General features: G+C 37.6%; 1 protein-coding gene across 1 annotated transcript; it reads left to right on the top strand.

Annotated features, from left to right (window-relative positions):
- The first annotated feature begins 38,280 nt into the window (after positions 1-38,280).
- On the top strand, positions 38,281-101,395 carry MAN1A1 (mannosidase alpha class 1A member 1). Its single transcript, XM_070932768.1, has 12 exons — positions 38,281-39,021; positions 60,478-60,574; positions 74,163-74,278; positions 81,540-81,620; positions 82,152-82,246; positions 85,614-85,737; positions 87,376-87,469; positions 89,636-89,751; positions 91,089-91,308; positions 93,558-93,730; positions 94,934-95,049; positions 96,421-101,395. Exons 1-12 carry the CDS (start codon positions 38,395-38,397, stop codon positions 96,539-96,541), a joined length of 1,980 nt encoding a protein of 659 aa, XP_070788869.1. The 5' UTR covers positions 38,281-38,394; the 3' UTR covers positions 96,542-101,395.
- The last annotated feature ends 39,133 nt before the right edge of the window (positions 101,396-140,528 follow it).

Genomic DNA, 140,528 nt, shown 5'->3' on the forward strand with positions numbered 1-140,528 from the left:
GGAAGTTACAGAACGGCATGGGGATGCTCGCAACGAGTCTGCGCGGTTCTCTGGCCAGTTCAAGTCTTTCGGGGCCGTCTACGTAGCTTTGCACATGCGCGTTGCTCATTTCTTCCTTGGCGTCGTCGTGGAAGGTTCTCTCCATTTCAGCTCTCTCGTTCCGCTCCTCTTCAGATGAGTCGGTCTCTGGTTCGGTTTTAGGGGTTCTGGTGGTGGCGACAGCTCTTCTCTTTCTTTCGTGTGCGTTGGCACTTGATCCGGTCTGCGGTGTAGGACGGAATCGGCATGGCTCTCTGGGCTCAGGTGTCGTCGCCTTCGAAGTCAGGATGGGAGCGTGCAGGTCTCGAGTTGTCGGTTTGATCTCTTGCTTCTTCGTTGGTGCCTTGGAAATTTTCAATCTTGGCCCAAAAGCAGCAAAAAGCGTTTTCATTGCTGACTTTACTTGAGACTTTGTTAAATCGTCTTCACTTTCTGATTCTGGTTCTTCTGAAGAGTTTGAGTCTTCTTTTTCACTTTCGTCGTCTGATAGCGTTTTTCGCGCCAGAAATTTTGAACTGAGCGTTTTGATTGGCTCTGCTTCACTCTCTTTTGAAGTTCGTTGAAACCAAGATGGCTGCCATTCAAAATTTCGCGCGGGATCACATCTTTTCTTTTTCACAACGACTTTCTCAGTATTCATTTCACTCACAGTTTTTTGATCTTTGGGTTTTTCTTTAACGACGTTTTTCTCTCTCGCTGCTCCGTTGTTCTTCAGCATTTCTTGGAGGTTCGCGATGAGGCTTTCATCGTTCTTCTGGCTTTTTAGTATCTTCAATATCTCTGACCTGAGTTCGTTATTTTCTATTTCGGTTTCTTCCTGGTCATTATTTTCATTTATCAGTTCTTCTTCTTCAGTGGTGTATTCTTCGGATTCTCTCGAAATCGCGTTAGTGGATTCGTTGATCATCTCTTGTTCAGTTTCTATTTCCTTGCTGTAGGCCCTGGTGTTGGGCCTATCTTTCTTAGACATTTTTAATTATTTATTGAGTCAATTAACCATCCTCTGCTACCAGCTTGTTGCAATATTTTCAGGATCAGACTCAATAAAGATAATAAGAATTAGAGATTTAAATATATTTCTCTTTAATAATAATAGGCATTCTATATTCGCTGAATATTCAAGATAGAAGCAAAGAAAATGGTGAGGGTGGCTCCTTATATATACAAGGGGTGGAGCCAGGAATGGGAGTGGTAAATTATGAATACATTAAAATCCAAAGAATAAGTTAACCCCTGATGTCCCATATATACATTATTTACACAATAGAGAATAAGGCATTTACATCTGACAGTCTTTTTTTCTAAACTGAACATATGTTCCTTCAACCTATCTTCATAATACATATCTTCAGTTTCTTGAATAATCTTTACCATTTGTCAACCTCTTCTGAACTTGTCAATGTCTTTGTGGAGCCCAAAACTATAGAGACCTCCAAATGGTTTTTCTACCAGTGAAGCGTAGAAGGAAATGAGGATTTCACATGTAATGCTTATTCTAATGCAGCCCAGAATGGTGTTAAACCTTGTATCAGCTAGGTTCAATAACCACGCATCCAGGTCCTTCTCCTATGTAGCCATAAAACCCAAACTTATATATATGAACTGCACTTTTCCTCCATATATGTAATGTCATTTTGAAGGATATCTCGTTCCCCTTAGACCAGTGATGGTAAACCTTTTTGCCGTCACGTGCCAAAAGTGGGGGGAGCATGGGAAGGTCGCATGTGTGCCCACACCCATAATTCAATGTGCCCCACCCTCCGCACATGCCTGCACGACTGCCCCCCCCCCATGCTCCGACCTGCGCTCCCCCCCCTACACTTTTGGCCCACGATGGCACAGTGGGCCTGATAGGCCCGTTTTCCATCCTCCTCAGGCTTCTAGAAAGGCTCTGGAGTCTGGAGAGAGTGAAAAATGGGCCTTCCCCACCCTCCCCCCTCCGGAGGCCCTCCAGAAACAGGAAATAGCCTGTTTCCCAACTTCTGGTGGGCCCAGAAGGCTCGAAAATATGTGCGCACCAGAGCTGAACTAGGGCAATACTCGTATGCCCACCGATATGGCTCCGTGTGCCACCTGTTCCATAGGTTCGCCATCATGGCCTTAGACAATCTTCCAACCCATTCAATTAGAATGCAATTTATTCTATCATTGTAGATGTTGGTTAGATCTCCAATTTTTGTATCATCTAAAATTCTGACAACTAACACTTGGCTGTTACTCCAATCCAATAAGAAAATATTGTACATCTGTTCTAGTTGTCTGAGCATGCTTAGCCAGCCAACTGTGGACCCATCTTACTGAAATGCCATGCAAGTCATCAAGAACCTCATCAAAAAAACTTGGCTTAAATTAAAATAGATAATATTCCCAGCATTTTCCTTACCCAATAAAGTAGATACCTTATCAAAAGAGATTTGTCTCACATGACTTGCTTTTGACATTGCTGACACTTAGGACTCTTAGCATTGCCTCTCAAGGTGCTCACAAATCACCTGTTTTATTACCTACTGTAACATCTTTCCAGATATTGACATTAAGTTTACTCATGGATACTTGCTGGATCTTCCTCTTTTTTAAAGAAGGTGGGGGACTGTATTTGCACTTCTCTTAGTCTTCTGGCACTTTTCCAGTTCTCTATGACCCATCAGAGATAATTGGCAGATAGACCTGATAGTTCTTCAGCCTGCTCTTTCAGTACTCCAGAGTGTATTTCATCAAGGACTGTGGACTTCAAGTCCACTTTAATATCTTCAATCAATTACTCCTATTAATAAGAACCAATAAATGCAGCAGAACCCTAATACTTATCTCAAACTTTTGAAAAAGAAAAGCCTGTCATAAACTTGTCAATTTATGTGACATCTTGCAATTGGAAGAGTTAGTTTTCCAAACATCTAAATAGCTGAAATATTTCATTCCAGCCACTTCATGAGATATTTTTGTTTTTGAAGCTTCAGTATCAGCTTTAATAATTTATATCTTCATTTATCTTTTCTAACTGATTTGGCAGTATGTAGTAGGCTCCAAGATATTATCCATTCTGTTAGTTTGCCTTTTATCTTAACTCGTTTCAAAATTTACAAATTTGTCCACCTTCTTGCAGATTTCAACACACAAATCCCTGTGCACACTTATTAAGTCTAATGTTCTATGAGTGGGAATTCCATATTAGAACATAGTTGCCTTTGTGCCTTATAATATTCATATTATCTTGCCATACTTCATACATTATAAATTATATGTGATAATGGGTTACATTTCCTCTGTTCACTCTTTTTCTTTATGCCGTTGGTTCCATTGTTTCTTTGTTAAATTTTTAGATTCCAAAACACTATTATACTGCTCTATTTAATTCATTAGATGCAAACTGATTCCTCACTAATAGGCTTATGTCTCCGACTTTCCTGCATTTCAGCCAAAAGCACTCCAAATCAAGTGAACTAGCTATTGTTCAAAGATGTACTTTACCCGTTGATGTGATGAATTCTATCTCTGCAAAGTACCCCTTCATCCCTGAAGTTTGCACCACTGTTAAAAAATCCAAATTCTTTCACTTAAACCAATCTTGTAATCTGATCTTTGAAAAAAAAATAGTTTCGTCTTGCAGGGCTTTTGCCTTCAACGTGAAGTCCTGATGAAAACATCATCTGGCTCTCAAAATCCTCTCCAAAGCCAAGAAATTGCTCTTGATATACAGAAGTCTTGTCTTGCAGTTATATTTGTGTCCTCATGGACAAGTTTGATTGAGTTTTGTCAGTCTTTCTGTCACATCTTAAATTTGCTTTCAAGGACACAACGTGCATGTCAAGATGAAAAATCCAGATGATAAATAGGTGATTCTCTGCCTCTTAAGAGGAGTCATCTACAGGCATTACTTGATGCCTTTTAGAGCTCACTCATGATTGTAGAATCCTGAGATATTAATGGTTGGAATCAGTTGCCATGGTCCAGGGCAATCATCATTCTTATCTTTTTATTAAACTTGTTTTCTTCAGGTAGTTCAGGTTTCATGAACTACTGCTTCCAGCAGCAACTGTTAGAAGTTGCTTCCAGCAGCAACTGTTAGAAATTACAACAGTCCTGAAAAAAAGTTTTGCAACCAAGGCACCATTTATGATTTTTGCAGCATTTCTCTGTAAGTGTAAGTCTGCTGAACCTGGTGGCTCAGCAGACTGATAGCATTGTGATTAACACCAGCTGTCTGCAATTACTGTAAGTTCGAATCTCACCAGGCTCAAGGTTGACTCAGCCTTCCATCCTTTCTAAGGTAGGTAAATTGAGGACCCAGTTTGTGGGGACACTAAGCTGACTTTGTATAAATATACAAAAGTATGAAGGCTATTGCTTAATGCATTGTAAGCCACCCTGAGTCTCCTGAGAAGGGCAGCATATAAATCAAATTAAAACAAAGTGCAATGATGAATGCACGTTCATCATTACACTTAGTACATTACCCTGTGTCTGATTCTTTTCCCCCTCCCCCACAGAGAGATTGTTTTAACAAGCTATCTCTTCCTGAGCTGCTTTTCTCTACAGTGCAGCTTTTCCCAAAAAGATGCTGACTGCAAGTTAACAAGCATCTTCTGTGAATCTAATTAGCTGGCTTGCAGCTGCTCCCTGTAACTGACAAGACTTTAATCACTTTCAAAACTTTTGCCTTCTAAGCAGCTGAGGATCAGAATCAGGAGCACACTAGGCCAGGGTTGTCAAACTCGTGGCCCATGGGCCGGATGCATCATGTGCTAGCCATGCCCACTCCCGGTTTAGCAAAAGGGGGGAAGTCCCAATACATCATGTGACGCTGCCATGATGATGAGAGTTTGACACCCCTGCACTAGGCAAATAATCAGGAGCATTTATTTCAATGTGTATCCACTACTATGTGCCTGCTTGCTCTCTTGCAATCCCTTTCTCTCCAATAAATATGAATACATATTTTAATTCTCTTTCTGCTAATTATCCCAGCACTAGGAGGAGCATTCCACAGTGTATGGAATGGGGAAAAAGAAAGCCGAAGTAAAATTGTAACCACAGTTGCAGTCACATGATTTTCCACTTAGAGGGTGCATCATTTAGCAGCTGTCCCAATTGTGATAACTAAACAAGGGCTGTAAATTCCTCCTTCAATCCACCCTATTATTCAAGATGTGTAGAGGAATATGGTAGTTACCTTGAAGGAGGAATTCAACAATGCTTATGGAAACATCAGCTTAACCTGGATAGATGGGGGGGTGAGGATTTTATGTAAGAGGGGTGAAAGAGAATTTATGTCAAACTTTCTAGATTTTATTATTATTCTCTGTGACAATAAAAGTACCAGTAGTTCTTGTGGTATCTGTTTCCTGATCTGGTCTATCTGAAAAGGCTGACAAGAAGAAGTTATTTTGACTAAAATAAACGTAGGAATGATGGGCTAGCCTCCAATTCATTGATCTTTGTCTTCCAAGTTTCCAACAGATGACATGTTATCAAAGTGAAGTCTGCTTTATCTTTGAAAAACAGATGAACATAGTCCATCTATTGCAGGTGAGTGCCAGGACCCTATCTCCCATATTTTGTATAGGGGGGAAAGCAGGTAAATTTGTTAAATTTCACATGCCATTACAGAAAAGTTTATTTGATCCAGGAGATGGGGGAAAACATGTTAAACAGACTCAAATTCCACCTTAATTATGCTAGGCATAAGTTGATCTGCAGAACTGTTTTGATGCAGATCAAAACAGTGCACTACCTCATTAACAATAAAGATCATTCTTAAAAAATCCAAGTAGCTCTTGTTCCTGTGGGTGCAAGTTTCAAATGACATAATGTCAGTCAGGCATGTGGGTTGCTGGCATGAAATGGTCAGAAGTCCAACTTTTCCAGCTCTTGCAGTAACGTCTATTCCTTTCCTCAAATATGCCAGAATGCCCTGTAAAATATACATCAGTTGGTTATCAGATCTTGATTTCTTTTTTTAAAAAAAAAATGAAAAGTCATGGCATACACACAAATGTTTTAGTGGGTATGTAGAAGATACTAGTGGACAACCATTTAGATATGAGCCAGCAGTGTACAGCAGCTGCCAAAAAAGCCAACACATAATGGGCTGCATAAACAGAGAGATAGAATCAAGATCACGTGAAGTGTTAATACCACTTTATAATGCCTTGGTAAGAGCACACTTGGAATATTGCATTCAGTTTTGATCGCCACGATGTATAAAAGATGTGGAGACTCTAGAAAGAGTGCAGAGAAGAGCAACTAAGATGATTAGGGGACTGGAGGCTAAAACATTTGAAGAACGGTTGCAGGAACTGGGTATGTCTAGTTTAATGAAGAAAAGGACTAGGGGAGACATGATAGCAGTCTTCCAGTATCTCAGGGGTTGCCACAAAGAAGTGGGAGTCAAACTATTCTTCAAAGCACCTGAGGGTAGAAGAAGAAGCAATGGGTGGAAACTAATCAAGGAGAGAAGCAATTTAGAACTAAGAAGAAATTTCCTGACAGTTAGAACAATTAATAAGTGGAACAACTTGCCTGCAGAAGTTGTGAATGCTCCAACACTGGAAATTGTTAAGAAGATGTTGGATAACCATTTGTCTGAAGTGGCGTAGGGTTTCCTGCCTGAGCAGGGGGTTGGACTAGAAGACTTCCTTGGTCCCTTCCAACTCTGTTATTCTATTTTGTTCTAAGAAAAGAATATTTGGCATCTGAGGAATGCAGTGTGATTACAACCTTTATCCGTAATATTCACTGGCTAATTTCATATCATAGCAAAGGCTATATGGTTTTCCAGTACACAATTTAATATGCGCCTTTGTAAAAACTCTTGAGATCAACAAATTACAGTTTACTATGCCTTGAAATTGCCAAGCATATCCCATATTCATATAACTGGACAAGAAAGCTTAACCTTGGAAAGGGATTAAGAGTAGTGAAGATCAGCAGGATGTACAGATTTCTAAGCTAGGTTTCCCTCAGCAATATTCAAAAAATTACTTAGTAAATAAGAAATGCCACAGATAAAGACATGAAAATGCCAAACCATCCAAACCAGTGAGGCTTATTGGGAGATTGGGGAGTTGATGTCTGAATGCTGAAGGAGGCAGACTGTCTAGTTATGTGAGCATAATTCATGATAGATGCTGAAACCAAAGTACTGAATAGTAATTAGCCTGCAAAATTAGTGATTATATTTATATCCTGTACTGTACTACAATATTTTAGGAGCACATATGAACTGGAGACCAGAACATACATACAGTATATTGGTTTTATTGGCAGTGCTAGAGATAAAAATAGGTCTAAAGAGGGGTGATGTAATAGTCTCTTTATAGACCTATACAAATTAGAATTTGCATGTGATTACACTGAGTAAGTAGGCATTTCATTGGCTATAATGCATCATGTATCTAGTAAAATCAATGAGGCCATTAGGATGTAACTACAGATAATCCTTGCTTAATGACAGTAATTGAGACTGGAATGTCTGTTGCTAACCAATAAAATCATAAATTGTGACATCACATCACCATATCACTTAAAGATGGCAATCCTGGTAGTCCCCGTTGCCCCTGTTAAACAAGGATTGGAGTTGTTAAGCAAAAACCTCATGTGGCCCTGATTTATGACTTCCCACCAGCAAAATCAATGGGGAAGCTGGAAGGAAGTTGCAAATCTCAGACAACTTGCAAGCAGGCTGGACAGTTGGTGAATATTAAGCAGTGAGCTGCTTGATACTATGGTAAGATTTGGGAGATTCCATTCTATCCCATATAATGAACGTACATGGATTTGTGGAGCTGAAGACGTAGAAGATCTAACTCATATATTATTTGATTGCTGTTTGTATAAGGGGGTGAGAGATAAGAACTTCAATCCACATATTAACCGTATGGCCCAGTGAGTGGGCCATATTAAAACAACATACCTCATGTGTGGCCAGTATTTGAAAATGACATTTAATACAGCACAATTTCTGACTAAAATGGTCTGACTGAGATCAGCATATGTGGGCATGATTGGGGTAGATTGCAAGGGTGATAAAGATAAAGGTAAAGGCTCCCCTACAAATGCGTGCTAGTTGTTTCCGGTTCTAGGGGGTGGTGCTCATCTCTGTTTCTAAGCCAAAGAGCCAGCACTGTCCAAAGACGTCTCCGTTGTCATGTGGCCGGCATGACTAAATGTCGAAGGTGCACAGAGCGCTGTCACGTTCCCACCAAAGTGGTCCTTATTTTTCTACTTGCTTTTTTTATGTGCTTTCGAACTGCTAGGTTGCCAGAAGCTGAGACAAGTAATGGGAGCTCACCCCATTACACAGCATTAGGAATTCGAACTGCTGAACTGCCAACCTTCTGATCGACAAACTCAGCATCTTAACCACCACATCCCCTGTATGTCATTTTATTCTATTTTACATATTTATGTATTAAATTAATCCTATAACTATTGTATTTTACCCTACTCTTATTTTAAACTGTTTGTATAGGATTTTATTGGTAATATGTGTATGAACCTTGTTATGTTGATATGGCCTATAGGCTAATCAATCAATCAATAATAATAAAGCAGTGAGGTGGGAGGGAAGATGCTGCAGCAACTGTCTGCAGAGAGGTTTTTGCACTGCAACATGAGAGTGCAGGTAGGCTGGAAAGGTAATGCTGTGAAGTTATAAGAGTGCATGTAGACTGGGGAAGGTGTGGTACAGAACCACAGGAATGCCTGCAGACTTAGGTATCCTCTGGAGCTGGCAGGAAGTTTGCACATCATCATCCATCATCTTGGATGATTTGCAAGTAGGCCAAGTTGGTAAATACTATGCAGTGGGAAGGGGGATATTGCAGCGAGTGCATGCAAGCTGGGGAAGGAGTTCTGCAGAGCCACACAACTGTGTGCAGGCTTGGGAGGGGGTACTGTGGAGCTGCATGAATGCGTGTCGGTTGAGAAAAGGATGATGGGGTGCATTTGCAGGCTACTGAGGATGAGATCTCTGAAATTCCTGGGATCACATACTCCTCAGCAGGATTCCTCGGAAGAACAAGCAGTGGGAGCAACTTGTAACCTTCCCTGCAGGTTTCTCTGCTGACATGGCTGGTGAGAAGCCACACAAAGGACGCAAGTGGTAATCAGGAGATTATGAGACACTGCCACCATCGTAAGGGTGAGCTAGTTGCCAAGCACCTAGGCTGTGATCCCATGGCCACAGCAGTCTGCCTGTATAAGGCAATGGGGCAATGCAGTGGCTGGTTGCTACCGGTTCACCCCAGGTCAGGTGAACCGGTAATGGTGGCGAGAGGCTCCGCCCACCCACCCAGATGTCTCTGCGCATGCGAGCAAATTGATAGTGGGCGAAATTGAAACCCACTACTGGGGCAATGTCTTCAAAGACAACAGGACATTGAAAGAACAAAGAGGCAGGATTTCATGAATATTGTGTCTGTCTAGGGGAAAATGTTCTTTTACTTTCCCAGAATCCTGCTTGCGTCCAGTATATCAGGGGTCCCCAACCCCCGAGCCATGGACTGGTACCAGGCTGCAGCCTATTTGGAACCAGGTTGCACAAGCAGAGGGTGAGCACTCTTGCATGCGTAGTTCCACTTGTGCAAATAGTGAGCATGTGCGTTTACGTGTGAAGCTTCATTTGTGCGAGCAGTGAGCATATGCACCTGCTATTTGCACAAATGGAGCTGCACAAGCAAGTACATGGGCCCACTGCTCATATAGAACCATCTCCTCTCTCCGCCCTACCGCCGATGCCTACGGGCCACAAAGCTAGAAAGGTTGGAGACCGTTGCAGTATATTTTACCAGCTTACAGTACAGGCAGTTCTCGACTTACAACAGTTCATTTAGTGACTGTTTGAAGTTACAACAGCACTGAAAAAAGTGACTTATGACCATTTTTCACACTTACGATCCTTGCAGCATCCCCGTGGTCACATGATCAAAATTCAGACACTTGGCAACTGAGTTACACTTACGATGTCTGCAGTGTTCCGGGGTCATGCGATCATCTCTTGCGACCGTCTGACCAGCAAAGTCAATGAGGAAGCCAGATTCACTTAACAACTGTGTGACGAATTTAACAACTGCAGTGATCCATTTAACAAATGTGACAAGAAAGGTGGTAAAATGGGACAAAAGATTCACTTAACAAATGTCTCACTTAGCAACAAAAATATGTTGCTCCATTGTGGTCGTAAGTCGAGGATGACCTGTATCAGCATTCCTTGGCCTTCGAAATGTTTTATGACTAAGCTAAAAGTATTAGCTTTCCTGAGAAGCTGTATATGGAGCTGTATATGGAGCTTTTAACTTGGCTTAACTTCTTATTTAGTTGTTTACACATTCCCTTTGAAGCAGATCAAATAATATATAAATGTTTTTGAAATAAGGTTTAAAGGAAAAACAATAATAAGATTGAGTATAGAAAAAGCCAAGGTGTTTTTCAACATCGACTACATTACAAATATCTTAGTCTATTAAAAAAAAAAACCTGACAACCGTAACATAATTACATCCCTAAAGCAGAGTGATAGAAACAAATATCCTTTCTGAGCTCTTCAGAACTCAATATAGACTATCAGTTTTGTTCTCAAAGTGCCAGGCAACCGATCACACAGCAGGAAATGTATTATTTTATTTTGTGATAATGAGCATACTTTCATTAATTGTTCAGCTGAAATTGTCTATTAAGATCCTTTCCATGTTTATTTAAAAAAGAACAAAACATTGCTTGTGAATAGATGGAAGTTCTTTATGTGATTGGCTGGTCTGTATAGAATTAAGATGAACATCAGTTGATATTCAGCAGTCTTGAACCTCACATAAGGGGTAATTATGTAAGTAAATGTCATGCAGCTCTGTCCAAAGCAAAATACTACAGGTACTATCGAAAAGGGATCAGTCTGTCTTAATATTTCTTCAACATTTCCTCTGAATTTGATCTGATTTCAACCCATCAAAACAACAAAAGCATTGACTTCCTTTATGAGTTTTCCATGCTAATCAAAAACAGGCACAAATTAGACAACTTTTAATTTGATCATCCCAAAGGTGTTTTTTCAAGAGGCAACTGGACTTTCTGTTTCTTGTTTGAAGACGTTTTGCTTCTCATCCAAGAAGCTTCTTCAGCTCTCAGAGACTTTTTATTTGATCCTAATAATTTTTTTCCTACATGCCAAAGAAGGCCAAAACTTGTGGGAGATGTACAAACCTACTCCCTTTATTTTATTGGGAGGGGGGAGGAATAAAGCTGAAACCTGAAAACCCATTTTTTCTTCATAGAAATTCACCTCTGACATGAAGAAATCAGCTCTGAAAGTAAGATTTATCTTCCAGCTTTTGCACATTTCTATGCAAACCTTCCAAAAAGGGAAGTTGCATAATGATCAATGAAGTGAGTGTAAGGTAAGGCCACCCAATAATTACTCTGGCATAGATTCAATGTTCACTGTACCACACAACCTGCAATACTTAAAAAAAGGTCATAAATCAGATCAAATATTTTTTTTCCTTGGGACAGTTCAATCATCAAGATAAACTGTAAACTCATGTTATGTTCTCTCCTCCTCCAATGCAATGGGGAAAAAAAGCAGAAATTTCCATTTAAAAAAAAAACCAACAGCACATTTTAGTTTTAAGTGCAAACATTAAATGCTGGAAAATTATAGTTAAAATAACTATTGCTTAATGCACTGTAAGCCGCCCTGAGTCTCCGGAGAAGGGCGGCATATAAATCAAATTAAAAAAAAAAAATAACAGAGTTGGAAAGGACCTTGGAGCTCTTCTAGTCCAACCCCCTGCTCAAACCGGAGACTCTATACTATTGCAGACAAATGGCTGTCCAATCTCTTCTTAAAAATTTCCCCACTGTTGGAGCATTCACAACTTCTGAAAGCAAGTCATTCCACTGGTTAATTGTTCTGTCAGGAAATTTCTTCTTAGTCCTAGGTTGCTTTTCTCCTTGATTGGTTTCCATCCGTTGCTTCTTGTCCTGCTTTCAGGTACTTTGGAGAATAGAACACAATGAATGAGATGGAAGGGACCTTGGAGGTCTTCTAGTCCAGCCCCCTGCTCAAGCAGGAGAACCTATACCATTTCAGATAGGTGACTGTCCAGACTCATTTTAAAAACATTCAGTGATGGAGTGCCCACGATTTCTGGAGACAAACTGTTCCACTGGTTAATTGTCCTCAGTGTTAGGAAGTTACTCCTTAATTCCAGGTTGATTCTCTCTTTGATTAATTTCTAACCATTGTTTCTTGTCCTGCCCTCCAGTGCTTTGGAGAATAATTTGACACCCTCTTCTTTGTGGCAGCCCCTCAAATTTTTCAGTTTTCATTTTATAGTTTTTCAAATATACTTCACTATTATAGAGAAAGTGCTGATGATAAGTTGCATGGTCATGTTAAATAGCTAAAATTAAACACCTCATACAAACACAAATCTTTGATAGCTTCAGACAAGCCAATTTTAGATTTTTTTTCAAATTAAAAAAAGTACATGTTATGTTTGATTATAGTTTGCCTTCAGGCAAAATGATAAGCTATTATTTATTTATTTTAAAAAGGAGTGAAACGTTTCCCTCTACTCCTTGTTGCCAAGAGTTCTGATATGTAGAGCAGAGGTGGGTTTCAGCAGGTTCTGACCAGTTCTGGAGAACTGGTAGCAGAAATTTTGAGTAGTTCGGAGAACCGGTAGTAAAAATTCTGACTGGCCCCGCCCCCATCTATTCTCTGCCTCCAAAGTCCCAGATGATCAGAAGGAAATGAGGATTTTGCAGTAACCTTCCCCTGGAGTGGGGTAGGAATGAACATTTTACAGTATCCTTCCCCTGCCACACCCACAAGCCATGCCCACCAAGCCATGCCCACAGAACCGGTAGTAAAAAAATTTAAAACCCACCACTGATGTAGAGATAATCTCAACTTATAATCGGTCACTTAATGACCATTTAAAGTTCAAATAGAGCTACCTGGGAGGTAGTTACAACCTGTATTCAAAGTTACAACAGTCACTCTCATAGTCACATGACCACACTTCATACGCTTGGCAACCGGGCCACATTTACAGCCATTTGAAGTGTCCCACAATTAACTTTATAACAGTTTTCCTGAAAATTGTCTTACTCCCAGTTTTTGGTAAAACCACATCCACAGCAAACCATTGGCTCACTTAACAACTGCAGATTTGTTTAACAAACACTGTAAGAAAGATCATCAAACTGACAGGGAATTGATGCCATAAGTTACGACCATGATGGGCAGACTCCACTACAGTCATAACTCAGGGACTATCTGTATTCTTTAATATATACATATAGCAAATTTCATCAAATAAGAAGGGTTTGCCCATAGTGGATTTCTAGTATAAGACACTAGAAATCAGCTTTGAATTGGCCTCAACGACCCTCTAAAAGAATGCAAATGGCCAGCTGTTTGCAAGGAATATAAATCCTTCCATTCCCCACCATGGAGTCAGAGCTAAGGTTCTTGGATGAGAAGCAAAACATCTTCCAAGATAAACAAGAAAGTTTGATTGCCTCTTGAAAAAGCACCTTTGGGATAACCGTGACTGAGAATCTCCATAGACATTCAGTCTTAAATTTGTTGAAAACTAAGCTAGACACAGCATTTTTCTTTTCCTCTCCCCTTTCTCCCTTATTTGTGTGTGTGTGTGTGTGTGTGTGTGTGTGTGTGTGTGTGGAAGGGTACTTAACAAGATGCTATTTCTGTGTAACTAATGCAAGCTGCAATACAATACTAGGAGATAGCAGATACTGCTGAATAGATTGTTTTGCTTGCATCCCATATTTATGTATATGCTATTAAAATTCTCATCATGACCTTTAACTGGGCAAAATGTTGCATAATAGGGCAACAATTTTTGAATGAACCAACTCAAATGGGCTAACTTACAGGATACAGGACCCATGACTTCCAAGGGAAAATCTGGAACCCATAAGTTCCAAGGGAATGTAATTTGACAAAACCAGGTCTTGAGGGCCTTTCTAAAGAGTGTCAAGGTGGGAGCCAATCATTTTTCTGAAGAGATTATTTTCCACAAGGAGGCAATCACCACGGAAAAGGCCCTTCTTGGTTCCACTAGATGGATCTTCTTAAGAGAAGAAACCCAGCAAATCAGCAGAGGTGGGATTCAGCCTGTTCTGTCCAGTTCAGCCGAACCGGTAGTGGCGATTGCGGTAGGGTCCGCCCACCCGCCCGGACATAATGTGTGAGCAAAGAGCATGCACGGAAGGCCGTGCACATGCGCAGAGGAGCATACATGTGCTCACATTTGCGAACCGGTAGGGAAGGTAAGTGAATCCTACCTCTGCGAATCAGGTAGATGTAACGGGAGAATTTACTGCAGCTTCCCCACTGAAGGCTGAAGGCTTACCACAAGCAAAGCAAATGCGGATGCTGAGAAGAATTCCAGGCAGGCAGGCAGGAATTTTAATTGATTGCCAGGCTATTCCCTATTGTACTACATTCACTTTTGGGCTAGCATGGTAAATGATTCCACTCTATATAATAGCAGGATATGCAAATAAGATGTGTGAGCAAAGAGCATGCACGGAAGGATTTCTTGAATCCCCTAGAAATTAAATGTTCTCTGAAACATTATTTTTTAACAGACATGTCTAGGGTTAAATATTGTATTTGCTAGTCCTACTAACTAATCAGAGCTCATGATTAAAGATGGAGAGAAAGCAGATGAAAATCAACTGATAGAAATTTGGAAGGATTTCCACACTAGCGATTTATAATGTCATCCAAGCATCTCCATGATAACAAATCACTAATGCAGACAGGCTTTATATCACCATAGCGATGGAGAGGTGACGCTATAAATCACAAGTCAGGAAACAGTCTTAGTAATTTGAAGCAGATCAACAAGGATGTCTCACTCCCAATTGTTTAACATTAGGAAAGGCAAAATTAATACTTTCTAAATATATGCACTGAAGAAAGCTTGTAGCAATTAAAATTTCTGTAGAACTGAATTTGTGCATTTTTTTCCTGTGAGTTCTCATTCATTGTAATGAATAAATACGGTATTCTATAGAAATTAATTCAAAAAAGAAGATAATTTTGGAGAAATATTTATATATGGAGTTCCTGTAGGTTTATAGCTTTTAGCTAGTCAATCAGTATATAGGAATGTTTTCTAAATCAAATAATTTTCTACTAAACTGCACCCTCCCTGTCTTGCAATACTTTAAGCATACCAAAATAAAAAATGTAAAATGATACCATGTTCACTGTGTTTTCACCCCCCACCCCCAGTAATGATACTGTTTTCTAAGCTGTCCTGGAAAAGTTGCTGAAGTTCTCTTTCCCTTGGAAAAAAAAGATAATTCTTTGATTTAATTTTTCTGACCATGAATTTGGTAGAGAATGTTTAATAAAAAAACAAGTCACTGGGCTCAGATTATATTAATTCTAATTCAATTGCATCTAACTTTAACAATTAATTGGTTATACAATCTAAAGTTTGTTTGGGCACAGACCTAATTTTAAAATGGGATTGAAATAATTTGATTTCTCTAACTATGAGATGAATTTGAAAACAATGTATTCTTTACTCTTTTTTTTTTCTTTATTTTGGTTTTTGTGCCTCCAAATGCTGACTCTTGGCAACTGCCTGGACAAGTCCCTACAGTTTTCTTGGCCAGATTTTGGAAGTGGTTTATCCTTGCCTGGTTCCCAAGACAGAGAAAGAGTGACTTGCTCAAGGTCATCCAAATGCCTAAGGTGAGACTAGAATTCATAGTCTCCCATTTTCTTCTAGCCAGATGCCTTCATCACTACACCACACCAGCTCTCACTGCATGTTAGAAAGTTTAACACCCCAGAGTAAACTATTAATAATAATAAAATAAAAGTTATCAGTGGTTATACCTAGCCAACTTTGACTGCTCCTGAACTGAAAACTTAATCAGGTTTTGCCCTGTTTAGTACTTGAATGGGGGAACCACTTAGGAATTCCAGAGTGTAGACTATATTATAAAGTAAGAAAAAAATCTTAGCAGAAAACAATAGCCTAACACTGATAATATACATAAATGCAGTCCACAGTACTCAAGCTTGATTTGAGGATATCTGTACTTTAAAATGATTTTTAAAACTGGTAATCTATGTTTTTAAAAATACTGATTACACTAAATAGATTCTACTATTGTCATATCATTTATTTGCTTGAAATACTTTTATATTTTTTTCAAAATATATTTTTGCTGTGTTGATAAAAATGATGCATCATGGTCTATCATATAAGGTAATATTTTCTTCTCTATTTATAAGAACACAAATTCCAAAGGTAGCGAAGGAAACACAAAATTAAAGATTTGAAGTTTATATCACATATTGCTGAATTGCCATTACTGTACCCTTATATAATATCTTTTTGAATTTATGCTACCTTGCTTTTTTGTATAATCATTCCTGAAAGCTACATGGACCAGTAGATCATATTATTAAGTCAACTGCATGGCAAAAGAAAAATACCACACATGATCAAAGAGCTAACTCCTACAATCATTTTCACAACAATAAATGACAAGAATGCTAATGCTACATCTACCAAAAATAAATGATTTCTGTTTCAGTTTACTATTTTTAATAACTTGTGTATGCCAATGTCTGGGTGTATAATAATTGTATTTCCATTCTTACATTCTGGGTTTTTTTGTGGGGGGGGGGGGGATTTTTTAGCTTGAAAAAAGAAACCCAATGCTATGCTCTTAAGCCTTAAGGCTAAAATCACTTATACCATACTGTCATCCACTGTGCAGCTCAAACTCATGCTTTGTAAGTAATGCTGTAAAATGCTTCTTGTTATTGCTCATTGGTTTAACACTGAGGAGACAAGTGTTTAAAATATATGAAAATGGCTGGAAAAATGCCACCAGAAAAGTAGTATTGTCATGTTGGTCTTGATAAATGTATTTGTTTAGTTTGTATATCTGGTTTAATCCACATTCAGGATTATTATATACTGGACTTGTCTGGATGTAATATTATATAATGTTTTATTGAATAATCCAAGATACGTTTTTCAAATACTAGGCTCTCATATGTGAAATAATTTGTTTCATAACAGGCTGATGTAACCTTCACTCTCTCTCATGGCCTTCTCTGTCAGTACAAACCTTTGGCAATAGCCAGAGATTGTCACATTACCTATTGTCTGGCCAGTCATCAGCTACAAAAATGAAAGATGAATGTTTTGTTCCTCAGACTACCTTGGCTAGTCTTGGCACTCTTAAGCAATTGGAAAAAAAAGGAGCAGTTTGAGAAAATGTTGCATTTCAAATACTGAAGAAATTATTGCCTTTTGGGTCAGAAAGTACCAGTACCAATACAGTACTTGTGTCGATACAAAGCAAAATAACCTAACATGTAACCTTTCAAATGTTACTTATTCAAGTGTTATTTATAAATGCTGGCTCTGTGGAAGCTGAATTAGTTAGGGGCCACAAAATATGTAATTGGGATGGTCCATGCATCTTGATGCTAGTTGATTATTATTAATTATATGTGCATTCTATAGAAGGAGACAAAGGAATGGAGGTGTAAACTAATTTTTCTTCCTTCCATAGAGGCAAGCATCTTATCTCTCCTGCATCTAGAGATTAAAATAAGTGAATGTTTGTGAACGACAGCAGAGAAAAGTATTTTTGCATGTCGTTCTTCAGAAAAAAAATATTTAAGAACATTCATTTTATGGAACAGATTACCTTTATTTTTTTCAAGGTCGGTATCTACATGCGCTATCTGCCAAGTAATTGTCAGTCATTTATGTTGAAAAGGACAAGGGTCATTTTAATGAACAATAGAGAACACAGACATTTTGTGTTTTCTTCTTTTTGTCTCGTGTTATTATAAAATTGCTATTGTGACAAAACACATCAGGAAAATGTACTATGCTGTCATTTTAACCACTAAAGGAACTTACTAGATAGCAAAAATTTTGTGGTTAGTGCTAGATTTCTGCCACTGGGGGGGAAAGGTTGAATTGTTCTCCCATAAAAATAAGTCTGGGCTCTCAATTTTAAATAGTTTAAGACAAAAAAGTGTTGTCAGGTGGGGTTAAGTGAGAAATCTGCAGAGGATGTCAGCTTGAGTGACTTATTAAGGACAACTAAATCATAGGCAACTTACTTAGAATTAGTTGTAATCACTTGTGATATAGATTATATTTCTGACTGAGCCCTTCACACATCCTAACTTTGCCTATTTTAGTTTCCTCTGTTGTTCTTGTTAGAACAAACTCCAGGAGAAGGTTAGAAAAGGAACCATTCTAGAAAAGGTGCCAATGTAATTTACAAACATGACAGATATCAGGAGTAGTCTGCTAGCACCTTTTCAGACTAACAAATGTCATTTTAAGACATAGCTTTTGTAAGCTACAGCTCATTTCATCCAATGCACTCTTATCAAATAATGAATCTGTACCATTTGATAACATTTGGTAGTCTGAAAAGCTGAGGCAAGACTTCTTGTTCTTGTTCTTTTTTTTTTTTTTTTTTTTGGACCAAAGGAATTGTTTAAGATGTATAAAGGTTCTTCTAATTACTGTTAGAAATATGAAAAACATGAAAGGACATTTGCCATACATGGTGGACTTGTGAAAAACCGGGGGGGGGGGGTTAATACTGGATACAAATACGGTATATAAAGTAAGATGATTTTTTAAAAAAATTTGATTTATATGCCGCCCTTCTCCGGAGACTCAGGGCGGCTTACAATGTGCTAAGCAATGAAGATGATGAAGAGATTCTTAAAATATTCAGTTGAAACCAGACTACTTTTTTATTACTATGTACAGTCTATATGACTATGATTTGTAGATTGGTTTTATATATATAAACTGCAACAAGGCTACTACAGTATATGCACAAAGAAGGGAATTTACTGATGGAGGAGTGGATTGTAAAGTCAGTAGAACTTGCTTAAAAGACTAAAATGATTTGTCTGATTAGGGAAGGAGCAGCGTTTACTTTTATAAAAGGCTGAAAAATATTTATGGAGTTTTTGTCGTAAATGAGTTGGTGATCCAGGATTTACTGATTCAAAACAGTTTGGAAAGATTGTTATAGGAAGATAAGGTTGAAACTAAACCCTGGCAAGATCTAGTGGCCCTGGGTTTGGGGTTTGTTGGCTTAGGGAGAATTGCCACCTTTGGTCTTGGATGGGGTGGCACTACCCCAAACAGACCCTGTGTGTAATCTGGGGGTTCTCCTGGACTAATGACTCCTGCTCAAAGAGCAGGTGCAATCGTGGCTAGGAGGGTCTTTGCGCATCTAGGGGTTTTGCACCAGTTACACCCTTTCCTGGACCAACAATCCCTACTCACAGTCACTCATGCCCTAGTCACTTCCCGTCTTGACTATTGCAACACGCTCTACATGGAGCTGCCCTTGAAGAGCATCCAGAAGCTCCAGTTGCTGCAAAATGCAGAGGCCCGCATGGTTTTGTGCAGACCCCGGTCTGCACATGTATCATCTCTCTTGCGGGAGCTGCATTGGCTGTCGATTTGCTTCCGGATGTAATTCAGGGTGCTGGTTGTCATCTTTAAAGCCCTTCATGGCTTGGACCATGTTATCTGAGGGACCGTCTTTTGCCGGTCACATCTACCCAACCCATCAGAGTGGGGAGGCAGCAGGGGTGAAATGCTCCCAGTTCAGACAGGATCACCTGATCCGGTAGCAATGGAGGCGGGTGGTTCGGAGAACCGGTAGCAAAAATCCCTGCCCTCCCCCTTTCCCAGCTGAGCCGTGCAATCATCAGAGGCTTTTTTTTAATTATTTTTAAAAACATTTTTTCTACAACCTCTTTGGCCGGAAAAATGCTTTTAAAAGTAAAAAAAAAAAGCCTCTGATGATCACATGGCTCAGCTGGGATCATCAGAGGCTTTTAAAAGCATTTTTTCTACAACCTCTTCAGCTGAAGAGGTTATAGAAAAAATGTTTTTAAAAGGAAAAAAAGCCTCTGCCGATCAGGCAAGTCAGCTGGGATCGTCAGAGGCTTTAAAAAAAAAAGCTTCTGCCGATTAGGCAAGTCAGCTGGGATCATCAGAGGCTTTTTTTAAAAAAAGAAAGCCATCAGAGGCTTTAATAAAAAAAAAAAGAAAGCCTCTGCCGATCAAGCAAGTCAGCTGGGATCGTCAGAGACTTTTGAAAGCATTTTTTTACAACCTCTTCACCCAAGAGGTTGTAGAAAAAATAGTTTTAAAAGTAAAAAAAAAAATGTTGGCCACGCCCACTCAGTCATATTACCCCCCACCACTAAGCCACGCCCACAGATCCGATAGTAACAAATTTTACATTTCACCACTGGGAGGCAGGGAATGTTGCAGGTCCCATCCCACAGGGAGATACCCTGGTGGAACCCAGAAGAAGGGCCTTCTCCGTGGTGGCTCCCTCTCTCTGTAACATCATTCCTCCAGAGATTAGAACAGCCCCCATTCTAATACTCTTCTGGAAGGTGCTGAAGACCTGGTTCTGCCAGCGGGCCTGGGGAACCCAGAGCAGAATGGAGCCCACTAAATGGCTGGTGTGATCTGCTGTTGCCGGGGCCGGGGATGGGGGTGGTTTTATTATACTATATTAATTTATTTGATTCTTTTTATTAATTTTATTGTTTTAAATATAGTTTTATATTCTGTAAGCTGCCTTGAGTCGCCATGTGCGAATAGGCGGCAATATAAATTCAATAAATAAATAAATAAGATGGAACCAAGATATGGAACTAGGGAGATAATAATAATTATTATTATGAATGTAAATCCTCCAGAGATCAGTAACTAACTGCTTCTTCAGTTATCCAGGGTGTGTGTGTTTGTCTTTCAACTGTTTTTTAATTTAAAAAATGTTTTATATCTTTCTTTTCTCTACTTCTTTCTTTACATTTCTGTAGTCTTTTAATCCCATGTAAAAAAAATTCAATAAAGATGATATGTTATAAAAGACTTCTGTTTTTTGGCCACCAAAGACTAGAGTGGCTTTCCACCCATAATGCAAATATGATAAATCTGATAAATTCCAACAGTGTCAGGTTAATCAATATATATTCAGGAAAAGCATGGTAGATAAACACATTATTCAATAAGTTTATAATTTCTTCTTTATGGGAAATAGCTAGCAGATCTCATTGTTTCAGGCTGTGCAGGCATTACACCAAACAGAGCTGGACTTACTGGGCAGCTTCCATGTGAAGATATCATTCTTGCAATTAATGTGTAATTTTACAGTAATCTTCATACAGAAGAAATAACAGTATGTTTCAAAACAGTCATAAGCCTTTAAGTGATGTGCGCAAGTTTATGCAGCCTTTTCATTCCCATGTTGAAGAAATGTCTCAAATTCCCTATTGTCTTTTTTTAAGATTCTATACACTATATACTAGTCCCAACCAAATATATATTGCTGAATTCTAAATATCTTTCTCCTAGAAAAAAGATTAAATGGCATAGGAGTATATTTGCCAATGGTTTCCATCCATTTCAATAGAAATTATCTAGAGTTTCTTCTGCAGAAAATGTAGTTGAATGAATATAGGAATGAATATAGAATACGTAACATTAATATTCCCTCTGAGGTATTAAAACATATAGCCTCTCAATTTCCACTCATCAACACATATCTATAGCTGACATATATTAAATAAGATACTGGAATAACCAGTGTTTTCTGTCATGTCTTGTAATAATGCATTTTGTTTGTTGGCTTTCTGGTCAATTTCATTTCATTCTCATTTTCCCAAAAATAAAACTGAAGTAAACAGTCTCTGGTTAATATCAGTCCATAGATTGAAAATATCCCTGGTTTGCATGTTAATTTTGATCTGATGCAGTACTACTGTGAAAGGAAAAAAAGTTCTTCCACATTATAAACATTATTCTGACAGTTATTTCACTCACTCTTTCTTTTTTCGGATCCCTGGTAGGCAACCCTCCAAACCATTGTGTTCATATTGATTTGTTTTGTTTTTCTATTTATCATGTCCAGCTTGTTAAAATCAGAGAGTAATGCACTATGAAATCAATGGATCTGGCTGCATTTGTTCATGTCCTGGTAACATCTAAACTATACTTCTGCAATTGCACTCCATGTAAAAGCTGTCTTTTAAAGACATCTCAGAAGTTTCCATCAGCATAAAACACATCAGTCTGGATGCTTCTTAGGGATCCATTCTGAATAAATCACATGTTATTTTCAGTAGAAAGAATTTGAAAGCATCAAGGACTGAGTTCAGATATTATCAAAAAGATTATGTATGGCCGTAAGAACCTACTCAGGTATTAAATTCAGCTAAAGTGACCCTGGGCAGTCAGTTCAGTGTAGTGGTTAAGACATCAAACTAAAGATCAGAAGCCCTCAGAAACCAGAAGTCCTGCTTTAGACTCAAAGCCAGCTGGGTGACCTTGGACCAGTTATGGTTTCTCAACCCTGGGAAGTCAACACTGACTTGAAGGAGAATACACACACACACAAAGTGAATCTACACACGAACTTTCTATTATGATAAATTATACTACTAGTCAAGAAAAAACCTCGTGGTCCATTATTATTATTATTATTATTATTATTATTATTATTATTATTATTATTATTATTATTATTATTGTATTTATTTCAATGCCTTTTTGTACTGAAATAATGAGCTTGATTTTCTATTATTTCTGGCTGGCTTTCATGGTAATATAATTTTCATTATCTGTATGATATGATAGGATTCTACTTCAAATATGTTTTATAATATTGGACCTGGATGGGAGTAGTGTAATTTTCTTTGTCCTTTTAGACCTCTCAGTAGCTTTTGATACTATCGATCATGTACACTCAATGTATCCTATGGACTCACCTGTAGAGATTGAGGATAAGGGAAACTATTTTACAATGATGTCATTCATTGTAAGGGTCGGTCCTTTCGCCCCTTCTGTTCAACATTTATGTGAAGCCGCTGGGCGAGATCATCCGTGGCTTTGAGGTGAAGTTCCATCAGTATGCTGATGATACGCAGCTGTACATCTCCACCCCAGGCCATCCCAACGATGCCCTTGAAGTGATGTCCCAGTGCCTGGAGGCCGTGCGGATCTGGATGGGGAATAACAGGCTCCGACTCAACCCTTCCAAGACCGAGTAGCTGTGGCTTCCAGAGTCCCGATATAGCCAGCTGGTGCCAATGCTGGCTACTGGGGGCAAATCATTGGCCTTCACGGAGAGGGCTCGCAACTTGGGCATCCTCCTGGATACACGGCAGTCTTTGGAAGAGCATATGACGGCCGTGGCCAGGGGGGCTTTTCATCAGGTCCGCCTGATTCGCCATTTGCATCCCTTTCTGAATCGGGACTCCTTACGCACAGTCACTCAGGCGCTCGTCACTTCCCGCCTGAACTACTGCAATGCTCTCTACATGGGGCTCCCCATGAGGAGCACCCGGAGGCTCCAACTGGTGCAGAATGTGGCCGTGCGGGGGATTATGGGAGCAAGAGGGCGCTCCCATGTGATGCCTCTCCTACGCGAGCTGCATTGGCTTCCAGTGGTCTTCCGGATGCACTTCAAGGTGTTGGTCACCACCTTTAAAGCGCTCCATGGCATCGGACCTCGGTATTTGTGAGACCACCTTCTGCCACCGATAGCCTCCCACTGACCAGTACACTCCCACAGAGAGGGACTCCTCAGGGTGCCGTCAGCCAGGCAATGTCGGCTGGCGACCCCCAGGGGGAGGGCCTTCTCTGTGGCAGCACCTGCCCTCTGGAATGATTTGCCCCCGGAGATACGAAGGATACCAGATCTCCGGGCCTTTCGCTGTGCCCTAAAAACTTTTCATCAAGCGGGGCTGGCGTGAACCCCCCCCCCTTTTTAGCTCTTTTTAGCTTTTTAAGTGTAAATTGGGTTTTAATTGGATTGTTTTAAATTGTGGGCCAAAGCTGTATAATTCTTTTAATTGATTTTAAATTTTGTATTGGTATGTTTTTTATCCTTGGCTGTGCACCGCCCTGAGTCCAATAGGAGAAGGGTGGTATATAAATCGAATAAATAATAATAATGATTCTTTTCTCCATAGACAATTTTGGTCTGTTATAGTGGGAGGAGTTAAGCCAGATACCATCACCTATGGGCTATTACAGGGGTCATTCCGCAACCCTATGCTTTTTAATGTTTATATGAAACTACTCAGGGACGTACAATTATTTTATGCTGATAATACCTAACTATTCATCGGTACCCCTTACTAGTGGAAAAAAGCTGTTACAGTATATAGCATGTCAATGCTGGAGGCTGAGAGTTTTCTGTCTAGGCACTACTGACTGCCAGCCAACAAGAGGGTAAATTGGATGCTTGCCACAGTCCAGTCATATGCAAACTCTGAAGGAACGTTCAGAAGGAAAGAGTCCTGTTTGCCTATGTCTTAAGAACAGCAACTGTAAACATAATCAAAGGCTTGGCCAATACAAAGATCAGGAATCCAATAAAACAAGTGACAAATCCAAGGAAAACACAAGAATCACAGTGGGATGGAATCCAAATTTCAAAGTGTATATAAGATAACCGGTAAAAAATAAACATAATTTGAATACATGAAAAAAGTAAGTAAGGAATATTAGGACAGAGATGGTACGCACGCTGGTGCACTTATGCACACCCCTTACAGACCTCTTAGGAATGGGGTGAAGTCAACAGTATACAGTTTAAGGTTAAAGTTTTAGGGGTTTGGGGAAGAAACTACAGTGTCAGGTAGTGCATTCCAGACATTTGACCACTCTATTACTGAAGTCATATTTTCTGCAATCGGGTTTGGAACAGTTTACCTTGAGTTTGTATCTATTATTTGCTCATGTATTGTTGTGGTTGAAGCTGAAGTAGTCATTGACAGGAAGGACATTGTGGCAGATAATTTTATGTATTATGCTTAGGTCAGATTGAAGTTGGCGTAGTTCTAAATTGTCTAAGCCCAAAATTTTGAGTCTGGTGGCATAAGGTATTTTATTGCGGTTAGAGGAATGGAGGACTCTTCTCATAAAATATCTTTGGAATCTCTCAATTGTATTTATGTCCAATATGTGTGCGGGTTCAAGACAGATGAGCTGTATTCAAGAATTGGTCTAGCAAATGTTTTGTATGCTCTAGTTAGTAGTACAACATTACCAGAGAAGAAGCTCAGCATTTTCTTTCAGCCTAATAAGCCACTACTGTAGTGTTGTCCTGCTTTTTGGTTGGTCTATCTGACCTGCAGAAGTCAGCCTCTGCTGTTAGATTTTTAAAGAATGTCTCTGTTTGGGATTGAACGGATTGCTTGGGGGAGGGGGTTTGATGCAGGTAAGGAGTCCTGGAGTCTTGCTGGATCTGCCTCAGCCAGAGTGAAGTCATTGGATTAAACACTACTGGAATCAACCCCCAGGACTATTATTCCTAAATGCAGTTGGCTCTATTCCCTCCTCCTTTTCCTCACAGAAAACAAGTCCAGTAGGGTCAATGGAGATTCTCAGTCATACAGCTCATTGTTGTCCCAAAGGTGCCACTTCCAAAAAACACCATTTTGAAAAAAACAGCTTTGGAGCAATTACAGTGAAGGTCTATAGGGGAAGAGAACAGGCTCAAATTAAAACCAAGCAAGATGGAACTGCTGTTAATACATTTTATTCTGTTGGGGTTTTATATTGGCTATTTTTAGGATTTCTTATTGTTATATGTTTTTATTCTGTGTGCCGCCCCGAGTCCTACGGGAGAAGGGCGGCATATAAATTTAATATAATAATACTAATAATACTAATACTACTACTACTACTACTACTAATAATAATAATAATAATAATAATAATAATAATAATAATAATAAAAAAATCACAAAGTACCGAGATTTGCAAATTGAAGTTGAGCGACTGTGGAAAAAGAAATCGTGTGTTGTCCCGATTGTAATTGGAGCCTTTGGAGCAATACCCAAAGGGCTACCCCGCTATTTAGAAATTCTAAATTTGCCAGACTTGAACATTTTGACTCTACAAAAAACCACCTTACTCGGAACAGCTTATATCCTCCGACGATACCTTAACAGTTCCTAGGTCCTTGCTTAGGACTCGAGCTGCTGAGCTATTAACCAGCCTCAAAGGCTGTGAATCTCACTAAAGATTAAATAATAATAATAATAATAATAATAATAATAATAATAATAATAATAATAATAATAATAATAATAATAATAATACATTGGGCTCCTCCTTTAGTCAGTATTATCCTTAGACAGACAAGGACTACCACAGCAGGAGAAGGTTCATTATTTCAGGATTCTTCTGGACCAATGGCTCCTGCTTGGACCATTGGTGGGGGGAGGCCAGCTTCAGCAGTTGCACCTTTTGCATCCTTATCTGATGCAGGAAGACCTAGTGATTGTAATGCCCTCATCATCGCCCAGATAGATTTCTGCATGTTTTCTATAGGGCTGCCTTTAAATCCTTATCTGATGCAGGAAGACCTAGTGATTGTAATGCCCTCATCATCGCCCAGATAGATTTCTGCATGTTTTCTATAGGGCTGCCTTTAAATTACCCAGAAAGTACAATTAATCCAGAATGTGGTGGATCATATGTTAATTAGATCAGGCAGCTGAAGTTGCAAGCATATTACATCTGTATACAGAATACAAAATAACAGAGTTGGAAGGGACCTTGGAGGTCTTCTAGTCCAACTCCCTTTACAGGCAGGAAGCGCTATACCATGTCAGACAAATAGTTGTCTGATCTCTTCTTAAAAACTTCCAATGTTGGAGTAGTCAGTTCTGGAGGAGATTTATCCACTGATTAATCATTCTTACTGTCAGGAAATTCTCCTTGGTTCTAGGTTGTTTCTCTCCTTAATTAGTTTCCAATTATAGGCCCTGCCCTGGTTTCTAGTTCAGCTCTAAGAACAATTTAAAATGTTGGTAATAAGCTATAAAGCTCTTGATAGCATTTCAGTATGCCAAGAACTGCCTCATCTAACTGGATTCAACCTAGCCTATTGTCATCATGTAGGAAGGGACTCCTTGTTGTCTCACATTTCTGGGATGTCAGCAGAATCACCATCTAGATGGCACTGCTTCTGTGCAGCAGTGCCAACACTATGGAATGGCTCCTCGGTGAGATCAGACTGCTTTCCTCTTTAATAATTAACTATGGCTAATAATTAGGGAAGTATTAAAATGGAGATATTTCAAAGAACCTTTCACCTGCAACTATTGTTATTACTTTGCTCTCTATTTTCTATTGGTTCTACTGTCACCATCCAGATTGTACCCTGTTCCAATTCTATTGTTGTTTTGATTAATATATAATGGCAACAGGATAAAAATCAAATCAATCAATCAATCAATAAATGGAAAGCATTCTTAAAGTGAGTAAAGGCGGAGTAAACAACCAGTAATAATTTAAGTGTTTAACTTGGTGTGCTTTCCTACAGAATTCAGATCTAAGTGCCTCCTTCAAGATGACCACTAGTCATCTTAAGAAAACTTGTTTTGAAAGGTGGCAAAGAAAGTCTCAAGTAAAACTTCTATTCTGTCTGAGTATCTATCGGTTCCAAAGTGCAGCTCATTTTTTTCCCAGTCATTTGATGGATTTAAATGTGTCTGATGGCAACAGATTGATAAGGTGCCGGTGTTCTTTTCCTGAAGTGGAAATATAAAGAAAAAGAAAATGTAAAAACAGAATATTTGAAGATGGAATAGAAAATATTTAGGACAAAATATGAAGACTGCATCCCATTCTCTTGTGAGAGCTAAAAATAAGCATTTTCATAAAACCTTTATCTTTATAAACTCTTCCAAACACAGTATCCAGCCTTCAGCCAAATGATAAGACAGGAAAATCTGACAGATTCCTATTCATATGCACCATAAAAATGGATGTATTATTCCAGTCAGAGAGCAAGAAAGATAATAAATACCATATGGCCACTCACTAATAAAGAGACTGCAAAAGAGAAACTTCACAAAAGTACAAAGTATGCAGGTTCCTTTTATACTCATGGGATACTTCCGCCACAAAGAAACTGAACCCATGTAACACAAATGACAGGGAGATTTAGGATTTAATGAGTACCTTCATTCAAAACATTCCAACAGCAGGGTATTTTAACACAAATGATTACTGCTCCCATCCTGTCACTACCAAGTGCTAATGGTGCTTTATATTAAAATAGCTAAGCACCTAACATATCTATGATTCAAATAATTCTCATATGTGGTTTTAAAGGCAGGACTTGAGATCTACTGCCCTTGTGTGGTTGGACTACAATTCTAGTCTCATGGCTAGTTCTAAGTTACCAATTGGCAGCAAGTTTTCCAGCCACTTTTTAATGCCTCCCGTCCACTTCAAAAACAAAAACAGACATAGCTTTTATACAATATTCAGATTTTTAAAATTTCACAGAGCAAACATAATTCAATATTCTGCAAAGTACTATATTCAATAACAACTTGTATATTTATTATTATTATTATTATTATTATTATTATTATTATTATTATTATTATTATTATTATTATCTTATTTAGAAAATGTATAAGTCAGTGTCAACTCTTAGTGACACAAAGTAGGTTTTCTCCAGGAGGCTCTGCCATCAACCTTTTCCTTCAGGGCTTACAATGGAGCACCTATCACCACTAGAATTGAGCCCATCTACTTTAATACTAAACATTCTCTTTTTCTCTTTCCTTTTGCCTTTCACAGCATTAGAGACTTCTCCAGACTTCTCCTACACAATTTTGATCATTGTATGTATAATTATGTCATGGCATCCAAATATTCCAAAATATTTTATCACTGACCTACCAAGCTCTAATATGTGACACATGTATTTGACTGCTGGTTCTTTTACTGCCAATAGTCGATCATAAAAGGCATAAAGCTATCCACCACTTCAATATCTTCATTGTTTTCAAAGATGGTTCTTGTACTCATTGTCATTAATTTGGTGTTTTTATAGCTAGCTTTAGTGTCATTTTTTTCATTATTCACCTTATTTTTAATTTCTACAGTTTGCAGGTCACTTGCATTTTCAACTATCAGAGTGGTGTTATCAACATTACATAAATTATTATTTTTTCCTCCAATTTTAAAACTATGCCCATCTTCAAAACCCTCAATATATATTCAGCATATAGGATTAATAAATAAGGAGAAAGTATACAGCATCTTTACCTTATTCCTTTGTTCACCTGGGACCAATCTGTTTTGCTATGTTCTGTCCTTACTGTGGCTTCCTTATCCCTATATAGATTTTGTATAAGAACAATTAGTTGTTCTGGAATTCTCATTTTTCTAAACATATTTCACAATTTGAAATAGTAAGCACAATCAAAGACTTTTCTATATTCCATTAAGTACTGTATTTTTCAGAGTATAAGATGCACTTTTTTCCCTCCTAAAAGAGGCTGAAAATTTGGGTGCGTCTTATACTCCAAATGTAATTTTTTCAAAGCTTTTTTTCAGCTCTAATGAGGCGCTAGTGAGTGAAGCGACCTCCATTTCCCTGCTTTGCCTGCTCCCTCCGACTCTCAGCTGTGAAGCTTTTTTTCAGCCCTAACTAGGCGCTAGCGGAGTGATCTCCATCATTTGCCTGCTTTTCTCATTGCTTCTCTCTCCAAAGATCAGTTGTGCTTTAGAAGCTGTTTTTTATCCCCAAACAGGGGATAAAAACCAGCAAACTAATGTGCTGAAGCTGACCAGACTAAGGACGCTAGCCAGATGAATACCTGATAGGCAGATTTTTTTTTCCTATTTTCCTCCACAAAAACTAAGCTGCGTCTTATACACCAGTGTGTCTTATACTCCTAAAAATACGGTACATATTGACTTTTCTTGTTATTCTTTGGTTTTCTCAATTACTGCATCCAGTGTGCATCAGTATTAACATTTTTTTTTCTAAAACCAGCTTGAACATCTGGCGTCTCCCTTTCCATTAAGGGCTTTAATCTGCATTAGATGATCTTAAGCATTATTGTGATAGCACATGAAATTAAGGATATTGTATATAGTTTGCACTTGTAATCTGTTAAGTACCTTTGGTACTGGTGTATCGGTTGACCTCTTCCAACCTATTGGTCACTGTGCCATTCTCCAGACTTTCTGGCATAGTTTGGTTAGAACATTTACAGATTCTTCTTCTGATGCATGCCACGCTTCTATGGATACTCCAACTCCTCTAGTTCTCTGACTCGCAAATAGCTTCATCTTCTTCTATTAGAGATTCTTATAGATAGGGAATATTTTCAAAGGTATTGTCGATATAAATTTCACTGTACAGAATTTCAGTATATTCCTTCCATCTTTGTTTGATCTTTTTTGAACCCATTACCTTCTCTTTATTAGTATTCTTTAGCCTGCCAAGGCTGGGAATTCCTTCTGAATTTGATCATCTTTTGGAAAAAAAATTCATATATTTCTGTTCCTATTTACATCTTTAATGTGTTTAAGATGTCCTGAGTAGTAAACAGTATGATCTTCTGACTGCTGAGAGTATATGCAGATAGTCCTTGACTTACAACAGTTTGTTTAGTAACCATTCGAAGTTACAATGGCACTGAAAAAAGTGATTTATGATCATTTTTCATACTTACCACTATTGCTGCATCACCGTGGTCATATGATGAAAATTTGGACACTTGACAACTAGCATGTATTTATGCAGTATCCCAGGGTTTTTGTGTCATACCTCTGTCGGAGTCTGAATCTGCGGGGGAAGATGAGCTGGAACAAAAGCTGAGAGATCGAGAGGGCGGCTCCGTTGGCCTTGGAGGAAACTGGAGGAGGTTAATCAACCAGTGGCAGTTTTACCCCCTGAGAACTACCATTTCATGAGTGATTGCACTACCTAAAACTTTTTAGGGCTACTAGACTGAAAATGGCAGTACCAAATTGAGCATCAGAAGTCACTAGATCACTGTTCAAAATTACCAAAATTATTTTTCGGAGTATAAGATGCACCTTTTTCCCCCAAAAAAGAGAGTGAAAATCTGGGTGCGTCTTACACTCCGAATGTAGTCCTGCCCAGCCTCTCAAACGGAGATTTCAGAGGCTGAAAAAAGCCTCCAAACAGAGCTTCGGAAAAAAAGCCTCTGAAAGAAGCTTCGGAAAAAAAAGCCTCCAAACAGAGCTTCAGAAAAAACTTTATTTCAGAGGCTTTTTTTCTGAAGCTCTGTTTCAGAGGCTTTCAAAGGCACAAAAATAAGTTTTTTTTGAAATGGAGTTTCAGAAGTTTCAGAGGCAGAAAAAAAAGCAAGGCACAGAGCTCACAATCAAGGAACCTGTTGCTAAAATTCACCTCTGGGAACAGCTGATTGGGGGTATTCCACCCCCAATCAGCTTTTTTCTTATTTTTCTCCCCAAAAACTAAGGTGCGTCTTATACTCCGGTGCGTCTTATACTCCGAAAAATATGGTACTTTCAAAATAATGTTCTTACTTTCCAAAAGAAAATGTTAAACGCATACAAATTATCACCTTGGCAGTAATATTAGGCATACAGTATAAATCCTTCAAAAATACATGGATCTTTTCTCTATTATTGTTCTTGTTGTCTGTGAGTAAGGTACATGAAATAAAAGTGGGAAAAAAAGATACTGATTAGATAGAGGTGTTTCTTCCTCCACAAAAAAATACTTAAGGAAGCTTAACTCAGTTTAATTTAAAGTTAATTTATTCTTGAGTATTGTTTGATTCATGTACATACTTGCATGAATCACTTACACTTCCCTAACTTGGAGAATACAATATACTAGCCTGTTATTTAAAAAAAGAGTTAATCATACTTCATTATAGAGATAGGTTAGGTAGCTTTCATTTTCATACAGCTAAGAAAATAAGGCTCGGTCTGACATTGTGCTAGAGAATAGTTAACTAAACTAAATTGATCTACAAAGCACGGAGGGGAAAAAACCCCCCACAATAAATAGGGTTAAAAAACAGGTTGAGCCAAACTAAATAAACCATATTATGACTCAGTGCATAATGCAAAATGAGACAGTGAGTTATGATATGCTCAACACTAATCTGATGAAAGCTTAAATTCAATAAAAAAAATTACTCCCAAGTATGCAGTTACAGCCTGTCTGAGATAGAAACTGCAGGGGTGTTAAGACATATGGGACAGCTTTGGTTGAAAACTGTCTTTCAGGCATACTGGTGCCAAATCATGAAAACATCAAAAGCATTTCAAATTTGGCTCAAATACAGAATGGAAACCAGCAGTTTGGATTTTCATATTATGTTAAGTCACAATGGGGTTTGTTTTAATTTTATTAATATATTATATGAAATTGCCCATTACATTTTAATCAACAATCATGGTTAAACAATAGTTTAAATACCTAGGCCAGGTATTTAAATAAAGGATTTACATGCTTTCAGAAACAGCCTTGTTAGGAAGTTGCAGCACTATTAAGATAAAGCAGTAGGACTGGAATTCATTTTCTCATACCTATTCCACTAACTATATATCATATTTATTTCAATATATATATATATATATTTCAATGCCCAGGGTTTTATAGCATTTAGACACAAAATAACAATATATAATAAAAACAAAAGGAAAAAAGCTTTCCTCCCATTCCAAATAAGGATAATTTCCAAACTTAAAAAATCAACTAAAATGATGCTTGAATAATAATTTTTAAGCATTAATACATGGCAGAAGAGAAGCAAAGAAAGAGTATACTGAATTCCTTTTAGAAGAGTTTTGTAGTTTATATGTATCCACTGGAAAAGATCTCTTAAGTATACTGACTAACTACATAGACAGGAAGAAAAGAATCTCTCACTGATCAAGCAATATTTATTTATATACTTACTCAAGTTGCTATTTTAAACCACAATCAAGAAAAAAGGCAAGGAAAAAAATGAAATAAAAATATACAATAAAAATATACAATATACAGTATAAGATTGAATAAAAGTTTTAAAGTGATATTAATTTAATGATGTATGTTAAAGTATCTGGTATCAAATTAAGATTTTAGAACTATTATTAACATCAATACTTAGTAATTGATTAAAGTTGTCAGCATAATATGAATGATTAGGAATAAAGTAGAAAAGTTTATATCTTAATCTAAAAATTCTACCCTGGTTTAATAAATTAAATTTAATCTAATATATTAAAACCCTGTGTTGGGAGAAATATAACAACAGAATTTAATTAAGAAGACATTCTGGAAACTATCTGGAAAGAATAATAGCTGAGAATTATATGTTCAAGGAATTTTTTAGCTAAATGAAAGAGAAATGGACCATAACAATTAAATGAAAAAACTGAAAAATTTGGAAGACATGGATATAAAATTATGTAAATACAATTTTTCACAAGGCATGAAGTAACATGAAGAGATTTAGAATTCTTAAGACTATGGTGTAGTGTAGTTTTAAATTGTTCTGATGATTACTTACAATTACCAGAATGCTTATAGAAAACTCCAAATAAATAATACCAGAAAAAGCTAAACACTTACCAAAACAAAACACAAGTATGAATATTGAATTAAAATAAATTGTAATTAGAATATACTTTTTTTTTCTTTCTGGATTAGGACTTTGTGTAAACCCAGCCACTGTGGGTTTTAATACTAGTGTGCTGTACAAATTCAGCTGTTGTAGTTTTTTCAATAAACAATTATTAAACAATGAAACAAACCTGGGCTTTGTATGAACTTTTAAGTGCTTAACCAAAAACAGTAACTCGGAGAGGACAGCTGTGCGTATCAAAACACCAGAAACTGAACTCAACATAGAAAAGATTGTTCCTTTTTAACTTTAACATAAGGAAGCTGGTGCTTAAAAAAACAAACAAAAAAAACACGTAGTGATCTACAATACAAAAAATCATTTTCAAAGGGAATATGGTCATTGAAAAGTTATGTTAAGAGTGCTTTTTTTTGTCTCTTAATAAAATTCTACCTACAAAGTAATACCTCAGAAATCTTGATCTTCTTTTAAAATGGGAGAAAAGGTAGGGTTATTATTGAGTTGTGCTTTGCTTTGCCTTTCTCTTCACATACTATTTTAATCATGTGAAGGAAGCAGCAGGAAGTTGCACATGTTCTGAAGGTACTGTACCATCGATGTGGTTTAGTGTCAAAGACTTCACAGGTTACAAATTGTTGGGTAAACAGTTCAGTAGCAAAACAAAAGAACACAAAGAAATGCTCATTAAAAGGATGAATTAGAAATAAAATCCACCAAATTAAAAAGTTCACAATTTAAAAGTCTGGAGAAAAAGTCCCACTCACTAGTAATCACTTGTTACATCAGTTGCCAACTAAGTAGGATAAAGTGGAACGGGAGTTTGCTAGAAAATAAAGAGAAAAATTGACGCCCCTGAACATTTTAATTCCTTATAATACAACAGTATACAATGCACCTATTTCTTGATTCACAAAACTCAAAAACTAGTAAGATTTCTAATTTCAAAAATCAGCATTTTTTTCTCTCTGCTTACCAAATGTTCCTCCCATCATCGCCTTTAGGCCAGGAAAAATGCCTGACCACGGAACACTTTAAAGAGCATTTGCTCTGAACATCTGTAGATTTGTTCATACAGATGTACTCTATAGCACTGCCTCATTTCTATTCCACTATTTCTGGAAAAGCAAATTTAGTAATACATAGATCAGAGCCCAAGCAACAAAAATACTCGTGCACAGAAAGAAAATGTTTAGTCTGGTTACAATTTACGTTTTAACTGCAAATCTATATAGCTATTTCTATATTGCATCACAAGCATTTAAAACTCTTGAAAAATTCACCAAATCAGAAGTGTTTTGAGTAGCTACCTAACAACTTCGGAAATCTTTCTCTGAAGAATCACTTTTTGAGTTTCTGAGAAATGGAGTAAATGAAAATTATTTATGGTGCAGAGGAGGATAATGAAGAATTAGCATATTTTACCTGCCCCAAATTTTTGAAATAGATCAGGTTGAAAATAAAGAGAGATTTAAATTCTGCTATATTAATGAAAATATTTTTAGGCAATCCAAATTGTCAGTGATGTAGTACAAATAGGAAAAACTATTTGCGTGCATCCTGTCTATTGCTAGTATGTAATGATGCCTCAGCTATCTTGGGGAATTCTTGGAGTTGAAGTCTACACATCTAAAAAGTTGCTAAGGGCTGGAAACACTGGTATATAGAGTCCACCTTCCTTTAAGCTTCAAGACAAGTATTATATTATTATACCCCCCCACATACAAGGTTTTACATAATTTCCATCATTATCACCATGTAAAATAGAGAAGTCCCCCTTTCTAAACCATCTAAAGTATGAAAGTCTCTGAGTTAAATTTCTGGTAGAGGGTTTGAACCTTCCAGAATAACACTTGGTTACCCATGTCTGAAGAGCTTCTATAAAAAACAAAAATTGATCACAAAGTACTTCCTGGTAGTCAATGTAATTGAAATAAACTTATATGAGTCTCACCCTTATCTTCCAGACTTTCTTTTACCCCATCTATAAATGAACACTTATACATAACATCCTGACTGACTGCTGTTCCCAGTGCATTGTAAACTCATTCTACCTTTGCTGTGTTGATACTGACAGATCACAAATACTTCCAGAACCTCATTATGTGCAAAGGTAAACAGGGAGCATAATGAGCAGTCTGTCTTTGCAATGAAAAAAGAAAGCACCAAGGTGTATATCTGCAAATGTATTTTCCACCAATGCAAGAGCATAGAAGGAAGAAAAAAAAGCAGGGTTTCCCAAAACTATAGAATAGTTGGTGGTTTTGAATTTTTGTTGCTTTCAAAGTACCATAGCAGCATCCATCTAATGATGCATGATTGATAGGAGCATGTTCTTAAGCAGACATGAGTCTAATTCTTCTGTGATAGACCTCAATGACTGGCAATGAAAGTTAGTAGAAGGCTGCATATCAGATGCAGAATAAAAATATAATTTACAGATCTGGATAAGACTGAAAGCTTGCACAGTACAATGCTTATTCCATGTAAGTAAGATGAACTACAGTACAGGTACTTCTCAACTTACAACCGTTCATTTAGTGACCGTTCAAAGTTACAATGACACTGAAAAAAATGACTAACCATTTTTTAGTTACGCCTGTTGCAGCATCCCAAAGATGAGATCAAAATTCAAATGCTTGGCAATTGGTTCTATTTATGATAGTTACAGAGTCTCAGAGTCATGTGATCCGCTTTTGCGACCTTCTAACAAGCAAAGTCAATGGGGTAGCCAGAGTCACTTAGCAACTGTGTGAACAACTTAACAACTGCAATGATTCCCTTAAAACTGTAGCAAGGAAATGGGGCAAAACTCACTTAACAATGTCTCACTTAGCTACATAAATTTTGGGCTCAATTGTGGTCATAAATTGAGGACTACCAGTATAAGAAAAAGGAGAACTCTCTGAGATTTCCTAAATTTATATTTTGCCTTTCAAGAAATCAAGGCACAATGTAGGAATCTCCATTTTATCCTATCAATTTGGTGGGATAAATTGGATTGAAAACGAGTGATTGTCTAAAGTCACCAGTGAATTTCCATAACTGACCTTGTGGCAGGATTTTTCATTCCTAATCGAGTCCTTTTACCGTTATTCCTTACAGCAAGGTTCCCCAAAGTGGTCAATATAGGACACGGAGACACACACATACACACAAAGATTGATGGGACTATAGAGCGGTGGTGGTGTAGTGGTTATATTGCAGTACTGTAGGTTTATTCGGCCAACTGCTAGGAGTTCGATCTTGATCAGCTCAAGGTTGAGTCAGCCTTCCATCCTTCTATGGTTGGTAAAATGAGGAACCAGATTATTGCGGGCCATATGTTGACTCTACAAACCCGCTTAGACAGGGCTCTAAAACACTGTGAAGTGGTATATAAATCTAAGTACTATTGCTAGCCACGGAGTTGACATTATTTGGTTAGTTAAGTAGCACTAATGATATTATTTCCGTATAATAAATGTTTGGGAGTCAATCAACTGAAGACTGAGGAATCTTGCCTTACAGCAAGATAAAAAACAAAACAAAACCCAGTTTTATAAAGCAGCTCTAACGTGCTTCATTGATAATTCATCCCATTCAGTACAAGGAGATGCAGATTCTACGCATATTTACACAGAAGCAAAAGAAATAACTCAGTATTTCACTCCTTGGCACACCACCTCCGTAATAACAACTCGTTCAGCGTTAGTAGCCCTTTTTATTACGTGTCACCGCGTTGCAAAATTAAAGCGATAAACTCCGTGACCCTCCCAACCCCGTGCATGAGACAGATACGGAAAAAAAGCCTAAAAAAAAAAAAAACCTCGAGGTTTCCCCCCCCTCCCCCCCGAGTTTTGCGCGGTTAAACAAACGGGCATTTGCCATTTAATGTCCTTCCATGCAGCACCGACAAGACAGAGTTGGGGGAAACCTAACGAATCTGGAGCTATCGGGGACTGCCTCTGTCGTGACGGGCGCCCTCATCGACGGGGAAACACGAGGACTGTAGCGGCACCCTCAGTTCGCACGTTCGGATCCGGGGGAAAGCGGCCCGGAGCCTCCTCCGTTATTTCTAACGGAACGTCTTCCACGCCCACGTCAACCGCCTCGCCTCGCCTTCTAAGCCCCGCCCCCTTTTTTTCTCCCCCGTAACGTTTCCCTGCTCCGCCTACTCTGTGATTGGCCCGGCTCGCTCCTTCCCCGCCAAAGGGGGCCTCCCCTTCTTTTCCTCTTTAGCTCTCTTGGCTCGGCGAGCCTCTCTCAGTTCCGCACTCCGTGACGGGGCAAAGCGATTGTTCTGCTTAGCGCTCGGGGTCAGGCGGCGCCTCAGCGGGGAGCAAAGGTTGTCCCTTCCTACGGACGAGCCGGGGAGCCTCTAGGGGACCGCAGACGCTCCGAGACCCGCCTGCCCCTCCGCTCGTCTGTTACCTGAAAGGCAGCGTTGGAGGCGCCGGCATGGCCAGTTCTAGAGAGCGCAGCGGCGGCAGCCGCCCCAGGAGCTGACAAGAGCCTGCCCTCCATCCCTCGTTCGCCGTCGGCCGCTTAACCACGGGTCGCCACCGCCTGCCTGCATTCAGCCCAGGGCTCCAACCGAGCGGGAGTCGTGTTTTTGGCGAAGAAGAGGCGGCGGCCGTGGCGGCGGCAGAGACTCGAGAAAACTTCCTATCGCTGGGGAGGACGGCGAAGTTGCCCCCGGCAGCGGCGGCCCGAAACGACGGGCGCGGGCTAGTCCCGCTGCTCTCCCGCTCTGAGTGGGGCTGGGGAGGCGGCGGCAGCGGCAGCGGCGGCTGCCGCAGGGGAGCCTTGCAAACGGGCCGCCCCCGCGGTTGTCCCGCGCGGCCGTCGTCGTCCTCCTCTAGCAGCCGGACCTTATCAGTGGGGCTGTCATGCCAGCCGTCAGTTTGCTGCCGCTTTTCGGCAGCCCCGCGAACCCAAGCGCTTTGGGGGGCTCCTTAGCCGGAGGGCCCTTAGGGGGCCCCGGGAGCCGAAAAGGGCCCGCTCCCAGCGGTGCCTTCCGACTGACGGAAAAGTTCGTGCTGTTGCTGGTCTTCAGCGCTTTCATCACGCTTTGCTTCGGGGCCATCTTCTTCTTGCCGGACTCCCCCAAATTGCTCAGCGGCGTCTTCTTCCACTCGACCACCCTCCAACAGCCGCCGCCGCCGCCGCCCGCCCATGGCGATCCGCACGTCCCGCCACCGGCGGGTGTGGGGAGTAGCAGCAGTTTCGGGGCCGGCTCGTCGGCGGCGGAGGAAGCGGCGGAGAACTTAGCCAAGATCCGTGAGGATCACGAGCGCGCTTTGCGAGAGGCGAAAGACACTCTGCAAAAACTGCCCGACGAGATCCGCAGGGACATCCACCAGGACAAGGTGAAGCTTCTCCTGCAGGACAAGTTGGGCCGGGGAGAGCCGGGGGCTCCCGGATTGCCCGACCTGCCTTTCCGCAAACCTATCGGGGCCGTCGGAACGGAACCCAGCGATCCCGCCGTCCAGCAGAAAAGATCAAAGATCAAAGAGGTGAGTAATTAATTACTGCAGGCACTCAAATATACAGCCCTTGTGGCTTTTTTTACCCCCTCCCTACGACCTCTGGGAGCAGCCGTTCATTCTTCCCTTTCTCCGAGTGTAAGTTGGTTTCTTTATTTGCACACTTCTTAATACCTTTTCTTGGCAATTCGCGACTTTCAAGACCTGCTTCCGCCGCTTGTTTGCAAGTGATTTAACAGCTATTGTGCTTGGGTGCGGCCCTGTGATGGGCACGTCTCTTGACGTGAGCAGGAACTTCTAATGGGGGATAGATAGGACACGTGTCACTCTTGTAAAATTGACAACGTAGGCAGTCTTCGGAGAAAGCAAATTTTACCAGCCCGTATTTCTGAAGCTCTTAGTCCAAACTGAAAGACGGCGAACAGATGATAGTGATTTAGTTGTAATCTCTACAATTGGGAAGCCACCGCTAGAGAGGGTGGAATGAGGAGAATGGTGTCAAAGCCAGAAGAAGGGAAAGAAAGAAAATGTCTTGTGTTTTTGCTTTAATTTTGCTATCAGAAACAACTACTGTCAGGGTTTTTTTTTTTTTTAGGGGGTGGGCACAATACAATATGATATGGTATGCCAGAAGATACTTACTTCTGTGATCAATTGTCTCTTTAGATTTCAATACACAATTGTAAAATTTAATGGATAATGGGGAGGGGGGCATTACTGAAAAAAATAGCTTTATAAACCGATTAAATTTGCATACCAGTCTCTGAACCAAAATTGTTTAATATTTCAAGACAATATTGTCCATTTTTTAATGCTGTAAAGTTTAAAGCACTGTCCTAGTCATACCTTGGAATTCTTGGATGTCTTTCCCATGACTAATATGTTTCTATCTGAAGTAAAGAAGGAGTGTGATATTGTTTGCCTGCCACCTTGAGTGAATTAGCGTGCTGGGGAAACAATGATAGAATAGTCTTTTAAATTGTTAAGAATTATTCTAAACAGGTATATCTCATGTTTGTTCATTGAGGGGGTATTAAAGCTCTTAAAACTATAAAGAGTATAAAAGAAGACTTTATGTGGAATAAGACACCTGCAAGTAAAAGCAAGTTATGTAGTAATAAATATGAACAGGTAGGCGTTTACAGGTAAGAGTGATAAATGCTGTAGAAATTATTCAGTGTTGTCATAAAATCCACAAAAAGACCATCCTATGGAATATAAGTAACTGGCTGCACTTGCAATAAGATCTATTTAGTGCAAAGAGATCTATTTAGCATGATATTAAGCATTATATTCCATAAAATGTTTGTGCAATTAAGTGCCACTTTATTCATACTAGGAGTCAAAGGTGCTGAAATAGAAGAATTGAATGAACTCCTAGGAAGGTACATCTAGTATCTAGAATAAATTGCCATGCAGAGTCTGGCTTGTGCCATCTATAAAGTTATGTCACATGTGACAATTCAGCGTATATTATAGGGCATTTGATCTCTGATTTATAGGATAACTGTTTCCTGAACTTTGGAATAGTAAATAGAGCTGATAAAAATGTTCTAAAGATTGTATGTAACATTAGTGATGGATTACATGCATGCTTGCTCAAGTTTTCAAGTTTTTATTTGGAAAATTCAAGATGGTTAATCTCTACAGTGGGTCTACCTGTATGAGATTAAACTGTTAATTAAATCAACAAAGTTTCAAATTAAAACTGCTACTATCAGTAACTATTTGATTGGCATATCTGGCTTGTAATTCCATGAATCTGATATTATGGAATTGTAATACTATACCTGTGCTGCATATTTATATGATAAGAGCTTTTTCAGACATTTCTGTCGGTATTAGTGAATGATATTAAAGCTGTCTTCAAAGCTGTCTTACAGTCATTATCAAAGAAGTCGATGAAATCATATATGTTGTGTTCATGAACTTCTGCGTAGAATTTTTTATCTCTTAGAACAGATTTTTTGAGTAGTGCAGACTACTTCACTTCGTGCTCTATCTCAGGAATATGCAGTGTGCCAATACTATATTGTGCATTCTAAAATGCTACTAACATACTCTTTAGACATGTGGCCACTGTAAAGTTTACAAAAAGTAAAAAAAACATTAAAAAAAGATGCAGCTGTTTTATAGATGTGCATCTATCTGCAAAATTTCAGTAGCAAGACATTCCCCAAGCTTAAGAAAACAGTTCATTTGCCTTAGTTGTTATCTAGTAAGAAGCACAATTTATAAACAGAAGTATGCGTAATTTGAGTCCTCATTGAATTTCATGAGGTCTCTTAATGAAGCTGGAAGAAAATATTATGTGACTTGTGGGGCAGTAAATTTTTATTGTTGCTCTAGGGACAGGGGGAAAAAGAACCTGAAGAAAATCTGTACAGACTGTTGGAAGAATAAAAACATTTGTAAAGCAAATGAGGAATAAAATCATTTATAAATCAAATAAGGTGGTTCTTGTGATCCTTCTACTGTTCATTGCAATAGACGGACACCAGTGTAGATCTTGATCCATGCAATGTCATCTACTGCAGAACGTTTTGCTTGATCAACATTTTCAAAATTTTATCATGAAGACTTTCATTTTCTTGTTGTCAGCATACTTTCCACTGGAAAAATGTAAACTGTATTTAGGTAGTTGTCTAGCTTGGGTCCTCTTTAAATGTAATCTCATGCAAAATCCTGAATAAGTGAACATAAAGATAACCTCAACTTCAACATTTTTGATGTCTGTGGCCCTGAAGTTTCTTTTACTTTCTTGTCAGTTTTAGGGAAGTAATTTGCATTCCTTTCTTTGGCATGTGGGAGGGGGTTTTTATCTCCAGAGTTGACTTGTAGAAGTTGTAGAAGTCCCAGGTATTTCCCTGGACTGTAAAGGTCTATAAAATTTCCAAACCAGAGGAAAAAATACTTTTAAATATCCTTCATCAATCTAAAGTCACTCTGTTACAATATGATTGCTACTTGAATAAGAGTGAAAAATTGTTTTAATGGACTAATTAAAACAAATTAGTTTTTTTCCATTATTCTCCATAGGGCTACTAAATTGAAAAACATGTCATTACAGCAATCCAGATAACTTTATTTGTTTTATCTATATCTGCATGATAATATTGTTTGCATCATAACATCACATTATGTCAAGAATATTGTTTCCATAATGCTATTGCATAAAATGATGTAAACTGCTGCAGAATTTAATTCACTGCATTGACATCTGGAAAATTGACATTGCAGTGATTTTGTCTTGCCAGATTATCCTATATGTAGTTGATCTATAGATTTAGTAGCATAAGTGGATAAGTGATTTTGCAACAGCTAGACTATAAATAAAGCATTCAGGTTATAAAAGGGCTTCCCTATTTGTCATTGTATCTGACAAAGTTTTTCTTCCTATGTAACTATTACTTTATTTAAGAGTTGGGTGAAGTTCTGGGATCAGTGTAGTATTCTGCAGACAAAAATATCATATATTGAAATCTAAAATGAAGTATTTAGCTTTAGAACATTATCCATCTAAAGGGAGGATATTCCATTAATATAGGTTCCTTTAACTTTTCAGCTTTCTACCATGGTGGCGGTTTTTTTATGATTCAAGGGTAAAAGTAACTTTTTTCTAGATCTTGACTACATTTCATTAGTATTGCTTCCTGCTGGTTTTTTGTTTGTTTGTTTAATTTTTCATAATGTCTCTTTGAAATATATAATACAAGCATCTTATAATCTTGAGCCCAATCATAATAAAGCTATATGATACAGTCTTATTCTGCTCATGTAAACTTTAAAAAACTCACTTGTTCAACAAAGCTTTTTAGAAAGGATGCATTGAATATACAGTAATTGAAGAAGAATACTTTAGAATATACTTGAAGTATCGATTAGTGGTGCTAGCCACTAATATTCTTGGGCATTTATTCAAGAACGTAAACATGTTATTTTGATGTGTAGTCATTCCAAAATTGTTAACTTATTAAGGCTGATAGTTCTTCTTTTTAAAACATAAATACAAAATAAAACTCCTTAAGTTTGCTTTCTAAAGGTTATAGTCTGGGCTATAGTTTTATAAGGTTGCTAAGGCTATTAAATTAATAGAGCTGCTGTGAAGAACAATGAGGGCCATTTAAATCATGGCAAGACTGCAAGTGAAAGGGTTACTTTTCAAAACTTTGTCGCTGATCTCTTTGCTTGAAAATTCAGAGTAACCTTATGATAGCCTTCTAGCCCAGGTTATCAGTTTATGCATCAATTTACCAAATAAATACCTTAAATCTATATGGGCAAGCACAATGAATGTTGCTGCTGAATCTGCCAGTTTGTCCCTGAAGTGAAGTGGCTTACCTCATCGTAGTCCCAGCCAATTCTCCCAATGATTTGTACAGCCATAGCATAAATGCCATAGCATTTAGAATCTTTTAAAAGAAGCTAATTTAATCTTGACAAAATAATAGCAAAAAAGAATTTAAACTCTAGTAACACAGTAATTTAAATTTCAAAATAGGATGTTTTATCATCAGAGCAAAATGGATTTTACATGTTTTGACCTGATTTGATATTGCCATGTGATAATTTAATTACATTTCCATTTGGCTAAGCCATCCCCAAAAAACCCATTTAAATAATGTAGACACTTGACCCTCTTTTTTAACTATATGAATCTCTAGAAACACAGTTGTCAGGAAAAGTGCAGTAGCATGGCATGAGATACTTCATCACTCCAGTGGTTCTTTGTTCTCCCAAGATATATATATCTATATAATCATATGCATAATTGGGTAAAACTAAAGACCACTAGAGTGATTGATGTTTCATTTTGCATATGCACAAGTAGGATTGACTTTTCACTTCTCTCCAATTGGTTATTCCTCACCTGTACTAGAACATATTGTATAATGGTCTAAAACTAGAATACAGGGTTGCTGTTGTTGCTTATGTCTTCAAGTTATTGTTGACTCCTATTGACTGCCTAGACCTATCCCTGCAATTTTCTTGGCAAGATTTTTAAAATGGTGTGACATTGCCTTCTTTCTAGGGCAGAGAGAGTAGTAATGGCCTAAAGTCATCCAGCTGGCTTCTTGCCTAAAGCAGGACTAGAACTCATAGTCTCCCTGTTTCTACCCTGGCTCCTTAACTACTGTATCAGACGGAATCTCATAGTACAGTTTAGGGTGATGCTTTTTTAGGAGCTAGGTAAAATTATTTCTAAAGATATTTTAGACAAGAGTTTTACTCTATATTGAATCAAGTAAACCACTTAATTATTAGAAATAAAATATCACAAGGTTATTGACAATGACATAATATTTCATCGACTAAACTTCATCTACAGACATATGTTTAAGTATTTTATAATATATTTTGTTAGCTCTGGCATAGCTAACTGCTGAATAATTATTAAAATACAGCTTTCCTGGGAGCTGCTGTATAAAAGGAAGAGTTAGGCTTGCTTACATGGTTCTTGTTCTCCACCCATCTGCAGCTTTGAGAAATGCAGTGCATGTTTAAGTTTACAGGATTAAAAGTAAAATGTCAACATTGTTATCATTGTTCACAAATCATTAATACATTTATAGTGGTGGTTTATCTATGAAATTTATATAACATTTTGTATAATATTCAGACTCAAATTGCTAAAATAATTGAGTAACTTTAAAGTCTTGCTTAATTATAAAAGTTTACAGGGAAGATTAAAACTAAAACAGAATAATCCAAAATCAAAGTCATAATATATTTCTTTACCAAGCACAAGAACCTTAGTTTTCATTCAGAAATGAGAACTTTAGTTCATTGCTACATTATATTTTTCCTGCTGTAAAGAGTTAGTGTTCTCTTTGACTATCTCTTGCTGTCAATGTATTAATATCTTTGTACTTTGAAAAGAAACGATCTTATACTTCCTTCCTTCCTTTTCTTGACAATGCAACAGCTAATGTACCCAAGTCAGCAACAATCCACAGTTTACACATATTTGTTTCCACAAAATATTCATATATAAATTATCATTGAGTTGGTATTGACTTTGGAGACCTATTAGTCACAACTGTATGTACTCGTCATACTATTCTTTTCTGAGATAAGCAACACAATACACTGCACAAAAAAGAATAAAAGTAGGAGGCAACATTATTCAGTGTACTTACTTGGCATCATATTTCCAAATTTTGCTCTTTGCTACCTGTCATTTTTCAGACATCTGAAAAACTGCTAATATACCTTTCCAGATGAAACCTCTAAACTAATCTGCCTGTCGTTTTTGTATCTAATCTCTTTCTGTAACAATAATGGCATTGTTGGCAGAGACGCAGTCTTCATAAACATGTACTTAACATCATAAGTATAAGGAACCCATATCTGTATTTTAGCATTTCTGCTGAGGTGCCATCTATACTTGGAACTCTTTCTACATTCATGACTTCAGGGTTTTTTTCCTTGGATATTATCATTTATAGAATGTGTTACAGTTCCACTCTTTAACATATCTTTATTAATCCTATGCAGGTCTCTGAAATATACCTCCAGTATACCTTACTTAAGTATAATTTCAAATAATTTAGTCATTTTTGTTTTAATTCTCTTCACTTTGCCCTCTTAACCCACTTCCAAAATCCATTTTTCCCCATCATGTTTTTATCTCTTAATTTTAAGCATTTCTTACTGTCTTTATCTATACTATATTTTTCTGTACATCTTTCACGCTATTAAAATATATTAAAACATTTACTTGCATGTATTTCCCCCCCCTAATCTTTAGCCTGTATATTCTACTTTTATTCATTTCCTTTACTTTTTGTAAGCAGGGAAACTTTTGTAAAAAACCTTTCCAGTTATCTGAGATGTGTTGTTACGTAATATAAAGCTATTTTTCTATCTCATTGATAAATTCATGTTTTCACTATGCACTCCTTATACATTCCCTTATTATTTATATGCATGGTCAGCAACAGATGGCCCTATGAATATTAACCTCCACTATCCGTCATTTCTCTGGTCAGCCAAGATATTGACATATTTCTTCTCCTGGCTCTTCCAGGAAGAAAGCTACGAACACTAAATAGCGCCATGCAGATGTTGTCACTTTTGTTGTTGTTATTCTGCAGCCACAATCTCCTTCGTTTCTGTGTAAATAATTATGAACCATTATTACTGGTTCTCAACTTCAGTCCCAACTTGTTAAAAGAAGCAAATCACAGTAGTGATAATAAACAAATCATGAGCAGAGCCATCTGGATTAATTACTCATAATCCACTAGGAAGCAGAGTCCATTGAGAGTGATTGAGTAGCATATAAGAGAATGCTTTTTCTTCCTGGATAATCTAGAATCCTGTTCAACTATTTGTGGAAACACTTCCATTATCACTCCCTTGTTAATAAACATGAAATAGTATTATATGGTTCTATACATACATTTTTAACCCAAAATGTTTTCTATTATGGCACCAGTTTTGGAGTATTTGGGTTAATTGCATTCTTCTATAGGGAAAGTGCAAACCTTAGTGTGGATTAAAATTTATCTTCTTGCTTCACACTGAATTGTTTCCCTTGTTCTCAAATACATTGTATAAAATTAAGAATCTGAATAGGATTTTATAAGTATGCTTGTAAATCAGTTTTAGTTAATGCTGTACTATAAATATATAAATGAAATTTAACATGAGTTAAAATACACACCAGAAGAGGATGACAAATAAACTGATCAATATCTTCAAGTCTTCCATTTCATACAATGCATGTTGCTGAGATATTTTTTTGGTGCCCAGACTCAGGAATTCTAACTACACATGTATAGTTGGGCGTTCTATTTTTGATGGTACATACACAGCTGTCTGCTATAAGACTGGGACAAGAAAGAAATAACAAAAAAAAAAGTATGTTTGGTTTTTATGATATTTATTCATATGGATTTTTACATTATATATCCATGTTTTTTTAATATTGTTATTTTATCTCCAAAAGCCCCAAGTTGCTTTTGGTGAGATAGGTGACTGTATAAATTTGAATAATAAATAAATATGTGTGCCCACGCTGTCTTTCTGCTCTATACCAATTATAAGGCAAAGGGCCTTTCAACGCATTTTTGCTGCGTGTATTAAAAAAGAGTTAATCCTTTTATTGCTATATTGATTAGGTCAGGACCTGCAGCACAAATGAACAGAGAGTTATAAAAAGTTGGATTGTTACTAGATGGGATTCTTCGCAGTTGCCAGGAAAAGATCAGATATGGATAACCAGATAAAGTATTCCTCTATTGATTTCCTCAAACTATTTGCATTTGTGTTATTTAACAGCTATTGAATTACATTAGCTCTACATCTTTGGATGGCTGATGACAATAATGTTAGTCATTTGACCCATTCTTACTAATGGCACATATCTAATATGCACACATGTACGCAGGTTGATTACAGTGTAGTCAGGTACATTGAGTACTTGATAAAAAATAGTAAGTTGTAAATAAAAGTACAACTTGTCTCCATTGATCTTTATGCCACAGTATAACAGTACTGATATCATGGGATAGATTTCCTGGGAATTTTCTGAACTTTCAGTGAGTTCAGTGGATTGGCTTCCCATTTTATCCTACTTTTTAACTTCCATCAGATGAAATAGCTGAGATTGGCTGGCAATTGAAAGAGGAGCCTATTGGGGTTAGCTTTTTGGTCAGGACTGATAGAATGTTTCTACTTTTTTTCTCGTCTTCTTCTATGCCTCAGTGGTTGAAATTTAATCCACACATTCAAGAGAGCAGCCCAAAATAAGAGATTGTGGAGTCCTGAACTGGCTGGGAGAGAGGAGGAAAAGGCTCAGGATAGGCACACCCTAGAATCTCCCAGGGTATATCTATTAAAGTTAGAAGTATATAGCTTTAACCTGGCAAGATTCTATTAGTGTAAACCAGTGATGTCAAAGTAGATTCCATTGCGAGCCAAATCAGGATTTTGTTTGGCCTTGGGGGGCCGGGATCGGCATGGCCTGGGCATGGCCGACTCGGTAGGCGTGGCCAGGGTGGGCCAGGGCGGTGCAGGCTGATCCCTCACTGTCTCCAGGACTGCCCTGCGAGACAACTCTGGGCCTATTGCAAGCCGGATCTGGTCTGCGGGCCGCATGTTTGACATGTCTGATATAAATAAAGAATAGGGCTCAATTGGATTTGAGCCTAGGCCTGATAGAACCTGATGGAATTGTAACAACCCAGTACTACCTTATGATCTTTGGATTTTTATTCCTGTTCTTCTTGTTAAGCCAATTTACCAGCCCCTGTACATTGTAAATTGGTTCACTCTACATTTTCGGTCCTGCACATTTACAACTGTAAGGTTTAAATGTTGAGAAGTATATTTGCATTTCTCTTTTTTTTCCCTAGTAAAGTTTGATCTTTCTTGTCCTCTTGGGAGATTGGGAGTGGGAGAAAAGCTGATATCTCTACCTTTGCACTTCTCAATGCTATATGATAAGGAGACATTGTGGTAGCAACTATTTCATTATTTTCTTCTTATCTTCCAAATAATTAGAAAGAGACTGATTAACAGAGAATACACTAGGGAGTGTCCCCGTGGAAGATGGGTGATAAAATGCCTGCCAAGCTGCTACTTCTAAGAAAGAGCCAGGGCCACAATACTAAGAATCCCTCAAGAGAGTTAATTTGTATTCTCTTATTTTCATGGTTTTTTTTAAAAAAAAAGTTCATTTCAGACAAGTTTAACTTGGATCCCAGGAGGATGCCTTTAATAACTTAAACAGTGCTATTTAATAGAGCAACTAACAAAACTTAGGAAAAAGTGGAGTAAACAACCACACATTCACATTCACACAAATACTTCATAATTCTAGCATCTGGCAAAGCAATAAAGGCACACATCTGCAATATATTTAAGTGTTCTGGAGATTACTGCCTGCACGAAGAATGTGCAGTATAATATGCCTGCAGCTTGTTTAATGTTGGCAAATCCCTTTCCTTTTTTTTTCTAATCTCCGTTTAGCTGTGTTTTATTCTTCATTGTGAAAAGACAAAAGCTCTGTTTCTGTTATTAGAGCCAAGCTGAAATGTCCCTCCTTTATAGCTAGTTCACCTAACCCTGACAATTATTCAAAAAGCCACAGAAAGTTTGGCAGAATGCTGTTCCTCTACCTGCTCACACAAACGTTTCTACCTCCCACAGAGCTTTCAAGTGGTAGTAATAATCCATAGTGCTTGCATTCATGTGTAGGATTGACTGTTGCTACTGTAACATTATTATTAAAAAGTAGAAGAAGAGATATGGTTAATGTCATTAAGCACAAGTAAAGATAGTTCAGAAGGGAAATGTTTTCTATTTTGATTAAAAACTATTCTGCTCACCTCTGAATTAATTTCTGTGATGTCATCATACAGCCACAATTAATTCAGTATGATACTTTGCTGACTTATTAGTGATGCTGTAATTTTAATGTATCTTTATTACAAAGGTTTTTCAGATTTGGGCTAATTCTTTTTTAATAGCAGAAATATTTATCTTCAAATATTTAATGTATGATAGTGTTAAATATGTTGCCTCAAGTATCCTTTGGTTTATTTGTTTTTTCTGCTTTATTGTTGCAAACTTATTTTGAAGTTGAGTCTTATGACTAACAATGATGAATTTCAGCGATAGCATTTCAGATACATACATTCACCATTTACCATAGTTATTTTTTTGGCGCAGTGCCTTTAATGTTTTGTACAGTCCTTAATAGCCCATGTGGCATCTTGTTCTAAAATAACTGAGCAGGTTTAGTACTTACTTGGGAGACTATCGGGGAATCTCAGGTTGGTAAGATAGACTGGAAGTCAAAAGGCATCACAGAAATAGTATCTGCAGTCACCTGGAGATAGTATATACTTAAGAAACTTGACTTTCCCTTATTCCATAATCATACTTGAAAGGAAGAGTAATATACCTCTTCTAAAAATTTTGTACATTCTGTGAAAGACATTCTTATTGAAATAGAAGTATTGGTGGAATTCAGTAATATATTACTTTTAATCAGCAGAACAAAATAAAGGCAACTCTCCTTGCCCATTACAGTGCAGTCTCAAATCCTGTTTTTAAAAAAAATCCAACCTCTTTGGTAGGATTTTAATAGTGCATTGGATAGTGATTGTAGAGGGAAAAAGCATCCCATTAAAAGTACTCTTTATTTAGTGACTGCTTCCTTTAGCAACTGTTCCATTTAACAACTGTTTGCAGATATGACAATGGAAAAGTAATTTTATGAACAATCCTAGCATTTACAACCTTCACAAGTCTCCGAAGCAAAAGAAATCAGAAGTAAGATCATAAGCACAACTGGATTTCACTTAACAACTGCTTCACTTAATGACCAAGTTGCCAGTAGCAACTGTGGTCACTAAATGAGAACTACTTTTATAGTTAGATGGAATCCAAAACTGATCCATAGGTGGAGGCCATCTAAAGTATTCTATAATTGTTTTTCTTCTGTTATAATGTAGTGAACTCTCACAGAATTAGGTCTGATATCATGACCAAAACTTCAGCCTCTTGCTGCTTCATGTCCTTCACATATGTTGATTATGTTTCTCACACTTAAGACAAAATGTTTAATTACATACTATCTCTTGTACTATCTCTTGTTTGAGAAAAAACGGAAGCTGTAACCTGACCTGGTGACCTCCCCATTGGGGAATGTTGCTATAATGTATTATCCCTTATAGCAGTGATTCTTAACCTGTGATCTGCAGACCCCTGGGGGGAAACACATGTTGTCACAGGGGGTCCGTGAAGTCTTGAAGAAATGTTATGATTTAAATATTGAGTTAAGTCTTGGGCAGTGGTGAAATGTAAAATTTGTTACTACCGGTTCTGTGGGCGTGGCTTGGTGGGAGGGGGTGTAATGTGATGGTGGGCGTGGCCAACTTTTTTTTTTACTTTTAAAAGCATTTTTTTTTACAACCTTAAGAGGTTGCAGAAAAAAAATGCTTTTAGAAGCCTCTGTTGATCAGGCAACTCAGCTGGGATCACCAGAGGTTTTTAAAGACATTTTTTTTTTTTTCCTACAACCTCTTCGGCTGAAGAGGTTGCAGAAAAAAATGCTTTTAAAAGCCTCTGACGACTTCCGGGTTGGCTCCGCAGCACCATTGACGGTCTTTTTAGACCGCCGCCCCCGTGATTCCGTTGAGCCGTTCTGACAGCGTTAATCAGCTGTCAAACGGCTTGAAAATCTCCCCTTCGGGAAAAGAAGGGGAGGAGAGCAGGTGGGTGAGGGTAGAGCTCCCTGAAAACCCCTGGATTAATTCCAGGGGTTAGGAGGGTGAGAGCTCCCCGTTCAGCCCACTGAAGCTCCGGATCCGGGGGGACTCTGTTTTTTTTTTACAGAGCTAGGTGTTGCGTCCAATTTCTGCTGTCAAATAGAAGATTAAATGATTTCAAAAAAGCAGGCGGAACAGAAGCAGGGGGACAAGCTTTTTGCAAGTACAACACTTAACTCCGGGGATACAATGTTTCTAATTGGATTTTCTGAGCTGGAAGTTAAGATGGCGTTTCTTTGTTGCGATTTTAAAAGGGAAAGTTAGAAAAAGTTTTTGCTAATAGACTCGTGCTCAGAGACTGGCTTTAAGTTGCTGGAATAGATTTTGAAGAGCTGTTTGGGAAAAGATTGTTTATAAAGAAATTGCTGAATGCTGCTCAAAAGGATGGCTCTGACTTTATGATTTTATGGTTGTGGGAAGAAAGAAAATTTCCTTAAAAATAAAATGGCTTCTAAGAAAGGAGATCTTGAAAGTGCTGGATGCTATTTGGAGGTGTCAGAAACGAAACAGTTGTCTGATTTACAGAGTTGTAAGGATTTTGATGCAGAACTTACAGAATTTATAAAAGAAGCCATGAATAATCATACTGCAGCTATAAGTAACCAAATAGCAATTCTTAAAGGGATAACAACAGAAATGACTGAGGAAATCAAAACAACTACGGAGCATGATGACAACTCAGGAGATATTGCAGCAGAGAGGGTGGAAGAATTTTCTCAAGAATTTTCGAGCTTACTCTCTGCTCTTTTCGGAAAAATTGATAGAATCCTTCAAAATTATGACTTGGTTTGGAAAAAAGTAGTAAATGACCAGACTTTCGAAGTTTCAGAAGATGAAGGAGACTTGTCAGTGGCATCTATACATTTAATAGAAAAGAAACAATTGAACTTTTCTTCACAAACTCTTGACAAACTTTGGTTTTACAGACGAAGGAATGAACTGATTTATATAAGCATGAAGAGGCGATTTGGGGGCTCTAAATTAGAGGAAACTTTTTTAAAAAGGGGACAATTTTTGCAGTTATATCAACCTCAAATTAAAATGAAAAACCTCCTCAAAATAGAAGTAGGAGGGATGCAGAAAGATTGGAAAAAATATAAAAAGAAAGCAAGAATGGAAGATTAATCTTTTCTTTTGGCTTTGTAGTTGTTCTACTCATGGTTAAAAATGATTATGTTGTAGGTATTATAACTACTGAGGGGGGAAAAAGTATAAAGTTAAATATTGATTTTTAAATATGATGTACTAATGGTTGATTAATCCTTTTTGGTTTTTTAGTTTATGTATTAATGGTTAATTATGTTGTTGATTATCTTTTAAATTTTAAAAATTGGAGGGAGGAATAATGAAGGGGGGAAATTTAGAAACTTAAAAAATGTAGAAATTTAATTAGTGAATATCTAAGGTTTATTTTTTGTTATGAGATTTTAAAATAAGAAACCAAGAATGGAAGATTATTATTTTTTTTTTTTTTGGCTTTGCAGTTGTTCTATTCATGGTTTAAATTGATTATGTTTTAGGTGTTATAACTACTGAGGGGGAAAAAGTATAAAGTTGAATATTGATTTTTAAATATGATGTATTAATGGTTGATTAATCTTTTTTGGTTTTCTAGTTAATGTACTAATGGTTAATTATAAAAATGTAGAAATTTAATTAGTGAATATCTAAGGTTTATTTTTTGTTATGAGATTTCAAAATATCTGAACTTTGAGAAAAGTAGGAGGGGGAAAAATGTTTTTAGGTTTGAATGTTTAAGATTTGTTAATGGTTTTAAAATTCTTAGAGTTATTGGATTACATGTTACTTTGTGTTTATATAAAGGGAGGTTGATGAAATTGTAAAAGGGGAGTTAAGGGGTCTTGGGAGTTATTAAATCTTGCAGTTAGCTAGTTTATTTTAGCGAATGTTTGGTGAAATCTATGCCCTGTTTTTGTTCTGGGAAGTCGGGGGTGGGGGGTGGTGAGGAGGGGTTGAAGATTGAGTTTACCAAATTGATTTTTTTTCTTTTTTTCTGATGATAGTATGAATGATTGTTTATATTGTATACTTGTTTGATCAGAAAATAAAACTTTTTTATTAAAAAAAAAAAAAAAGCCTCTGACAATCCCAGCTGAGCCACGCAATCATCAGAGGCTTTTTTTTTTTTTTTTACTTTTAAAAGCATTTTTTCGGTCGAAGAGGTTGCAGGAAAAAATGCTTTTAAAAGTTAAAAAAACAGCCTCTGATGATTGTGTGGCTCAGCTGGTCGGGGGGCGGGGCCGGTTCTCCAAACCATCCGCTGCCATCGCTACTGGATCGGGCGATCCGGTCCAAACCGGGACCATTTCACCCCTGGTCTTGGGGCTCCTTGGCCACAAAAAGTATTTAAAGGGATCAGTGGTGAAGAAAAGGTTGAGAATCATTGCCTTATGATATTGTAAGATATGGCTGGTGGGAATTGCACAATGTGATAAGGGATATGAGAGTTCAAGAGTTCTGCAAGATTTATTCTGGTTTCAAACACTTACAATATGTTTGAAATAGAAATCATTGTCTAAAATCAAACTAGAAATAGTGGAGATATGGTTCTTGTCAGTTTGAAATAAATCTTACATCAGCTCTTCTTGCTGCTAAAGTGCAATTGAGTGGCAAGCAAAGAATGGCCATAAATTTGCAGTTTAAGTATTAAGAAGACATTGGACTTGACACTTACTGAGATAATTGCAGTGGCTTGTTTGGTCTGTAAGGCTCCTTTCTGTTCATTAGAACAGGTAATAAAATAACTTTTTGGTTCTCTTGAAAGCTACTTGATGGCACGTAGTCAGTCAATAGACTAAAATCACAAATAGTTTTATGCATAAAACCTCAGTGAAAGGCAGAATAATTCAACAGGCTAAAGAAATGCACAGTAAATAGCCAGCTATAAAAACAGTACAAAAGAGAGGTTTTGATTCTTATTTTCTGAACAGTTAATTAAGATTGAATCAATTTGCATTTTTAAATCAAGTGGAAAAGAGAAAATTAGCTTATAGTTCACAATTTTAAATGGACCATCTCCTCAAAGGTCATCTCCAGAATAATTGCTGGGGTGTGACCAGACAGCTTCAAATTGTCTTTGGCAGATTGTGTAAGCAGAGATTGTAAAGGAATATAAGTTAGGTTCTAGGAAATGAACCCACTGAGTCTGTAAATGGGGAGAGTAAATGGGAATTGCGAGTCAACTTCAACAGGCAAGTTTCAAGGGAATAGTACAAATGTAAAATTGAAAGTGACCAGAAGCATCACCTTAAACCAGCCTCCAGCAGTTTGTACACAGGGCAATTAAAATATCCACAAGAAATGGCTGGTCAGCCTCTTTTAAAAGCCCTGCAGAATTGGAAAATCCACAATCTCCTTAAGTAGACTGCCTATCGTGGCACAAATCTTTGACTGTCAAGACATTTTTGGTTTATAATTCAACTATATTTTGATAATTGCTGCTTATACCCAGTATTTCTGGTTCCAGTTGCTTTGGAGTCTTGAAAACATGAATTGGAGTTGGAAACAAGACAAAATAAAAGCTGGCTGCTCTTGATTGCTTAAGGAAAAAAAGGAAAGGAACCTGTGGTCACACCTGCAAGGCAGTATGTTTGGGTTTCCACCTGAGAACATCCTGGCATATATAAACAACAATTATACGATTGTAACACTCATTCAAAAAGAGCAGCAAGCAACCATACTTTAACTGAAAGATTAGATCACAGAAAGAAGGGCAACACAAGAAACCAACAGTGAAAAGAACAGTAAGGCATAGAAGCAAGCCCAGTGAACAAGAACAATACAATAATGGATACAAGAGATGTAGAAGATATTCTGCCGTGTAGGAACCCGGAAACAGATGAAAAGGACTTGGACATGAGATACATAGTGTTAGTGTTGTCTCTCTCTCTCTCTCTCTCTCTCTCTCTCTCTCTCTCTCTGTGTGTGTGTGTGTGTGTGTGTGTGTGTGTGTGTGTGTGTGTGTGTATTACAAAACACATCTTCGCCAAATAACAGGGTATTCCTCTGGATTACCTCCTCATTTCTAGGCTTTACAAGGTGGTGATGTCACATGAATATGACTTACCGTAAATGCTCAGTCCTTTAATATTTATTATTTTAATTTCAAACTAAAGTCTCAAAGTCTTTAAAGTAACATACAACTTTTGCCTTTCTCCAAACACTCTTGTACTAGTTGGGATGAGGTGCTGCTTCAGTGTGGTTGCTCCTTTTCTAATTGCTGCCAAGCTCCAGGCAAGGTTCCAAGCTCTAGGCAGGAGTCTTACCAGGATAGGTTGCTCAGCATAGTTTATGGTCCCAGCAGGTGAATGAAAGGCCTCTTGCCTGCTTGCCTCTTGCCAATCTATAGACATCATATCCACTTCCTTATTCTTGCTACGCACACCCCTCTCTCCACTCTGTCTTAGCATTTGCTTTGGTAAGCTCAAAAAATTGGGTGGGGTAAAGCTGCCTCGGGAGGTTTGCACATCCTTGAAAACACCAGGGTATAAATGCACGAGTGTATGTCTGAATGGATGAGGGAAGTGGAGGGAAAATGTTTCTGCCTGGTTGCAGCTGCTTTTCCAAAGCATAAGCAGCAATCCCAACTTCACTCCCTCTCAGGCCTTTGGAGGAAAAAAGAAAAAATACACTGCAGAATAGGAGACAAATTAATGAATCCATACATAGCAGAAAGGATGGAATTGTTCCTTGCAAAATGGGTAGGAAAATAGGTATGGGAGATGGTGATTCACTAGCACAAAACAAATGTGTTCAATGTGAATCCAGAGGCTTAATATATATTCTCAGATAGGAGCAAAGGTTATACAGCAGTTTAATGTAGTGGTCAAGGCATCAAGCTAGAAACTAGGACACCAAGGTATGAAGCCAACTGGGTGATCTTTGGCCACTGTCTCTTTCAGCCCTAGGAAGGAGCAATGACAAAACATTTCTGAAAATAATGCCAAGAAAACTGCAGAGATAGGTCTAGTCAGTTGCCAGCTGTCAACACTGACTTGACCTTGGCCAAATAACTACTGTATTAGCATTGTAGTCTCCTTGCTAATGTAACATTGCTTATGCAAAACAAATAAGCATTGACTGGAAGGCATTAAAAAAGGACCAAGGATCAGGGATGTCCGAACCCCTCCCAAGACATGCCAAAGTCACTGATGATTTTTCAAATGTGCAGCATTAGGAAAAAAAGTGTTTCACAGTGCATGGGAACACGAACAAAGCATCTCTTATCAGATTGCTAAAACAGCCATGTCTTTTCAGAAGCGAATATGCTCTGAAAGCTGTTCCCAGATGGTTTGTCTTTACTTTGTAAAGAGAGAAAAAGGAGATGCATGATCCATAGACCAGCCAGCCTGCCATCAATACAAAAGAAGGTGATTCTTCTTTCTGGTGAAATTATTCTTTTGGTCAAAGAGGATACTGGAAGTTTTGCTTTGTCCCTCTCCCCCCCCCCAAGATAATTGTTAGCATTTTAAAGAAAAAGCAAACAGAGAAGCACAGGTAAATTCTTACAGTGCAAGCTGTCAGGAAAGATTACTAAAGCATATAAAAGGATCTTGAGTAAAATATAAAAATTACCATTAGTTGGAAAAATATAGTGTAGCATGCAAAGTTTAATAAGTTCTACATATATGAACTAGAAGTGTAATCATAAAAGACAAGTGAGAGAGCTAATTTAATAGTTAAAAATACCAGACTTAAAAATGGAATTTTTAGTGATTTCTAGTGCTGCTTTAGGCACAAAGTTAAATGGGTGACTTTGGGCCAGTCCATTCTCTCAACCCTAGGAAGAAGACGATGGCAAACCACTTCTGAAATGTTTATTTATTTATTGTTGCCAAGAGAACTGCGTGGACTTACCCAGGTAGTTGCCAAGACTGACTTGAAGGTGAGATGGAAATAGATAGAAATGACGTGTGAAGGTTAAAAGGATTGGAAAAAATAATCTGTAAAAATTGGCAGCCATATTCAACTAGGATATGCGTAGGATGGAGTTTTCACCCTAGAAATATCTGAACTTTGATTAAGGAGATCTGATCAAAGTTCTGTGTTTCACTGTAAAAGGAAAAGGAAAATAATACCCTACAATGCTAGTTCCAGTAGTCCTTGTAAAGTTTGGCCTGACCTGCTACTTTGAAGGACTGACAGTAATACAGTGAGATGTATTAGGGGCAGATATAGTTCTTCACTCAAGAAACGTAAATATACAAGCATCAGATACCTAGCATGACGTAAAAAAGATCCTAGGAATACAGTTGTTTCCAAATTGAATATGTACAAAGTAACTGTTAAAAATACATGCAATTCTAAGTTGCATGAACAGAAGCATAGTTCCCAAATCGCAGGTTGTAAGAGTTTCAATATATTCTGTACTTCTCAGACCCGACCTTAGTTATGATGTTTAGTTATAGGCTCTGCACTTTAAGGATTCAGTGAAACTTAAACCAGGTTGAAAGAAATTGAGTCTATCTACCATTGAAAAAAAGAAAACTGAAAGTCCATATGCTGATACTAGTTAAATATGCACGCAAATATGTATACTATTCTGTATCATCTCAGAATACAAGACAGAAAAAAATGGATCCTCGTTATATGATTGCAAGTTCTATCATTAAAAAAACCTCCCAATTGTAAGAGCGATTTGACAGGAGGATCCATTATACACCAAGATGATTGTCTGCCTTTCATTAGTACATGAGTATATTCATGTAGAGGCTAGGCAGACATCTGATCTAGAGAATCAGATGTTCAGATCTGTTTAATTTGAATGTCTGTACTCAGCAGGACAGTTGAGTTTAATAATCTAGATGAATATTTCTGATTCTGTCACTCTAGATAATTAGTTCTTCAGTCAAACACTTCACTTAGATGTTTCATTCAAATGCATTTCTTAAATGAGATTATGCTGAGTATTCTTGAAATCCAGCCACAGTACAATATTTCTGACTAGCAGATTTCGTACTGGAATATTTTATCTGAATCCAAATTTTTACTGCAGAATGACTTAACGGAGTGCATACATTGCCAGTTTTAATTATAATACGAATACCATTTTCCATCCAAACTCAAGTAAAAGCAGGAAATGATGTATATGAGTTGAATATTGCCAAACTTTCTCTCAAATACATAATGTTAATAGACTTTAAAGAATATATTAAGATGGAAGATTAGATTTGATTTATGGAAATAACCTTATCTAACATCTTTTTGAGAAAGCCTTTTTTTAAAACAAAAACTATTTTAGTACTCCATTGAAGTTGCTTTCTGCAAACTTGGAAATCAATTTAATAAGCTTATATTAGAATGTCGGTGTGTTTTGGAGAACAGTACCTGATCACCTGATTCACTTCTCAGATTATTTTCTTAATTTAGTCTTCCTTGGCTTGTTGCCCTCTAGCATATAACTTTAATTTACAGAATTCCCACAATAATAAGAGGACACCAGAATGAGAAAGTTTGCCTTGGTTATTTAAAAATTAACTTGAGTGAGACAATCTCTATACTACTGAGCTGATTAACTTTAGCTTTAGATATCATTTGGGACAGTTTAGCCCAAATGATATCGTTTAGTCCCAAGTGATATATAATGCTTGAACAAGCATGCCTTTAAAATACAACACGTGTGTGCATCTGTGCTGTGAGGTACATGCAGGAAAACAATACGTAGTTTAGAAATGGAAAGATAATACTTGAAATGAGGACACAATTCTAGTGAGAGAGCTTAGGTTTTAGGATTAAGGCCATCCCAGTTTTCCCAAGTGCTAGGATGCTGTTGCTTCATATCCTATCAGTGCATCTTTCCCTGCTAAGGAAAAAAACAAACAAAATTAATCTTTGGAGAATGGGAACTCATGGCAGAGAGCTCTCTTCAAGAAGAGAGATCTTTCAAAGGGCAAGTGATACATTTATACCAAACAGGTGGATCATGATGAGATTCTGAAATATATTCCTTTATGGAAAGGAAAGCTCTTTTGCACATAGGAAACATGTACTTCTACTTTCTCATTTGTGAGAGGAAAGAAGAGTGGTGACTATATAAATGTGCACATTCATATTTGTTATTCAACACGTTCCAAAGGCAGTAGTATGAATTCTAACCTATATATCAAAAATAAATATTTAGAGCATGCAATAGAAGGGCTGATGGGAATTTGCAAGTGTTCTGGTGTCTGTATCTGGCCCGTGCATTCGAAATCACATCTGTCTTGTGAAGGAAGTACTATTTGCTGTAGAACAGGCATTAATTTGATTGTATCATTTTTAAAAAAGAATCCTCTCAGAGTTATACTAAAGTCAATATGAACAGATTATATTTTGTTTTTAATGCCAGGAAACATTTTGGAATACTAAGGTAGACACTGTCCTATCGTCCAGAAAAAAGTTAGCAGCATGCTAGGGTAGTACAGATAGAAGATTGTAAAATTTATTAAGCATTCTTTCCAAAATCTTGGGATTTAAGCATCTCAGTAGATTGCAGATATGTAAATTATTATTTTTTAAAAAAAAAATATGTTCATTTAGTATCAGTCTGCTGAAGGTATACATTTTTGTGTCAACAGATGCCATTTTGCTGATTCCTAATTTACATAATAGTACTCAAAAGTTTGTGACAATGATGTAGGAACTTATATAATAGATGGTAACCACTGATTCATGATGTAAAATAAGAATTTCTGTTTATAAAAGGATGCAATCCAAGTCTCTGCCTGTGTTGTGAATTAAACATCTTTGCATTTGCTGGGGATGTCCATTAATTTTTCTTTTACGTTGCTAAATTATTTCAGTAAATTCTGCAATGTCTGCTAGAGTTTGAATTTGCTTTATGTCATTATATGCTATAGGTGAATAAAATATAAGAATGTTATTGTTGTTTATTAGTTTTAGCCAACAGACTTAAACATAAATGTTTGCAGTATTGCGAATATATGAGTTTCTATTATATATTTCTAAGTAAGAATTGGGATTGGAATGGAATTAAAGGAGGTTCCCTATGTAACTGAGTAACTAAAACAGCGAACATCAATATGATGTTGCTGCTAATAATGTTTAACATTGAAATATATCTATAATATAATAGGCATTTAATTCACCATTGAATGAGGTGCATTGGTCTTTGGTTACAGTATATTTCCTGGTAGTTTTCTTGCCAAATCCAAATTATAATCCTGCTTACATTTCCCACCAGATGATGAAACATGCCTGGGATAATTACAAACATTATGCCTGGGGATTAAATGAATTGAAACCCATATCAAAACAAGGACACTCAAGCAATTTATTTGGTAAGTAATATGTGCTTTCTATTTAATGACATCAGCTGATTTACTATTCTGAAGTTAAAGATTACATTAGAAGCAGTGTTTTTGACTAGCTGCAGTGACATGTTATTGAAAATGTCTGTGTTTCTTTATCAAAGTTTAATTCTATGGTTATATCTTTTTTTTTATATTCAAAGTTTATTTTCATTTTTAAAAATTCAATACTTTACATATATACATACAAGGTTATTGCAACTAATGTACACAAATCTGCGCCTATACCACTAATACAATCCATTTCATTTCCTTCTCTTTTCTTTCACCCAATTATACCATAAATTCCAACATTTGTAATAATCAGAATCTTTTTGGTTCCTAAGTAATTTCGTTAACCGATCTGCCTCTGCGCATTCTGTAATTTTCCAAATCAATTTATTTTCTGTGGGTATTAATTCGTTTTTCCATTCTTGTGCATATAGTATCCTAGCTGCAGTAGTGATGTGGAGGATCAAGTACCATTTTTCTTTAGTTATTTTGTCTGGTTTCATTCCTAATAAAAAAATCTCTGGTTTCAACTCTATATTATATCCTGTAATTTCCACTATCCAGTTCCGAACCTTGGACCAATATTTGCCTGCTTTGGGGCACGTCCACCATTGGTGGTAGTATGTCCCACAACCATTCCCACACTTCCAGCATGCCGGAGAAACTCCCGGGAACATTCTTGCGATTCTCTGGTTATATCATGTCTACTGTTAAGAAAATTAGCAGCACTTGCAGACAGGATGAGAGGCAATGTTGCTTCATATTCCAAAGTTGGCAGAAGAATCTCTAACTTGCTACAGCTTTCCCCTTACATATTTTGCTACAACTTTTTATATATTCCCTATGTATAAATCAGTAAAATAATCCAAACAAAGGAATTGATAGAAATTGTGAGATCCTGATAAGTTTAGTGATCAAGAGATTTGAACTCTTAACCACATTCAAGGACAGGACTACATGCAATGATCCATGCTATTTGTTAAGATATAGACATTTAACAAAAGCCTTGAGTGTAAAAAGGAATAATTTTTTGCACTGCATGTTTGGAATCAGCTAAATATCAGTCTTAGCTGAGCTCCATCTGAGAGACTTAATCACTTCAGTGGTAGAAGAAATTATATGTTCAAATCATACATATATTAAAAAACCATTTGCCAAAAAATGTTACCATGTACTACACACTTGAACAACATGGATGAAAGGCTTTCCTAGTTTCCTGAGTGTCCTAGGTTATAGGCTAGGTAAACTGGGAAACTTCTACAATATTGCTTCTTTGCCATAGTAAATCCTGGTGCAAACCACAATTTTTCATCAGCAATTTTGTTCTCCCTCTGCTCATATGTTCAATTCCATGGGCTAAATGAACATAATATGGAAGCAGTACCTTGGGGGCCACTGAATATCCATCAGAGGAAGCCCATTGACTGAGAGTATTAATAAGCATCTATGAGAGCTCCAAGCATGCTTTTTTGATTTGGAGTTCTGAAGAGACATCTGGGACGGCCTCTGCTGAGTCTGGAAAGCATTCATGTAAGTTTGGGAGGGACTGTGTATTTGGCAGAGATATCTGCCAATGCATTTCTAATAGCATCAGAAATACTCTGATGAGACAGAGAGTGCAGAGGAGAAGAGCAAGCCCTCTAGGAGACGTTTTACCAAGGAGACGTGTTTAATAGGCGAACCTGAATTAGTTAGAAATCAGCTCAGTTTCCATAAAGCTCAAATTATGCATAACTGCAAAGACATATCAAGAATCTACATAAATATTAGCAGATTTCCCTTTGGCTAATTCAAAGGCACATGTTAGCACATCTAGCTACTTGAGTCTGCCATTTAAGCAAGAGAGAAGAAATAGCATGTGATAACAAAAAGCTGATGGCCCAAGGCAGAGATCCACAGACTAAAGAGCAGCAGCTACTGTGCCCAATCATGGAGGAAAAGCAAGAGCAATGAGATTTTGCTGTAGCAGGCCAGTGGTCTGTTTTGTTCCCTGTGCTTCGGTGTTGATAGATTGAGCAAAGGTATAGAGTTCATGGCAAAAGAATATGAAAGGCAGTCAGGAATTTCCACAGCAAAAATAGGAATGAACATAAATGTTAAAGCCAGAAAAGAGGATTTTGGAAATTCAGGCAATAAAAGGGAGTAGCAGAAGTTTTCAGAGGAGTTAGCTACAATAACTCTGCTAAATTCAAAATCCACTGGCAGCAATTGCCCATTCTCTCAAAAGTGTACACCTCTGCTACAGAAGTACGCAAGAGAAATTTAACATGGAATCAAAGTGAGAAAGAGAGCCTACCTTGGGAAAAAGCATGACCTAGATAATGCACAGAGGTTTTTCAGAGCTGCAGCTTGGTGTTAGAGACCTTGTGTCCTTTCTCAGCTGTAACAAACTGTCTGTGTCAGTCTGGCAAGTTTCCAGAAGAAAGAAAGCCACAAGGAGATCATCAACATACTGAATTAGAGCAGAAGATGCAGGACAAGATCAAACCGATTATACAGGTACTGTACATACAAAACAAAGCTGATTATTAGGATGAATAGGTACAAAAAAGAAAAGTTTACAAAGACTCATGACTGAAAAGTTAGGAGCATATAGAAAAATCCTGACCAGAATAGTGTGGGGGTTTTGAACCACAGGAAAGGTGGCGATCATAAGTCTATTTGTCATTCTCAGATGCTATACAAAGTGCCATTTATTACTCTACCACAATTTTTGAATGAGGAAGATTGAAGATTGTTGCTTCTAGTGATTACAATTATACCCTGCTTCAAGAATACTTCAGTTACTGGTTTAATTCCTTCTTTAGCTTCTGGGTTTAAGGGATATTTCATTTTCCTGGTTAATGGGGTTTTTTTTAGTCAATTGGAATTTAAAGTTTAACAGATAGAACTGAAAGTATGCATCCCATTTCATTATTAAAATGTTTTGTCCACAAAATGTAACAACTTGCTTCAACTTGTAGTCATCTAAAATGTAAGGCTGGCTTACCTCCCGAAGAAGCATTGCAAATAGAACTATTGTTGCTTTGTCATGCTGGGAAAGTATATCCAAATAAATTCCATTTAGTATGTAATATGTAATGTCTGTTAATTTGCATAGCCAGACCCAATTCTGAGGCCATTTGCTACAGAGAAATATTGGAAATTCTGATATCCTGAGAGTAGAATAAAGAGCAGGAGTATCTAGAAGGCAAGGGATAGTTTTTCCTCCTATGGTGCAATCAGCAAATGGTTCAGAGACAGAAAGAGATAAAAGAAGGTGAGATGCTATTACTTTCACCTGCACACATCCTTGTGCTATTTTAGGACAATTTGTCTCCAAAGCCCAGGATTTCCATGGGAGTAATGTGATCCTGAGGGGGGGGGGCGGTTTGACCCTGAAAGGATAAATCAAAGACTTGTTCCAGATTTTGTTGCCTATTGCTATATTTAGAGGTGTCCTTCTTTTTCCTTGTCTATGAGTTGGAAAGTGGGTAGCCTCAATTGAAGAGCCATAAGCAATGTCTTCAGCTTTTCCTTTCCTTATCTGGAAACTTTTAAGTTTGAGTGGTTGTTGTAATAATCTCATTAATGTTTTCTCTGTAAGATAATGTAATATCTTCCAGCCCAGTAAAATAGATTTTAAGTGCAACCACTACAAAAGTGTTACTAAAATTTGGGCAAATTGCTTTAAGTCAAAGAGTCCAGAGTGCTGCTGGATCATAGTTCTTAAGCAATCCAGGAAATCAGCTGAGTATTCCCCTTTTTGCTGCCTATGTTCTGTATTTTGTGCCAATCTTTATTAGGGGGACAGATTATCAAAATCTAAAGTGGTTTTTCCTGTGTTCAGGAGGGACCCTTTTGGGGGACAAGGGTATTCCATAAGGCAAGCACCACAGCAGAAAAGGCCCTCTTCTTGGGAGTCACCGAGTGAGCCCCCCAGTTTGCAAATGGCACACAACATGGAGCCATGCAAAGGCCTTCTGAGGCACACCTGCTTTTTGAGTAGGAGTCATGAGTCCAGAAGAACTTCCAGATTGCTTACTGGGACAGTGCAACCCCAACCCAAAACCAAAGATGGTAGAACCATAACTGGCAGGTCCCAAAATCTCACCCCTATATGAGCTCACCCAGAAGCCTCATGTAGATGTTGAATAAAAGCGGAGAGAGTAGAGCACTGAATTCTGCAGTGCCCCCATGGTCAAATGATCAAAATTTAGGGATTTGGCAGCCCAGCTTAGAACACCTTGTTAGCAGCAGGAGCAAGAAGATGGCAAAGGTGAGCTGAGACAGCAGGACAGTAGAGGGCCAAAAAGGCATACCGTGTTTCCCGGAAAGTAAGACATGTCCCGATAATAAGCCCAATTGGGCCTTCGAGCACATGCGCTAAAATAACCCCCCCCCAAATACTTAAATGCATGCGGGGAAAGGGAGGGGGAACATCAGAGCTGCTGCCGCCCGAGATCAGCAGGCCAGATTCGGTGAGCCGGATGCACCGCTGCCACTTGGGAGAAGAAGAGAGAGAGAGGAGGGGCTGTGAGAGACCCCATTTCTGACATTCTTCTCCTCCCAGGCAGTGGCAGCGCATTCAGCGTGGTGGGACCGGAAGTTGGCAAACGGGCCATTTCCGGTCTCTGGAGGGCCTCAGGGGGGAGGCCATTTTCGCCCTCCCCAAGCTCCTAGAAATTGGGCCCACCGTGCCATCGCGTGCCAGGAGCGGGGGGGAGTCACATAGAATTATGGGTGTGGGCATGCATTCGCGTGACCCCCCTCCCCCCCCCCCGCTCCTAGCATGTGATGACAAAAAGGTTAGCCATCACTGCACTAGACCAATGATACAATATTATTTAAGGGAAAAGAATATCAATGAGTGAGAGTCATATGTTTCAGTTTTTATTTGTTTTATCTTTTAACAATAGCCTCTGAATTTAAAGCATTTCATGTACAACTGTGTACTGTCATACTATATGACAAAAGATGGGGATCTGAATCTTTGCAAGCTTAGTGTTTGAAATATGTATTGTCTAAGGCTTCATAGAGTTCTCCTGTTACCAACCGTATTGCCATTAACCCTTGCCCTTGCTGGGATTATTAAGTATCATAATTACTGTAAATTAATTTTAGTGGATGACTGTTTTGATTAGCAATTCAGAACTGCTACTTTTCCTCTTATTTTAGAACTACAGTCTGAAATGTCAAGGTTGAAAATTAAATGTCAGACTCTTTTCTGTCGGACCTTCCATAAAATGACCTTCGTACATGTTCTTCATTTTTGGCAACACAATGAACAAACAAAACAAATAAGGTTCAATGCAGCAGAAAAGCAGATGCCGTACCATATTCTTGCTAACTCAAAGCTTATCCTTGTGTAATTGGAGGAATATATTTGCCTGAGCATACCATGTGAAATAGTACCAGATCACTCATTGTACCTAGTAGTAAATGTTAGATTATTTTCTATTATTTACTATTAATTTCAGTATCTCTGTCACTTTCTGGCTTTATGGAAGGAGCCTGCTCATACTAGTTAGGAACAAACGTTAGCAAAATAACTGTTTCCAAATTTGCCAGCTTTTAATTTTATAAAGAAACATTTTTAGAGCAAAATTGCCACAGCCCCATTGGAGAAGTGCCAACATTAATCACAGAATCATTCCATTGCAAAGAGCCTTTTAAGTATTGAGACCAAGCTCAGTTCAGAAATCCAGATTAAGACATCTCTGACAGATGTCTCTCCGGCTTTTGCTGGAACACATCCAGTGGCAGGGAGATTATTTTACTTTCAAACAACTATCTACTCTTACTGTTAAGGAACTTCTCTATCACCCCAATTTATGGGACACAGAACAATGATCTCAAGTTAACAAGCGGGGAAATTCCAGTTGAATGTTACAGAACATTTCCTAATAGTATTACAGACTGGTTGATCGAATTAACTGACCTGAGTTGATGTAGCTAATTCTTTATCCAGCAAACACTGCCAAAATATTAGCTGGACAGTAAACTTTGCTGCACAGTGTACTTTGCTGCAACATTTAATAAGTAGATAATCAGACTGGAGTTAGTTATCTATTCTTAATTCTTTGTGTATGTAAAAAATTAAAAAGATAACTGAGTTAGTAAAAGGAATGGAAACCTAAAGTTTCCATAATACTGGACCAGAAATCATTTGTATGTTATCTGTTTATTATCAGGACACCCCACCTTTCAAGATGACTAATAATTAAATGTAATACAAATAATTGTAATTGAGTAAGTATCAATATAGTGCACTAAATATAATGCACTAAAAAGGCAACTCCTCAGCCATTTTTTCAAAGCACCAGTGTTTCAATACTTGGTTTCTCATGGAAAGCAGGCATTCTCCTGCAAGGCATTGTGATAAGAGAGATGTGAAAACACAGCCATATAACTTAAGTCACGAAGTCTAGCAGCAACAAAGCTTAGGTAATAACACAGAGAGAAGATACTTGGGTGTGGACTTAACTCTGGGATAGCCTAGAGAGGAACTGAAAGGGCCTCCTCCAGACAAAGCTTTGAAGTATAACTGTTCCTAGATATAGCTGCTTGCATGTTTTCCAGGGAGAGCAGAACTCTCTGAACCAAATTAAGAAAGAATAAAGGGAAGTGGAAGGAGAGGAAACCATAAAACATTTATGTCATTGCTCTCCCTAGCTGTGCTCTAATGAAGATAAAAATCATTATTCTTTTATTGGTGTAGAGTTAACCTAGAATTTAGAATTGGAGCAAAATCTTAGTGTGAAGTGCTCATTTTCAGAGTCCCACTACCCATAATTGAGGTGAGTATGTTGAGATTTAAGAGAAGGATGAAAGTGAACACAGAATATAACGTTATAGAAAAATACAGTGGAAAATAGTGTTCTTGCTTTCTTAATTCCTAGAAATAAAGGAACCCGCCCTATACTAGTATTCCAAGTAGCAGCTCAGCCTACTTTATTTGGCTTTAGCTCTTCAAAATAATTGCTTCCAAATGTAATTGTTTTATCCATGAAATTGCTGAGCTCCTGATTTTTCTTTTGCTAAATACTGGCATATGCAGCCAGTATATGCTATATAGCTACTAAATGTAATAAAATAACATGAAATCATTGTATTTTCTGATTCCACAATACACTTGGTTTTTTAAAAATAATTTTAAATGAAGATTGCATTCAATAAATAAAACTAATACAACTGCTTACTACAGGAATACATTTAAAGAATTACAAATTTGAAAAAGTACAGATAAAAAGTTACTTCTACCTTCAGCCTCAGCAAGCATAATCAACATTAACAATGTATTACTGTTAAAATACAACCAAACATTTATTCCCTGTAAGTCTATCTCTAGATCTTCATCTCTCCATATTAATCAAAAAAGTCCAGTGAAAGTAAGAACATAAGTATTACAAACTATATTTATTACACCCAATTTGAATCCTCCCATTTATATTTGTATCTAGATTTCCATTTAAACAAATCCCCCCTTTCTTTACGTCAGTCTAATCCCAGTAAAATAAAAAAATAAAACATTACAAAAAATAACCATCATCATCCAGTCTCAATCAAAGAAACTAATAAACATCACCAGAAATAACAACCTATTATTTGTATTCAAAAACTAAAAAGATAGTTTTACATATTAAATCCTTTACATTCAGTTTGAATCATTCTTTTTATATTTATGTCCATTTCTATTTAAACAAATCTCCTCTTTCTCTTCTAACAATCCCAATCCAAAAAAATTTGAACCTCATCAAAAACAGCAAACCATTATTTTAATCATGATAAAATAAATCAATTTTACTTTTTTTCTTATTCCCAGCAATCTTTAAACTCAAAAAGAAATTTCTAATTTATGCTTTATCATACAGGTAATCCTTAATTTACAACTATTTGGTCATGTGATCAGAATCTGGGTGCTTGGCAATTTGTTTGCACATATACCAAGTATTCCACAATCATATGTATAATTTTCTCTGTTGACTTCCTTGGAAATCAAACATTGGCTGGCTGAGTGAATGAATGAAAGGACTGCCTACCAGAGAGATTCAGCTCTATGAAGAGCTGAAATCCTTTGGTAGGCAGTTCTTTTGCTCTATTCTCTTAGCAACCTCGGAGATCACTTAACAAGTGCAACTGGGAGTGCAGGGGTTGTGATCATTGAGCAAAGGAGTCACTTGACATGACTGACTGAAATACATACGGTGTTCTCAAGACCTCTTCTTGATCCGCAGAGAATGTTTGGCAGTATGGATCCAGCATCTAGCTGCCTTTGACCATAATGCCTCCTGCTAAACCATGGAACATTAGTTCAACATTTATTACCGGATGCTTCTCCCAGATTCCATAATATATTTTAGTGGCATTCTAAAGTTGTACTTGCATAATAAACCTGAATGAACCTCAAACAAAAGATGAAAGATATCAATTATTCTAGTTACTCTTGCTATTCATAGAACTGGATCCGGCTGTTTTGGCTAACTATCGTCCGGTCTCCAACCTTCCCTTCTTGGCGAAGGTTGTTGAGAGTGTGGTGGCGCAACAGCTTCCTGGGTACCTGGATGAAGCTGTCTATCTGGATCCGCTCCAGTCCGGCTTCAGGCCTGGGCACAGCACGGAAACGGCATTGGTCGCGTTGGTGGATGATCTCTGGAGGGCTCGGGATAGGGGTTGTTCCTCTGTCCTGGTCCTGTTAGATCTCTCAGCGGCTTTTGATACCATCGACCATGGTATCCTGCTGCGCCGGTTGGAGGGGTTGGGAGTGGGGGGCACTGTTTTGCAGTGGTTCTCCTCCTATCTCTCTGACCGGTCGCAGTCGGTGTTGGCAGGGGGGCAGAGGTCGACCCCGAGGCGCCTTGTTTGTGGGGTGCCTCAGGGGTCGGTCCTCTCGCCCCTTCTGTTCAACATTTATGTGAAGCCGCTGGGTGAGATCATCCGTGGCTTTGGGGTGGAGTTCCATCAGTACGCTGATGATACTCAGCTGTACATCTCCACCCCGGGCCATCCCAACGATGCCCTTGAAGTGATGTCCCAGTGCCTGGAGGCCGTGCGGATCTGGATGGGGAGTAACAGGCTCCGACTCAACCCTTCCAAGACCGAGTGGCTGTGGCTTCCGGCGTCCCGATATAGCCAGCTGGTACCATCGCTGGCTATTGGGGGCGAGTTATTGGCCCCCGCGGATAGGGCTCTCAACTTGGGCGTCCTCCTGGATGCACGGTTGTCTTTAGAAGAGCATATGACGGCCGTGGCCAGGGGGGCTTTTTATCAGGTCCGCCTGATTCGCCAGTTGCGTCCCTTTCTGGATCGGGATTCCTTACGCACAGTCACTCAGGCACTCGTCACTTCCCGCCTGGACTACTGTAATGCTCTCTACATGGGGCTCCCCTTGAGGAGTACCCGGAGGCTCCAACTGGTGCAGAATGCGGCCGCGCGGGGGATTATGGGAGCGAGGGGTCGCTCCCATGTGACACCTCTCCTGCGTGAGCTGCATTGGCTTCCAGTGGTCTTCCGGGTGCGCTTCAAGGTGTTGGTTACCACCTTTAAAGCGCTCCATGGCATAGGACCTGGGTACTTGCGGGACCGCCTTCTGCCGCTGATAGCCTCCCACCGTCCAGTACGCTCCCACAGAGAGGGACTCCTCAGGGTGCCGTCGGCCAGGCAATGTTGGCTGGCGACCCCCAGGGGGAGGGCCTTCTCTGTGGCAGCCCCCGCCCTCTGGAACGATTTGCCCCCGGAGATACAAAGGATATCGGATCTTCGGGTCTTTCGCCGAGCCCTGAAAACTCTTCTTTTCCAGCAAGCAGGGCTGGCGTGAACCCCGCCCCCCTTTTTTAGTTTTTAATGGTTATTAATTGTTTAGTTTTAATTTGTTAATGGGTTTTAATTCGCACTGTTTTAATTCGGGCCAAAGTATATAATTCTTTTAATTAATTTTAAATTTTGTATTGTTATGTATTTTAGTTTTGGCTGTGCACCGCCCTGAGTCCACTAGGAGAAGGGCGGTATATAAATTGAATAAATAAATAAATAAATAAATAAATAAATAAATAAATAAATAAATAAATAAATTGTACTAAATTGCATTTGATTGAAATCAATGTCTCCCATAGTTGATAATGCAGAAGAGTTGTTAGCTGTTCCTTGTGATTTCAAGAATTGCTTCACTTTTCTTTATTATTACATAGAAGAAAGCAATAACCCATTCTGTTGGAAATGTTTTAGTTTGGGTTCCTCTACACAGTAGGTATCTAGATTTAAGTACATAACTGATCCTTTTCTATGCCTTCCTACAAAATTGTCAGTTCTACTACCATACTATTATCTTCTGTGTGTCATTAAAAAGGCTGCACTTTAGGCCCACTGAGCATGCTTACTCTCACATGGGTTTCAGGATGTGGATGAAAGATCTCTTAATATGGTTTAAATATCTTAAATTTCTCTTTAAATTGAGAGCTTTTTAGAATTTGTTTAATTGAAATATTTGTAAATATTCATTGAGGTCAATATCCTTTGCATTCAAAAGCTCAAGGTAGCATGAATTATCCTCCCTCACATTTTTAGTAATTTCCTATCATATTTAGATCTTAATAATATAAATATTATGTATGTTTATTTAATAGTAAGTCTTACAGAATGAAGTGGAATTCATTACCTAGTAAGTGTGATATGGATCCAACCTGAGGAGAAGGACTGGAAATATTTAAAATTAAGACATTAAATATTTATGCTCATATATCATGCCAGCTGTTGGCATACATATGTACTTCCTAGCAGTAGGTGCCTGGAAAAAAAAATTAGATTTCGTTGATATTGGTTCCTTTCCAGTTACTCAATTTATCTTCTGTAATGTTCAATCATTGTAATGAACAATTAGCTAGTATAATTAAATTTCTATTTTCAGGACTATGAATTTCTAATGTCTGAAAACCATTCAGTATAAAAAGTACAGTACTGTATTGAATTTTTTGCACATAATATTTCTCTGCATAAGCTTTCTCTTGTCATTTTACTATTAGAAAGCCTATAATTCTTTATCCACATATGGTGGTATAATGTAAGAAATGTCTTTCATAGATAAGCACTTCTGGTCTTTCCATATGTTTAGTATCCTCCCTAATGATGTCAACTTGCTAGCTTGGTTTATCCTGCTAATCTTTCTTCGCTGTGCTCAGTTGTGCCTTCTATGTTATGTCTCTTCCCTCTGTCCTTTCAACTTTGATCCCAGTGCATCGGGAACCTGCAAGTTTTCTACCTCCAGAATACTATGGGGTTTTTTTTGTTTGTTTGTTTGTTTGGGGGGGGGGAGTTTACAGGCAGTAATGCATTCAACAGATATTGTGAATTAGGAATAATGAAAGATGGTCACTTATACAGCATCTGTTTGAAAAGTCAAGGCCCAAAGATGTGTGATTTCTGCTCAGCACAACACAGTTAAAGGTCAGACAACATTAAGTTTTTTGCAGACTATCACTGCTTTTAGAAATGATTAAGGAATGGTCAATAAATTGAATTGTTTACTGGAGCCATAAACTGGAGTTTGTATTTATAACCTTTAAACTACTAAAAATCCAGCAACATTTTCTTCTGGTAGTTTAGATAGATTCTAAGATTCATTGGTAAATCAAATAATTTTATTCTATAGGAGCCATGCTCATTTTAAATAGAGTTTTGTCAGGTTGCAAATACATTTCTTACATAATTTTGTTTTTTAATTTGTTTGAACTATGATGTAAGATGTTTTTGAAAAAAAGTAATCAGAATCTACCTTCCCAATATACAGTATCTTGTTTAAAAAGCATTGCATATTTGTGAATAAAATAAATAACTACATGATGATACTTTTTCCAGTTTTCACTCCAAATTGTTACAAACTATTTTACTGAGTACAGTAGAGAAAAACAAATTTGATGTGAAGCAACTCGGGGCTTGTACCCAGAATAAACAGTAGAATAAAATGCCTATGGATTAATCAGTTACTTCCCTGTAAATATGTAAAAGATTTAAACAGAACATAAAAATTAAAAAAAATGCATGATATATAAAATAGCCTACATTTGTTTTTACATGAATTGCAATGTTCTCTTTGCTCAGTATGTGCTGATTTCAATATTTACTTCCTGCTTTATTTAATATAACATTGCTCAACTAACAACACAACTGCTTTCTCATAAATATTAGTCATGCTTTCTAGTTAAAGAGAGGACGTGATGGCTCAGTGGTTAAAGATGCTGAGCTTCCAGCTGACAATCCAGATTCAAGATCTGAATGCTGTGCAATGGGGTGAGCTCCCATTCATGCCCCAGCTTCTGCCCACCTAACAGTTTGAAAGTATGCAAGTGCAAGAAGATAAATAGGTACCACTTCAGTGGGAAGGTTACGGTGTTTCCTGCACCTTGGCGTATAGTCATGCTGGCCACATGACCGTGGAAATGTCTTTGGACAAGGCTGACTCCCTTGGCTAAGAAATGGAGATGAAAATGGCTGCCTAGAGCTGGACATGACTAGACAGGGGAAACCTTTACCTTTACCTTTTCCACTTGAATCCTTGACAACTCATTCAGTTTTTCCCTTATTCAAATTTAAGGTGTTGTGGAAAAATTGAAAGGTTCACATACACAACAGATCTGGAATACTGTAGTATTATTGATTTTTGAGGTATTGGTGTAAGATATTTTCATAATGTTATTATTGCCAGGGGTAGCCCAATTAACTTGGATAATACTGCCAGAGAAATAATATTCATCATTTCTAGGCATTTTAATGTGCCTGCATTGCCACAAAAGTATTTTAGATGTATTTCATCAGCCACTGAATGTTTCATCATCAACATTGAGAGCTTTTGATAGTTTAATGTGGTAATAGAATCTGTTAATCAAATTTAACTAGAACTTTTGTTCCTGGAACTGATGGATAAACAATTAGAAAAGAGCTACAGAAGTTGAATTTTCTTTTTTTATATGAGTTTATTGAATGCATAAGCATGGAAAAAATTGGCAATACCTGAAGATAATAGAACTTGCAAAATATCTGTGGAGATTCTCAGTCATCCAGGTCATAGTTGTCTTAATAATACTTTTTCAAAAAAAATTTCCTCCCCCCCCCCTTAGAAAAAGCACCTTTGAGACATCTTGCTAAAATGTTTAAACTGATGTTTGGTTAAGGAAAAGATCATGACTACATTTATTGATAACTGGAAACCCACTGTGGACTTTTGTGTAAAAAAAATTTAAAAGTGAACCTATAATTTGGTTTTGATATCAAATAGGATAGATTATAGAAAGGAGTCAAATATAATTTGAATTATTACTAATATGAAGAAAATCAGAAGCTTCATTTTATTTTTCTTTATATATTTTTTTCTTGTCTGTACTTTTAGCTTTTTCTTTTTTTTCTTTTTCTGTTTCTTCATTCTATTTCAGTTTTTGTTAGTTCTCATTGTTAAAAGTATCAAAAGAAATTATGCAATGGACTAGAGCGGTTAACTAATGGTCTAGAAATTTAAACATGAATATTGCTATAACTTCTCTCTCCACAAATATGGGGGAATAAAAGAACCTTGTCAATAAAGTTGCTGACTCTTTTTCAGGTAATATTCAAGGAGCAACTATCGTTGATGCCTTAGATACACTGTATATCATGGAAATGAAAGAAGAATTCAAAGAAGCCAAAGAGTGGGTAGAAAAAAACCTTAATTTTAATGTGGTGAGTACCTGTAATGTTGCTTCTGTACACACTGTTTGCTGATGTGACTGAAAGAATGTTCATTTGTCTATATTTTTTAAATCATTCTTCTCAAGAGAAGGCAAGTTCTGATAAAACTGATAAAAAGGTGAAAAAGTTTAAATTGATTAAAATTAAAAAGATTAAGAAATTACAAAACAAGATAATAGGCAATGTGGGGATTTTCTCTCTATCCCGTCAGCCACCTCGAATTTAGAGCACCCCTATCAGAACACCAGGTAGCCAGAAGAGTCAGGTTTAAGACTATTCTGGAAGGCCAGACTCATGGAAGCCGATCTCACCTCCAGTGGGAACCATAGCCTTAGCTTCTCTTCTGACTCTGTGGATATTTGTTTATTTAGAATGTCAATTCTTTTCTGCTGCTTGAAATATAATACATAGATAGGTGATTGGATCATTTTTAAATGAAAAGCTACAAACTGTTTTAAGTAGTGTCAGATTATACAGCTACTGTTCTGGAAACAGTATGTGAATGGGAAAGCAGAATATGAAAAATAATAATGTGTTTTTAATGTTTTTAAAATGCTTTTATAATTTTTTTTAGAAAAAATTTATGTCACTGTTTGTATTATTTCTGTTGTAAGCTGCCCAGAGTCCCTTGGGAGTTGGGCGGCATAGAAACATGATTAATTAAATTAAATTAAATTAATTGTGTTGACATAAGACCTGGCAGCAGCTATGGTCAGTTCACAATTTCTAATCTCACATATGTTTTAAAGAATCAGTGTTGCCCACATATTTCAGAACACTTAAAATGGAAAAAAATACTTCTCTCAGAAGTACTGACTTGCCTAATTTATTTCCTACATGATTTTTATGCAAAGATATTTTTGCCATTAACATTATAAATGTAGAATTTATAGTTACCTATTGTAAAATGATCTGAAATGGTATAGGGTCTCCTGTTTGAGCATGGGGTTGGACTAGAAGACCTCCAAGGTCCCTTCTAGCTCTTTTCTGATTGATTGATTGATTGATTGATTGATTGATTGATTATGATCCATAGTCCTCATACAAAGGGAAGAAAAAAGTCATTCAATGAGGCCCCTCAAAGAAAAAGACGTGACTCAAGGAAATTAGGTGTGTCTCAATCAGAGCTATAAAAAAAGAGCTTTGACTTCTGTTGCTAAACAGCTTTCCAGTCTTAAACCTAACCTGCATGGAAATTTAGCATCTGAAGTCAGCTTGTTTGTTTTCCTGTGCTCTCACATTCCTGCACTGCAATAAAGTGCACTCCTGCCATAAAGTAATCTGTTAGGTCTGACCTCCTGTACTTGTAATTACTGGCACAGGACAGGTTTAAACAGCCTATAACTTATCATGGAAGATGTCTTCAAATTATAGTGGATAGTTCACTGGTCATGTCAACTCATTGTACATGACTGCTGTGGGGGAAAAAAAACAAATTTCATGCTAGGAGTTCCTTTAAAAAGAGGTCAACAATAAACTATTGTTAACACTATAATACCCTTATACAAATATGTGTTGTATGTGTATCTGAAGCACTTTATACAGTCTAGTTGCCACAGTTGGAGAAAAGGATATAAGAAAACATACAAAAAAAAAGTGACAAAAATCATCATGTGACAAAATCATTTTGACGATCATCAATCGTCAAAATCTTCTATATGAGAAAAACCAAGAATGTCTGGGAATCTTTAGCTTGGAAAAAAAAATAACTGAGCAGGGACAGGGCCATCTAATGAAACTGATTCAAAGAAGCTTTAGAATTGACAGGGAGAAAACATTATTCATACATAACAAACCTATGGAATTCATTACAGGAAAGTTGGTGATTACCATGTAATTACCTTTACATGGTGATTCAAATGGCTTTAAAAGGGCTTTGGATAAATTAATGGAGAATGGGTCTAGCCAGAGCTATTGTTATTGAAGGTACAGTGCTAATTCTCAGCAGATACCCCCAATTACTGGTTGCTGGGAAAGTGATGGGAGGTGGGTGTGTCTACTGCTTGAGAAACAGCCCAGAAGCACCTTGTTGGTCAATGTGAGAAATATAAACAGAAATAAAGTGAACCTTGACCTGACTAAGAGGTGTTTGTATGTACAGGTCAGAAATAAACCAGCATGCAATATTCAGGCAGTGAGACTAGAGTTAAGACTCTTCAAGCTACAATAAATGCTTTTTTTCAAACAAAACAACACATGACACTGACATATAACATTGTGAGCAATACATCAACATTTTTGTTTGTAATAGCTTCCTACAAATATAAGTGAGGATTTATTTTAAAAGCAGAAATTGGCAACTCTGAGAACAATTTTCATTAAATGTGTGCTATTCTAAAGCATAATGATAATTGTTTTCAAAATCTGATATGAGTAAAAACAGCATAATTTTCAACTAAGTACACATTGATTTCTTAAAATTGCTGTTGGAAGCTCCATGTCTGGTGTTACACATGATATTTATTTATTTATTATTTTGATTTATATTCTAAGATTTCAACCTAGAGCATTCACAATGCCTAACAACAACAGAAACAGTTAAAACAGAAGCCAGTATCATCATTAACCTCAGAACAATCATTCAGCTCAAAAGAATCCTGAGGGACTCAACAATTCCACTGCTATGAAGAAACAGCCATCTAAATAGAAGTGGAAGCACTCTTAATATATTGAACCTCTCATCCTAACTCCAACAGCCTATCCAGAAGGATACCATCATTGATGGAATCAAAAGCTGCTGATAAATCCAGCAGAACTAACAGGGATGCATTCCCCCTAGTTTGGGTTAAGTTAGGTTGGGTCTTTTATGGCTCGTGATCCCACAGAGGAGGAATGGGCAATTAATTTTCCCAAGGGACCACTTGAGAAACTGAACTGTTCTGGAGGGCTGCCATTTTCCACCACCACTGCCTCTCCCCACCAGACAGGGACAGTCGAAGGGCTAGATGTGGCCCATGGACTGTAAAATGCCCAAGTCTGCTACAGAGCAACCAAAATAGTTTATGTGCCATAACCAGACTTCAAATAAAATCGAAAAAAGATCTAGAAAATGTGTCTCATCCAAGAGACCCTGGAGTTGATCAACCATCCACCGATAATGAAGAAAGAAGGAAGAGCATATTAGCCACTGACCTAGAGCTGTTTTCATCCTCTGGGACCCCATTTGGTTTCTTCAGAAATGGCCTGAGAATTGCCTCTTTTGAAGAGACTGCAACTACTTCCTGCTTTTTTTACTGTATAGTGCAATATTAATGCAGTATCAGGGGTTTTCAATTCAATTGTGTAGAATGTGAAGGATATGTGTTTTTGATTTTTTTTTTATAGTTTTCTTATGTATGATGTACATTGAAGATGGCATTTAATTTCGTTGTACGAGGTGCAATGACAAAGTAAACTTAAAACTTTACTGAAGCATTTATAACTTTTTGGAGCTCACCCAACAGCCCCTCCCTATTAAATTAAATAAGATGAGAAGGGCAAGGATTGAGTACCTGGTGGTATTTCAAACACTTCAGCTCAACAATTGAAACTCATGCAATAAAACAGAACAGAGTGGTGCTCTGGACATTTCCGCTTCTGGAGTTGCTTTAGGTGCAGAGACTGGGTGCTGTATGTTATACTGGAATCAAGAATAGGGAGCTGGCAGTGAACACAATTCTTTTACCACAACTACCGGTAATATTAAAATTCTATTACCCTAATGTTTTATAGCATAGTTTTTATGTATACATTGTATGTATAATAATATATAATAATTTATGTATGCAAACGTATTCCTTAGATTTTTGAACATGCTACTTATGTTAGATTCTGCCCAAACTTGTTAGTCTGGAGAGAGAAAATATATTCTGCTTTCACCTGTATCTCAAGATCCAAAGCATTTCATTTCTGAGATTTTCTTCATTATTGATAGGTATGGCCATCTGACTGAGTATTCATTAGATTCCTCCCCCCTTTTTTTTACCCTACTAACCTAACCTTACACCCTTCTCATACAGATTTTCTAGGTATAACACAGATTTTTTTTTCACCCACATGGTTTCCCATAGCCCTCCTGATGGGTTTGAGGATAACTATGCTAAAAATAAAGGTTTTCATATCAGCCCTGGACACTATCTTTTTTCTATAAGTCTCGGGAAACTGTAAAATATATTGTACCAGAGTTGAGATTGGTACAATTATTATTAGCTTCAGGAAATTTGCTAAAATGTTTATTTGGAGGTAAAATTTAAAATAGTAGTATCTTCACATGGTTCTGTAATTCATTTCAGTACTCATAATCATTTAACCTATGATACAATTGTTTTCCATAATTTTCTTGAGGATTATATTAAATTATATAGTATACAAAAATTTTCAATTTTCAGAGAAAAATCAAAAGAAAAGAAGTACAAAAGAAAAACAGAACAAATTCTCAGCAAGAATAATCAATATTAATAATTTCACTGCGCCTTAAAATATAACCAAATATTTCCATACTTCACCTCTTTTTCTATAAGCCCATCTCTATATATTCAACTCCCATTATTAATCAAGAAAAGTCCAGAAAGGATGATCAGAAATAACAAATATTTGTATCTCAATTTCCATTTAAGCAAATTCCCCCTAATCCCTCTCTTCAAATAGGCAAAATCCAGCCCTAATTAAAAACAAACATAACAAACATCCAGTCCCAATCAAAAAAACATTAAACATCACGAGAAATAGTAAACCATTATTTATGTATAAAAATAACATATTACAAATAAATCCATTGCAACAAATTAAACCATCACTTTCCAGTCCCAATAAAAAAAATTAGATATCACCAGAGATAGCAACCCATTATTTTAACCATAATTAAGTGAACCAATTTTCCATTTTTTCCTTTCTCTCGGCAAATAAATTTCTGACATTTGATTTTTCCTATTCTCTTTGGCTTTTCACTCAAAACTCTTACCATCTTTAACAAAGTCCTTTTGTAATTCCAGTATAGGAAATCCAGCAAATCCCTCATATTCCAATATAAGAAAATAATCCATATTGTTTTTTTAATTATTTGTAGATCTTTTTTTAATTTTTAAATCATCCAATTCCATTTCTTAATCCAATATTTCCATTTTTTTCTTGTAACGTTTCAATTTTGAATCCATCCTAAAATCCATTTCAGTTTTATTCAATGGGATTTGTTCCTCTTCAATAACACCTTTTGATTTCTTTTTAGAGTTAAATAACTCAAAACCTCTTGGATCCAAATATCAAACCTTCTCTTTAAGATAACCATCTGGTGCCCTCCACTGTCCACCTTTCAAAGTTTGCTTGTCAGTTCAAAATATAAACAAAAGAACTCTTCCCACAAGAGAGGATCCTTTTAATTAATTTCAAAGTCTTTCTTTAATTCAAATTCATCTGAACCTTTAATCAATTTTAAAACTTTTTGAAATCACCCTTTTGCTCTAGTAAATTGCAAAGAAAACAATTCTTATCAAACTTGAAGGACATAATTTTCTTCTAAATGAATTGAAGAGAAACTACCCAGCAAACTCTAGAGTTGCAGTTCTGAAGTTCTTTTTAAAGTTGTAAAAACCATAAGGGAGGGGAAAAAAAACCTTCAAAGTGATTAAAAAGATAAGGTGTGAGAGAACTCTGAGGCCATGAAAGGCTATATTAATAGCTCTGAGCATGATGGATTCCTATGACACCTAACTGATAGCAAGAGACTGCAAAAACATCCGTTTGTGCTGTCTACTCACAAAACAAAACAAAACAAAACAAAACAGATGCACAGAGTATATAAGTGTAAGCTCAGGACATCTTCCTAACCCAGAGAGAATTTTTAACAGTCTGGATGTGATATTCAGCTGTCTTTTTGGCCACAATATCTCCCATGATCCAATGAACGTCAATTTGCCATTCCTCATCAGAAGGGATTCCTGAGAGGAAGAGGAATTGATAATCCATCTTGTAAAAAGTGTGGGTGCTTCTGGAAGCCAATAATACAGGGGGAAATTACAATTTATATTAAACATGATTTTTAAAATTGTATTAATGTGGTTTCTCTTTTTTAAGGAAAATAAGAAATATGAGGATAAGGGAATGAGAATAGGAGCAAAGGGCACAGCTGCCAGTTTTCCACTGATAATCTTGCAGCTGATAAGTCTATGGGAGGATTCATGGAGCAACAGATGGTGAACCCCAATTATATTAAGAATATGTTCTGAACATCTTGAATATGTGGGTTGCCAAAAATAGTAGGAAAATTCTGTATCTTATTTGCAACAGTGGATTGTCAATATGTGTGTGTGTGTGTGTGTTTATCAGTATTTGAAGGAGAGTTGGCAAAAGGGGAAAGGTAAAATATTTAAAGCAACATAATCCAACTTTTTTAGTTACACTAATTCCCGGACTCATGTGCTTTCCTTCCTTATCACTTTTGAAGTTACACTAATTTTTTATCCGTGCCTTATGCATTTAATGGAGAGGTTACGGGTGCCTAACTGGTAAAAGAAAAGCTTCTAAATCAAGACTCCACATAGCCTCTTTTTCCATGTTTGCTTTGTCTTTAAAAAAAAAAAAAAAGAGTTCAGATAATCCTTGAGTTATGATTGCAACTGAGACCAGGATTGCCATCACTAAAAAAAAAAGTGCCCAAAAAGTGCAGTGACACATGACCACATCTCTTAGGGATAGCAATCCATGCAATCCCAGCTATTATCATCACCCCAAGACACATGGGTCATTAAGCAGGAGACAGAGGAAGTTCCAGGTAAAGAATGCATGGGTGCCACAGGGGATGAGGGAGACTCTGGGACCACAGGCCAAACATGAGTTGGGGGGGGAGCAGGGGCTGCAGTGCAGTACAAGCTCAGAAAGGTAGGGGAAAAAGAGCATAAGATGGGTCATTATAGGTGGGTCATAATAGTCTTTGGGTCAGACTCAGATGCACATACTATGTGGAATTGGAAGTAAGTGGGAGAGAAATGAGAGAATAACTCAGGTGCAGGAAACTATAAACACACATAGCTATAAATCTCAAATTACTTGATTGAATTCCCTTTAGATAAGATATTCTTTTAATCTTATTTTTATAGACTAATATTTCATAAATAAGGTTGTACTTATTTATGGAACAAGGTTTTAGAGGAATGAAGCATAACTTTCCTCAGTATAATGCAAAATACAGATACTAACAGTATTAAGAATAATAGGAGAAAGTTGTTACATTTCTTGTGTTCAAATTAATGTATAGCTTAAAATATATTTATATTTCCAGAATGCAGAAATCTCAGTTTTTGAAGTAAACATCCGTTTTGTTGGAGGATTACTTTCAGCATACTATCTTTCTGGAGAAGAGGTAAGTTTGGATGTGGCATTTGTTTGTTTGTTTGGTGCCTTTGCATCAGTATTGAACCCTGGCATTTGCCTGGACTAGTCCCTTTAGTTTTTCCCCCCAGATTTGCTCTTGCCTCGTTCTTATGGTTGAAAAAGAGTGAGTGTCTCAAGATTGCCCAGATGACTTTGTGCCTAAGGCAGGACTAGAACTCTCAGTCTCCTGGTTTCTAGCCTTAACTTTTGTTTCTTCTGTTTTGTTACAATAATTCTGTTTTTCTGTGTTTTAAGTTGGCATTCTGTTAGCTGTCAGTAAAGTCTAATTCATAACGATTTGAAGCATCATCTCATGTTCACCCTTATTCCCATCAATTTTTTTTAAATAAAAGTGTAATTAATACTCTTTGTATTAACAGAGTTAGCCAAATTGCCAAATATTTCTAAAGAGTTTTAGAAAAAATATTCTGAATTTTATCTGAAATTTCAGATTAAAATATAGAAACTTTGTTTTCATTTTCTCCTGTATTGCCTAACTCTTGTTTATTTCCATTTTTAGATATTCCGAAAAAAAGCAGTAGAACTAGGAGAGAAGTTGCTTCCAGCTTTTAATACCCCCACAGGAATTCCTTGGGCATTATTAAATATCAAAAGGTAAAAGCTTACCATTTAACCTATATGGAATAAGTTGATCTTGCAGACCAACTTTCCTGTATTCCTTGCCAGTTAAGTTCCTTGATCCCTTGAATTGCTATCAGGTAGTCATTTGTCCTGTGTTTTTGTTGCAAGTTGCAAACATAGCTAATTTTAAGTGTAAGTCAATAGGAACAGCAGGGAGCAAGGCAGAGGCTTTCCATCGCTAACAAAAACAGGTTCATCCTGTGGACTTGGTCATTTTTCATTCAAACCATTAAGCTTAATGTTTCCTGCTTTGATACCAGGGATCAGTGAGATAGTTAGAAAATCTTGCTTATGTCTAAATCTGTGATTGTTTTTTAGAACTGAAAGCAATGGTGGATATCCCAGTCTTCCATGATACTAAGTGGTCCATTTCTGATCCAGGTCTTGTTGCCACACTGAAGTTAAGATGTATGACTGGAAGCATTAATAGCTTTTGATTCTGAAAACAAACCATAAACATTTGCTATAGAGGTCACAATTAAGTTTATGAATTGGGATGTTTTCTTTCCCAAGCCACTGTTCCCGAAACATAACTCATAATTGCAGAATCATCTCAACTGACAGCTGTTTCTAAACCTTCTTTCTTAAAATTTTGAGTCAATCATTTTTTTTCATACAGATCAGCTATATTTTCTCAGAGTCAATGTAGTTCAATTAATAAAGTATCTAAAATCAGCAGTTTGCTCTATAGCTCAGGTATATTAATTACCAGAGTAAAAACAAGTCACATCAAGAAAGTTTTAAAAAGTCAATATGTAAGAATTTTCATCACATAAAATAATATGAATTAAAATGAGAAAGATGTTGCTTTCTTAAGTAATGAAGGAGGAGGGTTTTCTAACCTACATAATTAGTAACCCAGACCTGGAGTAGGAACTGTATGGTATGGGGCGGTATTTCCTGCACAACTCCCTGTAGTTTTGGTATAGAATTCCTATGCAGCTTTGGGAGGTCACTCTGTTCTGCCCCAGCTCCGGATCCCAAGGAGTGTGACACACACCAAGCTCCAAAAACTCTGTTTATTACAAACAGACCCCTTTCAAAATGCAGGCTTTCAGTGCAAATGTCCTTATCAGCCTTCTATAAAGTACAAAAAATAAACAAAGTCCGACAAAGGTTGGCAACCAGCCCAGAAACCAAGTTGTGATAAGAAACTCATTCTCCAAAAACTCTGCGTAATAATTAAACGTTGTTTCCAGCAACAATTGCTAACTGCGTGCGACTTAAATAGGCTAAGGGAGTGGCCAATTAGCCCCAAGCCTTACTCTCGAGGAGACCTCCTCCTCCTGAGTAGCCACTCCTGCCTTTTGGCAGCCCTGCGTGCTCGAGCATTGAGGAGAGGCTCCTCCACTTCACTCTCTGCACTTGAAGGAGCCTCTGGAGGTTCTGAAGGCCCTGGCTGAGTCTCTGCCTCTGGCACCACATCCTCTTCAGCCTCCTCACTGTCCGCCGCGAGCGCCGGCTGCACAGGCTGCTGGCGCGACATCACACCAGCCTCCTCGTTGTCGGGATCAGCCACAGGCCGTTGGCGGGCCACAACACACTCACAGGTTTTGAATTGGTAGAATCATAAGACTACTCCTTTCAAAGTAGCCATTTAATTATAGAGCTCCTTACTAAGAGAAGGAGATTAGCTTCTTCCTTACTCTTCTTTGGACTGACATACAATATCTTGGCATACTTGGATTTTAACTGTCTTCTCAGATTTTATTGTATGAGTTTTGCACCTGTATTTCTTAGTTCTGTAATATTTAATAAATGTGTCTGTTTTGGTTAGCAGTTTTCATACATTTCACTAATAGTCTGGGCACCCTTCTTCCATTAATCGGATATTAAATTTCTTAAATATATACCATATTTTTCAGAGTATAAGACTCACCTTTTTCCCCCCTAAAAGGGAGTAAAAATTTAAGTGCATTTTATACACTGAATGTAGTCCCGCCCACCCACTGGCCCCCACCCTTTGGCCTTTGCCTCCCAGCAGTTTACCTCCTTGCAGCAAGAAGAAACAGCTTATTTCTGCTTCAGCGCAGCCTAATTAGCACAAGTTGATTGGATCGGCCTCCCGAATCTCAGCTGTTTTGCTCTCAGCTGTTTTGCGCAGGCCTCTGCTGCTTGCTGCAAGGAGATAAATTGCTGGGAGCAGATTTTTTTTTCTTGTGCTAAAAAAGCTATGCTGAAAATGAAAATGAAAGTAAAGCAGGCTATTTCCTATTTGCTGCAACAAGGCAAAATTGCTGGGAGGCAGAGGCAGAGGCAAATTTCTTTTTCTTGTTTTCCTCACTAAAAAAGGTAGGTGCGTCTTATAGTCCGGAGCATCTTATACTCCAAAAAATACAGTAGTTATTTGTCAAAATAAGATTAATGGAAATCTCATCAGAAGTGTGAGGTCTTGAAGCAAAAAACCCAAACATTTCTGGCTCCCTAATTTCCTAAATATGTTGATGATCCAACAGTAGTGGGCCTCCTTCAGGATGATAATGAGGGTGATTACCAGAAGGAGGTAGAGGATTTGATGAACTAGTATAATAAAAATAGCCTGGTTTTAAATGTAGGAAAAACAAAAGAGAACATTGTCTATTTCAGAAAAGGCAGGCTCAGCTACACACCTCTGTGTATTAATGATTCAACTGTGGATGTGGTTAGCAGTATCATGTTTCTGGGTGTGCAGCTAACAAGCAGGTTAGCTTGGTCGCTCAACAATGAAACACTGGTGAAGTGGGCACAGCAGCGCTTGCATTTTCTGCATGGTATGAGAAGAGCACTATCTTCATCCCCTGCCCATACCACTTTTTTTAGAAGGATGATTGAAAGCATCCTGCCATATTGTGTGGTTCGGAAGTATTACTGTTTCAGACAGGAAGGCTGTGCAGAGAATGGTGAGGACAGCAGGATAGATATTGTTAACAAAATTCTTCATTTTACTTTCTTCATTTATGAGAGTATTCATCACAAAAAATGATATAACAGTATAGCTGCCCCGAGAGTATTGATGAAACTAGATTCTTAAGTAATGATCATTTCTGGCTAATTAACTAACAATACTGATAGGGAAGGAAAAGCAAAATGTGTACGTTTAAAAGACAATGCTGAAATGTTCAAAAGAGACATTCCTAGCATATCTTGTGCTTTTGAGCTCCTGACACATATCTTATTTCAGCAAATAGTGACACACAAATGTTGGACTCCAGTTTCCTTCAACCTCATTTGATTTGAGGATAAAGAGAGCTGGGAGTTCTAAAACAGAAGAAATGTAGATTATGTTCAATTTCACACTATTTTAAATCAAATTGTTCTATTTCTCCATCTTGGTTAATTTTACCCTACCTTTCTTTTTTAGTGGCATTGGTCGAAACTGGCCCTGGGCTTCAGGTGGAAGCAGTATTTTGGCAGAATTTGGAACACTCCATTTGGAGTTCATACATTTAAGCTACTTATCTGGAAATCCGCTGTTTGCTGAAAAGGTTAGATTTCTACTTTAAATGGCCTATCAATTGCTGGTCAATTATACATTTTAAATTTAATTATAAATCCTCTGGACATATTAGTTTCAAAGCGCAAAAAGCTTTCTTGTCACTTTCATTAAGGTTCAAGAACTTTCTTGAAATTACTTATAGTGACCTTGTACTGCTAACAAATGAAACTTTGAGAAAGTATTCATGTAACACTAAAATAAGATTTAGCATTAAATAAAATCTCAGATTCACATGTTTCTCTCTTCTACCCATGCAGCTAAAAGAATAACTCTTTGCCTTTCTTGCAGATCAAGAAAGATTCAGCAAGAGACTAGTTTAATTCAAATACTGATTAGCTAGACAAAAAGTTTAGTACAATAATTTCATTGATTCATCACACATCAATTGATGTTTTATTTCCTTGCCTTTATGTTTCAAGTATGAAAACATATTTTTCTATTTTATGTTTTATTTTTAGCTGTCCTCCATCTTATTTCATAGTGGAAGTAAATAAATAGTACTAAAAATAAAATAAATCAGAAAAAGAATTTGAGGGGGGGGGGGGTTGTCTTCAGTTGGTTGGTTTGAATGTTTGCTGAGAATGAAACTAAACTCAAGAGCTCTTCTATTAGCTACATGAAAAGAAAGTACAGGAAAAGTTTGGTACAATAGGGTATGATAGGGTAGGGTATAGTATAATGCAGTATAATATATTGATTAGTCAATTGCCCATAGCCATCAACCACAATAAAACACAGTTAAATGAGATAAGGTAAGATACAATGAAATGTGATAAAATGGCCTATGATAAGATAAAATATATTAAAATACAGTCAGTAAAATTAAAATAAAAAATAAAGTAAAATAATATTGAAATAGTATAAGGTAAAATAGAATGCAGAGATATAAAATGAGTCTTAAAGTTCAAAAACAGTTAAGCAATATGTACTTAAGTGAACTCATCACCTTTGTATGCAACTCCAATGTGTTCTATAACCATGTTCTTTGTTGGACAGCTCTGACTATAAATTTAATAGTTTGTACATGTAATAATGACTACATATATGTTTGTGCCCTGAAGGAAATAAGATAATATTTAGCAAAAGTCATAATGTATGGTTCAGTCAAATAATATATGTAAGTACAGGGCCCTTGCTGCAATTGAATAGAACATGTGCAATAACTTCTATTTCTGACACTCCACAAACACATGTTCTCTCAAGACATGGCACTTGAGAGAATTGTCCGTATTTGACCATAGTATATAGATGCTCAAATCTTGCTCTACTAAGGGCTGTCCTATGGTATTAGAAAGCACAGGAAAAAGACAAGAGACAACCAAGGTTTCTCTTAGGCTCATTCCACATTTATGCATTAGATCTTTATATTCATAAGCAGCATCTTGTTTTTGCTTCCAGAATGCTTGTTATGGACAATAGTCTTATCTATTCCAATCACTGAGCCAGGAAGATACTTTCTAACTTTTGTGTTTATCAGATCAAAATCTATTATAGCTTTAAATATCTTTATATATAATCATAGATGAGGTTCTGTATATAATAATACATGTGGCTGAATGCATTTTTATGTAAATGTATTATATAGATATATTTAGGTTTTTAAAAAGTCTATTTTGTTTTGAAATAGGTTATGAACATTCGAAAAGTGTTAAATAGATTAGATAAACCAGAAGGACTTTACCCTAATTACTTAAACCCCAACAGTGGTCAATGGGGCCAACGTAAGTACTTCTGCTTAATATAGTATGCATAAAAGAAAAATATGTTTTCTAAGTTAGTTGAATTATGCAGTCACTTTTAGTATTTCTTCTTGAATGATTGCCACATAAAGCTTAGTATTTTGTTTTCTGAACATTTGAAGTCATTTATTTTATGTTCATAATATTGGGTATCGTAGCATCTTAAGTTATGGATTTTCTTATGCTAAATGTGGTAGAAAACTTGCCCAATAAAGGCAACTGGAGAGGATTCCAAATTATTGTTTATTTCATTAAACTAGTAGATTGCAATGAATCATTAATCTGTTACACCCTGAAGATCTACAGTAAGAGCAAAGGCTACAGAATTACATCAGGTTTGTATAAAATGTTGATCAACAACAGCTTGGGCATGCATATACATTAATAAGAGACTTCAGTTGGGAAAGAATTATTGTGTAACTCATAAGGATAAAGGTAACAGAAAAGAAGAGACAGGTACCGTTTTCTTCATGATATGGAAACTACATATACCTTCTTTGAAAGGAAACATAATTTGTTTCACAAGTTGTACCAATTCTCTATCCCTGCACACTCTTAGGGCCCCAGACCCAGCAGAGAATCAGGCTTTCAGGGCCTTACGAAAGGCCAGTGAGGTCGGGATCATCCTGATCTCTGGACAGAAAATGTTACACAAGCAGAAAAGACACGTATTCTTTGGCTAGCAGGATCTGAAGCACATTCATTCTGCCTGACTGGATGAGCCCTCAGGTAACCCAGTTCTAGGTCAGGAAGGAATTTAAAGATGACAACCAGCACCTTGAATTGTACCCAGAAGCACAATGACAACCAATGCAGCTCATGGAATAATGGTGTTATACCCACAAAATAACACATCATTTACTAGCCATGTTGCTGCATTTTGCATCAGCTTTGATAGAACATTTTGAGAATTATTAAAATCTCCAAGACATCATGGCAACCTATAAATATTGAATTGGGAGAGAAGAACATACTTAATGAGGCATTTAGGAGCATGTTATTGTGAAACCAGCAAGCTATATCTTTGAAAGTCTCCTCTGGTTTTATTGTTATTTTTTCTGTCCTTTGTGCTAGGCTTTTTTTTTTAATTTTAGAAGTAAATTGAAAGTGATTTGCAGTACCACAGGTCAATTAGATTTGTTTCAAGCAACAATGGCTATAATAACAGGACTTATTATTGATGAGTCTCTGTGTGTGCTATTTAATTTGCAAATGTCAGGATTTTCAGAGGTAATTCATTTAGGAAACTGTAAAGGTCATTTATATGGTGCTATTCAGAGATCAACTCCCCCACCCCCCAATGCATTTTTTATCATTTGTTTGTTTGTTGGAGCTCTCATTTTTCTATTAATTCAATTCATGAAATGTTCTTTACAATGGAGAAACCACTCTTCATACTTCTATCTTCTTATCACATAAGGTTTCTTTGGGAAGGGAAAGCAAAAGTAGTGTTTTTAAAAACAAAATGCCAAGTCACAGGCTGATAGGCAAGAAAACTTTCTTTAAAGAGGAAACCTTTAATAAGGAAAAAAAATTATGTGCATATCTGGTTTCTTAACCTTTTTTAGAGGACAACCTACCCGTCTTCATTTTTAATGGCCATAATTTGAGGGCTTTTAATGTAAATTGCTCTTTCTCCCCTCTCCTCAAATAACATGCATATAATTCTTTTTAATTTAAAGCTATATTCAGTTGGCAAAAAAAAAATCAAAATCCAGTTTTGAATTATACCATTTTTAGGGCTCACCAAAGTAGTGCTAAAGTAAGTGTTTGAGTTCTCCAGAATTCTTAACAAGTCAAATTGTTATAAAAAGCAGGGGATGCAGAAAAAGAAGAAAACACTCCACTACATCAGAAGCTTAAATTATTCACAAGTAGAAAATGAATGGATCCAAACAAAAATAGGTTTGTTGGGGATTAAGAGTTGCTTGTTTCAACATGGGGGAATTGAGCCACATATTTAAACCCTTGTTATGCCTACAGAGCATCATATTTTTAAATAGTGTAGTCAAATGGGATAGGTATATCAAAGAGCTTGAATAAAGTACCATGCTAAAAGTGGATTAATGTGGCTTTTCTATAGTATTATTTTTTTGTCTTTGGAATTGTGTGTACATAACATTACCAGATTGCTCTTCTTTCCCCCAGATCATGTCTCCGTTGGAGGACTTGGGGATAGTTTTTATGAATATTTACTGAAAGCATGGTTGATGTCTGATAAGTCAGATGAAGAAGCCCAGCAAATGTATTATAATGCAGTTCAGGTAAATATTATACAGAATTTGGGACATTATTATATGTAACCATGAAAGCAAATATTATGATAGGGATTTTTTAAAAAAATGTTTTGACTATACAGTGTATATATTCCTTTTATAAATATTTTAAAGTAACTTTAAAAATTTAGTAATCTTTTCTATAAATGAAAACGTTATAGAGAAGCAACATTTTAAATACCAATCAAATTAAAACAATTTTATTTTTATAATGAAGATTGTTGCAGGTTGCTGGAAGATATTTAGGTTTGGTTCATATCTTTAAATAAATCAATTTAATTAGTTGGGCTATTGCTTATTAAACAGTTGGATCAAATCACCTAAAGCCAGTCTCCAAAGGAATATTGCATTGACAAAGCAGTTCTGATCAATCTTCCCTTTACTGTGGCAGCTACTCCATTAAATGTAGTGCTTTTGAGGTGTCTCATGCTTTAGAAATGGAGAAGGGGAGGTGTTGAGAATAGGGTTTCCTGATCACCCATTATGCAATGAAAATGAATTAGAATTTTTTTTTTTTTGTGCCAATAGTTTACATTTACCACACATTTCCTTTTATTTGCTATTCTATTTGCAAATCCTTTTGTTACAAGACTAACTTGATTTAACTGGACCAGCTCACTCATCATTCTGAACTCCAAATCATTTTTTTAACAAGTTCCTTGTTCAACTAATAAGATCAAACACTTCCTTGGAAACTTCAACAAAACCCAATGATTCTGTTTGCTTTTCTTAAGTAAATCTATAATTGGAAAATCCATAAGATCATCTGTTTTCCTATCCCACATCTAAATCTACTCAGAAACCTTTGCTTTAGGGCTTTGTCATATATTTTGGGATGGATTGGGTAGGCAAGGTTTTGAAAGTTCAAATTCCCTTGACTGGGTTCACATATCACAATACATCATGTTATTTTAGCCATGTTCCTTGAATGAATTATAATTGCTAAATTCAAACACTACGCCAAGTAAGCCACATTATGGCTTACTATAACGTATGACTTAACTATTATCTACCGAATCATCCTGTCTAAACATTTGTTAATGCATATAAAGTTAATTCAACGATTTTTGAGACACTGATTCCCTTTGTCCAAGTTGTATTAATTCTTCTACAACAATAAATGTATTCGGTGTTCATTAACCACGTTTTTCTATACTTTGGCTAGAGTAGAGATAAACTGAGCAGTCTATAACAAAATGGGCAATCCCCCAACTCATTTTTAACAGTTTATGTTCAGTGCTTTTAAGTATGTGAACAATATTTAGATACCTATATTATTGTAATTATTTATTGTAGATTAATAACAGTTTTCTTAACAATTCTAGTCCATAGAAACCCATCTAATAAGGAAATCCAGCAATGGTTTAATGTACATTGCTGAATGGAAAGGTGGCCTCCTTGAACACAAAATGGGTCATCTCACTTGTTTTGCTGGAGGGATGTTTGTTCTGGGTGCAGATGGAGCACCAGCTGATCAAACTGGACATCACATTGAACTTGGAGCTGAAATTGCCCGCACATGTCATGAATCTTATGATCGTACAGGTAATTATAAATTGTTGAGTGCTCTTGTTCTGACTTTAAAATGTTGCTTATTCTTGTACTTGAATGCAGGGCAATGTATCTGGGGCTTTTTCCAATCAAACTGATACCAATTGTGTAAGATATTTTTATTACATGTAGTTCCTACCTGTAAATATTATAGAGTTAGAAATGTCCTTAGACAGTTTTCCATCTGTAACATACTTTATGTTTGTAGGGGAAGTAGTTGGATTGCTTATAACAGAAATGAAAATATACGGCCCTACAGATTTGCTGAGTTACAGCTCCAGTAATCCCAGCTAGCATGAGCAATGTTGAGAGAGCTTTAATTGGATAACATCTAGACATCCAAATGTTAACCTCTCTTGCCTGTAATAGTGTTCGCCTTTGGCATTAATAGTCTGATGTAAAGATTAGTATTAAAAATCTTCCAGGATGCTGCCTAGAAATACTTCCTTAATATATTCAGAAACAGTAACACTATGTAGCAGGAAATGGAATAATTTTCTTAAATAGCTAATCCTATACATTGAAACTTAAAGGGAGACACTCCACAGATTATAACACATCTGGAACCTTGGTAGGTCAGAGTAGCCAGAGTAAGAGGTGGAGGAATTTTTTTGCCCTTCCCATTCTGATTGTTTTTCTTTTTAAATTCTTCTTCCCATGGGAGTTAATGGGCAAGAAAATATCAGACTAAGAATTTGGGGGCCCATCACCAGACATCTGGCAATTTAGATATCAGTCCATAGAACTTAATGAAGGTGAACCCAACTGATTTATTGTATACTGTATATATTGTCACAAAGCTGTTCTCCATCAATGGTTCATATCTTCCTAATCTTTTCCAGCCAGAATTTTAAGTAATAATAGCAATAGCTGCTGTTGAAATATAGCAGATGTTAGGCAATTTCACAAGCATCAATAAAATAAACACATCTCCAAGTCCATGTGATTGAACATGCAAACATTCATGACAATAGACATGATATATTTCAACTCCACATATTTAAACATTTTGGTTTGTTTAATTTGGGGATCTGCAAATGCCATGTTGGGTTGTTATAAATTCTATGTTACCAGCTCCGGCCCTACAGCTATCACATACTTTCTTTTTTAAAAAATTAAAGTAATGCAATGTATTCCCCAGAACTTTTTGTTATGTTTTTATATCTGAGTATAAGAGCCTTGGTGGCACAGCAGACTAAAGCACTGTTAAGTAACACCAGCTGCCTGCAATTACTGCAAGTTCAAATCTCACCAGGCTCAAGGTTGACTCAGCCTTCCATCCTTTCGAGGTAGATAAAATGAGGACCCGGATTGTGGGGGCAATAAACTGACTTTGTATAAAAAAGAACACCGCTTGGGGGGGCCGAAAGCCCTACTAAGCAGGTATATACAAAAGTATGTAGGCTATTGTTTAACACATTGTAAGCCGCCCTGAGTCTCCGGAGAAGGGCAGCATATAAATCGAACCAATAAATAAATAAATAAATAAATAAATAAATAAATAAATAAATAAATAAATAAATAAATAAATAAATAAATAAATAAATAAATAAATAAATAAATAAATAAATAATAAATAAATAAATAAATAAATAAATAAATAAATAAATAAATAAATAAATAAATAAATATCCTCATTTCTATTTGTTTGAATAGTTGTGTAAATCTTTAAAAAAAATGATTCAACAAAATATATTTTGAATACAATAAAACAATGTTTAGGAACATTTCATGGCTTTAGACACCCTTTAGATACAATTTTGTGAAGTTTTCCAGCTAAACATTTTGCTGGATAAAACCCTACCGCTAGAAAAAGTATTCAAGATCACTTCAAACATCATTTTTCTTATATTTGGATATTTCTCAGCTATTAAGTGCCATTAAGTGCACAAATGTCACACAGTTTCCTATCATGTTGATACAAGAATCCCATTAAAGCTACTGTATAATGTAACACTTAAAAGGGTTTTTCCTCTTCAAACTAAGTAGAACAATTCTATCCACTTTTCATCATTTTTCTGCCTGCTGTGACCCTTCAGATTCCAACACTGTTGAGCAGCTAACAAATGTTTACCAACCTCCTTGTACAGCAGGAGAATCCTATAATTTGGAATTCAAAATTATAACATGTTATATAGTAATAAAGTAATTCACATATATTAAGATCATGGTTCTTTACTAACATTTTTGAAAGGGCTTCGTTTCAGCACTGGTAAAGCTGAATATTTAAATATTGTGTGTAGGCATGAAATTGGGGCCAGAAGCTTTCAGATTTGATGGTGGAGTTGAGGCAATTGCTACCAGACAGAATGAAAAATATTACATCTTACGACCTGAAGTTATAGAAACTTATATGTATATGTGGCGATTCACTCATGACCCCAAATACCGGCAGTGGGGTTGGGAAGCTGTAGAGGTGAGACATTTAAATTATTTCTTTGAAGTATCTTATAATTTATATGTTTGCCATTTAAAAGAATTATTTGAATTTAGTGCATGCAGCAATATACTGTTTAAATGGATTGGAAATATAATTGGTAGGCTGTGATTTATCTCAAGCAGATAAAGTCATTTGGGAGATTTCAACCATTTCCATTTGTTTATATCTACTGTTTAAAAAAAAGAAAGAAAATGATACTTAATTTATTATATTTAAAACATAATTAGCCATAACTAATAAAATTTTCATTTTTAATTTCATTTTTTTCTCTGTTTTTATCTTTAAAATCCAATAAATTCAAAGGAACAAGATAGGAAAAAAACATTTGATTAATACATGGTTTCCCCCTTTAGTATTTGTAATCTCCAGACATTTCAATACTCCAAACAGTTTCAACTATTATTGATATAAGACGTCTAGACATGATGATCAAAACAACTTTGAGTACAGATTCCTTCATATCTAACAGAATTAAAATATCAAATGAATCCTCACCCTTTTCTATCATCAGAAACTTTTTTCATCTTGAAGTATAACCAGGATTTAAAGCTTCACAATTCCAGAGAGGGATTATGGTCACTTTCTTGATCAGCATCAGTGTGGGGTTTGCGGCTATAATTTCTTTTTCCAGTTGTTGCAATGGAGTCTGCTATGAAAAAATAGCTCCTCCTAGCCATCTGTCAGTTTGCTCATCCCAATCCCAGTTAGAATTGTACCCATTATTATCTTAATTATTTATGTATGTTTGTATTTTCACTTAAATTAAAGCTACAGCTTGTTCTACTAAAATGTATGTGTGGTCAAAAGTCGAATAAAATTACCAATTTAAAAGGATAAAACAGATATGAGAATTATTATTATTGTTATTATTATTATTATTATTATTATTATTATTATTATTATTAATTGTTTATTCAAACAAATCAAGTTTCTGAATTAGAAAAGGCAAATCCTTTGTTGCAATAAAAATAATGCAAGTTGTAGTAAGATTCTTATATTAATTTGACTCCAAATTTCAGTTCATCATGACTGATGTGTTTTATGCAGAATATACTATTGTTCTGATAATTGCTTTAAATTTAAAATTATGAAACGGTATTATAGTGCAAATTACCCTATAATGTTTTGCTTTGAGAAAGATACTTATAAAACACCCTATTTTTCTTTTTTTAAATTCAGGCATTGGAAAAATATTGCAGAGTAGATGGTGGCTATTCTGGCCTTAGGGATGTTTACAGCAGTCGTAAAAGCCATGATGATGTGCAACAGAGTTTCTTCCTTTCAGAAACGCTCAAGTAAGCAATTGAATGGATTTTTAAATGAGTTATGAATTAATATTTTGCTGGATTGGAGCAGTAAGTATCTGAAACTAGCCGTGTGCAAAGCAAATATACATTTGCTTTAACAAAGTAAGGTGGGTTGAAGAGGGAATCTGATTTACTTCAGAGTAGCAGAGGTCAGCTGAATCTCCTTGATGAAGCATGTTAGATTATCTTGAATCATTGGGCAACCAGTGCTGTGGCAGAAACCTTCTGCCAACCTTCTTGCCTAGCACTACCTGAATTGCTTCTAGGCTAGGTGGTTTTGGATTATCTGTGGTGTGTTTTGAAGCTACCCAGCCTGGAAAATATTTGACCTGAAGACCTGCTATGCACATAGTAGATGTATCTGAAACTATCTCCAGAAACAAGGAGAATATTGAAGAGATGAAGATGGAAACTGGAGAATTGGGAAAAATCCTAAACTAAGAGAAAGAAGCAGGGCAGCAGATTAGTCCTGTGGAAGCAAGAAAATGTCTTAAGCACTATTACCTATGTCTCATCTGAGCAGATGTCAGATGTTGGTGTAATTGAGAAGAAATGAGAGCTGCCTTTTCAGCCACGAATGTTTTAATAACTTTCAAAAGCTTCTCTTTTTAATTGTAATACTGTCCCTTGGAGAAAAATGGAAAAATATAAAGTTACTAAGAACATATAGATAATCCTTGATTTATGACTAGTTGTTTAGTGACCATTCAAAATTACAACAACCTTGGAAAGGGTGCTTTACAACCCATAAAGCACTTCCAGCTACATAAAATGTTGCACACATACCCTGCAGTTAGATGACTATGTTTCAAAACTTGGCTCCCATTTAAAACTGATTACAGCATCCTGCAGTCATGTTTGCAATTTGCAATATTTTTTTTCCCTATGTTCTGGTACTTTTTGCCAGTTTCCAGCAAAAAACACCCCTTCAGGAGAATGGACTCAGACTTACACTATGTGTTTTGCTTAATGACCACATGATTCAGACTTATGGCTCCATGATTCACTTAACAACCACCTTTAAAAACAATTTTAAAAATAGGTCCTATCACATGGGTGCCTCGAGTTACAACTGTTATGACTTATGACTGAAATTCTGGTTCTAATTGCAATCATAAGTCGAAGACTGTTACTGAACAGATACAATATATAAGAATACAATTTATGAAATGTAACCAGATTGTTTTTAAGTGGAATAGCTGATACATTTCTAGTGGCATTTTGGATACTTCTGAATGAAATACTAAACAAATTCTTAATATAATAAATGTTCAGTATAAATAAAATAAATATTATACATGTACTTATATTTCTACTTTTATAATGTATTAATAATGCATTTTTGTTGTTCTTTACTAGGTATTTATATTTATTATTCTCTGAAGATGATATTCTTCCATTTGAACATTGGGTCTTTAATACGGAGGCACATCCTCTCCCAATTATTAAAAGAAGAAAAGAGGAAAAAGAAAGCAAATAAAGCTATTTTGAATTTTATTTGGACATTTTATATGGCTGTTAATGTTCTAGCTGGCATTTTTTAGTTTTAAACCAGGTTCTGTTTCATGTTTTGTTTCTTTCTTATTTTGTTTGTTTGTTTATTTTGCAGTCTGCTATCAACCTGGCAATTTTTCTCAAGGGACCTAATATTATTAATTTTAATTATTAATATTTATGTTTTCCCAGAACGTAATGTGTCATCTCTAGTTTTTGTTGATCATCAGTATAATGAGTATTTGGTCAAACAGAATACAGAATTCATCATGTTACTTAGTTTTTACTTTATGTTTAGACTGCAAAATTGTTTTCTCCTCTGTGAGGAGATGTCTGCTTTAAGCTGTAATACTTTGCTGTGTTGCAAAAAGCCATAAAGAATTAAGTACGAAGAGCTTTTTTCTTTTAAAATCTGCTCCAGTGGGATTTGTCTGATCAGTGGAGACAAATCTAACTGTGACAGCCTCTTCTTATGCGGGTCTATCATTAATTGGTAATCAGAATACTTAGAAAGATGTACTATTCATATAAACAAGATATAGTTTTATCTTATCTGTATATACCATTACATTGAACTGTGGCTTATCTTAGAAGCCTGGATTATGAAATCTTTTTCACATATTTACATATCAAGCCTAACCACAGATAACTTTGGTGCCCATCGATTTCTTTGTCTCTGAGTTTGTTTCATATACAACTGTGAAATTGGGTTAACATTTGGACATGGCTTCACAGATACCCTTTGAAGCTGCACAGTTCTCAAAACCTGTCTTGGTGAAAATAGAGCTTCAACAGTATTTTCACTTAAAGAAAAAAATCTGTTTCCTGTAAAACTTTAGTTGTTATGCAAGATGAACTAATTTAATGTGTGATATCCTTTTTGTGCTTTGAAATTTATTGTATTTAGCAATTGGTCAGTCCAATTCTATAAGTCTGTTGTTGCTATTTCCAACATTCCATTAGCTTTTTCTTCCACTTGACAGATATTGGGCACAATGATGTAGAAAGGGGAGGGATAATATACCTCAGAGGTACCATGTTTTAGAAGTTCATACTGTGGCTCTAATTCTCTTTTGAAAGAATTGACCACAGTACTTTAATGCTTTACTGCAGGGGGCAGGGGAACCTAAACTGTTCCCTGGTTTATCAAAGTGATAATGTTGACTGATTTATTTTTTTTTAGTTTTGTTATGGAATGGTTCTTTTTCCTGTTTACATTTGGGATGCTTCTGTAAATATAGTTTTAATAAGCAACATTAAACAATGCGAGTAGGGATGAATTTTATATGATACATCATATTTAGCAGCCTTCATGTAACAAAACAAAATTTTGTTGAAAAGAAAGCTGGGGATATATGTACAACAGAAGGGAATCTATTGTGGTAGCCTTTCTTCATTATTTAGCTTTTAAAACTGAATTTTAACTATCCTCTAGTCCTAAAAGTTTCATTGCAGTCCTAAACTTACATTTACTATACAGTCATAACATCCTCCTACCTGGACACTGAAATCAGTTTACGCCGTTACTGAAAGTACATTTATGCTATCAAATTTAGCTATCTATGTTTTGAGCCAAGATAAGAGGACTAATTATAAAAATTGCATAAACTTACTCCCTGATCCACAGACAACCTGATGATACATAATGTTGCGAGTGTCTGCACTGATCTGAGGCTTTTCAAAACTTGCTTCACCTCAGTGCAAATAGTTTCCTCTGCACTATGGCTTAGTGATGCTACAATGCTGCTGCAACATCACAACTCTATTTGTGAACCCTATGGATGATCATATTATGCTGGGTTTTAGGTTTGGCCATAATGATGATCTGGTAATCTGAATAGGGAGAACCACAAGCAATAATTCCCTTTAATGCCCCTACCCTCCCAATTTTACCTGAAACTTTTTTTCTGGCTCTCTGGGCCAGTTTGCATATTAAATTTCATACACCCACCAAGACTTAAAAACTTCTGAAAATCAAACATGGCAACTGAAAAATCCACAAGTAAAATTATTGAAGGAACAAGGACATTCACGTATATTTGGAACAGGACTGTTGCAGCTAGCAAATCATTATTATATTAAGACATTTTTGTACAAATGATGTCATTTCTTGATTATATAGAACTCTACTAACATGCATATAATTTTGAGTATCAAATTGAAAAAATGCTCCTCATTTGTTCGGCTCTTGTATTTTCTGTTTGGTTCTTTACATCCTGAAGTACCTTCACATTAAGTTTTTCAAATGCTGATTTACAGAAAAGCAAATACAATTTCTATCATGGAACATTGAGGGAAATTAATTTCTACTTTATTTCTATATTTAATGCCAATAGGTGTGACCTGGGGAGAAAACATTTAAAAATATATTAACCCGTTTTTACATAGGGACAGTTGATTTTCTTGCCATAATAATGGAATGAGTAGTAAAGTTTCTTTTGGGTTATTTTAAGTATTATATTACAGTTACATTGTGTTATTATATAACATAAAATTAATTACCAAATAACATTAACTTCTTTTATCAACAAAGAAAGATTGCTTTTGTAGCTGTTCAGCATGTTAACTAGTAAGACATATATGCAGTATATAATTACATAGAGTAAGAATCAAACTATATACTGCCGTATAGAATTTATTATCATCCTGTTACAAAACTATTGGTATTGATTGACCAAAATACTTTTAAAATCAATGCACTTTCTGAAAGTACCGTAAGTGTAATAGGGCAGCAATCATTTGTGTAGCTAATAATGTGCAATATTATCGGTTCAAAGCCATCACATTATTTTTTTAAAAAAAATTATGTAGCAGTTTTAATGTAAAAAAGTACAGTTGATTTCCACTTCCTATCGTTTATTGTTCCAACTAAAGTGCCATTTTTACTTTCTTTGGGAGCCACCATTGATGGTAAAACGGCCATTGACAGCCTCTAACCTTGAAATCCTTTCCCAAAACACACTGTATGTTATTATTCCTCCTTATAACGCTGTGCACTGCCATGACTTGCCTTGCATCATCCAACAGATGATAGTTAAATTCTTAGTCCTGTTCAAGACCTTTTGAAGAATGCATTTTGTTAAAACTTTTTAATTTCCTAAGAGTGAACTTATAGAACTAAAAGTGGTTACCTGGTATGACTATCTCTGGTGCAGTACTTCAGGTTTGTTTGTTTGTTTTGTTAGTTGTTCTCCAAGACTCTACTGTTTGGTAGGACCATTAGTCGTCCTTTATTGTACCAGCCCACTATTTATCTTCCACATACAGTATATCATGGACATATCATGAATTATTTCCTCACTGTTATGTTTGCATGAAAATATTTGGAATAGCAAATACTTTGTTTCCTTTTTTAAGGCTTTCCTTAAAAAGGGTGTGCTTTTTTGTTCTTCTTTTTGGGGAGGCGGGGTGTTTGTTTTTTTGGTTAATATAATAAGTGTTCCAAGACTGTATATCATTGGACTCAAATAGCCTTCCCAGAAATGTTGTGTTAGGCATTCAGCAATCCAGTTCCAATATTATACCAGCTTGTTCCCAAAAATGTGCCAGTCTTAAAAAAATAAATATAAGGGAATTATTTCACTCTTTCTAATCATTATATTTAGTTTGTGAAACTGATATTGGCTCATATGTGGCATTTCCCCTCCTCTCTTTTCGCTGCCAGTCCTCCAGTGTATACTGCATCAAGGTGCCATTTGGGGTAAATTAGACTCTGACCTGCTCACATGTAACCTTAAGCTATAATAGTCTAATTTCAAGTTCCCATATTGTGTGAACTTAACCATTGTGATTTATTTAATAAATCATAGGCCAGTGATCCATGGCTTAATTTAATGTCTGTGAAGTTAATATTTTCCTGTAGTCATCTTTGTCTGCTTATATAAATTGAATGCAAAATTAACATTTAAAAAATTATACCCACCCCTTTTCCATCCTTTAGAGGCAATTAATTGCGCATAATCTCCTCAAACACAGTGACTCAAGTGTTTTTATCAATTTCATATTTCTTTTTAAAGGAAGTTGTAATTTTCTCATGGGGGTTATTATTTAAAAGAGCACAACGTTTCTATAGTTCTATAACTTAGAGGTAATCAGGTTGTATGTACAAGCTGCACTAATGTATCTTTTTTGTAAAGTGATGTAAGTAGACAAGAAGATTGTATATCCCTTAGAATTACTAAATATAAAAGAAACATTGTTTTATATCTTCAAAGCGGCAAAGTCGAGTTTTACAGAAAACTGCCAAAGTATAAAGTTTCAGATTGATTGCCATTTTAAAAGTTATTGCTAAAACCCTGAAATTATTTCCAATGGTGTGAATAGCTTCAGATTATCTTTTTTAGAATTTACTAGCAACGTCAGACAAGCAACTTTGGGATTCCCTTTTATCCTTCCAGAAATGACTGAATTAATGCTGATCACTGTGTATATAGTTTAACAATAAAGTAACTCTATTTTTTTTAAGTGTCTTTTCCAGATTAGACAGCGCCTAAATTTCCATTGCTTTTTAGCAAAAAAGCTAACTCAACCACATTGATAGGCACAATGTGGCTGTTCAAATACTTAATTTACAAAACCCTGGAAATTCTTAATTTAAGTGCCATGTATGTTGTATGACAGCTTTATAATCCCAAATGACATTTTGTTGGTAAAGTGAACTGATCATGCAGTCATTTTGTTATAATGTTTTTGTTTGTGCATATTCCACTTAGTCTTTTTCCACCTTTATAGAAATATCTGGTTACAAGAGATCAAAATGCTTAATTTTTAAGAACTATATTTGTAAAAAAAAAAATCAATTGTGAATAAAGTCTTTTAATAAATGCTTTTGTTTGGCAAAGTGTGTTCATGTATGTATGGTTATTGAAGAGGCACAAATAATCTGCAATCAATGGAGATCTGGACTGATTACATGGAAGATAATGTGTCTGAGGTGAAAGACCTATTTTGGCACTAGATAAGGGTCAAGTGAATTCAAGAGAGGTTGGACTTAGTTTTGTGGCTACATAGAGATTCAAAGTCAATTCCTCATTTGACTTCACCCTCTGGGTTCTGCCACTCCTCCTACACAAAACTAGGTTTGCTGGTTGATTGTTTTACTAGAACACATAAAAATGAACACAAAAACTTTCTAATCCATGTCAGGCAGTCAAAATGTACAACAAATACTGTAAATAAATATATTTCACTGCATTCATCCAGAATCTAAGAATAGGTTTTCTCAAACATGCTACCTGAAAAATTTCATTTCACAATTTACATGCAAAGTATGTATTGTATTGTTGAACTATTTAATCATTGTGGGATTAAATTGCCTTACATTGCCTATGATAGATGACTTGGGTCAGTAACATTTAAAATTTTGTGAACAAGCTATGGATATGTTCACAAAATGGAATGGAAATTATGATTACTATAATAAAAACTCTACCAGAAGGTAAATTCATGACATTCACATCTATGTAGCTATCCAAGCACCTTAATTTTCTTTTCCTTCTCCACCTCCTTTTTGGGGCATTGTTTCTAAACAAAACAATGGTGCAGCCATTTGCTTTTTAAATTTTTCTAATAATTCCTCTAGACAGCAGTATCCACAACAAAGCTCAATAACACCAAAATATCAGCACACAGACTATATATTTGTATGGTTCAACTACGTAAATCATAGAATTGGCACAATAAATATTGGTGCATAAGTATTATCCCCCTCCCCCAATGGACATTTTTTGCTCTGTGGTATCTCAGCTCTATGGCTCAAAGATCCTAATCTAATATGGTGCTTAATAAAGCTGCTTTGATTGTCAGCCTGCTAGCTTGGGGGGGGGGGTGTTTTTTTACTTGAAATATTTAAAGTAAAATATATAATTAAGAGGGCCAAAAGCTGGAGGCCTCCTGAAGATGCTCCATGCAACAAGTCCACTGGGTTGTTCAGTATAGAGTGACAGTGCAGCATTCTGTTTACAACAATTGTACATTTATTAGCTGATGCTTTGTTGTTTGAATATTTGTGATGGTTCCGTGAGATTAACTCTGGAAATGAAAGGGAACTTGAAAAATGTTGCAGAAAGGAATCTGGTAGCTTTATTTTCTCAAAAATTCTGAAGCTACGGACAGAGCTGATGGGAAATAAATACCAACATAATATATACCCATTTATAAAGTGTTCCTACATTATTTTTTCCTCTCATCAAATCAAATACTTGCAAGTAGTTATTTACGTATCTCAGGCCCAGAATCAGCTCTACCATTAAATATGATAAATCAGTCCACTTGAGCATATCAAATTAGCGGAAGAGTGAGCAAAGATAACTTACCTTCCCTCCTCTCCACATTAGGCCTCTGCTTTCAGGAGAAGTGGAAAAAATTGTTCCTTCATCAGTACAGAAACTCATTCTCATTGGTTTTTGTATCTTGTTCACCTCTAGTAGGGAAGGAGGTGTGCCTGCTGAAGTTGCATTTGCAATTTAGAAATTCACTTAATACTGACATTCTTGAAGATCAGAAAAGTTCTTCAATATATTTCTTTCCAATAATCAGATTGTAGAAATACTAATTAAGATTTAATTAACTTTTTATGTATTAACTGAATGTGTAACTGTAAGCAACCCAGAGTTACTTTATGGTAAGATGGGTGACTAATACATTTTTACCTAAAATATCTAAGAGGGGTTAGAGTTAATCCTATTGTGTAGAATGCAGACTACTGAGCAGTACTACAGAAAGATGGAGTTAGATTGATCTGATAATAGCATTTTAATAAAACAAATTGGAATGACCAGGATATTTAATAAAAAGTGGAAATAATAACTCCAGGTGTACTCCTATGTGGAAGGGACAATAAAGCATAACATGCTCCATTGGTTCAATAATGTTCCCATTGTATAGGCACAGTCTTTCGGAGGGGTTTTTTGTTGTTGTTGTTTTGTATCTTCCTTTGTAATAGCTGTTGGAAGGGCATTGAAGCTGGCTAAAGAAAGGGCGCTTCTGAATTTTGGGATCATTATGCAACAGATATCTGGCTGATTGGAAAGAATGTGAGGAGTGGCTCAAGAAGGTATTTCTGGGAAGACTAAGAAGTCAATTTGCAGCTCTAAATCAGTGGCCCGCTTCTGAAATTAGTTAGAGCATGTTCGTAGCCCATCAAGGTGATGGTTGACTATGAATAGCCATAGAGTTGCAGTTTAAATTGTATTGCCTGGCTCCAGGAGCACTGGAAGTTGTCAGTCATCATTAGGAAGGTCAGACCAACTGGAAAGAAAAGGATGTTAAGCCAGTGGGAAAAGATGTGAATCCAGGCAGACATTTCAATTTTGAGAAGGCCAACTTCATAGCGAAGGTCTGTGCTCAAAACACAGGGATGTGGTTGAAAGCTAGTTCTCAGAAATTTGGACTGAAGTCTTTCCAAAAGAAAGAATGACCTGTAGGGACCCAACTGAACTTCAAAAAGGAGCTGGACTCGAGTTTTAGCTGAGAAGACTTTAATTGCTGCAGGTATATGCTGAGCTCCTTTGGAGAAGTAAAAAGATTGTAAAGACAACACTTTGCATTTAGAGTAAGGCAGTCAACATATTTGCATTTACCTGTAGCTTGGAAGACAATCCCCAGATATTTGAGGGTCTTGACTCATCAGCAAGTCCTATGCTGAAAAGTGTATTGCCTAAGATCTTAAGCAGAGATTACAGTAGGAATTTTTGGTAAGAATGGGACAATGTCACACTATTTTTACAGGTCATATACTCATGGATGGAACTGAGTAGTAACCTATCTAAGTAGATAAAATCAATCACTGAAAGTTTATGTCTTCATTATAAATGATGAATACAATACTTTAATATTAAAATCCTTGGGAAAAGTAGAATTTTGTTTCTAGCATGTTGAGACCCTGATTATTTAACATAGTGATTAGTGGAACTTAAGATAAGAAAGGTTGTGAATCTCCAACATATAACAACATCCACAACTTTCCTGCCCGTCTTGCAGATGGGTTAATAGAAATGTGCAATTTCTCCCTCATTAATGGTGAAGCTTGGCCTGTGGCATACAGGGAAGCTGTAAATGGAGGGGGGGAGGGGGGGAAGGGGTGGAATCAAAACTCAATTTTGTCTCATTTCATTTAAATGAAATGTAATTGCAATTAAACACAATTAATATGACTAGTTATACATGTTTAATAATTGTCTCCTGCTATTCAATTTTTTAAAAATGTAATGTGAGGGTGGGGACAATATGTGGCCTTGCAGCCTTACATTTTGCATTTCTGTGTTAAATGATATCAGCCAATAGATCTACCTTCCAAAGAAGCTGGGGGAAAAATGATCATTATCATAATTAGTAGTAAAATGAAACAATTAAATTCTGCCTGTTTGATAAATGCAGCACTCAAATATTCCAGCCAAGACAACTGCTCTCCCAAATCACCGAGTTAAGTCATAAGCTAGGTTACTAATTAACATAAATCAGTCAACATTTTCTCTGACCCATAAAATCATTACAAATATGAGATTGCTATTTACAAGCCTGCTAGCTATTTCAACAGGCTTGCTTCAGTAGAGAACTGCTTATTAGATTCAAAAGCAATAAGATTAACTTCAAATAAAAAGAGCCCTTTACAAACTGTGATGCAGATATAAATCTTCAAGGCTTGTTCAGGACCCATGGAATTGGTTGGATGTAGAGGAAAACAGTGTCCTCTATTCTTCTAAAAGGAAAATAGCAATTTTATTTTAGTCAATAGTCTATCTATATAGCAATGGCTGGTCTTCTAAAGAGGAAGTTTTACTGTATGAGAAAAATTAAGTTAAGGTATGGGATTTGTTCATTTGTGTGTGAAGACGTCAGACTCTGGGTCTGACAAGAAATGTCACACTGACAGATGAGAAACCAAAGCAGTAAAAATAGCCAAATTATTAATAATTTAGCACATGGAGAAAAGCTTAGATTTCTGCACAAATTGTTCATTGCTTTATTTTATATCTAACTTTTTGGGGCTAATATTCTAGCTCAGATATCCATGTCTATTTTTTCCTTACCTTTTACATCTGGGCTGCAAAAATCTCTCAAAAGTTCTTGTATTTCTTTGCTGGCACTTAACGAGTCATCCAGATGTTTGAAGCTCAAATTTGATAGCCCTACTTTATACCATATAAAAACCTTTGGAGAAATGTCACCCTTATGCATCACCCAGTGGTATTAAAAATATCAAGGATTAAGCATGATATTGGCTCTGTCCAATCAAGCTTATCTTAATTTGGGGTGGAGTTCCATCAGTACGCTGATGATACGCAGCTGTACATCTCCACCCCAGGCCGTCCCCACGATGCCCTTGAAGTGATGTCCCGGTGCCTGGAGGCCGTGCAGATCTGGATGGGGAGTAACAGGCTTCGACTCAACCCTTCCAAGACCGAGTGGCTGTGGCTTCCGGCGTCCCAATATAGCCAGCCGATGCCATCGCTGGCTATTGGGGGCGAGTTATTGGCCCCCACGGATAGGGTTCGCAACTTGGGCGTCCTCCTGGATGCACGGCTGTCTTTAGAAGAGCATATGACGGCCGTGGCCAGGGGGGCTTTTTATCAGGTCCGCCTGATTCGCCAGTTGCGTCCCTTTCTGGATTGGGACTCCTTACGCACAGTCACTCAGGCACTCGTCACTTCCCGCCTGGACTACTGCAATACTCTCTACATGGGGCTCCCCTTGAGGAGTACCCAGAGGCTCCAACTGGTGCAGAGTGTGGCTGCGCGGGGGGTTATGGGAGCGAGGGGGCGCTCCCATGTGATACCTCTCCTGCGTGAGCTGCATTGGCTTCCAGTGGTCTTCCGGGTGCACTTCAAGGTGTTGGTTACCACCTTTAAAGCGCTCCATGGCATAGGACCTGGGTATTTGCGGGACCGCCTTCTGCCGCCGATAGCCTCCCACCGACCAGTACGCTCCCACAGAGAGGGACTCCTCAGGGTGCTGTCAGCCAGGCAATGTCGGCTGGCGACCCCCAGGGGGAGGGCTTTCTCTGTGGCAGTTCCTGCCCTCTGGAACGATTTGCCCCCGGAGATAAGAAGGATATCGGATCTCCGGGTCTTTCGCCATGCCCTGAAAACTTTTCTTTTCCATCAAGCAGGGCTGGCGTGAACCCCCCCCCCCCCTTTTTTTAGTTTTTTTAGCTTTTTAGCTTTTAATCGGTCAATGGGTTTTAATTCGAATTGTTTTTAATTTGGGCCAAAGTATGTAATTCTTTTAATAATTTTAAATTTTGTATTGGTATGTGTTTTAGTTCTGGCTGTGCACCGCCCTGAGTCCACTAGGAGAAGGGCGGTATACAAATTGAATAAAATAAATAAATAAATAAATAAATAAATAAATAAATAAATAAATAAATAAATAAATTAATATGCACAAACTGATTAGATAATGATTGTGTTTAACATCTAGCCTTCTTCCTAGGTTGCTACCTATAGTTTCTTAATTTTTCAATAAACTCATTAATCTCTACATTTTCAAAAAAGCTGTTTATTTGGGAACATGCTTATTTATATCCTGGTATATTAAAATGATACAATATTTTACCTGAAATAAGTATAAAAAGAAAGATGAATTTCTTCATATATCAGAAGATAACGGGAAAGGGGAAATAATTGTTTTAACTGTGTCTTGGGGCCTGATCTTCATAGTTATTTCTTCTACCACAACTGCAGCAAAATTAAGATTAGCAGTAGAAAAAAAACAATTTAAAATCTATGTCTATTGACAGAACTAAGGTGGTTATTCTGTATCAGGTTGGGAAAAAAATTTCCATTTTCTCCTTTATCCAAATAATTGCTATAAACCAGCTGGCTGATCAGATGTAGGAGAATCCATAAACAATACTCCATTGTGTTAATATGAAGCACCACATCAACATCCCCTTGCATTCTTCTTCCAGAAAAACTCCATCCCCACAAAATTCAATAACCCCCTCTTCTGGTCAGACGTTCATTTTTGCGAAGTGTCGAAGCACACTACTAGGATTGACAGGGCCTGGGCTGTAATTGTTTTAGTTCTTCCAGATATTGTGCAGGAGCTGACACACTATCACTTTTTCTTTTTCTTTTTTTAAGTTAAAACACCAATCCCCCCCCCCAATATCAATGGTTATACAGTTGAAGCCCCAAGTTGAGAACTCTCAGAGAGGAATGTTACCAATCTCTTAATTCCCAGTGTTTGTCTTCTCACAGACAGTTTGCATGATCACAGGACAGATGGAAATTAGTGAACCCTCATGACTGATGGGTAGCAGTTTGCATGGCTTGGTTTGTTTATCTAACCTCCTGAGGGTACAATGTTTGAATTAATTGACCTTTTTGTGGTCTCATTTCCTCCCCAATTGACCTAGTTTATTGTGTTCTGAAAAAACTCTTTGTTTCTAGTTTAGTTTCTTTGAACTGGACAGCACTGTTTCTTAAGATTAAACTGAATTTCCACCAAAAAAAAGGAAGGGCTATATTAAAAATGTAAGTCTTCTCATTGTGCATTATCCGTGTATTGTCTCTAATCGCAGCATTGCTCAGTACATAAATTTTGTGTTATATAAACAAAATTGCCTTTGAAACTAAATGTTTGGGGATATAACCTCAAACGGAGCACCAACTCCCGTCCCATCTGCTCCTCTATTTGTTCCATTTACATTTTCCAATTAATTCCTTATTCTTGTAAAGCCCCATTCTTCCCTTCTGTCCTGTCAGCATCTGTCCTCCTGACACCTTTGTTGATTCCATATACAGAAATATAAAAGCAACCTTGAGGACCAGCTGGTGGGAGAGAATTTAGAGAATACTGAAAAGAGCTTTGTTCTTTTTCCTGGCAGCCCCCCTGAGCAATGTGATTTTGAAATGTTGGGTCTATCCTGTGATTTGTTCCAAATTCTTGATTAAATTCAGCCTTTTTGGGCAATAGCTGAAAGGGACCTCATCCTTTATAGTTTTTTTAATTCATTCTAGGCCAGGAAATGTAAAATCAAAGTTCGCCAAGTCAACATCCCCTTGGGAGAATTTAAGCTTTTGAGTGCTCAGTGATGTGAAAGCAATGATGGGAATTGTAGTTGTTTTTAGAAATCAGTAACAGTTGTCTAAAGGTTAAGACTTTCAAAGAGTGGGATTTAATACAGGGAAATGACAAGTAAAAGGATATTAATATCCAAAATGACTGATGAAAGTGGGATTGATACAATCGTCTGAGCTGCTGTTATTTCAGCATTAAAAAAAAATCCTGTCTTTAGTACATTTTTTTTCCCAAAGCGGTTCTTTCGTCTCTTTATCATCTGTGTAAAATGGAATAAAATGAAAAATGGTGACTGGACCAGAGATGGTATTCAGCAGGTTCTGACCAGTTCTGGAGAACCATTAGTGGAAATTTTGAATAGTTCGGAGAACCGGTAAATACCACCTCTGGCTGACCCCGCCCCCATCTATTCTCTGCCTCCCGAGTCCCAGCTGATTGGGACGAAGTGGAGATTTTACAGTATCCTTCCCCTGCCACGCCCACCAAACCATGCCCACCAAGCCATGCCACGCCCACAGAACTGGTAGTAAAAAAAAATGAATCCCACCACTGGAATAGATCTTTTACCATTAACCAGATTTTCTTTTTTTAAAAAAAAACAACAGTATTTTCAATGAAGCAGATTTCCCAACAACTGCAGGAGAATATTGATCCAATCTAGTTTTGGAGAATTAACTGAAACCTGAAATAATTATTGAGTTTTTGTTTCAAACACTAAAAAGTATTTAAACAGTTCAGTTTCTTTGGAGTAGTAATAATATTCCTCACTATAGTTATAATAGTAGATTTTCCTCCAAAATGTTGAAGGTTAAGAGAACTGATCTGGATTAGCCTTAATGATGTTTCTTTTATTTAGATATAAGTAGTTATCTCAAGAAATATCTAATTTAGTTTACTGTAGTAGCAGCAAAGTCCTAGGCTAGCCCATTTGGTTAAAAAAAAACCCACCAATTTTCTATAAGAAGCCAAAATGCTTTAGATAAGACTTAATTCATGTTGTGATTAAAAATCAGTATGTTAAAGGACACTGAAAAGAATGGAGATATGCAAAATACTGTATATAAACCTGGAGGGATCTGATTAACTCTTGATTGGGGCTAAAAACAATCCATGTTAGAGGCTTCTGCTAGCAGCATAAATAAAATAACTTTATTGTCATTGTACATGTATACACAGTATACCCATACAACGAAATTTACTTAACACCCAAAGACCAGGTCCAACACACATAACAATCCACAAACACACTCCCACCCACCACAATTCCCCACCCCTAAACCACCCAAGCATCAACACAACAGACCAAGTAATGCTGTCCAACAGCTCACTGATGGTGGCCCTTTAGTTCATTGTTGAGTGCAATTATAGCTCTGGGATAAAAACTATTCAGAAAACGTGTGGTCTGAGTTTTAATTGTTCTGTATCTTCTGCCAGAAGGCAACAGTCCAAAAAGATTGTAAGCAGGATGGGAAGAGTCTCTAGGAATGTTATGCAACTTTCTCAAACAGCAAGATTCGAAGATGTCATCCAGGGCTGGCAGCTGGAGTCCGATGATATTCTGGGCAGTTTTAATGATTCTCTGTAGAGCTTTTTTGTCCGCTGCAGAGTTGCTCCCATACCATGCAAGAATGCCGTATGTCAGGACACTCTCAATGGTGCTGCGATAGTAGGACAGAAGTAGATGCTGAGATAGATTTATCTTCCTGAGCATTCTCAGAAAGTACAGCATGCACAAAAGTCAGACATAGTTGTGTGAGATGACCCTCTATAACGAAAATGAGATTTAATGCATGCAGATGCATACACAAGTGAATAGACAGCTGGCAGATCAAAGCCTGTCTCCTCATTGCAACCTCTTTTTTTTCTGAGAGAGAAGAGCAAGGCAACTCTTTTACATAGGATCTGATCATGTAGCAGTGGGCGTAGCCTACAAGGTTCCCCACCCAACCAGCTTAATCAGGGCTAGGGATACAGGCAGACAAGCTGGCTGGCACTCACTGATGCCACTGACAGTATGGTTTACTGTGTGGTTCAACCTTCAATGGGGGCATATGTATAATCACAAGAAATAAGTAAATGAAATAATGTAAAGTTCTTGAGTTATTGGATTGGGTACAGTTAAGCATTTAACAAAAGCATTGCCATAAGAAATTATTGTTCACCCAACTACCATTTAAAGTAGTAGATTTATCTTTTCAAGGAACCAGGTGTGAAGGAAGGTAGTTGTCCAGCTTTACTAGGGTGACTCACTCCATGCATCATCAATTTTCCAAATATAAGACACAACTGACTCAGGGAGTCAGGAGCAGATCTGAGGAGGGTTGAATTGTTTCCCACTCTGCCTGGTCACAGGCAGTGAGCTGATGGCACCAGAAGCTATTTGAGGGCTTCAGGTGCCAGGATAAGCCTTCAATGGTGTTTGTATTCATTATCAACAATGCATACAGGCAATTCAGTCTACTGTAAAAAGTCACCCAAGGCACCAGCCAGGATCGTATCATTCTTGCCTTCTATCATCTTTCTCCCTCTTTCAAGAATAGCTCTTCATCTAATTTCATCATCCACAACTCTAATATCCACAATTCTAATAGCAGTCTATATTTCCAATTAACATCAGACAATAGGCTTGGCTTCTCTCCCTCTTACCAAAACTGCTTTTCTTGTTCCAAACTGTACCCATAAAAATTGAAAAGAAATTTTTCGATGAGGCTTCTTCCTTGAAGCCACCATGGCAGATCCTGATGCTGAGCCTGCCTACCAATTCTAGACAGCTTGAGTATATTTGATATCCCATCACAAGGCATTATTTCCCGCAAAAAACAGAAGACTATGTCATGGCACCATAGAATTGGAAAACCTCTTTTCATTATAGTTGGCAGTGATGTGACCATCAAAATTAAATTAGAAAACCGGAATTTCTTCTGTTGAGAAATAAAAATAAATGGACATTGATGAGAATAGGGGGCATTTTTTATTCAGTTTGCATTTTTATTGCAACTTACCCAATTGTAGTTTTAAACCAAGCAAAAATGAAACAATAAAGAGTTATCTTTTAAATGCACCCTTCTCCCAATATAATTATGCTGTTTTCCCCCTAAAAATGGCTCACAATACTGTATATATTGATGAAAGTAGTATATTGGGAAAAGTTGCTGGCAGCTTGGGAAAAGTATGGACTAAAAGATGAATACGAATACATATTTTCACATAGATTTACCTCCACACACTCTCACAAACTGCACATTAATGTGGAAACTGAAACTGTCAAACTGAAGATAAGAAAAATGAAAAACTGAAATGGATACATTTCCCTTTTGAGTCATGCCTACATCACTAGAAAAAGGGGGGAAATGAATAACCACACATGCTCTTGTAGTTTAGAATTCACTAAATTATTGAAATGGGTAGCTCTTTGCTGCCATCACCTGACTTTGTGAAATTATTCAAGGCTTTTATTCTATAAAATACTGTAAAATATTTTCAGATCCATGTTAAAACATCTTGATTAAGCCTCTGCAGAGATCATCAAAAGTGCAAGATTTTAAGATGTCTCAGCAAACAAGATGATACAAAAGGCAGGTGAGAGGGAAGGATTATAATAATATTAGAGTCATGAAGTCTATTTGATTATAAGTCTTGTAGCCTACAAAACTATCTTCTTTTGGAGATTTTCTTCTTCTTTTGGGTGATGAATTAGCTCATGCCAACATACCTCCTTCTCAACATCTGCTATTTTGGACCCATTGAATACAAATGATTAATGATTTTCATACTTAGATTTTATTTTCCTAATCATGTCATTTTATTCATGTGCGTAATAAATCTCTACTTACTCATTTCAATTTGGGAAAGTCCATTCTTATGAAATCAGTTGCTTGGGGTTTCTCTGAAACAATGTGTCATGTTTGAATGAACATTGATCTAGAAGTCTGACTAAAACTACAATTAATTCTTGCTTGGGACTTTTTTAACAGATCCTGATTCTCTTTTCTCTGTTGAGAGTGGGGCTGGCTTTAGGCTAAGGCTGAGTAGGCATTGGCCTAGGCCTAGGATTCCAAAACTTATGGGGAACCAATGCTGCCCTGCTTTCCAAAAACAAAGGCTATTTTATTAATGCAAATCTTTGTATTGGCAGGAAGTGGCACCATCAGTTAAGATGGTCTAGGGGTGCCACATACTCTTGAGTTGGCACTAGAGGTGAGTGGTCATCACCCCCTGCAAATAATATCTCAGAGAAAACAGGCATGTTTGCTCTTGTCCCCTGTACTTTATATATAGATCTTTTTAAATTAGCATCAAGGGGAGAAAAAACAAATGGAAGGTCTCATCAGATCATATATACAAGACCAAATCTGTATTACTGTAGAATGCCAAAATGCAGCACATAATCCAGCTAATGAAACTATGTGGCGGGCTGTTTAATACAGATAGTCCTCAAATTATGACTACAACTGAACCCAAAATTTATGTTGTTAAATCAGACATTTGTTAAGGGAGTTTTGCCCCATTTTACAACCTTTCTTGCCACAGCTGTTAAATGAATCATTGCAGTTGTTAGTAACATGGTTGTTAAGTGAATCTGGCTTCCCCATTGATTTTGCTTGTTAGAAGGATGCAAAAAGGGATCACATGGTCCCAGGACAGTCATCAAGATGAATCAGTTGTCAATCATCTGAATTTTGATCACATGACCATGAGGATGTCATAACAGTCGTAAGTGTGAAAAAGGTCATATATTATTTTCTTCAGTGTCGTAACTTAAAACTGTTGTAAATCGAGGATTAACTGTAGTACAAAACAGAGGAGTTTGTATCTTTTCTTTTCTTTTCCTCCACATTTATATTTATGCAGAAAAACAATGGAAGACGTCAAAACCCAAATGGAGTTTTTTTTCATGAGCTTTCAGGATGTTAGACCTTTCCTACAGAGAAGCAGGAAATGTGTTTGGAAATGATTTCAGGCTGCGTGAGTCAAAGCAATAGAATGTTTCATTATGTCACCAGCACACATACCTTAAGAGCAGTTTTATAAAGTATCATTTAAAAGCACATTTCAGTTATAAACGGCATCAAGAGAATCTTGCAAGTCATCCAAAATGTGTTAGTCTTCTAATTTTACTTACTCTCTTCAGTTGTGATCTGATTTTATCCTCATCTTTGTTTTTAATTTGCCTGGTTTTCATGGAGCACTTATGTTGCCTTATGATATTTGTAAGTCTAATATGCCCTCTTGTACTCATTCAGCTCTCAGCAGAAAATTGCTGTAAGTATTAAATGACTCATTTTGCCAAAGTGCCTGGTGCGGGAGAGAAAAACCTCGCAGAAGTGCAAGGAAATAGTGAGGGGACTGTTAAATGACAGGTCTCCCTTCACAGGGCTGGAGGGTTAATAAGTAGGCCACAGGTTCCCACAACAGGTTAATACAACATTCTCTTCAACTCTAAACTGAAAGACGCTTTAAAGAGGATCATTCCTCAAGCTCTGTAACTAAAACAAAGCACAATGCAGAAGCAATAAGCCGCTGTGGCCTTTCAGCTGTCGTTGAACTACAGTTCCCAGCATACCTCACTGTGGGTCATAATCTTCAGCCTGATTTGATGCACCACAACTACCTCTGTCAATGGAAAGCAAGATGTTGGTGTGTGTATAGTATTATTGTGCAACCCAGTGGTTGCAATGAAGTTGGTGCATGCTAGGAAATCTTTAAAACGTAAGGCTGATAAGATTGCAGGGCACAGGAAAGAGAAACACATTGCCTTTGCTGTTAAAGAATGTGACAATCACAGATTACAGTTTAATCACCCCCTGAATGTCAGGAATGGGATGTCAGAAAATAACAGAGGTGGGGGAAGGGAGCTGGTCCTGGAATTAAGCAGAGAACCAGCTCAGTGTTGTTGAAAAACAAATTTTAGATGCAGCAATTAAGAGCAGAGATAGGAAAAAAAGGACAAACAGGGGTGTTGACATTAATGGGATTCAACCGGTTCGTACCACTTCAACCGAACTGGTTGTTAAATTGCTGGCTGGCCCCAACCCTCCCCTTCCAGAAGTTTCCATGCATCCCGTTTTGGCTCCCAGGTAAGTGCAGGGAGGCCTACCAGGCCCAAAATGGGGCACAAGGGGATGTGGTGCCCCCCATGGCCCATATTTGCTCCCAGGAAGCTGCAGGGAGGCCTACTAGGCCCAAAACGGGGCACGGGAGGTGGCACGCCCCCCCCATGGCCCATTTTTGCTCTCAGTTGGGTGCAGGAGGCTGAGTACTGCCTGTCACACCCCTTGGCCATGCCTACCATGGCCATGCCCATCCAGCCAGTCATTAGGGCAGAGAACCGGTTGTTAAATTATTTGAATCCCACCACTGGGTGTTCAGACCAGTAAACCAGGGACTTGCTTCTCCTTTGCCTGACTCACTGAAGGACTACTTGTGAGTAAGCAAGAAATAAAGGGAGAAAGCATTTCTCTCTCAAGCTCTTTGCAGTTGGCATTCTAGTCTTTGTAGCTAACGAGGGGAGAGGAATATCTTGGAGAGTGGGATGTCACAAATTCAAAAAATCAGTTGGGATGTTCGACCAGGGTACAAAAAGAGAGAGAGTGGACAGTCGCTTGTCTGAAATGGGTATAGGATCTCCTGCTTGAGGACGGGGCTGGACTAGAAGACCTCTAAATTGCACAGTGCATTGGCTGAAGGAAGACTGAAACTTTAGCAATCAGAAGAGAGTGTGGTGAGGACCAGCCAACTGAGGCTTGATCCAAGAGGAAGATTCAAGAAACCAGCAAATATGATTCATTTTACAGAAACTGTTGCAGTGAGCGGTTTTGGGGAACTGAGTGGAAAAGAGTTGTTTGTTACATTTACATTCCATAATTGTTCAAAAACTCAAGGTGGCATACACAGTAGTGCCCCCTCCTCTTATTTTTTCCATAAGAGCAACCCTGTAGGATCAGTTGGACTGTGAAAGTGACTGGCCTAAATTCATCCAGTGAGCTTCTGTGGCTGAAAGTATACTAGTCTCCCTGCTTCCAGCTGAGCACCTTAATCAGAACAACATACTGTGTTTTTGACATGTGCTGTACCTTATTGGAGAAATTCCCAAGAGTTTGTTTAGAGAGCCAAAAACCAGCACACAATTCTACTGAAGCACAGATTACTTATTATGATACCGGAGGCAATAGAGCAACCCTAAGGGCTAGGGATTGAACTACACTATTAGATATGTTCAAGTTACAATATACATTTAATCACTATATCAAGTCATTGATTGGATGATGGTAAATCTGTTAACATAGACGGAATACTGGAGCAAATTCAATGGCTTTTTGGAGTGATGTTTTAACAAAAATGTTTACTGAGTGCTTTTAAAATGTTTGTTATCTACTTTCTCCCAGATATTATCTAGTGTGCTTGCATCACAATTTTTACTAACCCGTAGTGTCTCAATCATCATTATGCCTTTGTGTCTGAAGTGTTTTATGGGTTAGCTCAGGGGTGGGCAACTGTGGCCCTTTTATAAACCTGTGGACTTCAACTCCCAGAATTCCTGATACAGCCAAGGTGGCTCAGGAATTCTGGGAGTTGAAGTCCACAGGTTGTAAAAGGGCCACAGTTGCCCACCCCTGGGTTACCTAATAGTATATTTCCCCTGAGAAAGTATATTTGGGGATTGGGTGATTTGTCTAACTTAAAGCCATTTTCCTACTGTGTGTATCTGTATGCAAAAAAATACAAAAAGTTCATAGCAACATACAGGAAATTTCTTCTTATTGTAGTGCCCACCCACCACCAAAGAGGGAAATCACACTTTTGAGCCTCCTGCTAATGAAAGATTTGCCAACAGGATGTTGTAAACTAAATTCTACAGAAGCTGAAAGAGTTCCTGTTAAAAAAACTCTAGGGGGAAATCAACTCCAAGCACCATGGGGTAAAAGTTGCATCATATACCTATTTATTTATATTTCATATTTCTAAACTGCCCACCTCTGTCAAAGAGAGGACCTGGAGTATTTAGCTGGAATAAGCCCATCTGAACTTAATCCGAGGTAAATTGTATAGGAAACAGCCTACCATTGTTTCCAAACAGATGAATTCTAGCATTAATGATCACTGATGTTCTACAGCAAGTTACAAGCAGGCAGCAAAAAGACAAGCCCAGATTGTGTTCTTTGATTTTAGTAACATTTTCCTGGCGTAGTTCACACCAACATTCTAGAGAAATGAAGAAATTAGAACGTCTAAAGAAAAAAGAATATTAAATTGATTTCTGAGCTGAATATTATATACTTTAAAGGAGAGAAGTACAGTTACCAGAGTTTATGTCTGTTATAACGTTTCAGCCTTTTAGCCTTGTTCTGAGAATCTCAGCAGATGCTTTCTCTTTATTAAATAATGTGGGCTGCGGCTTGAGATCTGCTGATGTTAATGGAACAAGAGAGGCTTACAACTTCACAAGAAGGATAGATCAAATGCCTGTCTACAAAACCACAGGTTCAGGCTGCACTATATAGAGAGCTAGTGAGAGAGAGAAAGAGGGAGGAATTAAAATATAGATAGTCCTTGATTTACAACCACTCAGGAGCCCAACATTTCTTTGCTAAGCAAGACAGTTGTTGAGTTTTTCCCCATTTGATGACCTTTCTTGCCACAATTGTTAAGCGAATCTCTGCAGTTGTTAAATTAGTAACACAGTTGTTAAGTGAATCTGGCTTCCTCATTGACTTTGCTTGTCAAAAGGTCACAAAAGGTGATCAAATGACCCCAAGGCACTGCAACCATCATCAATATGAGCCACTTACCAAGCATCCAGAATTTGATCACATGACCATGGGGATGCTGCAATGGTCGTAAGTGTGAAAAGCACACCTTTTTTCAGTGCCATTGTAACATCAAACAGTCACAAAATGAATGGTTGTAAGTCAAAGACTATCTGTAAATCAAGACTTTCCCATCTGAAGCAAATGACAAGAGAAACCTCATATTCATCTTTGCTTCCTCCCATGGGGAAGGGATGATTGTCCTAAAAAATGGAATTTTAGAGCTGATGGGACCAGATCCAACATACCTGAAGACAAAACAGCTCTTTTGATGATGGAGATACAATGTGTAAAAATATATTAAAAGCAGTGGTGAAATTCAGCCGGTTCTATTCGGTTCGGGTGAACCGGTAGCACCAGTAGCAAGAGGCTCCACCCACCCATCCAGACGTCATCGTGTCCCATTTTCTACCCTCTGCACATGCGCAGAAGGCTCTGCGTATGTGTGGAGGAGGCGCATGCTCACATTTGCGAACCCGTAATGAAGGTAAGTAGATTTCACTACTACACACCTTGCCACAAGGCCTATTGTAGGGCCCTACCTATAACCCTACAATCAAATAATATGGGCAGTGCTCAGCTACTGGTAGCTAGATCAGTGGTGGAACTTGTATACGGTAATGCAGTTTCCTCTCTTTGTAAGAATTAAACTCAGAGTGAAGAGCCAAAAGTAAGACAACTAAATATTATCCATAGTGTTCTACTTGCGCTTTTTTAATTACTCTGGATACAAATCTGGGTTACAGGAAGTCCTTAACTTATGACCACAATTGTGACTGGAATTTCTGTTGCTAAATCATAAAGCATGATGTCATATAACCACATTGCTTAGTGACGAAATCTTGTCAAGCCTTATGCTGTCATTAACCAAATTCCACTGGTCATTAGGCAAGGACCACAATTCAAGTCATATCTGGCTTGGTCCCTCCCAGCCCTGAGCCTCAGTAAGGTAGGGGATTCCCCCCCACACCTCTGCCATTTTGGCTGCCCTGCACCATGCCTTGTGAGACAGCAAGCAGTCCCAGAACTGTGCAGATCTTGGCTGCTTCTCACGCTGCGGGTCAGAGGCTTCTTGGCATGCCATGGCTTTGGGGCTGCAGGAAATCTCTGATCCACAGCAGAATACAAAGCTGCAGCCACCCTGAGAAGCCTCAACCATCCCAGCCCAGTTCCAATTGCAGTCGGCCTCACCACCCTGCATTCTGCCACCATAACTGACTTTAGCAGCTTCCACTGCTGATAAGGCATGCCCACCCTGGACCTTCGTGAGATGGTTGCTGGCCACCTGAGGCCATCTTCCCCAGGTATAGAGAGTAAATTAGTCTGTGCAGCCAAGGGAAGAAAGGCTTGTGTGTAGGGGTGGGTTCTAAATTATTTTACTACCGGTTCTGTGGGCGTGGCTTATTTTGTGGGTGTGGCTTGGAGGTCATGTGACTAGGTGGGCATGGCTAGCTGATTAGAGTCATTTCTGGAAGGTCCTCACACTTACGACCAGTCCTCACACTTACGACCCAACTTATTTGTTTGCTTTTAACACTGGTCAGCTGTAGGACGGCCCTTCGAAGGCCCGGGGCAAGAGTTTAAACAGTTTTTTTCCCTCTAATCATCAGCTGGGACTCAGGAGGCAGCAATAGATTGGGGGCGGGACCAAAGAAAAGGTAAGAATAACGTGAGGGGGGTGGGGGGTGGGAGGGCGGGGGGGGGAACTGGTTTGGTGACGTCATATCGTCACCACTACCGGCTCGGCCGAACCGGACCAAACCGGGAGGAACCCATCACTGCTTGTGTGGCCAGCCAAGAGTCAGGCAACCATGCAGTAAGAGCAAGAAAACCATGAAGTTCAGCTAGGCTGGTGGCGTTGCCAAGTGCAGAGGGCCAAAAGGGCAGAGATGGGGAGAGAGATAGGCAAATGGGAGGGGGTTTTGAAGAATCACGTGCTTGTAAGTAGGACTGCCAAAATGCCCACATTTTGATCACACGATCACAGGGGTGCTGCAACAGCCATAACTCTGAGGATGGAACATAAGTCCCTGCATTTAGTGCTACCATAACTTCAAACAGTCACTAAATGGTTAATGATTGTAAGGATTACCTATGAATTTCCCCCTTCAACTCCGAACAACACTCCCATCTGACTTAGGGAATAAAGCTGTTTGTCAGTATTTAAAAAGCAAATCTGCAACTGTGTGAACTCTGCTGTTTGTATTTAGTCCTATAAACTTACCTTTATCACAGAAACTGACCAGATTCTGTTACAGCTTTGTTCCCTACCTATGCGATCCGTCTGGTAAACTCGTTTCTCGAGCTTACCAGATGCATTTTTCTCATCATGTACATGTATACATCTGAACTAGACTGTGTTGTTTCTCTGTGTCATATAATAATATGTGTAGGTATGTGGGTATATGCATACTTTTTTATTTATTTATTTGTCATGTTTATGTAGTGTATATTGGAGGTGGTGACCTTTGGAGAGCTACAAAATTTCATTCTAACATATGCCAATTAGTGTACATTTAAAGTGACAATAAAGCAGGGGTGAAATGCTCCCAGTTCGGACCGGATTGGCCGATCCGGTAGCGATGGCGGTGGGTGGTTCGGAGAACTGGTAGCAAAAATCCCTGCGCCCCCCCCCCCCCCTCATGCCCAGCTGAGCAGCACGATCATCAGAGGTTTTTGTTTTTTTACTTTTAAAAGCATTTTTTCTACAATCTCTTCCAACGAAAAAATGCTTTTAAAAGTAAAAAAAAAAAAAAAGCCTCTGATGATCGCACGGCTCAGCTGGAATTGTCAGAGGCTTTTCAAAGCATTTTTTTCTGCAACCTCTTGGCCGAAGAGGTGGTAAAAAAAAATGCTTTGAAAAGTCTCTGACGATCCCAGCTGAGTTGCCTGATCGGCAGAGGCTTTTCAAAGCATTTTTTTTTAACCACCTCTTCGGCCAAGAGGTTGCAGAAAAAAATGCTTTGAAAAGTTTAGAAAAAAAAAGTTGGCCACGCCCACCTAGTCACACTAACCCCGCTCCGACCAAGCCATGCCCACAGAACCGGTAGTAACAAATTTTACATTTTAGCCCTGTAATAAAGTTATTCTAAGTCTAAGACCAGAGTATAACAATGAACAGTGGGATGGAATAAAATATAACTGCAAAAGCGATTTGATCATTGATGCAATCAAAGTGTGTCTGGTTTTACAACATTTGACCATATTCATCAAAATGGAGTCTCACTGGTCTAATAATACCTATATATAACATAAATTGGAATTTTCTGGGTACTTTATAAAATGGGGAGTGTTAAGATGGTCTTTGCATCGTTATAAAAATATGATATAGTAGAACGTGGACTTGGTTTTGATACAACTTTCTCCACAAAGGCTCAATCTTAATTAATATAGAATGTCTTCAAGATAGCTAGTACTAGTCCCTGCAGTTTTCTTGCAAGATTTTCAGAAGTGGCCTGCTATTGCCTTCTTCCTAGGGCTAAGAGCGAGTGACTGGCTCATGGTCACCCAGTTGTTTTTCGGTGCCTAAAATGGATTAGGCCCATTCCATTCCTAGTCCTTAATTCATTGATTGATTGATTGATCGATCCATCGATTCAGCTTATTCCTTAAGCACTAGACCAAATTGGCTTGCTTGCGTGGAATAGCAAATATTCATTTTTCACTGGGTTCAAATATGAAATTATCAATTTTTATATAGAACAAGATTTGTTGGAACCCACAAAAAACAAGAGCCAAGGAAATAAATAACTTTGTCTTTCGTCCTCCTTGTTTGTGGCTCACCAAATTCCATTACAGATATTTGTTTAGAATTTATCTTTGAAATACAGATTCTCTGAGAATGTGATTTATTAAATATAACATGTACAGTATGTATAGCATACAGCTTGTGTATGAGATCATTTGGCAAAAGAAGCATCAGATGGTGGCAGCAATTATTTTTAGAGGCAATCATTTAAATTTCTCATCACAGAAAACAGATTTGAACTCTAGCCTCATAATTTGTCTGTTTACTGCACCTTGAGAGGAATTAGTCATTCAAGGAGACCTCCCTATTATTAACAGGCCATTTGTCAATGCTTTTAAAGTTAAACGACTGCCTCCAGAAAAGATGACAGAACCAGCAGGAAATGATGACTAATGACTGGTAATTTCATTTTGCATATTCAAAAAATGTCATTTAGTGGCTAATAAGCAGCCTCTTAAATAAAATCTTGCTTCCCCTGGCAACTAGATTAACACAATTTCATCTGAGATTACTGGAGGCAGTGGCGATTAAATATAGTAAGTATCATCTTCAAACTGTTTCATCTTGTTAGGAATTTGATGGAAAATTCATGAATGCCTTTGTCGTTTCTGGTACATGAGATAGAGACTGTCAGCCTGTAATTTTATCTGCACTTTTTAGTTCTAACCTGAACGTGGCTGGCTTTACATAATTTTGCTGAGCAATTAGGTTCTTTTACAATTCACCAGGACAGCAAAAAAAAAAATTTTTAAGAGTATTTTTTGTTATTGTCACCAAATGGTTATGACAATAAAAAAGAAATGCCTGTAAACCAAAGAATTTTCCTCTGTGAGAATCATAGCAAATCTTAGTATCTCCTACAAAAATATACTGAATCACTACCACCCAAAGCCCCCTCCCCAAAATCCTGTCAAAGAAAAGTCTTATTTTATCCAAGAGTATCCACAAGTATACTTAGCCTTATGCATTTTTATATGATTCAAAGACAAACATTCACTAACGTAGAAGAATGTAAAAGTGTAAAATTGACAAAATCAGGTAAAAGATCTATTATTATTATTTTCATTTAAACCCATCAAGGAGTACAGGTAATCCTCCACTTACTATATGTCTGCAATTGAGACTAGAACTTCCATTATTAAGCCATGCAGTTGTTAGTTGTGCCTGATTTTACAGTCTTTCCTCTCCACCATCATTTAAAAAACAAATCATAATCATAAGCCACTTATTTTTTTTTATTTTTTATTTTTTTAAAAAAAATTGATTTATATGCCACCCTTCTCTGGAGATTCAGGGCGGCTTACAATGCGTTAAGCAATAGCCTTCATACTTTTGTATATTTATACAAAGTCAGCTTATTGCCCCCACAAACTGGGTCCTCAATTTACCCACCTTAGAAAGGATGGAAGGCTGAGTCGACCTTGAGCCTTGGCGAGATTCGAACTCGCAGTAATTGCAGGCAGCTGGATGTTAAATGCTGCCTTAGGAGGCATTAGCCTCCTATGCCACTCAGGCTTGGTTGTTGCTGCTGTAACTCCAAATGGTCACTAAACAAATGGTTGTAAATAGAGGACAACCTGCAGTGCTATAAAAATTACAGGACACACTGGATACCAGAGCACCAACTGCATAAACTATCTTTTTGTGAAATTCCAGATACTGTACTGCACAATTTTTTTTTTTTTTTAGGATGCAAGGAACACTTTAATGCCTTTGAAATTTGGTAGAAAAATCTCTCCAGCAGCCCCTTCCACCATCACACAAAATTGCTAGCTATACATAAAGTTTCAGGAGCACAGCAACACTCAGCTCCTTAGAAACATAATATTTTTGCAGTTTGCCAGATGTTGTTACCGATAATTTTTACCACTGAATGTTTTCTTTCCTTAAAGTCGCTTAATGAAGTAAGCCCCTTGGAGCTGTGCCATTGTAAATGAATTTTAAACTGGATTAACTCCAAGTACTTAGCTGTTTGTTGGAAGTGCTTTGTACATTCGTTGGAAGTGCTTTGCACATATCTCATTTGATGACTGATTAGAACATAATGTGGAGATTTGCACAGAATGCATGAATGAAATCATACAGATGAAATCCAGTGACAGAAATTTCCTCTTTCCTAGAGGTGATGTTTTTTCTCTTCAAACATTTAGCTGTTAGTCATAAAATGCAGAACAATGAAGCTATCAAAAACACCAAAGGGATTTAAGAGTTCTATGTAGGTCTATAAATTGGCCCGCAGCATATGGACATTGTAGTTTGCTCGATTCCAATTCTTTGTCTCTAGCATAGCATGGCCAAGCCTTCTCCTCTATTGTCCAATCTGAATAAATTCTAAAATTTTCAAGCAATGGAACAAGGATATTGAGAACCAGGGGGATGATGTAAGGAAAATAGACAAAAACCAGTATATAAGGGTTGAAATATTTCTTAAGTCCCAGGAAGCAAGATAATGTTCAGAATAGATTCAGGCATGCACTGGCTGATGCACTGGCTATGAAAGGAAAGGGAGGTAAATCTCAACCAGGTTTATAAGATTCTGCTATAGATTTTCTCAATATAGTACAGCTCTAATCTTCCTGTGCAGTTCAGCTTCCAGATCTGATTCTCCTTGTAAGGCTGACAAATATTGCTTTTTGCTGCTTGTTTTTTGCTCTGGTTAGGTACAAATAAAGTTTATCAAGAAGTGCTTTGCATCATATCCAATTGCCATGCTATGTGGTCACTTATCTCTAATAAATTTAGATTCCAAACACCATCCCTGGAAATGGAGAACTCTTCTTTCTTAGAGATATTTAGAGAAGCTGGATGACCATCTGTCAGGGATATATTAGTAGTGGATTCATGCACTAAATAGGGAGCTGGGTTAGAATCTCTCCAAAGCCCATTCCATTCCTTACATTTTTTTTGTTCCCAAAGGCAGTTAGCATGAATATCAGAAAGAGATACTAAAAAAATCTATGTAACACCAAGGAGTGTTTACAGGAACAGTATGAAGATCAATCTACTAGAAGTTGATAGTGGCATATATTTTTAAATATTATTCTGCTTCATCCTTTTTTGGTAAAGAAAACTTTTAGAAAATTTTCCCTAGCGCCACTTAATGGGGTGAGCTCCCATTACTTATCCCAGCTTCTGCCAACCTAGCAGTTCAAAAGCATGTAAAAATGCAAATAGAAAAAATAGGGACAACCTTTGGTGAGAAGGTAACAACGTTCCATGCGCTTTGGCGTTTAGTCATGCCAGCCACATGATCAGGGAGATGTCTTCAGACAGTGCTGGCTCTTCAGCTTTGAAACGGAGATGAGCACCACCCCCTAGAGTCAGGAACGACTAGCACATATGTGTGAGGGGAACCTTTACCTTTACCTATTGTTTGCAAAATTCAGAGTTTGTTATGTAGCTTTTTTTAATATACAGAATTTCAGCTGCAAATTTCTCTAACATAGTTTTTTTTAAAAAACATATACCGTATACTTCTTTAAATATGCAATTACCCTGAATATTCAATTTTAAAATATATATAATTTCCCCAAATGTATGCTAAATCTAGACCTCAAAATAAGCTTTTTGCACAGATGATTTTTTTTTTAACAAAGCAAATGATAGAGGAACAGAAAATGTTTACTGTTGTCTAACCAGAAACAGGTTTTTCCTTCTAAATGGCAATTTGCTTCCATTGGAATCCATTACTGTTGGGTGCAGGGTTTTTTTTCCTTTAATAAAAAGTAAATATTTGAGATTACATTTGTAAAAGTAATTGTTTTGTTGCTTAGATTGTCATCACAGTCAACATTCTTTTAACTATAAGGGCATAAATTTGTATATGCTTTAAGAAGGAGATAAAATATAGACAATAAAAGCAGCCACAACAAAGTTTGTAATGACAAAACTCTTCCCACTATCAATCAACAATAAGCACTATTGAACATTGGTCCTGTTTGGAAAGGAATATATTTTTCATGGTATCTAAAAGAAGGTACGTTTAGAAGCTGACATGCATTCCATGAACTCTGTGCTACTATCTAAAAGTCCTTTTCCTAGTAGCTATGTACTAAGTTTTACTTGCACAAAGTAGGGATGAATTGATTCCCTACATCAAAATGGCACCAGTGTGAGTCTGAGGGATTAGCAATCAACTGCCTTGTCAGGAATGTACCTCTTGATCAAGGCCACTGAAAGATTATGGTTTTGTCTTTCCTCTTTTCGACCCTCAACAGATTCTAGCGAAAATTACAGTTTTTAATCTTCTAATATCAACAGAAAAATAGTAATAACGCTAAATTAGTAAGAGTCATGGTGGCGCAGTAATTAGAATGCAGTATTGCAGGCTAATTCTGCCAATTGCCAGCAGTTCAATTCTCACCGGCTCAAGGTTGACTCAGCCTTCCATCCTTCCAGGGTGGGTAAAATGAGTACCCAGATTATTGGGGGCAATATGCTGTCCCTGTAAACCCCTTGAAGAGGGGCTGTAAGTCACTATGAAGCAGTATATATAAGTCTAAGTGCTATTGCTAATATTTGACTACTACTGAATTGCTTGTTGAAGTGATATTTCAACCTGGTCCTTTCTCCTGAATCTTAAGGAAAGTTATCTAGATTGGGCTCATGGAATAGGGAATTACAGCATCTCTTCTCCAATAATCCTCACCAGGATTGCTATTTCTCTTTGTTATTAGTAGGGAAAACTGTATTCCGAAAACAGAACCCCTAGGAAGCAAGGATTCTGCCTGCCTTCTCTCCCACAGCAATTCCCAGAAGGAAGTGTCAGTGGGCTTCTTCTTTAATTACTTAAAAATTATGCTTCCAGGTCTCTGGAGTTAATACATGCCTCATTCAGATTTCACCTGAGGCCACCTATCTGGATGACTTGTTCCAGTCTTTGTTATCCAAACTGAATTGTTTATAGAAATCATGTTTTGTCTTGCTCTTGGCAGCAGTCTGGCTTCCTTGTGTTCATCCTGTCTTCAGTTGTTTCATCGTGTTGCCCTCGTTTACCTGTTGATAAATCTACCACATTTCTAGAAAGGTCAAATGCCGCAAGGACGCCTGTGGTGCTCTTCAAAACTTCCCGTTCTCATAGAGAAAGGACAATAACTCAGGTAATGGGCTGCTTTATTTAGCCTTTTCTTCAGCCGGGCTGAAGAATTTGACATTTACAGTTTATTCTGAATGTAAAATAAAGTAATTCAAGCCCTACTGCGGTGATGGTTAACTTTTTCGGCAGAGAGTGTTGAAACTGGAGTACGTGCATACCTGTGTGTGCACCAGAATGCCAGAACCCAGAAGAGAGCAGCTGGCCGGCGTGCATGCGCGCAACGGAATCCGGAAGAACAGCTGGTAATGGCGTGCGTGCCCACAGAGAGGGCTCTGCATGCCACCTCTGGCACGCGTGCCATAGGTTCGCCACCACAGCCCTAGTGTTTCTTTTCAGTAGTCATGTTGTTTTTCCAAAAAAAGAAAGGATACATCTTAGTCATCTCTGAGGTTCATACATCGAATGTCACTACAGTGTTAGGACTAGTAGGTAATTTGCATACAGGGCCTGCCCCTGCCAGAGAGATTCAAAAGTGCTTATGAAAAGTCTTCTAAAAAAAGGAGTAAGAGCAATGCTGTTGCATAATAAGAACTTTTGATCCTGCAATGGAAAATGTAGAAAACTTCAAAACACTTTAATTTTATTTGGCACATATTCAATACGTGTCTTTTTTCATGGATATTAACCAATTAGAAGTTTATTGAGTGGCCTGAAGTTACCCTTTTCTCAAACCAAAGAGAAAACTTCATCGTGAGCTCGACTCTTGCAGAGTGCCGTGGGGATGGCCTTGAGGGAAACATGCAGAAGCGGTCACCAAAAGGGCAGAAGCATTCCTTGATCTCTGAATAAGAAGGTAGTAGTGCATTAGGAAGAGATTCAGGAAGAGACTCCCCCCTGATTCACTGGGATATAAGAGGGGGAAAGGGAAAAACACAATCGGAGTGGATTCAGACTGAATCCATTTGCATAGTTTTCATAACAAAAACATGGAAGTGGTTTTTCACTATAGGGATGTTTACAATTTTTCAGTCTAGCCTACAACCATGGTGTTCCCTGATGGTCTCCCTTCCTAGTTCTTACCAGATCCAGTTTTACTTAGTTTGCTCAAGGAACTAGGATGAGCAAATTTGTCATCTAATTTACAAAAGCTGAAGACAATTTTTAAATAAACTAGCTCTCAGCTTGTACTCTTACAAGTAAGCTATACTATCTTCATCCGTGTATAATTTTTAAAGGTGCAGTCTTAAAGAAATTTAGTATGGAAACTTTCTTCTAAATACCATAACCTAAAAATTAGGCAAATCTTTCTTCATAAAACCTGAGCATGTGCCACATTTTGGAACATCATTCCCCTGGAGCTTAGATTGGCACCAACCCTCCTGGCCTTCAGGAAATCCCCAGAGATTCAGATTTCCCATCGCACTTGAGGATTTGGTGGTAATGGAGACCTTCTTCAATAGCTGTACTGAATAAGATGTATTGATGGGATTCTGCCACTGATTTTTGTGTTTTTCATGTGGAGAGGGGTTTTTTGTTTTACTGATGGCTTGTATGCTTGTGCTAATTGAATTGCTTTTTGTTTGGGATGTTATTGTTGTTGTGGTGGTGGTGGTATTTGTTGTGAGCTACCCAGAATCACTTAGGTGAAATAAATAGAGTGGTGTGGCGTGGCGTGGCGTGGCGTGGCGTGGCGTGGCGTGGCGTGGAACGGAACGGAACGGAACGGAAAGGAACGGAACGGAACGGAACGGAACGGAACAGAACAGAACAGAACAGAATAGGCTTTGCAAATGAGAAATTTTTCAATTCAAGTGTAGCGCAAAGATTATTATGATCCTAATATATACCTTTATATGCAAACAGTCTTTCTTAGTTCAGTGAAATCTATTCCTGGTAGCTAAACAAGCAAGCAGGCAGTTATTTAAGTTCTGCATGCACAAAGAGGCATTTATGATATATTTTACTATTCAAAGTAGTTTCATGTCAGCTTGTTCTAACCCATCTTAAGCATTTTCATTTAAACAGAAAAGCAGGGTAGTTAGCTATTATGGCTCTTCAAAACTGTAATTAACCCCTTGCAGAACCAGATGATCTGAGGTGAAAACTATGGTAAACTCTAAAAGATTTTCTGTTTTAGAGTCTCTCTTTCTCTACTGTGAAGCTTTTTTTCTTTTTCTTTTTTTTGGCAGACTGTGTGACTCTTGTCATATATCAAAAACAGAACAATTCTTCAAGGGAAGAATGACGAAAAAGGTTGTCTTTCCCTTAGGTTGGAACTGGATTAATCTTTCATCAGTTCACTGTCATAATAGAACCATAAGGTTACTGGAATACAAAGAGATGAATCTTTCTTTAAAGAATGTCCTTCTCACTCCTAACCTGTGCCTTTATATGAGCTTTCTGATGAGTTCAGATATCCCAGGAATAAATGTCATATAGCAGCTGTCACAGCAGTGCTCCAAATCTCAGTCAGATATAGGAGATTCACTCCTTTGGTCTGTATGCAGTAGGGTTAACTATGGTTACTATTCTCAGTATAATGTTGTAAACAGTCTTACTAAATTTGTACTTAGAACTACAGATTTATGTATCAAAACAGTGAATGAAGTATGTTCAAATCTAACTAACCATTGGTCAGACTGTTAGCTTGATGAACACATTGTGATATGTAAATGTATAATTCTGTGTGGAAAATGCAAAAAGAAATACTAGCTGACCATAATTTGTTCAAACTGAACGCTGCAGTCTTAGATGCTTTTGGAATCTTTTATTGTAAATCCAGAAAGTGATCGTATTAAAATATGAATGTAAAATAAAACTAATTTTCAGGCTCATCAAAGTGTTCACAAGAGCTGCAAAATGAATGTGAGATGCTTCTGTGGCATATAAGTAAGATTCAAATGTTATGGAAACAACCATCTTAAATAAATGGGCTATCAGGAGTTGCTAACTAACAAAACACTACAGTAGTTGTAGAGTATGGTAGTGAGGGGTGGATGTATACATGGATAGATCCAGTAATTCTTATCATTTTTATGTCTCCTTAGTAGTGGAAGGTTTTTTGTTACTGTTTTTGTTACTTTCATTTACTTAAGTTTATAGCTAGCTGCCTTGTATTTCTCATCTCAAAATGGCCAAAACCCACCATTTAGCAGTGCACTCAGAGGAGAGTCAGAGGCCTATTTTTAAAAAATGTCGGGGACCAAGGTAGGTTAAACCAAATCTTTGAGAACACTTATGGCTTGTCATTTTATCTGAAACATGGATTAATGTATCATCTGGTGGAGTGATGGTTAACCTATGATTGAATTTCCCCTCCTGAGTTCTACTTCAGAGGCAGAAGTCTCTTATATATACCCTTTACCCTTTTACTGAGTGAAATGGGGGAACCAGGTAGTATGAAGAAACTTAAGTCTTCTCACTCCACATGTAAAGGCTATTTATTAGGCCCTTACAGAACACAAAAATAAAAGGAAGTGTCAACCAGGTAGTTACAGCAAGGGTGCCTAGTGTATCAGCTAGTACTGAATGCAACTAACAATCCATGGCTGGCTGACATTTTCTGCATTACCTGATGCAGCATCCATAGGTATCAATATAGGGAAAGTACTCACAGCCTATTTGGGAATTATGCACTTTTTTTAATTCATTGTGCTGATATTCCTATGCAATTTCCTTCATTCTATATAGTTTCCTTTGTTCCATGATGGCCTGGCTGGCATCACTTTATCAAGATATGGTTGGCTTTCACCTAGGCTGTTAGATTAACTGAAAGTCTACTATCAATTTATTTTTTACCAGCTGGTTTGTCAAACATTTGAAAAGCTGCTATAAGGAAAATGCATTTCAAAGGCTTAATGTTTTAATAATCACTTTAATCTGCAGGGGGCAGCAAATACTCACAAATTACCAGAATTCTTAAACCAAGCCATTCATTGCTGGTAGGAATATTTGTTTTACAACATTTCCAAAATTAATGGCTAATGTAGCGTTGAAAAAACAGGATATTTGCAGAAATATAAACTATCCATGGTGATTTCAACAGATCTACAGCCTCATTGATATAATAAAATAATTCCTATATGCCACAATCACATTTCTTTGATAAAAACTGAAGACACCTAAAAATGACATCTTAAAAATCCTGATCACTCCCAGGTCTCTTTGCTTAATTCATTAAAGATTTGCCCTACCACGTTTTCAGGCTATTTATAGAACAGCTGAACTCATATAGCATATTAAATCTTGCCCTGTTTCAATATGCTTTTTAAAATGAACATATATAAAATATTTCACTTGATCGCATTGCTTTTCTAGTATTCAAACTGATGGTGCTGAGGGCTAAAAATTATTACTCCACAAGAGTTGCCACAAGAGAACACTTGCTATCATACTATTCTTCAGGGCACAGCAATAGATCTCAGCTCTCCAGAAACGTTATTACATATTCTGTTAAGTAGCTTATAGCAGAAATTTAGGGACTTCCAATGGATAAATGGATAAATAAATGCCTTTATTATGGACAGAACAGGAGAGAGAGAGAGAAAGGCTTCTGTTGTGCCCCAATTTAATAGTTACTGCACTAGAGACACTTATCTAGCAAAGACCTCATTTTGGTAGCAGTTCCTATAAAATTCCTTGAGATGGGTTGTCTTTTTCTCAGTAATAACAGTGCTCATTTCGTGCAATGAAGAAGTACTCTTTGATCCCACCAGCAGTGTTTCACAAATCTTTCAGCACTGAGACAAAAATAATTGATAGATATTAAAATGTCAGTTGGATCTACAGTATTAAAAAAAAGCCTCTCTTTGATTGATTTGACAAGTAATGATGTTTTCTGTTTTAGTCCAATGAAGTCTTGAGCTGCGTCCATGAATACAATCTTTTATAACCGTATCAACTGACAGTTACTTCCAATAGTTATAGACGTCAAATCAACTTATAGCTTATTCCATTTTTTTTATCTTCTTGCATGCAGACACTGCATATGGAAAGAAATATACTTTTGAAAGAATATGCTTTCAAAATGACAAGTAAAGATTAGAAGAGGGAATAGATTAAGTATGTGAAAGGACATTTGAATTCAGAATAATTTGCAAGTTTAAAAATAAAATTAAAAAATACTTTTTAACTACACAGTGAAATATTACAGTAAAAATGTATTTGTTTAGTAATAGTTTCAGCTATGAATTCATAGATTTAATGCTCTTATCATTTCAGTATCACTTCTCCTGGATCATTTGCATGTCTTTTCATGTATTTAAATATTCATAATTTTATTCTAATTTTCTTTATACAATACCGATACTCTTTGACTTATGACCACAATTGAGCCCAAAATTTATGTTGCTAAATGAAACATTTGTACTTACTCCCTCAAATTGGTAATTCACATATTGATCACCTTGAAAAAGTTGGTGGTGTACCCAAGATGTTCTCCTTGGACTCAACACTTTTGACAATTTTCATCCAAGTTTCCAACCTTTCCTTTTTAGCAGGTCATGGATGAAGTGGATCGTCTAGACCCTTTCCAGTCTGAGTTCAGGCCAGGGTTCAGTACCAGGAGCATATTGGTTGCACTTTCAGATGACCTTTGGGGGCTCAGGATGTGGATAGTGCAACCATCCTGGTCCTCCTGGATCTTTCAGCAGCTTTCAATATCATTGATCAAGGTATACCTCTGAGCCAGCTTTGGGGACTGGGAGTGAAAAAGGAGAACAGTGGTTCTCCTTTTTTCGGTGGCCAGTTTTAGTTTGTGTTGGTGGGCGAAAAAAGATAAGACCCTAGGTCCCTGCAATGTGTGGTCCCTCAGGGCTTAGGTATCTCTCTTCTCTTCTTTAAGATTATTTGCATGAAAACTCTGGGTGAGGTCAGGAGCTGACAAAGAGTATGGTACTATCAATATGCTGATGATACCATTATACAATTCCACCCTGCTTGGTTGTCTATAGTTATGTTGTAATATTGTGAGCCTGTTCTGTTTAAAGTTATTTAATAAAACTCAATTTGATTTCTTGTTTAAATTTTAAAAATGAAGTATGCATGATCCCTTGCCCTTCTGAGATTTTGGAAGACATTTAGAATTATTATTTCTCAGTTCCTTTTTGTTTTCAATGAACCTTTTGACTGGTCATTCTACTTTTTAAAACCTGCTACAAGAAAATTGTTCATTTTGGACACAATTTATTCCTTCCAATTCATATATTCTACTATATTTCAAAATGGTTCCATCATATTTTTTAATTACTTTCCTGAAAATATGAAACATTTGATAAGGACTGGTAATTATTCATATTGCCCAATAACTGAAAGAAGACAAGTATGAATAAAGGATAGATTTAGTTAACAACTTTTCATAAAAAAATGTTAACCACTCTAATTATTTTCCCTCCAATCACTTTCTTTTCATCCTAAAATGTAGCCAGAAACAAAATACCTGATTGTGATATAGGTAATTTCACAGTTTCTTTTCAAATTATTGATGAAACATTTCTTTCTGACTAAACTCTTCCATAAGTATATAAGAACTGGATCAAATAAAAAAACATAGAAAATATAAAATCCAGTATCTTATTCTCACAACAATTTCAGTTCTATAACAAACTCTCAGAGACTTCCTGTAGCATATGACATTGAGAGATATATTGTGTTTCATTTGCAAAGAAAAACACAGGTATCATAACATTGAAAGAAATGTCCATCTGGGTTCAGTTCCAAGTGGGGAGAAAGACACTGGAAACATGGAGGCTGATTGGAAAGATGGTTTAATGGTGAAGCAGAACCACCAAGCACATGTGATTCTGGGTAGCTGAACATATGGAGTGGAGAGTGAGAGGTATTTTTACCCTCTTTTGGGCCTTGCCCTTGAGCTTCCTGTTCCTGTGCAAGAAATGTATTCTATTGGTTGCTGTCATACTCCCATGGGGCCCTGTGGGGTCATGTTTGTCTTGAAGTCAAGTTTGGTTGAATCTTGGGCTGATGTAATGTAGGGGCTTGGTTGTGCCATGTGGTGACTTCTGTTGATAGATAATCCTATTATATCCTGGAGGGTCATGTCTTAATCCCATTACCCTGGAGTTGGAGGCCTTTTGTCTTGTAGATAGGCTGGCCCAGTCTTTCTCAATGGGCACCAAATATCTGCTGGGGGCAGGGAGCTGCAGAGAGCTGCTCTTCATCTTTAAAAATATGTTTCTCCTTTTCTCATCCAGGGAAATATAATATTCTGCCTTTTTTAAATATTCCTCAAAATATTTTATTCTTCTGGGGGGGTGCTAACTTTCTATAATAATGAATAGCCTTCATTAATTATGTTTAATTCTTAGTTAAACACCTTTTTTGTAGACTAACAATGCAATGTGAAATACAGTGTCTTGCTTTTTCTCTTCCAATTTCCCACCATTCACCCTCATCGGACAGCTCTGAATTTTAGTAATATGACTTCTATTCAGTTGAATTCAATGTAGGAGGAGAAGTGAACAACTCCTCTGCTCTCCAAATCTTGTTAGAGGTGATCTTCACTGCTTACTGTCAGCATTTGGGAGCCTTTACAGATACAAGAAGGCTATACAGATCTATCAGATCCAATGTTTTGACTCACACAGAAGCCTTCAGGTGTAGTAAAAGGGTCTTTGTCTAGATAATCATATTGTACCTGTGGGAATTTGCTGTTTAGTATTATTTACAATATGACAGAAAGGGAGGACAGGCGGCTTCCCTCTGAACAATTTCACCTCAGCAGAGCTAATATGTGCAAGAGAAACTCAGCTCTATTTTCTCTTCATCATGCATAACTGTCATTCCCTGGACCCGGCAGTGATAGCCAACTATCGTCCTGTCTCCAACCTTCGCTTTGTTGCGAAGGTTGTTGAGAGTGTGGTTGCACGACAGTTTCCACAATACCTGGAGGAAATGTCTTATCTAGATCCATTCCAGTCGGGCTTCAGGCCCGGGTACAGCACGGAAACAGCATTGGTCGCATTGGTAGATGATCTCTGGAGGGCTCGGGACAGGGGTTGCTCCTCTGTTCTGGTCCTGTTATCCTCTCAGTGGCTTTTGATACCATCAACCATGGTATCATACTGCGCTGGTTGGAAGAGTTGGGGATGGGGGGGCACCGTATTACGGTGGTTCTCCTCCTTTCTCTCGGACCAGTCACAGTTCATGTTGGCAGGGAGGCAGAGGTCGACCTCGAGATGCCTCATATGTGGGGTGCCTCAGGGGTCAGTTCTCTTGCCCCTTTTGTTCAACATTTATGTGAAGCCACTGGGTGAGATCATCCATGGCTTCGGGGTGAAGTACCACCAGTACGCTGACGACACCCAGCTGTACATCTCCACCCCGGGCCACCCCAATGATGCCCTTGAAGTGATGTCCCAGTGCCTGGAGGCCGTGCGGATCTGGATGGGGAGGAACAGGCTCAGGCTCAACCCATCCAAGACTGAGTGGCTGTGGTTCCCGGCATCCCGATATAGTCAGTTGACTCCATCACTGACTATTGGAGGCGAGTCGTTGGCCCCCACGGAGAGGGCTCGCAACTTGGGCATCTTCCTGGATACGCAGCTGTCCTTGTAGGAACATCTGATGGCTGTGGCCAGGGGGACTTTTTATCAGGTTCGCCTGATCCGCCAGTTGCGGCCCTTCCTAGATCGGGATTCCCTGTGCACAGTCACTCATGCCCTCGTCACCTCTTGCCTGGACTACAGCAACGGTCTCTACATGGGGCTCCCCTTGAAGAGCACCCGGAGACTACAGCTGGTCCAGAATGCGGCCATGCGGGTAGCGACAGGAGTTGCATGGCGCTCCCACATAACACCCCTCCTGCGTGAGCTGCACTGGCTCCCAGTGGTCTTCCGGGTACACTTCAAGGTGTTGGTTATCACCTTTAAAGCGCTCCATGGCATAGGACCTGGATACCTTCGAGACCGTCTGCTGCCACCAACGACCTCCCACCGACCGGTGCGCTCCCACAGAGAGGGCCTCCTCAGGGTGCCATTGGCCAAGCAATGTAGACTGGTGGCCCCCAGGGGGAGGGCCTTCTCTGTGGGAGCACCTGCTCTCTGGAATCAACTGCCCCCAGAGATACAAAGAATTCAAGACCTCGGTGCCTTCCACCATGCCCTGAAGACCTTCCTTTTTCAGCAAGCTGGCCTGGCTTAATGCTCTTTAAATGTTTTTAATATGTTTTGTTACTGTTTTTTAACTTTGGGGCCAAATTTATATATATCTTTTTAAATTGTTTTTAATGTTTGTATCTATGTTTTTTACTTTGGCTGTACACCGCCCTGAGTCCTTCAGGAGAAGGGCAGTCTATAAATTTGATAATAATAATAATAATAATAATAATAATAATAATAATAATAATAATAATAATAATAAAAATCGCCCTATCCCAAATGTTATACTGTGCTGCCATACTAATATTTTCCAGACTTTAGTTTTATTTGTGCTTTCCTCTTCCTTTTCTAAGTCTCCATTATCACTTTTAAGGTGTTATGTCCAATTTGTCATATCCTATCTAATTATGGTAACATTCAAGGTTGACTCAGCCTTCCAGCCTTCCAAGGTGGGTAAAATGAGGACCCAGATTGTTGGGGGCAATATGCTGACTCTGTAAACCGCTTAGAGAGGGCTATAAAAGCACTATGAAATGGTATAAGTGCTAAGTGCTATTGCTATTAGCTTTATTTTAACTCCTTACTCCAAATAATTCAACCTGTAATTTTCCTATTTCACAGCCTCTGTACAATGTTTCAAGTGTGTTAGATAAATGTATTTACATTTCATCATTTTAACTAGTTCTTCCATTGAAATAAGTAAAATGCAAAACAGCCCTGAATTGTACTTACAGTGTGATTCCAACCTCAAACTGCCATAACAAATGAAGCACACTCTTTCTTTTCTTTTACAACTTGGAGCAATAATAGCTACACACTATGACCTTTAGATAAAGTTTTTTTTAATACAGTGGTGAGAGACATTCATATCTTTCACTGTTACAAGCTAGGATCTTCCACAGTACCAATTAACACTGTGAGTTGTAGAAATAGGTTACGTATTCTTAAGTCCAAAATACAAGCTATAATTCATATTTAATAAATATTTATTCAATAATATTGGGACAAATGGTATACAGCACAATCAAATAATAAGTAACTTACAGGGAATGTAGCATAAAGAATATCTGAGGCTAAAAGCATGCCAGGCAATCAAATAAGTATTAATTATCTGTGAGAATTTAGCACTTTATTAGTTCACCCAAGGAATTCAGAGTTACAAACAGGTAGTCCTCAACTTATGGCTGTTTATTTATAAATGTTCCAAAGTTACCATGGCCTTGAAAAAAATGACCTACTACCTGTATTGCACTTATAACCATTGCATCACCTCCCACAGTCATGTGACCATAATTGGGATGCTTAGCCACCAGCCCACATTTACAATGTTAGTGTTCTGTGCTTAAGTGATTGCAATTTATGACATTTTTTGCCAATTTCCAGAAAAAAAAACCCCACATCCATTGGGAAGCTGGATTCTCTTAATTACCACCATAAATTAGTTGTAAAATCAGGTCCAACTTGACTTATGACCACAACCATTTAAGATGGAAATTTGGGTTCCAATTGTGGCCTTAAATGAAGAACTATCTGTATTTGATTCAGTGAAACAAAGATGAAACAGAAGTTCAGAAGGCTGCAGGGGAAATGTGAGGTCACAACTCTTGCCATCATGAACTGAGTCAAACATTTTGAAACTTTCTATCCCTGCAAGGTGGGGAAAATACAGCTATAGCATTCATACATATGCATACACAAATGTGCTAACAAGGAGCATCTTTTGCACCTTATCACCTCACTTGGAAAAGAGAATTAAATAGAACATTTCTCACCTGAAGAGGGAGAGAAAGAACAATCATCTTTTGCTTGTGTTTATGTGCAGAGTTCTGGATTCTCTGAGATCAGTGTTAGATGAATCTTCCAACAGTTAGAGGGAAGAAAGATAGAAACTCCTGATTAATAGCTGCTTGTCAGTGTTTTCGGGATTAGTCTTCCCCACATGCCCAAGATTTTATCTTGGTTTGTCCCAGTTTTCTTGTGTTCTCCCAAGGCAAAACCTGGATAACCATTTGTTATAAATATTTTAATTTATATTCTTGCAAGGAGCTGGGGGTTAGATTCAATTGCCTAAATGGCCCTTCCAATTCTATAATCCTACAACTCCTATTGTAACTATCACTCATCTTCAGACTCAACACTGACAAAACAGAGATCTTGGATTTTTGCCCTGGCCATCCATCCTCCCCCAGTCTTCTTTCTGCTTTCCATTTGCCTTCAAGATTGCTCCAGGCTTTCTTTACAGCCATTTGTATACCAGTAACTGCTGAAGCCTGTAATTTCCATCTAACGCAAATTTATGAAGGGGAATTTTAGAGATTGAGCTAAAAGTCCTTAGCTCAAATACATCCTCACAGGAAAACTAAACTGTCAGCTGAGCCATAAAACATTTGGAATGCTAAAGGATACTGATAAGCCAGGAAAAGATACTAGGAGGCAAACACAGACTTTTGGAATCAGGAACAGTTTGACAATTCTCAAAACAATATCTCTCTATAAAAAACCATTTCATACATTTATGAAATATTTCCCTTTTGCTTTTTCAAAACTCCCATTATCTTTGTAGTCCTGCCCATCACCACTTAGTTATGCCCTTTAGTAGCCTCACTGACCTCACAAAATACATGATGTGCTACATTCAATCTAATACTCTGCAGTTATATATACTAAATCAAATACCTATCTTCTATATTCATTCATATGACTACTCTTATATAAAGAAGGACTAGGTAACCTCTGCCTTTTTTTTTAGGGCTGTCTTTGCCTTCAATTTGTGCTTCAATGTAATTGCCCCATGGTCTCCAATTAAAACATACTTTTGTTTGAAATTCTCCTGTATTTGTGTGTAACATTGGGTTGTGAATACAAAAAGTCAAAGCTTGCATTATGACAGCATGGTTTGCCATTTACTGTAGAGATTCTGGCTCTAAGATCCCCTAGATTCCCTAGATTCTGGCTCTAAGATCCCCTAGCACCTTTTACTACTGTGGGTTCAGCCGTTCCCTCATTAAAGCAGCCACATATTTTCTCATGCTGCTTCTAAACTTGTTCCCAGTTGTTTCCATGTGCAAATGCATGCATACATACAAAGCCCCTTTTCTGGGGCAAAAATATTGGTTCTTGTTGTTCTCTAAGTGGTGTTTAATCATGGTATCCTTCTGGACCAGCTATGTGGTTTTGGAGCAGAAGGCATAGTATTGTGCTGGATTTTCTCCTTTTTACATTATGATCAGTGTTGATTGATGGGGAAAAATTCAATCCAAAATCCCTAATTTGCAGAATAGCTAAGGCTTGACACTCTCAAGCCTTGACACTTAAGCAGGCTTAAATTTATCTCTGACAAGACTAAAGAACTAGGGATGCATCTGGTTCATCTGATGCTACAGGTTCTCCTGTCTATTATTTTGAATGAAGTGGCACAACCCTTTACAGAATATGTGCACAATTTGGGGGTCCTCCTTGGTCTGCCCAGCACAAGAACAACCCAGTTCTTTATTTGTTTACATTATACAGACAGAATCTTGTCAGATTAAATCTAATCCTTTTTTGTCCTTTTTTGGACCAGGAATCTCATGATCACTCAGATCTGGGTCACTTTCTAATGTGCTCTACCTGGGATTGCTTTTGAAGACCACTGGGAAGCTACAGCTGATCCAGAATGCAAAGGTATGAGCAATTGTGAGTTCACCTCAGTACATCCAGGTAACATGTCTGCGGTGTGAAGTGCACTGGCTATCAGTGAGCTTCCACATACAATTCAAGATGCAGTTTATGAACTATAAAGCCCTTCCTTAGATATACAAGCTCTGTGCCTTGGAACATCATTTCTGCCTGGCTCATGAGATCTGACATAGCAAGGTTGCCTTGTGTCCCATCCATTAAGCAATGTCATTTGATGGGATTAGGAAGTGCACCTTCTCTGCCGTAGTGCCTGCCTTTAGAGTAGCATCCCCCCTGGAGATTCAGACTGCCTCAATCCTGCAAGCTTTTAAACAATCTCTGACCTATTATTTTCCCCAAATTCTGAGACCAGTTAGGCCATGCCCATCTGGAGTGCACTGTCATTCACATATTCATGTTTACTATTTGTCTTTTTCCTTAGGCATTGCATCCTTGTTGTTTTTTTTAAATCAGCATGCTTCCCAAAATCAGTGTTGAGTTGGGACAGCCTTATGAATATAATAAATAAAGTTGCCCTTTGTTTAACTTCTATTCAAACCCAGGTGCTTCATTCATGCTCTAGCTCTTCAGAGGATTTTGCACAACCTAGCAGAGAGCAGAGGGCGGTTCCTTCTCATGCCCCAGAAGGATGTGCAGTTCTCCTCTTCCAAAGTAGTGAGAGTCACGCAAAAGCCTGGGGGTGGGAGAGAGAGAGATTGTCTTTCTTGGCGACTACTGTTCGCGGAGACCAGCCTAGTCTCATCCTAGCAACATTGTTAAAACACCTGTCACTGTTAATTGCAGCCCGGGAAACAAAGCTGGCTTCTCTGAGGCATGACGCCGGGAGGAGGGAGTGGCAGATTCCAGAGTGACATCCACAGAAGTCCCAGAGGGATTACTTTGCTTACCCCTCCCCACCCCACCCCCACTCCCCAGTTAGCGCGGATGGATCCTCAGCGGGCGGGCGCGCGAAGCGCTTCGTTCCTGCGGTCGAGTCTTTTTTTTTTTTTTTAAAGCCTCTTTCCGAGGTTCTGAAAGGGGGCGGAGACCGGAGGCCGACCGAGCCGGAAATGACGTTGCCCGTACGGTGTAAACAGTTTACTGGGACCCTGGTAACCGTCGGTTCGGGACGGCGGTCTGGAGCGCGAGGCGCGGAAGGTGACTTAACAGTCGCCGCGGCGGCCGCCTCTCCCGTTTTCTTTTCTTTGCGTCGAGAATAGAGGAGCCCTGGAAGCGCAGACCGGCTGAAGGAAGGCGCTCCCCTCAGGGTCCTTCTCCTTCCGCGGGAGTTCAAAGTGGGTCCCGCGGGGAGCGATGCTCCTGTGAAAGAAGAGCGGGGACCACCTTTCCTCCCCCTCCTCCCACCTCGCCTTCTCCCCCCCGCCACCCGGCCTCGCCATCTCTCGACGGGAGAAAAGATACGGACTGCTGGGACTTTCCGGGCGGGGTGGGGGAGGTGTCTTGCAGGAGGGTGTTTTTAATACATCCGTTAAACGGAAGCTCACAGGGTGGGTTTTTTTTGGGGGGGGGTTTCTCTCTCTCCCTCCAAATACCCGTCTCCCTCACTAGGGTGAAACGGGGGAGGAGAG

The sequence above is a fragment of the Pituophis catenifer genome, unplaced genomic scaffold (genome assembly GCF_029215685.1).
Source record: "Pituophis catenifer annectens isolate HBS135680 unplaced genomic scaffold, rPitCat1.0.hap2 SCAF_1, whole genome shotgun sequence".
In the NCBI taxonomy this organism is placed as follows: domain Eukaryota; kingdom Metazoa; phylum Chordata; class Lepidosauria; order Squamata; family Colubridae; genus Pituophis; species Pituophis catenifer.

Bases quoted from the DNA above. Each gene is read 5' to 3' on its own strand.
- MAN1A1 (XM_070932768.1), top strand. From the start codon at position 38,395: ATGCCAGCCGTCAGTTTGCTGCCGCTTTTCGGCAGCCCCGCGAACCCA. The intron at 82,247-85,613 runs GTAAAAGCTTAC...TTTCTTTTTTAG, and splicing joins GCATTATTAAATATCAAAAG to TGGCATTGGTCGAAACTGGC. The intron at 93,731-94,933 runs GTGAGACATTTA...TTTTAAATTCAG, and splicing joins GGGGTTGGGAAGCTGTAGAG to GCATTGGAAAAATATTGCAG.